The sequence below is a fragment of the Vulpes lagopus genome, chromosome 1, assembly GCF_018345385.1.
Source record: "Vulpes lagopus strain Blue_001 chromosome 1, ASM1834538v1, whole genome shotgun sequence".
Classification (NCBI taxonomy): domain Eukaryota; kingdom Metazoa; phylum Chordata; class Mammalia; order Carnivora; family Canidae; genus Vulpes; species Vulpes lagopus.
In genome coordinates, this window is record NC_054824.1 from 52,259,728 (window position 1) to 52,403,906 (window position 144,179).

Below are 144,179 nucleotides of genomic sequence, written 5' to 3' on the forward strand. Positions count from 1 at the left end.
TAAGTCGGGGCACCTGGGTGACTAAGTTGCTCCCATCAGGATCCCTGCTCAGTGGAGAGCCCACTTCTCCCTCTCCCTCTACTCCTCTCCCTGCTCATGCTCTCTCTCAAACAGATAAATAAAATCTTTAAAAAATATATTTATAGCCATTAGTCTCAGTAACAGGAAACATAACGGGCTTTCATAACACACAGAAGACCAAAAAAGTCTAAAAAAATACACAGAAGACAGAGATCTAGACAAAATTCCAAGATAGAAAAATTTACCCCAAATGAAAGAAGAGATCAGAGCTGGGATCTAATCAAAACAAATATAAGTAATATACCTGATCCAGAATTTAAAGCAATGATCATAAGGATACTAGATGGGCTTGAGGAAAAGCATAGAATACACTAGAGAGTCCATTATCATGGAGATAAAGACCTAAAATCCCGGTGTGGGAACCAAAAAAAAAAAAAGAAAGAAAGAAAGAAAAAGACCTAAAAACTAGTCAGGCAGAAATACAAAAATGCCATAACCAAGATGCAACACCAACTAGATGTAATGACCACAAGGATGGAAGAAGCAGAGGAACAAATAATTGACATAGAAGATGAAAGGATGGAAAATAATGGAGCCAAAAAAAGAGAAAGAAATTGATCGCAAATGTAGACTTAGGGAACTCAGTCTTCAAAAAGAATAATAAACTATAAAATATAATAACATTTGTATCATAGGAGTTCCAGAAGAAGAGAGAAAAAAGAGGCCAGAAGGTTTCTTTGAGCAAATTAGAGCTGAAAATTTCCCTAATCTGGGGAAGGACACAGACATCCAAATTTAGTAGGCACAGAGAACTCCCACCAAAATCAACAAAAGCACACCAACACCAAGACATATCATAGCAAAATTTGCAGAATACAGAAATAAGGAAAGAATCTTTAAAGCAGCAAAAGAAAAAAAAAAAAAACCCTAACCTACAAGGGAAGACCAATCAGATTAGCAGTAGATCTCTCCACAGAAATTTGGCAGGTGAGAAGACAGCACACTTTCCCACTCAACATGCTGAATGGGAAAAATATGCAGCCAAGAATACTTTATCTAGCAAGGCTGTCATTCAAATACAAGGAGAGATAGAGTTTCCCAGGCAAACAAAAACTAAAGTAGTTCATGACCACTAAACCAGCCTTGCAAGAAATATGAAAGAGAACTCTCCAAATGGTTAAAACCAAAAGCAACAAAGACTGGAAAGAAACAGAGAATACCTCCAGAAACATCAACTTTACAAGTAATAAAATGGCACTAAATTTATATCAATAATCACTCTAAGTATAAATAGATTAAATGCTCCAATCAAAAGACATAGGGTATCAGAATAGATTTTTTTTTTAATTTTTATTTATTTATGATAGTCACACAGAGAGCGAGAGAGAGGCAGAGACACAGGCAGAGGGAGAAGCAGGCTCCATGCACCGGGAGCCTGATGTGGGATTCGATCCTGGGTCTCCAGGATCGCGCCCTGGGCCAAAGGCAGGCGCCAAACCGCTGCGCCACCCAGGGATCCCTCAGAATAGATTTTTAAAAAAATCTATATGCTACCTACAAGAGACTCACTTTAAACCTAAAGACACCACAGATTGAAAGTGAGGGAATGAAGAATGATTTATCATACTAATGGACATCAAAAGAAAGCCAGAGTAGCCATCCTTATATCAGAAAACTAGATTTTAAAACAAAGAGTATAATAAGAGATGAAGAAGGGCACTATATCATAATAAGGGGTATATCCAACAAGAAGATCTAACAATTTTAAATATCTATGCCCTCAACTTTGGAGGAACCAAATATATAAATCAATAGCAAACATAAAGAAACCCTTTGATAACAATACAATAATAGCAGGGGACTTTAATGCTCCACATACAGCAATGGACTGATCACTGGAAGCAGAAAACAACAAGGTCCAGTGAATGACACACTGGACTAGATGGACTTAACATATATTCAGAACATTTCATCCTAAACTTCGGAAAATACATTCTTTTAGAATGCTCTTGAGACATTCAGCTGTCTCACCATATTCGCTTTTTTCTTCTTTTCTTGATTCTTATTTTGTCTTTTTCTGTTTTGTTAAAGTCTTTTTTAATTTTCATCTTTCATCACAACATTCTATCCCTTCAATGTATTCAAATTTTTTTATATATTTGTTTTTTTGTATTTACAATTTTGAGATGTAGTTTCTTCTAACAAAATGACCAAAATACACTCAGGATATAGTGTATTGCTCTATTCTGTTCACCTATCTGATTATATTCTTTTAAAAAAATTTTTTTTTCTTTTTGGTTTTGGGTCTCTTCTGATTTGTTTAGTGTATATTTCTCTGGGGTTGTTGTTGCCATTTTAGTGTTTTATTCTCTACATCTATTCTTCTCTGGACAGAATGATAAGATGGAAAAACCCACCTCAAAAAAGAGAACAAGAGGTAGTACTGACAGCCAGGTACCTAATCAGGATGCATATAAGTAAGATGTCAGAACTAGAGTTCAAAATAATGGTTATAAAGATACAAGCTGAGCTTGAAAAAAAGCACAGAAGACACCAGAGAATCCTTTCTGGAGGAATAAAAGAACTAAAATCTACTCAAAATCCAAAAGACTATTTATGAGATGTAAAAAAAAATGGAGGCTCTATCTGCTGGGATAAATGAGTCAGAAGAGAGAATTAGTGATATAGAAGACAAAATGATGGAGAATAAAGGAGATGAGAAAGAGAGAGATAGACAACTACTGGATCATGAGGGGAGAATTTGAGAGATGTGCCATACTACAAAGTGAAAAAATATTAGAATAATTGGAAGAGAAGAAGAAGAAAGGGGAGGCAGAAGTTATAGTGAAGCAACTTATAGTGGAGAACTTCCCTAATCTGGGGAAGGAAACAGGCATCCAAATCCATGAAGCACAGAGAACCCCCATCAAAAATCAATAAAAATAGGTCAAAACCCAAACATATAATAGTGAAATTTGCAAATCTCAGAGACAAAGAGAAAATCCTGAAAGCAGCTCAGGACAAGAGGTTCATAATCCACAATAGTAAAAATATTAGCCTGGCAGCAGACCTATCCACAGAGACTCCACAGGCATGAAAGGGCTGGCATGATATATTCAGGGTGGTAAATGAGAAAAATATGCAGCCAAGAAAACTATATCCAATTAGGATGTCATTCAAAACAGGGAGATAAAAAGCTTCCAGGACAAACAAGAAGCTAAAAGAATTTATGTTCACCAAACCAGCCCTACAAGAAATATTTAAAAGGATCCCTTAAGTGAAGAGAGGGCCCAAAAGTAACATAGACCAGAAAGGAACAGAGAAAAAAATATACAGAAGCAATACTTTACAGGTAATACAATGGTACTAAATTCATATATTTCAATAGTTGCTCTGAATGTGAATGGGCTAAATGCCCCAATTAAAAGACACAGAGTATCAGATTGGATTAAAAAAAAAAAGCAAGACTTATCAAGATACTACCTGCAAGAGACTCATCTGAGACCCCCAAACACAACCATATTTAAAGTGAGCGGTGGAAAACCATTTATCATGCCAATGGACACCAAAAGAAAGCTGGGGTGGCAATCCTTATATCAGACAAATTAGATTTTAAACCCCAATCTCCTCTTCCAACCAGAGGGAAAATTATCTTCATTTTGGGTCCACTCCATTTATCCTCCACACAGTCTAGATAAATTATAATAGACAAAAAAAATTATAATAGACAAGTCTGCCAGGGACAAAAAAAATTAGAAACAGGTTTGTTATGTGAAAAGTTTTTAAAATTATTAACCCACACTCCTTCTAGGATCAAAGGTACCAAGGTCATCAATAAAAATTCACTTTTTTATATAAATTATATTTATTTATTTGAGAGAGAGAGAGTGAGTGGGAGGAAGAGGGAGAATCTAAGGCAGACTCCCCACTGGGCACAGAGCCCAACACTGGGCTCAATCCCATGACTGCAAGATCATGACCTGAGTTGAAACCAAGAGTCAGACACTTAACTGACTGAGCCACCCAGGCACCCTGAAAATTTACTCTTAACTAGCCAACAGATCTGCCATTTCTGTAGGATTCAGCTGGAGAGCAAGGATCATGCTGCCAGGTTTAAATATCATAGAAGTGCTTAGAGTTTCATTAACTCATCAGTATCTCCTTCACTTTGTGAAGAGATCCACTGAGGGCTGTACCTGCCTGCCACTATGCACCAGAGGAGGACAGCTGGATACAGGCAACTGATGATCTCTCACCAGGACATCTGGAGCTGGTCCCTTCCTTTTCAGATATTTATTTATATCTAGTTGCTTTCTGAACATCCCATAAACACCTCAGACTCACCCAAAAGTGATTTCATCATTTTTTCTACCAGACCTTCTCTTCCTCTCATATGCTTTAGTGCTAATGATGGTACCACCATACACTTAATCTAGAAACCCATGTTAACTTTACTATCCCTCTTCCTCAAACTGGATGTTTTGGGAAATGTTGGGTCCTGCCAGTGACATGGCATATATATTTCCCAGCTCCACACCTATCTTCATGTCATAGTTTAGGTTTTTTACTACAGCAAATGTCTTCAAATCCACCTGCCCACTTTAGCAGAACAATCTACCTAAAATGATATGTCCATGTTATTCCCAGGTGTGGAATTATCAAAAGATCTCCTACATTTTCTAGATTAACTCTAAACTCCTTAACTGGGTATACAAGGCCCTCTATGACCTGGCCTTCGCATACTTATAGTCTCATCTCTCACCACCCGCATTGGACAGTTTATTTACTAGCAATATAAAAATATTTGTAGGTCCATACCTCCTGTTTCTTGCTCCTGTGCTTTTGCTAGGATTATTCCTCAGCATGGAATATCCCTACTCTCTAACCTCATATCTTCTCATAATTCTTCACAACCTTACCCATACCTTTCTCCTCTAAGTCACAACCAAGTCTTCACTAATCTGAACACACACATATATGCATACACACACACCACCCAAGCTAGGTCTGTGCCCTTCTCAATGCTGCCACAATACCCTGGGTATTTTTCTATCACTACAACTATAAAATGATTCTCTACTCATTTGCTCATATATCTACTTTGTGTGAATAATTGTGGCCCTTTGAGACCCACAGAATTGTGTTAGTGCTCTTTTTTTTTTTTTTTTTGAGAATCTGTATTTATTTGTTTGTTTGTTTGTTTGTTTTTAATATTTTTTTTATTGGAGTTCAACCTCCCTGGCCTACTTCTTAGCACACAATAAGAACCAAATATCTTTGTTTTGAGCAAATGAGCAAAGGTGGAGTGAACTAGGTCAAATCAGGCATGCCAACAAGAAAAGTATTGCAACTAGATTAATGAAATCTTGAATCAAGGCAAAATAAACAAGAAAGGGGACAAGGGGAAAAGACTGAGGGGTTTTAGAGATCATCTCATTGGCATTTTAGCAGCAGAGCAGAGGAAGAGATCATGGATGACTTGGTAACATCTTCCTTTGGTGATGGAAAGGAGATGAAAATGCAGGGAGAGCTATACTTTTGTGAGGGGAGAAGTAAAAAAAAATGAGTTCTGTAAAATAGTGAGTTCTGGTAAAATGTTGAGTCTGAGGTATTAGAGACAATAAAGTGTTGGAGAGATGGGCGTTACTGACACCGAGTGGTGTTGAAACCATGGCATGACTTAGTTCAGCCAGAAAAAGTGTAAAGACTGAGCATAAAAGACTCTTGTCTCTAATCTTCATTTTAAAGCTTCTCTTCTCCCCCTAATGTTCTCCTTGACACTTGGTTTAACCTGATTTCTTCGTACCGAAATTGATGTGTCCTGGAGGAAAGAAGAATCCACAGTATGATCTACCATCTACATTCCCCAAGAATAGTTTGACAAAAGGATGCCTGCTGAGGCCAAATGTATCACGGACAAGATCAGATGCCAGAAATCTGTGTTCACAGAGGAAGTCAGTTCTTTAAAGATGTTATCTTGGAAGGCTACCATTAAAGAATTAAGTATTACAAGATTTAAAAAATAGATGTAGTCACTTTCACATAGGTTGTGCTAGAAACTACAGTATGTTTAAGTTCAAACAAAATAGTTTCTGGCCCCAACCTAATGGAGATAAAATAACAATTTAAGAGACAGGTTTTAAACTTTAAAGAAATAAAGCAGGGAGGGAATTGCATTTATTAGATCTTGTTTTACCTTTTATTTCTTCACTTGGCAAGATTTACTGAGAATCAGTCGTTTGTCAGGCACTTACTAGAGCCCAGAAACATGATCATAAATAAAATACACATGGTTATTTCCCTTACAAAGCTTGCAGTCTAGTGTGGGGGAAAGCAAAATGGTTTGGGGAATGAAAATGGTGTAATATGAATGACAATAGAAGTCAGAGAGAAGAATGAAGAGTGGGTTAGTGAGTGAATTATTTAAAATATAAACAGAAATAGGAAAGGCACAGCCATATTGAACATAGATGTAAAAAATCCTCATAAAATATTGGCAAACCACATTCAATACATTAAAAGGATCATTCACCAGGATCAAGTGAGATTTATTCCAGGGATACAAGATTGGTTCAATATTCACAAAATCAATGTGATACACCACATTAACAAAACAAATGATATAAATCATATATTTTATTAGCTGTAGAAAAAGCATTTGACAATATTCAACATCGATTTATGGTAAAAACTCTCAACTCTCAAAGTGGGTTTAGAGGGAATCTACAATAATATAATAAAGGCCATATATGAAAACTACACAGCTAACATCATACTCAATAGAGAAAAACTAAGAGCTCTTCCTCTAGGAAAAACAATGTCCACTCCCATCATTTTTATTCAACATAGTAGTGGAAATTCTGCTGCAGCAATAAGAGAAGAAAAATAAATAGAAGGAATCCAAATTGCTAAGAAAAGAGTTAAACTTCACTATATGCAGATGACATGATACTATACATAGAAACCCTGACACCAAAAAACCATTAAAAGTAAAGTTGTAGGATATGTAACCAATATACAGAAATCTATTGTGTTTTATACACTAATAACAAAGTAGCAGAAAGAAAAGTTAAGAAAACAATTTCATTTACAATTGCCTCAAAAACAATAAAATACTTAGTAATAAACTTTACCATGCAAGTGAAAGACCTATACTCTGAAAACTATAAGATGTTGATGAAAGAAATCAAAGGCAAAACAAATAAATGGCAAAACATACTATGGCTTATAGGTTTGAAGAATTAATATTGATAGTTAAAATGTTCATACCACTCAAAGCAATCTACAGATTCAATGCAATCTCTATCAAAATACCAACAGCATTTTTCACAGAATTAGAACAAATAATACTAAAATTTGTATGGAACCACAAAAGCCCCAAATAGTTAAAACAATCTTGAGAAAGAACAAAGCTGGAAGTATCACAATCCCAGACTTCAAGATACATTACAAAGCTATAGTAATCAAAACAATATGGTAAAAGTACAAAAGTAGACATGCAGATCAATAGGACAGAATAGAGAGCTCAGAAATAAGCCCATACTTAATATGGTCAATTAATCTACAACAAAGGAGGCAAGAATATACAATAGGTAAAAGACAATCTGCAATAAATGGTGCTGGGAAAACTGGACAGCTACATGCAAAAAAATGAAACTGGACCATTTTCTTACACCATCCACAAAAATAAACTCCAACTGGATTAAAGACCTAAATGTGAGACCTGAAACTATAAAAGTCCTAGAATAAAACATAGGCAGTAATCTCTTTAACATCAGCCTTATTGTCTGCTGAGACAAAGGAAACAAAATTAGAATAAACTGTTGGATAACATCAAAATGAAAAGCTTTTGAACAGTGAAGGAAACCATCAACAAAACAAAAACGCAGACTACTGAATGGGAGAAGATATTTGCAAATAGTATGTCCAATAAGGGGTTAATATCCAAGATATATAAAGAGTTTATACAATCCAACACCAAAAAAAAAAAAAAAAGAAGAAGAAGAATCTGATTAAATAATAGGCAGAGGACTTAAAAAGACATTTTTCCAAAGAGGACACGTAGATGGCCAACAGACACATGAAAAGAGGTGCAACATCACTTAGCATCAGGGAAATGTGAATTATAACCATAATGAGACATCACCTCACACCTGTCAGAATGACTAAAATCAAAAAGACAAATAATAAGTGATGGTGAGGTTGTGGAGAATAAGGAACCCTTGTGCACTGTTGATGGGAATGCAAACTGGTGCAGCCACTGTGGAAAATAGTATGAAGTTTCCTCAAAATTTAAAAATAAAAATACAATATGATCCAGCAATGCCACTACTGGATATTACACCCCCTCCAAAAAAATCCCACTTACTCAAAAAAACATATGCACTCCTTTGTTTATTGTAGCATTATTTACAATAACTAAGACATAGAAGCAACCCCAGTATCAATCAATAGATGGATGCTTAAAAAGAAGTAATGTACACACCTACACACACATATATATATATGTCATAAAAAAGAATGAGATATTGCCATGTGCAACAAAATGGATGGATGTCAAGAGTATTATTCTAAGTGAAATATGTCAGAGAAAGACAAAAACCATATGTTTTTATTTGTATGTAGAATCTAAAAACCAAAAAAATAAAAAATAAAAAATAAAAAAATAAAAAGAATCTAAAAACCAAAACTAATGAACAAAAAACAGAAACGGATCCATAGATAAAGAGAAAAAACTGATTGCTCCTGGGGAGGGGGGGGGGATGGTAGTGGGGGGGATAGGCAAAATGGGTGAAAGGGCATGGCTAGTACAGGCTTCCAGTTATCTAATGAATAATTCACAGGATGAAAGTATAGGGAATGTCACCAATGGTATTATAATAGCATTATTTGGTGACAGATAGTAGCTACACTTGTGGTGAGCAGAGCATAATAGAGTTATCGAATATTATATTGTATACCTGAAACTAATATAACATTGTATGTCAACTATACTTCCACTAAAAATTTTCCTTAAAGCATAAAAAAATTATAAGCTGCTGCTCATTAAAAGATGCCATTAAGGGGCACCTCGGTGACATAGAGAAGAAACCAACTGTTGTTTTCAGCTCAGGTTGTGATCTCAAGGTCATGAGATCAAGCCCTGCATTGGGCTCTGTGCTCAGCGCAGAGTCTGCTTAAGACTCTCTCTTCCTCTCCCTCTGCCCCACTGACTTCTCTCTCTTTCTCAAATAAATAAATCTTAAAAACAATTTTAAAAAGTGCCATTAAGAAAATTAATAGACAAGTCAAAAACTAGGAGAAAATATTCACAATAAATAAAACTGACAGAGGACTTTTAACTAGAATATATAAAGCACCCCATAATGCATTAATAAGAAGATAAAAAACCCTTTTAAAAAAAAATATTTTATTTATTTATTTGAGAGACAGAGATAGCATGAGCAAGGGGGAAGGGCAGGGAGAGAGAGAGGGAGCCAAATGATGCCTGGGCTAAATCCCAGGACCCTGAGATCATGACCTGAGCTGAAGACAGATGCTTAACCAACTAGGCCACTCAAGCACACCAATAACCCAATTTTTTAAATGGGTACAAGATTTGAACAGACACTTCACAAAAGAAGGTATAAAACACATAGAGGTACTCAAGAAGAGTAGTTGTCAAAGAAGTGCAAATTAACTTTAATAAGATATCATTGCAAATTCACTAAATGATTAAAATTTTGAAGAACAGAAACATGAATATTGGCAAGGATATGGAGCAAACAGAATTTTTTTTCTCAAATAGAATTTTTTATCATTGCTTATGGGAATGTAAAATGGTACAACCACTTTGGAAAACTGGAAGTTTCTTAAATAGTTAAACATACATCTAATCCTATGACCCAGCAATGCTAATGCTTGTGTTTATCCAAAGTAAATAAGATATATGTCCACAAATAGCCTTATATGAGAATGTTCCTAGCAGCTTTATTCATAATAGCCAAAAACTGGAAACAGCCCAGATATCCATCAAAAGAATAAGCAAACTGTGGTATATTCATACAATGGAATACTATTCAATAATCAAAGTCAACAGACTACTAACTACATGAATGAATCTCAAAAATATTATACCAAGTTTAAGAAGTCAGACATAAAAGAATACAAAATGTATAATTCCAGGTACATGAAATTTTATAGCTGAAAAAAATCAATTTACATGTCAGAATAGTGGTTACCTCTTTAAGTGGTGGGTGTTGACTGGGAAAGGGTAAAGTGACCTTTCTGGTTATGAAAATATATTTATACTTTGGTTATCTTGATAGAGGTGTGACTTCTATGGGTGTAAGCATTTGTTAAAACTGGTTTAACTGTATGCTTAAGATTGTGCATTTTGCTGTCTCTAAATTCTATCTCAATCAAAAAATAACTCATTTCCTGCAAACAACTGTATTGTGCATTCTCTAGTGCTTTAACACTTTCCCTTTCAATAAAGAGTGCGTAAAGATTTGAAGTTTGTTCCCATAAGTGCCCACCTTTATCTTTTCTGCCTCTTGGACCACGGTAAAAGGAGTTATCAGGAACATCATGTAGGAAAATAAGGGTCACTATGTCACTAGCTATCAACCAGAGCAGGCTATATCAAGTAACATAAATTGAATTACCAATTTCAAATAGAAAGAGGCATAAAATAAAAGGGAACATAGTACATTTACAAAATATACATAATAAAAGCTAATGAACTAATATTTACTTTTTTCTAAGATTTTATTTATTTGAGAGAGAGATAGAATAGATGTGGGGTGAAGGGCAGAGGGAGAAGCAGACTCCCCAGAGTGGGGAGCCTGATGTAGGACTCTATCCCAAGACCCTGAGATCATGACCTGAGCCAAAGGCAGATGCTTAACCCAACTGAGCCACCCAGCAGCCCCTTAACTACTTCCTATTGATCAAGCTAGATATTTGAAAGTAAAGGTCACTTTCCTTTAGTCTTAAGGAAGCAATGTCTTAAATAACAAGTCCATCTGCACCACAATTTCTGTGTTTCATCAGGAACTAGTTATTATGCTCAAGATATTTAAACTAAAATACAGATCACAATATTAATTATTATTTATTTTAGGTGACCAGAGATAAAGTAAACAGTTTCTTTGGATTCTAGCAGGACACAGTATGGACAGTAAACCTAGTTTTTGTTGATTTGAGTTTAGCAGTGTTTTTGTGGGCAGTGTAATTGAAGTTGTCCCATGTTTCCTGATGATGTTCCTCTCCTGGTCTCAGAACTTTCTATCGTGATGAGAGTGGATATTTTTCCACATGTTCTTTCTTTTCTTGACCTTTTGACAAAGATTCTCTCCTTGACCCACACTCAAGCCAGCTCTCTCTGAGCTGTCTTCCTTACTAGGCCCCAACATGGCCTAATAAAGACTTGAACAGGGACGCCTGGTGGCTCAGTGGTTGAGCATCTGCCTTTGGCTCAGGTAGTGATCCCGGGGTCCTGGGATTGAGTCCCCCATTGGGCTACCTGCAGGGAGTCTGCTTCTCCCTCTGCTTATGTCTCTGCCTCTCACAGTGTCTCTCATGAATAAATAAATAAAATATTTTTTTAAAAAAATACTTGAACAAACATTAACAGTTTCTAATGGCTCAAAGCCAAATCCCTAGAATGACCCTAGACCTTCTTAAAGTGTCCACCTGTGAAAACTCAAGGCTGCCAAAAGAATGTATTGTTTGTTCCAGCCAACACCTGAAGATAGAACAGGCTCCTGTCCCCCAATGTCTATGGGAGGCTAGGAGCTTGGCTTCAGAAAGTGCCAGTTAGCAAACCCAGATGGCTCTCTCACTGGACACTCACCACACCCCCTCTGGCTTTTTCTAAGTTTTCACTTCTCTAACTCTACAGAGCCCTCACTCATCCTCCTCCCTATTCCTCCATTCTTTTTTTAAAATGCCCAACCAGGGGGCAGCCCCAGTGGCCCAGCGGTTTAGTGCCACCTTCGGCCGGGGCATGATCCTGGAGACCCGGGATCAAGTCCTACATCGGGCTCCCTGCATGGAGCCTGCTTCTCCCTCTCCCTGCCTGTGTCTCTGCCTCTCTCTCTCTTTGTGTGTCTGTCATGAATAAATAAATTAAAAATCTTAAAAAAAAAAAGCCCAACCAGCTCCGGACAAATCAGAGTTGAGTTCAGTTTTCACTGGACTCTTACCCCTGTTGCAGTAGTCTATTACTATTTAAAATCGCCCCTATCACTTTAACTGATGTCTGTCTTTGATATCACTCAGCTGTCACCAAAAAGAGGTTGAAAAGAGACTACAGGGAGCTCTTGGTCACAGTCAAATAACAGGGACAGGGCACACATACAATAAATATAAACACAGCTTCTGTAGTATACTGACAAAAAAAAAAAAAAAAGAGGTGGGCCAGAGATCTTGTAGTAGAATGAAAGAATTGGGGACACCTGGATGGCTCAGTAGTTGAGCTTTTGCCTTTGGCTCAGGGCATAATCCCGGGGTCCTGGGACTGAATCCCGCATCAGGCTCCCCACAGGGAACCTCCTTCTCCCTCTGCCTATGTCTCTGCCTCTTTCTCTGTGTCTCTCATGAATAAATAAATAAAATCTAAAAAAAAAAAAAAAAGAATGGTAGAATTGGATCAAGAAAGCTCTTTGGAAAGGATGAATTTTGAGTAAGCAATGAGAGGATAGGCATAGTTGACACAGTTTAAAAAAAAAAGCAGGGACACCTGAGTGGCACAGTCAGTTAAACCACCAACTTTTGGTTTTGGCTCAGGCCCTGATCTCAGTGCAGATTCTTCTTAAGACTCTGTCTCCCTCTGCACCTTCCCCCACCTCAAATAAATAAATAAATATTTTAGAAAGAAATAAAATGTAAAAGGAGCAAAAGGGTACATCTAGCCCAATGCAGTCCTGCAGAGATGGAAACCAGTGGTGTACAGATATTGTTTGAGCAACAGACAAGTTTAGCAAAGGTGGAGGGATGACTGTCATAAAGGAACTAAGGATTATTGTGAGTTAATCCTGGCTGTTAGAAAGTCTGTAACCCAGGGTAACATCTGCTTCTGGTTTAGTCACAGAGCATCCCACAAAAGCCACCATCCTGAGCTGCAAAGGGCTCTTTCCCAACATGGCCAAGAACAGGATTTACCCAATGCAAAGGACAGTGTGCACACCAGGAAAGGCTTTCTGGCCTCAGGCAGACAGTCTTGGGAGCATATTCTGAGAAGAAACCAGGGATGCAGGGAAGAGGAAAGAAAATCTGAATCCAAAAATCCCTGGGCATTTCAACCTGCAGCTTTTGTGCTTCTTCTCAGATCACAGAGAAGTTGAAAATTTCACTTTGTTTCCTTTTACTTTTCAGGGTTTCTTGTTATGGTTTTGTTGTGTTGTTTTGTTTTGCTCCTCCCCTAGTTTCAGGCCACAATCTGAAAACCTAGAGACTCTCCTGACCTCATAGCACGCCCATGTTTATGTCACCTATAAATAAGCTCTCCAGAGGCGCCTGGTGGCTCAGCTGGTTAAGCCGCTGTCTTCAGCTCAGGTCATGATCTCAGGGTCGGGGGATGGAGCTGGGGAGCCGGGGAATCTGCTTCTCCTTCTTCCTCTGCCTGCTGCTCCCCCTGCTTGTGCTCTCTCTGTCCAATAAATCTTTAAAACAACAACAACAAAAAACACTCCAAGGGCTTTCAGAAGTCCCCAAGCAGTTCCGATCAATTTATTTCTGAAGTATCTCTAAAACCATCTCTGCTCCCTTTCCAGCTATTCCCTTACTCAGATCCCCATTACACTGTAACCATCAACTACAAGCTTCTTCACTGTCACACAGTTTCTAGCTCTCCTCTCCACCTCAATCCCAGTGTGTCGTCGATCCTATTAATCATTGAAGACAGATCCCATTTTGTCACATCTCTGAGAAACCCTCAGTGTCTCCCCCCACCCCTTATGTAACTGATAACCAAACCCACAACACAGAGGCATCTGGCCCAAGAGTATTTCCTGTCTCACAGCCCATCACTCCCTCCCTCTCAGGCCAGCCCTCATCACCTATATCCCTCTTCTCCTGTCTTCTAAGTGTTAGAGAGTTGCCGTCTTTCAGTTATGCCAAGCATTTTCACTTCAATGTGCCTTTGCTCGCATAGTGCACTCTGCCTCTAATGCCTTCCTCCCCACCTCTGGGCACTGTACACAGCCTCCAACGCCAGCTCAAGTTCTCCCTCCACGAAACTGTCTCAGCTTTTCCAGGCAAAAGGAATTCTTCAGTGGGCTCCCAAAATGTATCTCTCTATGCAATTCTTTTTTTTTTTTCTTTTTTATTTTTTATTCATGAGAGACACAGAAAGAGAGAGAGAAAGGCAGGCAGAGACACAGGCAGAGGGAGAAGCAGGCTCCATGCAGGGATCCTGACGTGGGACTGGATCCCGGGGGTCTCCAGGATCAGGCCCTGGGCCAAAGGTCGTGCTAAACCGCTGAGCCACCTGGGCTGCCCCTCGCTATTGCAATTCTTAATGCTTCCCCCTTTATTTAGCACTAGAAACATGTCATTTGTTTAAGTAGTCTCTTGCCAGATTATAAAATCCTGGAAGGTTAGAAAGGGAGTTACACATACCATGTGACACATGACGATCCATTGCCACAAAATGTTTACCATTTGCTCATAGGTCTCAATTTTTCCATTCAGATTGTAAATTTCCCAAAGAAATCATTTTGTTCCTTCTCTCTTTCACTTCAACCCTTACTTATGTGATGAACCTAGCTTTTCCTTTTATCTGGGAAAGGTGGATTAGGTCTAACATTTGGTAATTCTAAGAGCAAACAGTGGGAACCCAAGGAATACATCTTACTAACTTCATAAGGGCTGCTTAGGCAATATTTATACTTAGGACCTGAACAGTAATTACTCTTTTTAAGCAGAAAAGAGAAATAAGAGCAATGACGATCCTCCTGCCGTATGCTTGTGTTTATTGACAACCTACCAAGTGCCCAACACTGATCTAGGCGCAGGTAGTTTAGCAGAAAAGAAAACCACACAAAGTCCCTGCCATCTGTGCCATCTCCAGTCCAGGTGGGGAAACAGACAATGAACAAGGACATATATGGCATGGCCAGGTGGCCGCAACGCTAGGAACCAAAAACACCTACCCACTACACATTAACAACAATATAAAGCTGGGTGAGGAGCCAGAGAGTGATTAAGGGCAATGATATTTGCAAATGGCAATCATGTAGGTAGCTCCCTCTAAGGGGATGCTAATCTGTGCGGGGCGGGGGGAATGCTGCCAGGAGGTCCCCAAGCCCATCCTCACCCCAGTCTGAGGAACAAGTCACTGCAGGGTGGTTACAGCCCAGAGCTTTGCCAATAAATGGCACATGTGACTGTTTACATGATAAAGGAAAAGACCTTAAGAGATTACTGAAGAATCAGATGGATGGGTAAACAAATTACAGTATAGCCGTAAAGCAGAATGTTACAGAATGTTTTAGAGATTTCTTTAAATCTGGAAAAACAGACTCAGTAAAATGTGGCAAAAAAAAACTACACAAATGTACGCTCTCCTCCAAAATATAATTTTGTATGTATGTATGTCCACAGAAAGTACACTAGAAGGAACATCACAAAATATTAATAGCGATTGTCTCTAGTTGATAGAATCGCAGGTTCTATTTTTCTCCATTTTTTCATATTTTTAAAATATGTTTAAAAAAAATAAAATAAAAATAAAATATGTTTAGGTTTCTACCTCAAACATGTCTCACTTATATATATTTTATAATATATTCCATTTTTTTCGTAATTTTTTATATTTTAGGTTTCTACCTCAAACATGTCTCACTTATATATTTCTTACCTTATTGTGGTAAGAATACAGGAGATCTACCTTCTTGAATTTTTAATGTATGATATAATATTGTTAACTATAGATACAATGTTTCATTTCCCATTTAATTTTCATTTTAAAAATAGTATGTGTGGGGACGCCTGGGTGGCTCAGTGGTTGAGCATCTGTCTTCAGCTCAGGGTGTGATCCCAGGGTCCTGGATCGAGTCCCGCATCGTGCTCCCCACAGGGAGTCTGCTTCTCCCTGTCCCTCTCTCTCTGTGTCTCTCATAAATAAATTTTAAAAATCTTTTTAAAAAATTGTACATGTGTATTAAAAATAATTCAAGTAGAACAAATATGCATAAGGTAAAAAGTAAAAATCTCTGCTGTCCTAACCCACCCCCTGCAACTTCTCTCCTTAGAGTTTTCACACCCACTATCTGTTTTTCTGTGCTCTTAGGGAACTTTTACATGCAGGCAGAGGTATATATGGTATTATTCTCCAAATCCCTGGAATCATGATGTATATACCATAATGTAATCTATTCTTTTTCATTTATTTAAACACACACACACACACACAAACACTTAAGTACATCCCTGTGTCAAAACATAAAAAGATACCTTGCCTCATTCTTTTTCAGCAACCTGGTATAATTCTCTTGTTTGTTCTCTTGTTCTATCATTTATCTCAGTGGATTGTTTCCAACTTTTTGCCATTGCAAGGAGGGTTGCAAACAGCTGCCTGCAATTAACAGGATTTCCTGGGCCAGTGACTGATTGAAGTTCAAGGCATCTGAAAAGACCAGCTCAGCACCTGCATGCTGCTCTGACTTCACTAAGGCTGAAAACCCTTGTACTGATGATGTCTTCGCACATCTGGCTTTGCCAATGATTTCTAGGGTAACACGATTTCTCCGAGCCCTTCCGCGCTAGAGCCATTTCTTTTTTTTAAAATAATAAATTTATTTTTTATTGATGTTCAATTTGCCAACATACAGAATAACACCCAGTGCTCATCCCGTCAAGTGCCCCCCTCAGTGCCCGTCACCCATTCACCCCCACCCCCCACCCTCCTCCCCTTCCACCACCCCTAGTTCGTTTCCCAGAGTTAGGAGTCTTTATGTTCTGTCTCCCTTTCTGATATTTCCTACCCATTTCTTCTCCCTTCCCTTCTATTCCCTTTCACTATTATTTTTATTCCCCAAATGAATGAGAATATATAATGTTTGTCCTTCTCTGATTGACTTATTTCACTCAGCATAATACCCTCCAGTTCCATCCATGTCGAAGCAAATGGTGGGTATTTGTCATTTCTAATGGCTGAGTAATATTCCATTGTATACACAGACCACATCTTCTTTATCCATTCATCTTTCGATGGACACCGAGGCTCCTTCCACAGTTTGGCTATTGTGGACATTGCTAGAGCCATTTCTGAGATTGGCCAGAGTGTCTGCTGTTGTCATGAGCAACGTGTACACATTTGTGCCATGTCCTCTTCCAGTTTGCACTGGGTACAGTATTAGAGAACATCGATATTTTCTGTGTTATAACATCTTTCTCTGTCAGGATGTGAAGCACTTTTGAGCCAATGTTACTCAGAAAAACAAAATCTATTAAAACGAGACATTTTGAAGACATCAGCTTTTTTGTCTAAATTAACTATGGAGGTACGTAATGCTTACAATTGGAAATTGAATGGACGTGGGGGATGGATTTGGCAATGGCGGTAGCTGACATTCTAGCCAGTTTCAGCTAAGCCAGATGATCCTCAAGGGAGTAACGTAAAAAGGGAGTCTCTTCTGAATTTTCAGATACCTAGCTGTAAAGACCTGCCTTGCTTAGAAAATTCCAGGCATCAATTAAGCTCAGAAATAGTAATTCCCTGTTTCCAGCTGAACCTGATTGAGAACCAATCACAGTAGCCACTTACCTATGGTTTCTAGAAACACACACAACTGACGTTCTAGGTCTGGGCTCAACTGAAGTGGCCATGAGCAAAGTTTCAAAAAAGAAAACATACAGAGGAGGTGATAGGTGATTCCCTTAATTTCATACTCCCTGAATGTGCAAGTCTCCACCCACAGCTATAGCCAATCATCAACCATGAAACTGTTGGGTTTATATAAATAGGACTGCAGAAATGGGATTGTGAGCATCTGACCAGATGATGGTAAATTCTCTGAAACTTGTTTTTAAAGCCTGCATTGTATGGGTATGTTTAATGGGATAGCCTCTGGTCAGGTCAAAGTCTTTTATGAAATTCATAGCTCCTGGCACAACTCATCCTGCAGAAAAATAATCAAATTATACATCAGGCTATTAAAATGAAACCTCATGCACTAGGATACTTTAATCAGAATTGGGAAAGTGGTGTGATTCCCCCTTCTTGGGCATTAGCCTTATTAATGAAATGTGGCCAAAGGTCCCATGCTGACCAGACACAAAGGTCCAGATGTTGAGTAAATGTGTAACAGGAGGGAAACAAAGACAACTCCAAAGGTGACTGGGTGCAAAGGATTGGTGATTTAAACGGAGAACACACAAAATTTGCAAAGCAAAATTAGAACGAAAAATATATATATTTTTCAAGCTAAGGTATATATGTATAAATTCTGTTTTTATAAACAAAAATGACAAGAAGGAAATAAAACATCAATAGTGAGTTGTGATGGGTAGTTTGGGTCATTTCTTCAAACTTTAGCATTCTGTAATTCAAATTTTCTTCAATGAGTCTATGTTACTTTTATATACCAAAACACATACAAAAAATAGAATTTTTTAACTAAACAGATGTTCAACCCAAACAGCTTGAATCAGTGCATGTTTTTTTTTTAATTTTTATTCATTTATGATAGTCACAGAGAGAGAGAGAGAGAGGCAGAGACACAGGCAGAGGGAGAAGCAGGCTCCATGCACCGGGAGCCCGATGTGGGACTCGATCCCGGGTCTCCAGGATCGCGCCCTGGGCCAAAGGCAGGCGCCAAACCGCTGCGCCACCCAGGGATCCTCAGTGCATGTTTAAAAGCAAAAATAAATAAAATTTTTAAAATTAAAAAATAAACAAAAGCAGATTTAAATTCAACACTCCCTGCTGTAGAGACCCTATTATGATTTTTAGCCAAAGCTAATTCCAGCATACTAATTGGGATGGGGCAGAGGCTTTGGCTGAGAGATTGTGGGAAGTCTGGTTTGGCTCAGATTTTCAATAAACCTCTTACTCCTGAGACCAGGACAGGTGCTCCGGCTTGACATGACAGTCCAATGCTGAACAAATTGAAATCAGTGACTCATCAGCTCTATTAAGAGGATACAGAATTACACCTTATGATCTCAGTCTGCAATTAATGAGCAACATGTCATTAGAAGCCAGCCCCATAATTATTAAATGAAGATGCTGAAAATAAAATAATTTATCATCTCCAACAAAGAAAAAGAGCCAATAGAACCATGGACAATACTCTTAATTCTTCTGACCCTAGGGATGTGAAAAAATATTCCCAGGCTGGAAGACAAGAAGCATCCTGTTATTTTGCAAAGAAAACAATGTCAATTGCCAAAAAGAATGATGAAAGAAAGAAAAGGTACATAGATTGAAGCACTCCTGGTCAGACACCTATGTATGTGGAAGGAAATAGACACCAGCCAGTTTGCCACACAACCTGGCTATCGTGGACCACTTACTAAAGAACTTAACCACTGACAGTTTGGAAGAAAATGCATCTTTGTTTTTTATCAAATAGTACTATTTTTTTTTAATCTGAGTTTCAAAAGAGATTTTTACCAGTGCTTACAATGTCCACTGCAGTGTTTTTCTTTTTTTTTAAGATTTTTTATTTATTTGACAGCGTGCGCCTGAGCATGAGGTGAGGAGAGGAACCAGGGAGAGGCAGAGGGAGAAACAGGCTTCCCTGTTTCCCTGTTTCTGGATCAGGGAGCCCTACACAGAGCTAACTCATCCCAGGACCCTGAGATCATGACCTGAGCTAAAGGCAGACACCTAACCGACTGAGCCACCCAGGTGCCCCAATTTCAGTGTTTAAAAAGGCTGCCCTTATCAGCCAAGTTGCCTGGGGACTGACCAGCTCAAAGAAAACCTAAACTGTGGTGTTTCAGTCAAAGTGTTCAAGAGCAGAAACAAGAGACTGCCTAAGTATATACATCATCTCCAGCCTGCAAGTGTAGGCTACAGTAAGTTGAAATCTCCCAAATCATCCTTGCCAGTCTTTTTCTTAGCTGTTTATAGGCATGGATTTTCACTCATGCATCTGTTGGGGAACATCATCAAAAAGACATGATTGCAAAAGTAGTTAGAAAATACAACCTGAATTACATAAGGCCAGAATATTTTGTAGATGATCACAGAAGAGCTCTGGAAAAATCTACTAGTCCCAAATAATATAAAGCATTGAATTCCTCAAGGCTGAGCAGATAATGATTTTATCACAATAAGCATGATTGCTAATTGACCTGTGAGCTAGCCCAGACACTCAGAGGTGTCCCCCACCACCATCTTTGGGATGTGGGTTCTGCTTGCCTTTCTTGCTCCCAGAGGCAACTACAGGGACATAGGCTTGAGATAGTGATGTGGTTATTGAGAACACTGACACTGTATACATTGTACCTGGTTAAACTTTATAAACTTTTAAGATTTGGCTGGTGGGTGGGAGCCACAACTATGAGGTATCATGACTGTTGTATTATTAGACCACTGATTTTTCTTTTCTGAAAATATATTTGAGCATCACAACTGGAAAAACTACAATTCTAAGGGAGTCAATCTCATGTATTCTCCAAAGATGGAAGCAGAAACTGAATTACCCTAATTTTTCCAAGTGGCCATTATTGGGTTTAATATTTAAATTTTGTCAAGAAAATCATCTCATTTCATGCATTGTGACTTTTGTCCTTAGAGAAGCAGGGATGACTCCAAGTTCTCATAACCTCAATGTACCTCTCTAATTTAAAGCCATCTTGAGGGGCTCCAACCCCAATTTCTGGGTCAAGTTGAATTAACCCCAAGTTGGAGCCCTAGAAACTATTATTTGCAAAGATTACTGTTACCATTTAGAAATATGTATACTACCTAAATTTTCTTTAGAGAAAAACTATCCACCGAAAAAAAATTGCCTTGACAGAAACAGTTCTGGTTCGACTAATCATTTTGGCTTTTTAAATGATGAGTGTTATGCAAGGTGGATCCTCGATAAGCCAACATTGCACTGTGGACACATATCTATGTTTACAAGCTTTTAGAACAGAGGGACTGTATAAGAAATGTTGCTTTGAAGGAATATTTGCAAAACATGCAAACTTCTGTATCTGTATTTGGAAAAATAAAACAGGTTTTTGTTGCTAAAAAAATTTTTTTTCCTCATCTTGCTGCAGGCTACGATAAGCCTAGTATACAAGTTCCCTTTGCTTATTAAAATTGCCATCTACCAACCTGGAATGGCCTGCATCTTCCTTCCGTCTCTCCCTGCCCTCTGAGTACAGAGGCTGCTTTCAGATTTCACCAAGGAAACTCCAGGTGGATGGTAAACAGCATCTCATGCCATCCCCCTGGAAGGAATTCACTAAGATTTTCATAGTATAATCACTGCACTTGAGTCCACATTTATTAGATGTTTCTGAACTTAATTATTTCATTGGATATTTTTGGCATTTGCGGGGAAAAAAAATGCCCCCACCCCCAGCAGTTCTAGGAAAGGTGCGTGGCAGCTGCACGTAGGCTTTATGCTGACCTGTGCTGTCAAAGTGTCTTTGGGTTGCTCTCGCATGCAGTTGGAGATCCCATGGCCACAGCCGGCCATGGCCCTTGGAAATATGCTGAAAAATGCTTTTTAATTTAAAAAAATATATATCCTAACCATCACAGCTTGCCCCTAAAGGACCATAAGCTTTTTCTTCTTCAAATCTTGATGGTTCCTATACCTCTCTTATGAAATACTGTATTTTACCTTTTATTGTTGTTTTTATTTCTGTCATCAAGCTGAAAGCTATTTGTGGCTAATGTCACTAACATCTTCCCAGATACCTATCAGCCTCACCAATTCTCTCCATCAGCCATCTAGTTATATTATTTCTACTTGTGCAGCTTCCCTTCCCTCTTCTCATTTCTTCTGTCATGCTATAGGTCTAGTATTTCATAGCAGGCTCTGTGGAAGACCCTCCTAATTTGTCTTGGTACTCTGTGGTGAACCCTCTCACCACTACCAGGGAAACCTTCCTTCTACAGATAACACTTTATTTTTCTTCCTCAAAAATGTCAAAACACTCTCAGTTACCCAAAACCTAAATGGCTTCTCCAAGGCTCTCTACTCTGATCTCAGCCTGGCCTAATTTCAAGCTAATCCATTCCACCAGCCCCACCCTCAAGCAGGCCCTTCACCATTCCAGGTCTTTGCCTAGACAGTTCCCTAAAATTTCAAATGAAGTTTAGGTTTATGTAGAGTCAAGTTTAACAGAAAGAGTAACAGGGAGGTACCTGAAACTTCTTCAGCTATTAGCAGTCATGCATTTCTTTAGCTGTAAGAGTACAGAAGAACTAAAGCTGGAAGCCAAGACTCTCAACACCTCTCCTCTGCTATATACCATGCAAGGATCAAACTCCTGGAGAGCAAAACAATGATTATACATTTTGACTCTGCAAGAGTAGGGATTTTTGTCTGTTCTTTTCCCTGATCTCCCAAGTTCTTAGAATAGTGCCTATCACATAGTAGAAACTAAATAAATACCCATTAAGTGGGGGGAAACATCATGAAACATATTGTATGTGGGAGAAATTGGGGCCAAGATGCATTTGATGTGTGCCAGCTCTGTACCTGGCAGCGCATGAACCTTGGAGACAGCAACAGGCATTGGGAACCCATGTCTCACTCTTGAGGAGCTTAGAGTTCATGAAAGGAGACCAGCAAAGAGGGATTATTTGAAATAACTCAGATGGGGAATGTTAGGCCTCTTATTCCTCAAATGTCAAGGAAGAAATCAGCAAAATCTTCTATGGTCCCTGGCCCCTTCTTGTCTTAAACATGCTATTTATATTTCCCAGATGAAAGCCCCTAGAGGCCTGGGCTGTGCCCTCTCATCTTGGTACTTTCCAATTACTTGTTGCTATTACCTGCTTTTGTCATTAAACTGACTGGGATCGTCCAAAGTTTCAAACAGAAATAAAAGTAGAGGTAAAGAAGAAAACTTCTCTGAACATTCTGTTAAGAAAAGGGTACGCCCAATAAATAAATCCTATGATGTGAAACAGCATAGAACAGAGCTGGCAGGAAAACTCCCACATTCAATCACCCACACCTTGGGCAATTTCTTAGCAACCTTAAGCCTTGGCTTCCTTATCCATACTGTAAGAATAATCATATCTACCTCACAGGGTTAAGAGAACCTAATCAGATAATTAATGTGAAATTGTGGGCTACCTGCACAGCACAGGTCATGATCTCAGGATCCTGGGAAGGAGCCACCATCAGGCTCCCTGCTCAGTGGGGAGTCTGCTTCTCCCCCCACCCCCCACCTTGCTCATGCTCTCTCTCTCTCAAATAAATACAATCTTTTAAAAAGTATGCGAAATTTCTCTCTAAGAATGAACAACATTCACTACCACTAGTTACTTCTATTCCCACATGTGTGGGAACAAATCCCCTTTGCATCTCCATTGCCTTCCTTCCTAACCTAGTCAACCAGGTAGAGTGTGGAAAGATTTTGTCTTTTGTCTCCTAATTTCTCTAGATTTAAACTATTGGCTATCTCACATGCAGGATTTAAAATGTAGATAAAAATCAAGTCTATTATTCTTGGAAATATTTGTTAATTAATATGGGAAAAGAATATTAAAAAGGAAAATAGATTAAATGTCATATGTACTTTTGGTTCACCCTATTTAGAAAAAATGACATACTAAAAAAATAAGGAAATTATTCAAAGAAGGAAATCAAAGGTTCACAAAGGCATTTATTGCAAATTTATTTATAACAATGGAAAATTACAGCTTTTTGTTTTGTTTTGTTTTGTTTTGAAAATTACAACTTTTAAGCCAGCTCTAGTAAAGTAGAATTTGTGTCATAGGGATTCTTGAGCTCACCCCCAGTTATTTGGATTCAGTAGATTTGGTCCAAAACGTAGAAATTTGCATTAAGCACAAATGGCTTAAGCAATGACTATGGTACAATTATTAAACGGACATTTTTTGAAAGATAATATAGGGGCAGCTGGGTGGCTCAGTCAGTTAAGTGTCTGACCCTTGAGTTTGGCTCAGGTCATGATCTCCGTCCTGAGACGGAGCCTTGTGTTTGTTCTGCACTCAGTGGGGAGTTTGCTTGAATCCCTCTGCCTCTCCCTCCACTTGCCCCCACTTGCAAGTTCTCTCTTTCAAATAAATAAAATCTTTAAAAACTAAAAAGATAATGTAGCAACATGGAAAAACAAAATTGGTTATAGGATCTAAAAATCTGTGTTCGTTCAGGACCAAGCAATATGTGGATTTGAGATTTTTTATGAATCCTTCAGAAAAACAAACAGTTGATAGCAGTGGTTTCTACCCTTCCCATAAGGGCTTCTCATTAGTGTAGTAAGTAAACAGTTACTGGACTTTACCAAAACAGCTTAGATTTGTTAGGCAACAAGAGGACAAGACACAATAGAGAACCATGCCATTAACCTTTCATAAAAAACAAAGCAACAACTACAGCAACTACTACCAGAAATTGAGAATGCAGAAATGTTGACATCATGACAATTTAGTGTACAAATATTATAGTCATTGAAATATAAAACCACCATATCTCTCCCAGAGCCATCCAAAAGATTAAAGAATTTACCATTTATTGGTGTTGCTAGATTAAAAGGTGTAGGTATCCTTTTTAATCTCTTAGCACCTTTAGTTGAGCTGCATTCTCTGGCATTACCGCATAAGAGGAATCAAGAAGCTTGCTAATTTATTTTTTTTAAGGTTTCTTCGGTGGTGGAGGGGCAGAAGGAGAAAGAGAATCTTAAGCAAGCTCCACAAGCCCCAACATGGGGCTCAATCTCACTACCCTGAGATCACGACCTGAGCGGAAACCAGAAGATGAATGCTTAACTGACTGAGCCACCCAGTAGCCCCAAGAAGTTTGCTAATTTATAAAACAGTGATTTTTTTTCTAGTAGTTTGCTGTTTGGAGCCCAATCTTAATAATTAATCTCAGACAATTTAAGCATTTAACAGATGAGCACCTTTTCTCCATGCCTCTGTTTCCCTGGGAATCTGTGTAATTCTCCCATGTCTCCTTGAAGTGGAAAATGGTGGATGCTAGAATCATTACCAGGTTCAGTTAAACCAGCTGTTACTTAAAACATTCAAGCCAAAGATCTTCTCTGTTTTCAGATAAGTATCCTAATTTCTACTCCATGGGCAAACCCCATGGGGTCTCTTCTATCCAGGCAAACCCCATGGGGTCTCTTCTATCCAGAGAGCAAACCTAGCCATGAAATGGGGAGCACAGAAATAGCATTCTGTGCTAAGATGACAAAAGAAACTATGTTAGTAACTCAATTACTTGTGATATCTAGAAACATAATGTAAGCTCTTAGTCATGATCAGGCCAACACAGTCGGGCCTAAGGGTAAACTCTCTCCAAAGGCACTATTTATGCCAGAGGTAGGCTGTAGGAATTTGGATTGTATTTAAAACCTACTCCTTCATCCCATACCAGCACCAATGCTATACAGACTTGCTCTAGGAACTTATTTTTGGTAACTTATTGGAATGGTCAGACAAGTACATAATCTTAGGCCTTACAGGGATCTTTTAAAAAAACTAAGCCATGCTAAACCTAAAAACAGCAATAAATACAAATATGCAGATAGATACAAAGTTTACTCGGTACAAACTTTTTCGCAGTTCCACCAAGCTTCTGATTTCATCTGGGCAGAGAATGCCCCTGCATTGTTTTGTAGAGTATTAAACTCATATTCTGACTATATGGATTTTTCTCCAGGGAACTTGGCCTCACTCCCTATAGTCCCAGTCTCAGAGCCATTTTCAGCCCCATGCAGGTGAAATTTTAATTCTGGAGAGGCAAATGTACTTCTGACCAGGGTGGATCTGGTGTTGGGTGCCCCAGCGACAGCCATTCTTAATCTGGGGCCCAAAGAACCGGACCGTTTCCTAAACTGTCAGAGGGCTGTAAGGATGTGCTGGAGTCAGGTCCAGGTGACCCATGTAGCTCTTGAGAACTACTCTCAAGAACCCACAAGATCAGCTCTCAAGCAGTTCTGGATGACATATCTCACACTGGCTTCCAGGAGCTACAGACCAAGTTGAACAAATTGTCTTTGATTGTTGTCCTGACACCTTCTCCTATAGCTCTTGTCCTTGGGCCCAGTACACATTCTTGAGTTGGGGTCAGCACTTACCTGGCTTCTGGGTGGTTGAAAACTTCACAAGTAACAGAGCAACGCTGAACGCGTGAAGATAATTGTTCTCCAAGAACAATATTCTGAAGACAGTGATGGTACAATTATGGAGGTGTGGGTTTCTCTCACTAAAGGAATCAAGATGGATGATCCTTCTCACAGTTTTATACAAATGATCCTGTGGCACTAGTAGAAAACCTTCCAAGCCAGCGCTTCTTTATAGAAGCAGGAGCGGACAGATGGAAAGCATCACCATGAACACCCTGAAGAAATCCCATTCTTGTGATTTACTTTATCTGTGTCTCACCCTTGTCTCTCACCTCACTGATACCTCTCTCAGATTAAAAAGCTTTCTCACACACGATATTCATTTGATCCCGCAACAATTAAGAAACATCACGCTGGGATAACTGCCAAGTTATCCTGTTACTGCAAAGAAAACACTATCTCTAGAAGGTTCCCACTTTAGGCACAAAGAAAGCCCTTCCTTGTTCAAATCCTATTGTGCATTCCCTCCCCTGTCCATCCAGGCTTTTCCATATGTATCTTTTTATATATAACCTATTCTGCCAAATTTTTAAATTCTTGGATTCATCACAATGTGATACCCTCTTGCCCTCCTTGCAAGCAGCCTTCCTGATGCCACAGACATCAGTGAACCCTTCACCACAGAAATTTACTCATCTTCTCCATTGTCTAACCCAGTGCTGCCTGATAGAACATAATGAGGAAGCCATGTTTGATATTTAAATGTTTCTAGTAAGCCACATTTTTCAAAAGTAAAAAGGAATTACTGAAATTAATTTTTAATGCAGTAAAACATACATAAAATTCACAGTTTAACTATTTTTAAGGGCACAATTCAGGAGCTTTTAGTGTATTCACCTGGCTATGCAAACATCACCACTATTCATTTCCAGAACATTTTCATTATTCCAAACAGAAATTCTATCCCCATTAAATAGTAACTCCCCAATTCCTCTGGCCCCAGGTAACCTCTATTCTTTTTTCTCTCTATGAATTTGCCTGTTCTAGGTTATCTCATATAAGTGGAATCAAACCATGTTTGTTCTTTTGCCACTGGCTTATTTCATTTATTTCACTTTTGAGGTTCATCTATGTTGTAGCATGTATCAAAATTTCATTCCTTTTTCAGGCTGAATTATATTCACATATATATCCCACTATGCTTATGAATTCATCTGTTGGTGGACATTTGGGAATGACCATCTTTTGGCTATTTGCTGCTATGAACATTGATGTACTGGTATGTGTTTGAGTCACTGCTTTCAATTCTTTGGGTATACCCCCTAGAATTAGTGAAACTAAGTCTAAAACTATATTTTTCTTAACCCGATATTTGAATTTCATAAAACTTATTTAAAAAGTAGCTTCATTTACACTGGTGAGAATGGCTAAAATTAACAAGACAGGAAACAACAAATGTTGGTGAGGATGTAGAGAAAAGATAATCTTCTTGCACTGTTGGTGGGAATGCAAGCTGGTACAGCCACTCTGGAAAACAGTGTGGAGGTTCCTCAAGAAGTTAAAAACAGAGCTACCCCATGGCCCAGCAATTGCACTACTGGGTATTTGCCCCAAAGATGCTGATGTAGTGAAACGCTGGGACACCTGCACCCCAAAGTTCATAGCAGCAATGTCCACAATAGCCAAACTGTGGAAGGAGCTACGATGTCCTTCAACGGATGAATTGATAAAGAAGATGTGGTATATACACAATGGAATATTACTCAGCCATCAGAAAGGATGGATACCCACCATTTGCTTCAACATGGATGGAACTGGAGGGTATTATGCTGAGTGAAATAAGTCAACTGGAGAAGGACATTCATCATATAGTTTCACTCACACGTGGAATATAAGAAATAGTGAAAGGGATTATGAGGGAAAGGAGGGGAACTGAGTGGAAAAAATTAGAGAGGGAGACAAACCATGAGAGACTCCAAACTGGGAAACAAAAAAAGGATTGCAGAAGGGGAGGTGAGTGGGGGGATAAGATAACTGGGTCATGGGCACTGAGGAGGGCACTTGATGGGAGGAGCACTGCGTATTATACTATATGTTGGCAAATTGAATTTAAATTTTGAAAATAAAAAAATTTTTTTGAAAATAAATTAATTTTTTAAAAGATGTTTTAAAAGTAGCTTCACATAGCCACATTGTCCCAGGTATACTTTAAGACAAGTAAGTTAATTAAAAGTAAACAATTTAAAGTCAGTTCTTTAGTCACATTGCAAGTGCTAAATACTCACATATGGCCAGTGGCTTCCGTATCAACCAGTGCAGATCTACCACAGGGTAGAAATGCTTCTCTCTACCCCCTGCATCTGCTCCATCCTATCTTCTCAGCCCACCTCCCACTATTCCCCAACATGTATTCTAGATGGACAGATTCTGAGAATTAATTCAAGAAATATTTATTGAGCACTGACAAAATGCCAACCATTGTGCTAACTGCTGGATATGATAGGAAACAAAAACACGTCTGCATGGAGCCCACAGGAGGCTGGGCCAACAGACATAAAAACAAGTAATTTCAGAAATAAATATATCTTATAAGTTGTTATAAGCCCTATTAGAAAAAATGGTGCATTGCTGGGACAGGCAGATGTCAAAGAGATAATCACATAAATAACACTATCTTAGAAAATTTTGCTAAGCACAAGGGGAATCAAAAGGATCTGATGAGAGTTATAATAGTGGGTCTTATTTAGAAGGGGAGATTCTCAGAGGAAGCAACTTGAAGCTGAGATAGAACAGATGACCTAGGAAAAAGGGTACAGAAAGGGGACAAGGTAGTGGAGTGACCAGGCAGGGGGGATGCTGTGTAAAAGGCCTGGGTTGAGAAAAAGTTTCATTTCTGAGAAACAAAGAGATGAAGGGCATGGTGCAAGTATAGACAGTGGTGCCCTGGGAGGATGGGCAGGTAGGCAGGGCCTGCATCATGCAGGGCTCCACATCATAGTAAGGATTTGGGATTTACTACCAAGTGCAATGGGAAAGCTGTTAAAGGATGTTGAAGGATATTGGGTTGGCTTTAAAAAAAAAAAAAAAAGGCCATTCTGGCTGCTTGGTGAAGAAAAGTCCTGACTCTTCATCTTGGAGCCTAAAGGAGCCTCCTTTCCTTCTGCATTTTGACCTGCACTGCTTGGTGAAAGTTCATCCATAATTCCTGCCTGGTATCCACCTATTGTCACTTTCTGTACTGCCTTCCTTTACTATTATTCATACTCTGAACTCACTAATGTGCCTTAACCCAACTGTGATCTTTTCTAGCAGGCAGGAAAAGCTTCTCACTCATCTTTGTGGACCCACAGCATGGAGCATGGAGCAGATATACTCAGCCAATCTGTTAAATCGGATTGAGTTAAAAGTCCGATCATAGCTTGCTACTTTCTACCCACAGAAAGCATTCTGTGACCTAATTAACTCTGTCTTTAATCCAACTTTTCTGTACTCTGTTTGCCACAAAGACTAAAGTCCCTGAACAAGACCTGGGCAGCCTTCCAGCATCCCCACTGGCAACACTTAATTATGAACAGGGGTTTTGTTTCAGGTCAGGTTGCAAAGGTTGCAAAAGGCATCAGCCCACATGTGACCACGCATTTCAGAACTTCAAGGAACTCTACTTCCAGAACTCTTCAAAGTTCTGGCATGAAAACTATGCACTTAACAGAGTTCTCAAGAAACACAAATCCATCTCCAAGAAGTGCTTGCACTTGGCTAAATGCACCATCCTGAGCTAAGGACTCCCAAAGCCTTAGATTTCTTCCCACCTTTCACTTACTGAGGATTGAAATTACATGATCTCAGGGAAAGAATTGTGGAAAGGGCCCAAACTTTGTAACTAACAAACTTGTGACCTTGGCCAGGTTCATCTGGATCTGGTTCTGACATCTGAAAAGAGTGATAATACCTATTGCTACTGATTGGTTAGGAGAATTAAACGAGGGATGAGGGACGCCTGGGTGGCTCAGCGGTTGGGCGTCTGCCTTTGGCCCAGGGCCCGATCCCAGGATCTGGAGTCGAGTCCCACATCCGACTCCTTGCAGGGAGCCCGCTTCTCCCTCTGCCTGGATCTTCTGCTTCTCTGACTCTGTGTGTCTCGTGAATAAATAAATAAAACCTTTGAGAGAGAGAATTAAACGAGAAGTGAAAACATCTAGCAGCAGTTTGTGATCAAAGTGCTTTCTGTGCCTTTAAGTGTTTGGGGGATGGGGTGGAGAGTGGGGAGTGAAAGAGTGACTTTTCCCACCAACAGAAAAGCCAACTAGGTTTCCTCTTATCCTTCCTGGGGAAATAAGACACTACGGAAGATAAATGAGACAGCGGCGGGGAGGAGGGGGGAGCCCATTTACGAAATATTCCCAAAGAAGTATTTTCAACATCACAGTTCATGAGGCTGCCGCAAGCAAATATAATTTAAAGCTCAAATTTAAAAATGGTAATGCAACCTCACATTTAAATTTTAAACCTCAGCCTTTTGCAATACCTCCCTCTCGGCAGTGGACACACGTTAGCAAAGTCCAGAGCAGAGGGCTAATTCACGGGGGGGGGTAAAAAAAGACTAAAATAATTGAAAGCGTCTCTCGAGGCTTTTCCCCGCCCCGGCGTTGGGCTGGGCCGTCCTCGCCGTTTTCTCCCACCCCCGGCAGCTGCACCGAGACGCGCGCCTCGGAGACCCGGGACGCCGCGTCGCCGGGCGGGATGCTCGGGCGGGATGCTCCGGGCGGGATGCTCCGGGCGGGATGCGCGCAGCGCGCGGACCCCGGAGGCAGCACCGCTCCGCAGCCTCCCCCCGGGCCGCCGGCCTTCCTCCGCGGTCCGGGCCGCCCAGCGCCCGCCCCCAGGCTCAGCGCCACCCCCCCGGGTCCCCCGCCGGGTCAGCGCCGGGCCGAGGCCGGTCAATGCCCGGGAATGACCCGGCCGGCGCGCGAGCCTGGGGCGGGGAAGGAGCGCGCGCCCGCCGCGCGAGGCCCCGCCCCATCGCCAGATGCGGCGCCGGCGGTGCGCGGTGATTGGCGGGTGCGGCCGCGGGATGAATGGGGTGACCGCGACGGGGGAGCGGGGCGGGGACGCGGAGGGCGGAGGGCGGAGGGCGCCGGGCGGGGGGAGCCGCAGAGGGGCGCAGGGGCGGCGGCGGCACCGCCCTGTGCGGCGGGCGCCCAACGGTCCCCGCGCCGGGCGAGAGGAGGAGGAGGAGGAGGAGGAGGAGGAGGAGGGGAGCCCGGTGGGCGGGCTCTGGTCCCCGGGCTGGGCGCGCCTGTGGGGGCCCGGAAGTGTTAGGGGCCCCAGAGGGGCCGCGATGCAGACCGGGGGTGGGGGCGGGGGTGCAGGTGCGGGGGGGGGCGGGGGGGGGCGGGGGGAGGGAGAAGCCGCGCCTGCTCTCAGGCCCCGGGCGAGGGGCGTCCCCGCGCCCCGAGAATCCCTCCTGGCTTCCCTGAGCGCGCTGTGCAAACAGGGCCTTGCTCGTCGGAGTAAGAGCTGTGATTGGATTCCGTGTCTGGACATCCCTGTCTGGAAAGGCAGCTTTTTTTTTTTTTTTTCCTGTTCCTATACCAGTCCCTTATTTGACTTCATAGTTCACATTGGGTCCTTCAGCAGGTATCTATTGTGTGCCCACTTTACGCCCGGCACACCTCAGGGGGCAAGATAGACTTGTTTCTAACATCCTGAAGGGTAAAAGCTTCATTAGGGCAGGTGGGGATAAAAATAAGCAACCAAAACAATTACAGATTATGCAATGTGCTGTGAATTGAGGATTAGCGTGTGGTTGAAGAAGGAGAAATGCAAAGACGAAAGACTGATTTTTTTACCCAAGATAATAGGAAAGGCGCATCTGAAAAGGTGACTTGTAAGTTGAGACCTGGAAAAGGGGGAGGTGAGCAGTTTTAAGGAGAGAGTATAGCCTTTGCAAGGGGTTCGATTCCCTTTTCTCATCCTCTGCAACATTTGAATTTTCATAGCACTTTTTTTGCACTTCTTAAGGTATGTGACTTTTTACCAAGTGTTATAGTTTTATTCTCTCATACCAGGTCCCCCCAAAATACTCAGTAAATATATACCCCTGTATCCACTTATTTCCAGATATGCTGCTAGGTGCCCAGGAAAATTTAAAAAGTGAAATGAGCATTTGTGTTTCCTGAAATATTAATTTTGTATTTTTATGCTTGTCCTGTACATCCACTATGGCACCCTTTATCCCTGGTGTTTGGGAATTTCTCTTCACCACAACGAAACTTTCCAGGCTTTCATGCTTTCTGAACTTAATTGATCCAATAAACTAATTCGGCCTACCTATTAGTAAATGAAAGTACAGTGTATTCTTCTTCTTACATAGTGTTTGTGTCTATTTTCCTGTTTGTGTTTTATTAGTAACCAACTGGCAATGCCTTGATTCAAAGCAAAAATGAAATGAAAATTTGAAGCACTTGACTAACCCTCTGAGTTGAAAAACGTTTATTGATGTTGGGCTGAGAATGTAGGTCCTTTTCTCAGCCCTCATTCCATGGAGCAGTATGCCTTGCTTTGTTTACAGAGTAGGCCTGCCTTGATCTCTACCTCCTCCTTTTGAAATTTGGCAACCCACTCCCATATGTGTAAATGTTTTCTTGTGATATGAGAAAACCATACTGGGAAAGGCAAATTCTTAGAACTAAAATATTGACATAGTTATCAAAATATTAGGCATATCTTGATTGTTCCAACAAGTAAATAAACTCCATTTCAATTATTCTGTCTCTGATTCTGTTTTTAAAAGTAGAATTATTTATTTTATCTGTATTAGTTATCTATTGCTTTATAACAAATGACCCCCAAACAGTGGCTTAAAATGACAGTTTTTCTCTCAAAGTTTCTTCAGGTGAAGAATTGGGGAATTGCTCATTTAGCTGGGTTTTATGTTTTGGGGTTTCTCACAGTCTACAATTAAAATTAACTGGGCCTGGGGTCATCTTAAGGCTTTGCTAAGGAAGAAGGCACTTGCTAGTTCACTGATGTGGTCATTGGCAAGATTCAGTTCCTTGTGGGCTATCACACTGAGGACCTCAGTTCCTAGTTATCTGTTAGCCAGAGGCCATACTTAGTTTCTTGTTTTGTGAGCATCTCCAACATGGCACCTTCAACAAGTTTGCAATGGAGAGTGCTAGTAAGATAGTAGTCAATTCTTTCTCAACCTTATCCTGGAAAATCATTCCATTATTGTTGCCTTTTTCTTTCTGTTAGGAGCAGAAGGAGTCCAACTCATGGGCATAAAGATCAGGTGCCAGGGATCACTGGGAGCAGTTTCAGAAGCTGCTAATCATACTATCAGAGCACATTAAGCTGATGAAATGAATTTGGGGCCTCAAAAATCTTTCTTGCGTATCATGAAACAGTTTACTGTCTTATTGCTGTATTTATCATGAAGAAAGTAAATGGTCTTTTGAGAGTCTAGTTCAGTGAACATTTATTGAATGCCTGCTAAATATCTGGCATAGCATAAAGCTAGAGGAAAAAGATGACACATGACACATTTTCCAGCCTTGAGTTGGGGAAAAGAGGTATAAGCAAATAATTATAATATTAATATTATAAGTGATTTTTTAAAGGCCTGCATGGAGTGCTCCAATTATGGGGAGAATAGGAAAGAAACATTCTGTTCTAGGTCACATTCAAGGAAGTAAAAAGGGTGTAGAGACAAAAGAAAAGATTACATAAAGTTTAAGACTATGTAGAAGTTAATCTTATTGATGAGCAAAATGCAAAAGTAATGATATACTATGGTACTTTTTATTTCTAGACCTGAAAGAGCCTAAAATTGCCCCACTTTTATGCATATAGGGTATCTAATAGCTTTTTAAGCTTTATACCTGAGTTCATTCTATTGAAATACATCTGAGAGTGTAGCCCCACATCTGATAGAGTGCATCATTTAATCATTCAGATTAGAACGCAATACTGTAATGCTATTTAGCTAAAAGAGAATTGACTTAGTGGACCTAACCCTAGGGAATACACTTAAATTTGAAAAAAAAAAATGTGCTTCATGTTCAGATACCAAACAATAGTTTGCAATTGAACTGCAACACACTCGTAGAATTTCAGGTGGGTCTCAGGATGCTACCACGTTCACTTCTGCCAAACAATGAACTTGAGATTGTGGAAAGAAATTATACTACCAGTTTTTGCAATGTAACAGCATGTCTAACATTGTAGGTGCACAAAAGCAAGGCCTTTTATAATGCATATAAACTAAAATATCACATGACCTAGCATGACTAAATCATTTATGAGTAATTATTAGAGGACTTGTTTTATAAATGATGGAATAAAGGCAAAGCATATTCTGTGCTACCTCAGCATTGCCAAAAATCATAAAGAGCACTTGAAGAACACAACAGCTCAACCAGAATATACTCCTCAACAATAGACCACCACATGGCTACTCTTTGCCAGTTGCACATAATTTTTAGCCAGAAATTTGGTCATTGTCTGCTTTTGTCTGCTCCCTAGAAATCTTCAGCTCTTTAATATATTACATAATATTACATAATTTTTAAAATCAATTATGAAAGTTATCTGTTGATAACCAGCAAAGTAAAAGACACATTGAGAATCTGTCCTGTTTTAAAATCTTATTTTTAACAGAGCTAAGCATTTGAAGAAGTTGAGAACCGAGAATTGAATTCGACCTTAATATTAAAAGTAAATCTTTAGTATGTCAGATAGTGGTAAGTGCTAAGGAGAAAATGTAAGCAGGGTAAAAAAGGTTCCAGAATGTGAGAGGCAGGGAGAGAGATGTTGCAAACTTAGAGTTTAAGATCTAAGACGATGACATTTATAGAGAATGCAGTAAAAGTGTAAGTCTTGTAGATTTCTAAGTGAGATTATACTAGGCCTGATGGAAGAGTAAGTATAAAGGCCCTGAGGCAAGTCCAGTGCTAAAGAGGTGATTGTGGGTAGAAGACAAAATAGCTGTAGAAGACACTGATGCTGAGTCACGAAGGACCTCATAAGCGACTGTAAGGGTTTTTTTACTCTTAACTGAGAGGATAGGTTGATTGATGGTTTAAGTACACAAGTGACATCATCTGGCTTTGGTTTTAAGAGTATCAATCGGGCTGCTCCATTGAGAAGACTGTGGGTGACAAAAGCACTAGAGGTCCGGGCTGTTGGAAAATTCTGAGCAACAGCTATGTTAACCAGTAGTTGTGGCGAAAATAAGAATCGGGGTATATTTCAAAGATTGAGGAGACAGAATTTAGCTAGTGCAAGGATGTAGGATGTGTAAGAGGATGAGAGGAGCTAAACATAACTCTAAGATGTTTGGCTTGAGAAACTGAATGAGTAGAACTGTCATTTACAAAGCTGGGGAAGACCCTGGATATGAGGGAAAATCAAGAATTCACTTTTTATTATTTTCAGTTTGAGTTGCCTTTTAGACATCTAAGAGGAGAAGTTCTTAATAGGCAGTTATAGGGATGCCTGGGTGGTTCAGTGGTTGAGTATCTGCCTTCAGCTCAAGGTGTGATCCCGGGAGTACTGAGTCCCACCTCAGGCTCCCTGGGAAGGAGCCTGCCTCTCTCTCATGAATAAATAAATACATCTTTTAAAAAATAGGCAGTTATATACATAATTCTAGACTTCAGGGGAAAATACATTTGGGAGAAATACATTTGGGGGTAAATAGAGTATATATAGAATCCAAAGCTATGAAAGAGAGTGATAATAGCACCTAGGAAGTAGATGTATATAGAGAGGACTGAGGACACAGACCCCTTTCATTGTCCAGTCACTCCTGGATGGGGTACTAAAGGGTATATAAAAGGAAGTGGAGAAGAAAAGCCAGAGTATCCAGAAATATTTCAAGCTGTTCATTCATTTAACAGATATTTATGAGCATCAGCTATTTGCCAGAAGTTCTACTAGCCGTTGGGAAAACAACATGGTAGACCAGGCAAGGGCAATGCCCTCAAGTAGTTCACATCCATCAGGATAAACACTCAAGGACAGGAATAGAGATAAACCCCAGTACAATGAAGAGGAGTAGCAGCTGAGTAACAATGGAAGTGTAGAAATGACTCCTTGTTCTGGGGAGGAAAGGAAACTGCCTCTAATCTATCTGCCTCTAACAAAGACAAGCCAGACCAATGGGAACCCCTGGCAGCAAGATAATAGAAAACACAAATTAGAAGAAAAAAATAAGATCATGGAGGGGGGGGGGGGGGGAGGTAGGAGCCAACAGAGACTTTGTAGTGACATGCTTAGCATAAACTAGCTTATGCTTGTCCTGTATTTTAGCCAACTTTCAAAGGTCCAGAGGCAAACACAGACTTATTCCTTACCTCAAAAAACAGGTTTCATTATATTGTGCAAATATCTCCTAAGCACATATAGTGTTTCATCCTGAAATGAAGCAAGTCTCATTTTTTTAAAAAGATTTTATTTATTCATGAAATACACAGAGAAAGAGAGAGAGAGAGAGGCAGAGGGAGAAGCAGGCTCCTCACAGGGAGCCTGATGCGGAACTTGATCCCAGACCCCAGGATCACACCTGGAGCCAAAGGCAGACGCTCAATTGCTGAGCCACCCAGGAGTCCCAAAGCAAATCTCATTAACCAGAATTACATTCTATTGAAACTTTCTATTGTATTTTTTTAAAGATTTTATTTTTAATTAATCTCTATACCCAACGTGGGGCTCAAACTCACAATCCTGAGATCAAGAGTTGCCTGTTCCACTGACTGAGCCAGCCAGGCACCCCTTAATTTTATTTCTTAATTTAACTACAGATGCTATAACAATGGAACATATTTTCCAAGATGTCAAATTCTTTCTTTCTCGAGAGCAATATTGAAGTAACTTTCTAATATGCTTGGAAATGTGTGGTTGGAGGAGATTTCAGGCCATTGATGAAAACTAAGAGCAGAAGGAAAGAATGCTACCAGAATTTAAAAATAAAGAAAAGCAAAAGGAGAAAGATAAAAAGGAATACTTAAGTACTAAGTAATGAAAATAACTCAACAATCACTTCTTAGGGACTATTGTATGGATGTTGTAAAGAAAAAGGAAGAGTTACAGGTTTTGGTTTGTTTTGTTTTGTTTTTACTGCACCTTACCTGGGGTTACTCTTGATAGGTTGGTTATAAGCACTGGGATGGCTCTAGCACAGTGTCAAGAACCTGGTTGGCCAAGAGTCTGATTCTGACACTAAGTAAAACACTTTTCTTTTTTTTTTTTTTTTAGATTTTATTTATTCATGAGAGAGAGAGAGAGAGAGAAAGAGAGAGAGAGAGAGAAGCAGGCACCATGTAGGGAACCCGATGTGTGACTCTATCCCAGGACCCCGGGATCACGCCCTGGGCCAAAGGCACTCAACTGCTGAGCCACCCAGGCATCCCTAAAACACTTTTCTTGAACCCTGGCAATGAATCCTAGGCATTCTTTTGGTTTATTTGGAAAAAAAAAAAGAGCAACCCATATTTAAGTTGGGAAGTCATTTCAGTTTTACTGCTTGCTTTCCTTAAAGCTTTATCCATGATTGTGATAGTGGTGCAATCTACAATAATTGGTACTGTGGTCATGATAGTTTACACTGTAGGGTGTAAGATGAGCTGTGGGGTGAGGGTAGGGGGAATTCTCCCTAAATCATATATGTATTCGGAACCCTAAGTCTCTGGAGAGGAAGAAAGAGAACATGCCTTTACACCTTAGGATTAAGAGGAATCAATAGTCCTGGGACACTATATGACAGAGGGTTAGAATTCTAGAACAGAAAATGGAAGCACCTGGGGATGATGGGCAGGAGGAACAAGAATTCATTCATTCAAAACATATTTACCAAGCTCTTATTATATACCAAGCACTGTACTAAGATCTGTGGATAAACAGCAAAATTCAACATGTTTCCCCTCCAATGGAGTTTACAACCTAGAGCAGTGGTCTTTAAAGTGGGGGTACAAGCGTCTATCTCATGGATTGAGAAAGATGGTACAATCAGGAAACAACATGCATAAAATACTACAACTTTATATTTACTTTTACCTTGAGAAAAAATAATTACTATATGACTTGACAGTTACTTAAGTCCGTAATTAAAAATAAACACAAATATTTTGCTAGTACAGGCTTAAAACATTTTACTGATAAGTGAGCACAACAAAATTGAGTGTATTGTAAAACTTGAGATTTTTGGAATACTAAGTTAAAGTTGAAACTTTTAAAACTGGGAAAGACAGAACTTGGCTAGACTAACAGAGAGCTGAACCAACTCTGGCCTTGGCCTGCTAACAGAAGAATGAAAAATAAAGGAAATACCTTCACCAAACTCTTCTATGCTTCTAGCACATGCTTTTCACATGCCCCTTATCAGAAATCTTTTAATCAGTGTTATCTCGGTTTCCATTATAGCATTGACTGCCGCACGGTAATTGTTTCCCGACTTTATTACTTTATTATTACTTTATTATAGGCAGAGGGGTTCCTTGAGGTTCTTTTTCTAACATCTAGTACAGCATTTGACACACTGAAGCCATTCAGTGTTTGTGGAGTTGAATGACAATGGACTATTTTGTGTATGTTTAAGTCACCTCAATTTGTGTATGTTTAAATTATCTAATTTGTATACAGTTTGTACATCCTTATTCTTACTGCAGTGGCCAAGTGCCTGGAACACAGCTGGTACATGATAAACATTACATTGAGAATACACTTACCTACATTAAATGGTTGCCTATGTTGGCTCAACCTACTTGGAGTAGTAAGAGGACACAAGGAGAAAGGCTTAATTTCTGGGGCTTGATATGGGGCAAGTGTGGGATACTAGGATGATCAAGGCCCGGAGTTTTACATACCAATGAAAAACAGCAAGGGTCTATTCGTGCCTTGAGCACAAAGCACTGTCCTGAGTGCTTACATTTGTCTAGCTGAAGAGGCGTCACTTACTTCACCACCTTTCCTCCTTTTAAAAGCCTGTGGAGGGGATCCCGGGGTGGCTCAGCAGTTTGGCGCCTGCCTTTGGCCCAGGGCACGATCCTGGGGTCTCGGGATCGAGTCCCACGTCGGGCTCCCGGTGCATGGAGCCTGCTTCTCCCTCTGCCTGTGTCTCTGCCTCTCTCTGTGTCTATCACAAATAATAATAATAATAATAAAAAGCCTGTTGAATAATTTCTAGAGTAGAAATGAAGTTGGTAGTGACCTCTAAGGATCCCTAGGAGGAAAAAAAAAAATCACAGTAAATCTATCCAAATGGAGTTAAGTTCTAACAACGATTTTGAGTGCTTTTCGCCGTTGCCTTATCCTGTCCAACTGCAGACCTCCGCTCCGGTGGTCTCTGCAGGTATTTAACCCTTTAAGCTAAAAAAAAAAAAAAAAAATCAAGGAGAAGTGGACCCGCTTCAGAATCCTAAGGGCGAGGCCTCCGGAGCGCGCCGCCGAGCCGCCGAGCTGCCGTCGTCCCAGCGCCCTGCCGGCCCGGCTGTCAGGGATGCCGAGCGCGGGGTGTCCGGGACTCCACCGCGGCGAATGCGCAGGCTCTGCGTTCCACGCAGGCTTGCTAGGAAGAAAGGGGGGAAAAGGCCGCCCGGAGACACGTGAAGCCGAGGGCACCAACCCGGGCCTCGGCTCCCCGCGGCACGGGCTCTGGAATTTACAATCACGAAAGTTCTATTGTCTCGCTATTGGCTCCGGGGCCGCATGACATCATAGCGCTTGATTCGCCCCTCGCGCCCCGATTGGCTGGCCGCGCCATTGTGACGTCACGGTCAGCCCACGTTCTGCTTGTAGATACCCGGCGCCTTCCTCTTCCCGGCGCGGCGCTCCGTGGCTCCCGGAGCCTCGCTCTCGCATCCCCCTCGGCTCCGCCGGCCGCGGTCGCCCGTGCAGCCGTCGCGCCGCTCCCCCAGGGCCGCCGCCGCCCCTCGGACGACGAGGTAAGCCGTCGGCTCCGGAAAACTTCGCCCGGGGCCGCCGCTCGGCCATGACACCCGCGCAGCGAGGGCTGCGAGCCGCGCTGAGGACCTGGGGCTGCCGGCCCGCGCCGCGCCCGCGTGGCGGAGCAGCTCGGCGGCTGCGGCGGGGCCCCGCCTGGCTCCCCGGGCGCGGACGGCGGGCGCGGACGGCGGGCGCGGACGGCGGGCGCCTCGGGACCTGGCGCCGAGCCGCAGGCTCACCTGCTGGGCGCGGGGAAGCGGCAGGCGGGCAGGTGTGCGCCGTGACAGGCGCGGCGGGGGCACAGGCGTGCCCGGACCGCGGGCGGCGGGGGTGGGCTCGGGCTCGGGTGAGCCCGCCCTGTCGCGAGGACCTGGCGGGCGAGGTGCGCGGTGCCGGGAAGCGCCCCCGGAGGGCCCGGGGCTGGCTCGCGGAGTTCCGAGAGCCTCAGCCGGGGCGCGCCCGCCCGTGCGCCCGCCCGCCCGCGCCCCCGCCCGGCGGCGCGGGGACCCTCCGGCCTCTCCTTTCCCCGCCCCTGCCTCCGGGAGGGAAGCCCGCTAGCCCAGGGCCACTCGGGTTTTATTAAAACCAGAGGACTGCAGCTCGGCGGTGCTCGGGGAGGGACGAGGCCGGCGGGGAAGCGGGGGGCGGGCGGCGGGGGGGGCGGGGGGGTGGGCGGGGACTCGAGGGCGACCTGGGCGGCCCTTTGGGGAGTCCCGGCGCGGGAGGGAGGAGGCGCGCGGCGCGGGAGCGGCTGTGAGCCGGCGGAGCCCTGGGGTCGTGGCGGCGGCCACTTGTAAGGAAAAGTGCCCTTCTGCAGTGTCCACGCCTGCAGGACTGGCCCCCTCTGTGCCACCTCTGTCCGCCCGCGTCCGAGAGGGGGGAGGCGGGGGGTGCCCGGAGCAAGAGTTGTTCTTTTAAAACTGTCTCTTGCAACCCGTTCCTTGCTCTTGCACTTCTGGGGTTGGTTGGTGGTTTCCCGTTCCGACGCCTCCAGTTCAGCTCATCTCCCCGCTCGCGATTGCAAATTTGGAGAATGCATCGGGCCAACTTTGTGGCTCCAGACACAGGACGCTTCCACACTCCACTCCTCCCCGGTGGGGGTCCCCTACGGAGGAATCCGGTGCCTTGACTTACTGGCTGGGCTGGGGGACCCAGAGGGGCCCGCGGGGGTGGAGTGGGGGTGCGGGATTGCGGCAAGCGTGACATCTTAATTCTTTAATAACGGACCCGTTGCAAGGAAGTGCTTTTTTAGGGTTGTACGGAAGAGCTAATTGTTGCTTGCCGGATTTTGTAACTTGTTCCCCTATTTGGTAGATAACCTGTTGGTTTGCACTTGTTTTACTTGCACATCTCGGCCCACAGCATTTGGTGCAGAATCTGCAGATGCCGACGTCGCCGGTTTTGTGTTCCATGGCTGTGGACGAACACTTTTAACTTTCCATCTTCGGTTAGGAGTGAATCACTTTTTTTATTTAGTCAGCTCAGATGCTGCCTGGGATTCTCCCGGAAAGCTCCGCACTTGAAAGAGAAAGGTCATTCGTGTCCCTTCTAGGTTATTAGCCCAGATGATAACTTTTCTTCACCAAGGGTTTTCTTGTTCTCTTTTGCATTTTCTTTTCTCTTCCATTTCTAACTGAAGACTGAAAGGAAGATGTTATTGATGGCTACAAGATGGCTAATTTTACAGAATGTGGAACTTTGCTGAAAAGTGAAAGTAGAAAGCATACTAAAATTTGCCAGATTTTTCAAGAAAAGTGTCTTGTAACTTCAAACGCTGTCCTCGTTCACCTGACTCAATTTCCTTACATATAAATGGGTGTTTCCTGTTGCAGAATTTTTAGGATTTCAGGAGAGGATACAAATCAAAGCCCAGCTTGGAGTCCTCCAAATACTGGTTTAGTAAATGCTTCCTTATTTTTTCTTCCTGGGGAAGGGGAAGTGAGATATAGAGGATGTGGCCAAGAATAAAGTGCAAGAATCTCAAACGACTGGGAAAATATTCAAAACTTTAGGTTTTCACAGACAAGAATTCCAGTATCCCTATGAAGGCACTTTTGAAAATGAGGTAAGTTATCTCATTCGCTGGGACTAGCAGAGCCTCGTTTTTTTTCCTGCCCGCCCTGGTTAGAGACCTTAATCTTTGAGTGTGAGCAAGGATCTTTCTTTCCTTACCTTTTCTCTTACTCTTTAGCATAGTTATTGATTGTCCACCTGCTTCTAGAGGTGAGTGTCTTATTTCCAACATGAATTATACAAATCAAGGCAAAACTGTTTTCCTTCCTTTTGGGTAACTTTGATGCCCAAGTAGATGATAGAGAGTGTGACAGCTTTACTTTTTTATCTGGCCATATTATCCTTCCTTTCCCCTAAGAAATTTTTATTTCAGACAGATATGTGCCATTTATGTAACTCTATTAAAAATCTAACCTAGTTGGGATGCCAGGGTGGCTCAGCGGTTGAGCCTTTGGCTCAGGGCGTGATCCTGGAGTCCCAGGATCCCAGGATCAAGTCCCACATTGGGCTCCCTGCAGGGAATCTGCTTCTCCCTCTGCCTTTGCCTCTGCCTCTCTCTGTGCCTCTCTCATGAATAAATAAAATCTTAAAAAAAAAAAAAATGACCTAGTTAACTTGTCTAAGATTAACAATATGTCATCTTTCAGATCTACCTTAAATCTATTCCCTTATTTTTTCTAGGTGCCTTTTTAATTCATTGATGTGCCAGTTATGTGTAGTTTGTATGTGTGTTGAGAGAGGTTATGTAAAAGTTGAATGACACAGTTCTGACTCCAAAAGTCTTCTTGAGTTCGTTTACATTTTAATCCTCTCATACCTATGCTAAATCTATACCGGGGACTAAAAAGGGGGTCAGAAGTAGATTTCTCCAGGACTTGTGTAACTCTAGGAAAGCTTTGTATGGCAGAACTATCTATGTTAGACATATCAGCGCTTACCACTATAAGATTGGTTAGGATGTTTTCAGTACAGGAAACAGAACACCTGACTCAAATGGGCTTAAAATGACCACCTGAGGGGATCCCTGGGTGGCTCAGCGGTTTGGCGCCTGCCTTTGGCCCAGGGCGCGATCCTGGAGTCCCGGGATCGAGTCCCACATCAGGCTCCCGGCATGGAGCCTGCTTCTCCCTCTGCCTGTGTCTCTGCCTCTCTCTCTCTCTCTCTCTGTCTATGATAAATAAATAAATAAATCTTTAAAAAAAAAAAAATGACCACCTGAGGGGATCCCTGGGTGGCTCAGCGGTTTGGCGCCTGCCTTTGGCCCAGGGCGCGATCCTGGAGTCCCGGGATCGAGTCCCACATCAGGCTCCCGGCATGGAGCCTGCTTCTCCTCTGCCTGTGTCTCTGCCTCTCTCTCTCTCTCTGTCTATGATAAATAAATAAATAAATAAATAAATAAATCTTTAAAAAAAAAAAAAAATGACCACCTGAGGGATCCCTGGGTGGCTCAGCGGTTTGGCGCCTGCCTTTGGCCCAGGGCGCGATCCTGGAGTCCCGGGATCGAGTCCCACATCAGGCTCCCGGCATGGAGCCTGCTTCTCCTCTGCCTGTGTCTCTGCCTCTCTCTCTCTCTCTCTCTCTCTCTCTCTCTGTCTATGATAAATAAATAGGCAAGGCATTCCAGGAGAGAGGGAATTTGCAGAGCAAACATCTCTGGAGTCCTTGGGCAAAAAAGCAAGGAGGCCCAGTTGACTGAAGCTGATAGTGCAGAAGTGGAAGAAAAGGTTAGAAAGGCAAATCATTGATGATGATAATAGCTGTCTGTTACAAAGCTCTAATGTGTCAAACCCTGCAGTGAACACTTTATATGGATTTATCCCAATTGCTATTAATTAGTACTGTGAGAATTCTCACTTTACAGATGAAGAAATGGAGGCTTAGAGAAGTTTAGACACTTGGCCATGGGCACAAAACATTCCAGCCCAGATCATCTTGAGCCCCTAGCCTGCCTTCTCTCCTGAGGTTACAGGGTAGCACTGAAGCTTTTGAACTAGGAGTACATTATGAACATGGTGCCCTAGGAATATGACTCTTGGCAGAATGTGTAAGATGAATTGGCTCGGACTGTGGAGATGGGTTGGGAGGCTATTGGATGTGGCCAGAGCGGTGAGAAAACCCCATGTGGAACTACAGTTGTGAGCACAGACACATTCTACAAGATTATCTCTAGGATAAGATCTGAGACCTGGAGACCAGTGAATATGAGGGCCAACAAGACGAAGAACACTCAAGACCAAGTGGTAGGTGATCCCTGGGTGGCTCAGCGGTTTGGCGCCTGCCTTTGGCCCAGGGCGCGATCCTGGAGTCCCAGGATCAAGTCCCACGTCAGGCTCCCGGCATGGAGCCTGCTTCTCCCTCCTCCTGTGTCTCTGCCCCCCCGCCTTTCTCTCTCTCTGTCTATCATAAATAAATAATAAATAAATAAGTAAATCTTTATAAAAAAGAAAAAAGACCAAGTGGTAGAAGAAACTTAGTGTTACAGAGAAAGAAGAAGGAAGCTTTGCAATTAGGTGAAATATCCAAACGGCCCAGATATGTATCTGGACAAACTGCTATTCACCACCCCCTTACACCCCTCCCCCCCATGGGCTGTTGCCTTTCTACAACTACACGTTTCCTCTATTTTCCAACAGTTTTTAATATTTTAACATACCTTGGTAGAGATGTAGTTTATAATCCGTGGCATTTTAAAATCACTGCAGGCACTTTTCCACATTTTAATAATACTGTAATTGGGATGCCTCCTAACTTTTAATGAAGTATCATTGGTGAGAGATGAAAAATACATTATTGGTAAAGCTCATGCAGCTGGTTGCTCGCAGAACCAGAAGTAAGAAGCAAGGCTTTTGGGGCTCCATCCATCAGCTAACTTATCTCAGCTTATGTAATAGATAAGAAAGTCAGTGATGCCTCATGATACAGGATTATAGTGAAGCATATGCATAGTAGTTCTTTATTGCAACTGAAGTAATCTGAGAAGATGGGAAGGCATAGCTGTTTAAGTCTGGGGCATCATTCTTGTATAGAACCTGGCTGCCATGGCTTTCTATTCTGACTTGCCACCAACCATGAGAACATCAACTCTGGGTATTGGTCACTTTTTCTTTAAAAGATGAAGGTGATTCCCAAGTCCCTTTCAGAACTAAAGTTTTTTATTTTCACTTTGGCCAAGAGCAAATCCCTTGTTTCTGTTTGATTAGGGATAGAGAGTGAAAGTTGAAATCATTTAGGTCTTAGGCGATGTCAAAATTAATGGTGGAAGTTACAGTTTTGTCTTTAAGAGGTTAAGCTTAATGGCTAGAAATATTCTGGCCTACAAAGTGAATTGTTTAGGAAGATACCTGACCTAATTTTGAGTATTTGTAGTCAAACCCCCCATTCACCCACACAAATCCCCAACCCTCATTTGAACCCATAAATGTTATCCTTAGCAAACGGTTTGGTTCCCACTGGGCTTCTGCTGGCATATTTCCTGAGTGGGAACAGTTTTTTTTGACTTCCATAATTCCTGGAATATCCAGGGATTATGTGGTTCCTGGATATAAAATATTGGTACTTGGTGGGTGTTCTGAAAGACTAAATTCGGACCCTGTCTCCTCCCTAGCCCCTGTCATTTGTTTGAAGTACAGTGGTGTGTAACCTTCTTTATTAAATTAGACTTTTGTACTTTTGTTTGATGTCTTTGCTGACAGGGATTTAGGAAATCATTTCTTTAAAATTTTATTTTATTTATTTATTTATTTTTTTTAGTGCTGGTATTGTCATGCTTTCTTTAGTTAGGAGAATAACCATTTTCTCGAAACACCTGTGATTTCTAACTATAATCCTTCTACTAGGTTGACACTCTCCACTAGCACATGCTGGTTACAGTTTCCATCTCTATGAAGTTCTACCTTTGCCCTTTCTTGTCCCCATTGTCAACAGTTTCACCCTGTCAGAACAAATCTTTATAAGCCCATACTAAAAAGATCTCATTAAAGCCATGTTGGTCTTTATTGGCCATTCAGGTCTTTATTGTATCTGTTATGCTGAACGCCAGATTACCTGTTCTCCTCTTGTCTTGGCATAGCAAATGCTACCACAGAGTAATTGTTAAGAATTTCTCTTTCCCCAAAGAATAGTTCTCATGATGCCAAATTTGATAATTATTCATTTACTCTGGGAGTTTGGCAGTGTGGTGTATGTCCCTAGGGGGTAGTGTTCAGGGTACCTCTGCTTCAGTCTTTGGCAGAAGTAGTAAATTACTTTAATATTTACAGAAGTTGTTGATCCCTCCATCTGCCATGTTAACTGATATATACCTCTGTGAAAATTTGAGTTTTACTTCTTTTGGAACTTTTAAGTATTTGCTGTGGATCTGAGGTACGTTTATAAGAGCATCTACTATGCTTTTTAAAAGTTAGCAATGCTGTGGGAAGTGGATTAAAGAGGCTGCCTTCGAGGTTAGCAGCCACCCATCTGGATGGGGTTCCAACTCTTCCACTTACGGGTGGATAGAACTTTTAGATGCTAATACCTGTGCCTACTTTGGAAAGGTATTCAAACCATCAGTATTAAATGCAAAAGTTAAGTAGGGAACTGATTTTGATGATCGGGTAAAAAGATCTCTCTATTGTATAGGATGTCCATTGAAACATTGTTTATAATAACAAAAGATTGTAAGATACAATAGAGTAAGTGTCCTTCAGAATAAATTACAGCTGGGCAATAGAAAACTTTGCAGCTTATAAAAAGAATGAGCCTATTCCGTGGTACCATTTGTAACTATTCAGTAGCCATACTAGGTACTTTTCTAAAATGCTCTACGTATATTAATTAATTTTGGCTTCACAAAACTCCACAAGGTAGGTACCCTGATTTTACAGATGTGAAAACTAAGGCACAGAAAGGTGAAGTGACTTGTTCAAGGCTCCACAGCCACTGGGTGGCAGAGCCAGGATTCAAACCCAGGCAGTCTGGCTATTGTCAGCCCTTAGCCACCTTGCTACACTGTAAGCTTGTGAGATCTAGGTAGTCATCTTTGCATTTGCAGCTCTAGAGATAGAACTAGAGGAAACAGTTGAGTTTCTTACTCATCATTACATTCTGAGAGATTGACGGCATAACCACAATAGGACTTTTGACAATAACTAAACGAAGAAAGCTAATAGAAAAACATTTATGATTGGCCCTTAAAAGAGTAACCTTTTGTTTCTTCTCCAAGTCCTTTTTTTTCAGAATTCTGCACTTAAGCGTTCTCTTTTTGGTGTAATCAGAAGCACGGAAACAGAAGAGCTCTATGATCATTGGTGTAAAAAAAAAAAAAAAAACCTGTAAGCAAAAGCTCAGTTGCTAGTAGGCTGGATGACTGTGACTGGCCACGGGCATCCAGCATCAGTTTCCTCACCTGGCCTTAGCTCCAGCTGGGTTTGATTTACAAGCTGTATAAGACCTGAGAGGTGTGGGCTGGGAGGGAAGGGCACGCAAATCCTCTAGGGAGCCTCTGTCTCCAGCTTGTCTGATTTCCCTTGGACGGAGGTGTAAGTCATGTGCATTTTGAAAACATCTACTAGGTCATTCTGACACAGGCCTCCTTGAGGGCCACCTGTTCAGGTTCAAGATAGACACATTTATCGCCACCCTTAGTTCTCTTGGGGTTATTAGGCTCTTGAACCTTTTCATTTTCTTTCTGGGTTTGGATCAGATCTGACAACATTATGATGTGTATGGGTTCCACAATTTCTAAAATAAGAGAATCATAAAATTCAGAGTGGCCTACCTGTTAACATGGTCTGTGACCAGGTGGTAACTGTTGGCTTTGGACACACACTCTGTAGGAGAGAGGAATAAATGATTTGTAATCTCTTAAAAATGGCCCATCACATCAAACTTTTTTTTTTTGTTTTTTTTTTTTTGGTTTTTTTTTTTTTTGTTTTGAGAGAGAGAGAGAGAGAGAGAGAATGAACACGAGCAGGGGGAAGGGCAGAGAGAGAGAGAGGGAGAAGCAGGTTCTCTGCTAAGCAGGGAGCCTAATGCAGGGCACATCCCGGGATCCTGGGATTATGACCTGAGCCAAAGTCAGAAGCTTAGCCAACTGAGCCACCCAAGTGCACCCTGCAAACTTTTTTTTTTTTTTAATTTTTAAAAAAACATTTTAACTCTGCCTTTCCTTCTCATTCACCTCCATACTCAAATAACATTTGTAAAATGTGAGGGTTTGGATTCAGTTTAAACAAAGAAATGTGTTCTCGTGTCACATGCCTTATTTATGTTACACAGGCTTGAGTTTAAAATCTTCCAAGACTTCTCCTGGGGATTGCATAACCTATCTTTGTTAATTATGTTTTTCCATCCTCTTTTAATTTCAATTGAGGCTATGATGTTGCCTTTGTGTATTTGTATGAATTAGCTTGAAGAACATGATAATTTGAATATTCAAGTAATCACATCAGTTAAGAGACTGCAATCAGATAAGAATTACAAGTAGCTGCCCATAGCAGAAAAGCTTAAAAGCCCCTTAAATGTTTGTCTTCCAGCTATTTGCAATTGGCAGTCTGACTTAGATGTTTAGGAATATGAAGCATTTCTCAGTGTCTTTAAGCTTAGTCTTTAAGGCAACCGTTAGAGGCATGCAAAAGATCTTGATGTTCATGATGGGCTTTGGCCATTGGTTTTTTTTGAAGCATGCTTGTAAAGGAGACAGTGGTTGCCCTGTGAAAACAGGGGTCAGAGTTTCTCCGAAGTGCCCCTTAAACACAGTATCTCAGGACTTCTATGTCCCCAGGAGAATGCTATAAACACTATACTTGCTTCCTCTTCAGAGCAGCTCCTTTTTGTTTACTTGGCAAGGAGTGGTAGGTTTGGAATGGGCTCAGTGACCCCAAAGGAAGATGCCTTTGAATGCGGTGCATAGTGAGAGAGTTGCTTTTCACTGAACCTTGGTACAGACCTTCATGCTTGAGTTTATCATTTTTTTTTTTTTTGAGAAATGGGATTGGCATATTTTTAAAGGGCTTCCCAAAATTCAAGATTTAGATGAATAATTGCAAAGTGTTGTGGGAAGACCTGTCTCAGTGGGTGATGTACTTGACCATAGGTTTGACTATCTACCCAGTTTCCATCTCATTTATTTCTAATCCACTTCTGAGCTCCAGACTCAACTTCTTATCAACTAGGTTCACTTGAATGCCCCACAAACCTCTCTGTCCTGTTGGCCAGCATGGTCAGGAGCCCCACCATCCACCAGTTTGCCCATGCCTGCAAGCGTGGTATTCGGATCCTTCTTCCCATCAGCCATATCCTTCTGTCCCCTGTTCCAGCTGTTAGTCAGCAAGTCTTGTCCTTTCATGTTCCTGTCTGTCCCTCTCCATGGCCCCTTCTCCTCCCATCATCCTAACTGGACAACTACGGTTTCTCCCTGGCTCCTTCCTGGCTCTCCTGTGGTCTGGTCCCTACTCTCTTGTCACCATGGCATCCTGACATGTTATAGGATCATTTCACTCCATCCTAAAAGCTTCATTTTCTCTTCAGGGCCATTCTTGAACCAGCTTCACTTCCTGCTTTTTTCCTGCCTGCACTTCTCGCTGAAAACACCACAGACTTCATTTCTTCAAATGTTCCTTGTCTGTTCCCATCTCTACTCTGTCCAGGCTGTATTTGGATGCCTCCTCACCAGTTGCTTCCCAGCAAAAAAACCCAAAAAAACAAAAAAACAAAAAAAACCCCACAAAAGCAAAACAAATTTAGTAGCAGAAAAAGCTCTGTTCTTCATTAGTCAAGTCTCACACCCTAGAATCGTTGATCCTTTTGATTGAATCAGATGTTCTCACCTCTTCCTGCTTATATAACCTTGGTTCTAATACCTAACCTTTGTGTGCCTCAGCTTCCCCATTCTTAAAGTGAGAATGACTAGCACTTTCCTTTTCTCTCTGCTCAGAGTTTGGCATGTTTATCTTTGTGTCCTCGGTACCTATATACCATCAATCGTGTGGTAGCTATTTAGCAATTATTTACATGAACGTGTCTCTAAAGATGTAGGTTTCAAGTATCAGTTCAGTAATCTGTGCTAATGGCTATGTGAAGATGAGTATACCTCAGTAGCCTGAGAATACATAATACTTCACAAATGAGTACTCTAGCAGGGGACTCTGGGAAACTTGGCCTCCCTGCCTGTAATGTTAACCATTTCCTACTCCAAGCTGAGGGAGAAGAGCAACAGTACAGACCATACAAATTGTTGGACATCCCACTTACCCGGGAGCGAAGGTGACACATGTAATTATTTTAAAGAGCCTTGCTTTTTTGCATATTACCTTGTAGCACATTCAAGGAGAATGTACTATTGATAGACCACACTTGTGGCACTGTGCCCAAGGAAGGAGTAAGCGCCAGTGTTTTGGCATCCAGCTATTCCATGTAAAATAATGATGGAAGCTGGAATGCCTAGGTGGCTCAGCGGTCGAATGTCTGCCTTCAGCTAAGGGGATGATCCCAGGTCCAGGGATCAAGTCCCACATTGGGCTCCCTGCGAAGAGCCTGCTTCTCCCTCTAAGTCTCTCCCTTTCTCTCTGTCTCTCATGAATAAATAAATACAATCTTAAAAAAAAAGTGATGGAAACTGACAACACTTTTTTAACCTTATTTTGGTTGGCCACAGCATTGATTCCAGGTTGAGATAGACTGTGTAGGTTGGACAGAGCCTATCTGCGTCACACAGATAGGTATTAATTCATTTATCATTCACACTCACCATTGGAGATTCTTGTGTGCTGCCCTCAGCTGTCCTCGGCTAAGGAGCATAAATCCTGCTGTGACACATGACCGTACATCCACTAGCAAAGAGATTACAATCCAGTGGAAGAGGTGAGATATGTACTTGAGTCAACATAATTATTGGCACTACAGAAATGGCCATGTCTTTTTCAGTAAGGCTTGGCTGTAAGTGATGGAGATTTCAAAATAATAGTGGCTCCAGATTGGGATCTCAAAATAAGGGAGAAGTTTGTCTCCCATAAAAGATTACAGAGATGGTCCAGGGCTGGTTTAATCCTCCATAGGTTCACTTTTGGCTCACTGTGCATCAGGCTTGGAGTATGATATCACTGTCTTCCAGCCAGCAGGCTGAAGAGACAAAGATGGGGCAGAGGGATCATCCATACCTTGTCTTAGGGGAGGTCCCCAGAAACCGCCCCTAGATACTTTGCTTGTCTCCTTGGCCAGAACTAGACATGTAGCTACATTAAGCTGCAAGAGAAGCTGGAAATGTCTCAGTTGATTCTGGCCATCGGCAGCCAAAAGTCCTGCTACTCTACGGAAATTAGGCAGTAGCTCTCAGTCTGTGCCACAGACTACCCACGTGGAATTTAGACTCAGGGAGGATACTGATAAGTGAACAGATATCAGTACTACAGTGATGGGGATTATGTGAGTTCAGTACAGGGTGCCATGAGAACAAACAGGAAAGACACCTGATTCATAGGGGGAGGATCAGGAAAGGTTTGCCTGGAGAATAAGCAGGAATCTCATGGAAAGAAGAAATAGGCAGAGTATTCTAGCAGAGGCTCTGAGGAGAGGAGCAAGGGGCTGGGGACTGGAGAAGCATGAGATGAACTGAAAAAGTGAGGAAAACCAAAGGAGGAAGCAGAGGCCTGATCATGTGGGCCCTGGGGGGCCACACAGAGGAGTTTGGACATTTTCCTGCGGTCTTTTAACTGGTTGTGAGGAGGTGGGTAACCTATGAAGGATGCTTTTGGGTAGGGAGCAGTCCAAGACTGGAGGCAGAGATGATCCTTTGGGAGGGAGTGCATTAATCCAGTTGAGATGACCAGAAAAGTGGCTTTGGGGAGGGAGAGAAGTGGATACAAGTCCTATAAGTTTCATAGAGTTTAAGAACTGGGAAAGAAAAAATAATAAAATAAATTAAAGAACTGGGAAAGAGGGGCACCAGGGTGGCTTAGTCAGCTGAGCCTCCAGCTCTCAGTTTCTGCTCAGGTCATGATCTCATGAGCCCTGGGGGTGGGCTGTGTGCTCAGCAGGGAGTCTGCCCAAAAGATTGTCCCCCTCTCGACATGTTCTCTCTGTAAAATAGGTAAATCTTCAAAAAAAAAAAAAAGTGGGAAAGAATTGAGATAACTTGGTCTGCATTTTCACTTGACAAATGATGAAAGCAAGGTTTATTTTTATTTTTTTTAAGATTTTATTTATTCATAGAGACACAGAGAGAGGGAAGAGGCAGAGACACAGGCAGAGGGAGAAGCAGGCTTTATGCAGGGAGCCTGATGTGGGACTCGATCCCAGGTCTCCAGGATCGCCACCGGGGCTGCCTGAAAGCAAGGTTTAAAACTTAAATAGCTTGTCCAAGGTCACCCAACTAGCTGTATGTAGCACCCAGAACTTTCTCTGCCTAAACTTGTTCCCTTCTATCCCCTCTGTATATGCCAACTTGGCAGAAGGGGCATTGTGGGTTTCTGAGAAAGCAGAGATAAAGAGAAGCTAAGTGGCTTTGGGTCTGGGTCTTACGAGACGACAGTAATTTGCACAGGAGAATGGAAAGGGCCTCTGGATAGAGCAAATTACATAAGACTAGGTGTGTTTGGTGCTCCTGAGTTCTGCGGTTTGAGTACAGTCTTAGGGTGCTACAAGGAAGGTAGTATAAGACCATGTTGCAGAAGTTATTTTGAAATCATGGAAGCCTTTAATTTAATATAAGACTAAGTGGATTAGACTTAGCAACAGGGAGCCAATTAACACTTGGCATCAAAGGACTTAACATGACCTTGTTGAAAGCGAAGTCTGCATTTTTTTCTAACTTTCGCCTGCCTCGGTGCGTTGTATTAGGTGGTTGTGGTCAGCAGAATAGGAGCATCTCAACGATGGCTGTGTTCTAATTCCCAGCACCTGTGAAGATGTTAGGTTACAGGCAAAAGGGAATTATTGTTGTAAATAGAATTAAACTTGTTGACTAAAATAGGGAAATTATCCCAGATTATCCAGGTGAGCTCAGTGTAATCACAGGTGTCCCACAATCTGGAAGAGGAAGGCAGAAGAGAACTAGAACAGTGGTGGCACAAGGAGACTTGGCCCAGTGTTGCTTGCTTTGAAGATGGGTGAAAGGACCATGAATCAAGAAATGCAAGCAGGAAGAAGATTCTTCTGTAGAGCCTCCAGAAAGGAATGCAGCCCTGCTACCAGGGCTTTGATTTTAGTCCGATGAGACTCATTTGAGACTCTTGATCTCAAATGTAGGAGAAATATGTGTTTTAAGCTCCTTAGTTTGTGGCAGTTTGTTACAGTAGCCATAGAAAACTAAAATAATGGTCAGTATTTGTTTGCCTAGTGAAGGAGAGCTGTGCTCTAAGAAGGATTAGTGTGACAGCTTCATTTGTTACAGGGATTGGTGAGGAGGAAGTTCTGGAGTTCTTAGAAGACTCTTCAGGTAGAGAAGTGAGGGGGTGAGCCTGGAGGGGGAAAGGGTGAAGGTAGTGGGGTAGAGGTGGCTGAAATTGCCGAGGCTCTACATAGGCCCCAAAGCCTGGGTGGCCAGGTATCCAGGGTAGGTGAGAGATGGAGGGTACTTTTGGAACCAGACTGCAGGGAAGGTTATAGAGTCAGTAACAAATATGAGAATCAGAAGAGAAGATTATAAGAGAAGTATAATAAATTTAGTTTCTGGCTCACTGAGTTTGAGATTCAGGAACATCACATGTGTGTAGGTGGAGAAAGATCAGATGCAAACTGGCACTTAATGTCTGAGATGGGATGCAGGATTGGGTGTCATTGGTCATGGTTTTTATCTATCTGTTTCTTTAAATTTCTCTAGGGTAGAGACTCAGCAACTCTTTTAAAATCCAGTTATGTTATATTCCTTAAAATTAAGTGTTTCCTAGTGTTTTACTAAATTATTTTTGTGGCCATTTGAATCTGTATGACCTTAAATTTTTTAATAAACACAATTAATACTAAATAACCAGTACACTTAAGTAAAATAAAAATAACATAATTCTATGACTCTCTTTTCCATATTTTGTTCTGTGATGTAGGTTACCTTCCCAGAAGCCTCTGTGGTTCAAGTTGGTCTTTTGTCGCCTTGCCAGTCATTTGGGCCCTGTTTCCAGGTCCTGAAATGGTCAGATCTCCCTTACTGAGTAGGTAGAATGGAGCTCAAAACAAAACTTGACTTGTGCTGAAAAAGGTGTCATGGATGCTTCTTGCTATATCATTTCCACAGCTGTTTTAGAAGTATCAATTTGCTGTTGAACTATGTATGCATCTATTTTAGAGGTGGTTATATCCTGAAAGGTTCTTGGTTTCCAAATTCCTTTGTTGTTCATAATGAGCTTGGTTGTAATGATTGAAATTACAGCCTATTTCCTGAGAAATGAAAGAGAAACCATTTCAGGGCAACTGTGTAGAACATATTGAGATTACAGGGGGTTTTTTTTTGTTTTTTGTTTTTCCCATTTACCACATTGCCTTCCCACCTGTCTATTGATGGTGTTTTATCTGTTTGATCACTGTCCTTTACTTGATGGGTTTACACCATATAATTAGAGCTTAAAAGAAAAAAAGGAAGATGTTTCAGCAAAGACTGTACTGAATATAATTTAAATTTTTATAAAGCCTGTAAAGATATGAGGTATGAGTAATAAATGACTTCCATAAACCACACATGAAATCACTTTGATTTCAATGAGTTACTTTTATTTTATTCTCCAAAAAGGAAATAAGAGGTACCTGGGTGGCTCAGGTGGTTAAGCTGCTGTGTTTGGCTCAGGTCATGATCCTGGGGTCGAGCCCCCACATCTGACTCCCTGCTCAGCAAGGAGTCTTGGTTCTGCCTCTCCCTCTGCCTGCAGCTTCCCCTGCTTGAGCTCTCTATGTCAGATAAATAAATAAACTTAAAAAAAAATTCAAAAATGGAAATAAGATTGTGCCACCTGGGTGGCTCAGTGGTTGAGTGTCTCCCTTTGGCTCAGGTTGTGATCCTGGAATCGAGTCCCACATCAGGCTTCCCTGCAGGGGAGCTCCCTGTGCTTCTTCTTCTGCCTATGTCTCTGCTTCTCTCTGTCTCTCATGAATAAATAAGTAAAATCTTTTTTAAAAAAAAAAGAAATAAAATTGAAACAAGAGATCTTATTCTGATTTGAGCAGTTAAATTTTGTTCTCCCTTCCCTCTGCCCTTTGATTGATGAATGCTAGATTATAGGTTGTCATTTACATTAATCAGTATCCCTGTAAGACAGAGCCCCCCAAACATCTAGAAAGCAGAAACTGAATGTGAGATAGTTTGAAGCTCTGTTGAAAAGGAGAGAAAAAAGAAAGTGTTGGTCCTGTTAACTTTTTCCTTGAATTCTTGTTTCCTTGGTGAAACAAACTACTTGGCTTGTAGGCATTTCTCTGTAATGTTTTCCAAACTAAGAAAGCAAATAGAGAAAATGTTTTGCAGAGAGAAACCTACAAAAATACCTGCTCTGTGGCTGTGACCTACGGGTGAATGCACTGAGCTCTGGGTGAAAAGTATGGTGATTCTTCAGAACAAATGGGAGTATGTAATGTACCTTTATAGCAAGTAAGTGTTAAGCTTCACACAAGATTTGTTCTCTCATTGACACTGCTCTGTTCCAAACAAATACACTTCAAACAATCCTCCAAGTGGAAGGAGTCATGCTTGGAGAGGTGAAATGTCACTCTCAGATACTTATTTTGGAGAAGAAGGGAGTGTCATGCAATTTTCTCCCTCTTTCTTCATACTCCTTGTGTGTCTCTCTCTCTGCTGATCTGCTTTTTCTTCCTTCAGCTGAGACTCTGCTTTCCTTCTGGTAATTATATTTCTATACAATGTCAGGGTCGTACCTGCACCTACCTGACATGCCATTTAGAGGAAGAAAGGAGGTGAGCCCACAGGCTAGCCGATGATGCTGGGATTATTAGATCATGGCCATGCTGCAGCCTGTCAGGGGAAGCTTTCTGTCTGAGGAGACTGCATTTTGAAGTTTTGAACAACTACCTACATAATGCTAGTTTGAACTGAATTGCAAAATGAGTCAAAGAAATGAGCATCTGGTGAATATTGGACAACTGAGGTGACAGTGGAAAGTGTGGCTTTTTAAAAGGTGCTTTTTTGTGGCAAATTGAAGTCTGGAAAATGAATTTTTGACTTTGGTTGCAAGCTAGCATTTTCTCCTTCTATAAAAATATATAAGTACTTCAGTTTTTGTATTGTGGTTGATGAATAGAGTCTACTTGCAGAACTACCTAATGTGATTGAACCACAGGAAACTTGCAGCTCTCATTTTTTTATGACTTAAAATTTTAGTTTTTGGTAAGTTTCCATGAGGTGTATCCTCATTTGGAAGGGGAGTTAGTATCATGCTTTGAATAGAGAAAGTCTCAGAGTTTTTATGCCCACATAGTAATGTGAAAATCACCTCAGCCTGTCTGATCAGTGTTGTTTCTTTTCTTTTTTTTTTTTTTTAAGATTGTATTTATTTATTTGACAGAGCAAGAGAGCAGAATCAAGGGGCAGGGGGAAGGAGAAGGTAAAGCAGACTCCCCACTGAGCAGGGAGCCCAGTGTGGGGCTTGATTAGAGGACCCTGGGATCATGACCTAAGCCGAAGGCAGATGCTTAACTGACTGAGCACCTAGGTGGCCCTGGTGTTGTTTCTCATCAAACCATAGTATATATAACTTGATGAGCTGGTAAGGAGTGAGTAAGAACTTAATTATCTCATGGGGTACTTTAAAATATATTAAGTTTAATTTGTTACTATTAGCTTGCTTTCGAATTGACTATATTTAAACAAGCTTCACGTATTTGAAGGTGTAGTTTTTAAACTCTATACTCTAAGTTAAATTTAACTCCCACTAAAATATAAAGACACACACTTTTTGAAGTTTATTTGGGATATTTGCTGTTAAATTGGGAAGCTACATTTATAATCTTTTTAGAAACAAAACCTTGTAAAGGGGGAAAGATTCTATACACAATTCTTAGTATATCAGCTCTCAAACTTTTGGTCTTAGGACCTTCACTTAAAAATTATTGAGAACTTCAGAGAGCTTTAGTTTATGTGGGTTATATCTTGATTTACTTTATTAGAAGTTATTTTTATAAAACAGTTTAAACAGTAATACATCTAAAAATATGAATGAACCCATTACATGATAACATAAATAACCTATATTTTCAAAAAAAAAAGTGTAAACAGGCATTGTTTTGACACTTTTGCCAACATACTATGCATCTGGCTTAATGAAAGACAGCTGGGTTCTTTAACCTGCTGCATTCCAGGAAGTATTGCACATCACACAGTCTCTGAGACATTTTATAATGAGAGAGATGAGATTAAGCAAGTAATCTCTTGGTAATAATATACAAATAGTTTGGGTTCTGTAGAACCGCTGAAAAGAGCCCAAAGACTCTCACAGATATCTGGGCTATACTTTGAGAAACCCTGTTCTAATCAGATCCTATTATTTAATTTTTAAATAAGTTCTGCTTAGCTATGAAAACACTTTTTTTTTTTCCTTATTTCAGCAGCTATTACCTTCTGAATGTTACCTTCATATTTGAACATCATTAGGTAGGCTGGTTTGGGTCATTTTATCAAATAACTATGTGAGGTACCCTACTTAGAATAATATTTCAAAGTAAATCCATGTCCTCTAACAATCCTGGTTGCTTGTGTGGATGCTCATGGAAAATTGTAGTGGTCAGTTTTTTTAAATACAAAGCAGAAAGGAGGGATCCCTGGGTGGCGCAGCGGTTTGGCGCTTGCCTTTGGCCCAGGGCGCGATCCTGGAGACCCGGGATCGAATCCCACGTCGGGCTCCCGGTGCATGGAGCCTGCTTCTCCCTCTGCCTGTGTCTCTGCCTCTCTCTCTCTCTCTCTCTGTGACTATCATAAATTAAAAAAAAAATTAAAAAAAAAAAAAAACAAAGCAGAAAGGAGTAAGTTAAGACATTAAGGTCTCAGTAGCATAAATAGCTTTTTAGATGTTCATTTTATTTTTTAATTTATCCCATTTTGTTTGCTATGTATGTATTAACATTTAGGCCTTTAGATTGGCTTTTGGGGAGATATTTTTGAAAATAGCTAATTTATATTTTTGTTCCTGCATATTTGATACTATTTTTTTTAACTGATTTTGGACAGTGCTTTTGCTTTAATAAAAATTTGCTGCATCATGCCCCACTTCTCCATCTTGTTCATTTTCCTCCATTTAATCTTTATAATTTCATGTGTTAAAAAAAGGTTCTTCTAACCTTTTTTGTGTAGTCTGATCATGTAGAGCTCTAATTTGGAGGTAAGCACTGCATGTGCTTCTCTTTTATCTTACTCTAGAGGATTCTTTCAAAATGTTCCTAACCTCTGGTTCTATGATGTCTACATCAGGTACATTTTGAGCTGCACTATTTCTACATACCAAGATTTTTCCAGGAGATGTATTTTGCTCTGTTCAATATAGTAGCCACAGGTAGTTATTGAGTACCTGAGATATCACTAGTAGCGCAACTGAGGAACTAATTTTAATTAATTTACATTTAAATAGCTACTTGGGGCTCATGTCCCTCTTATTGGGCAGTGTGGCTCCAAGAGTGTCTGGCAGCCTCTTTTTAATGACTCATGCCTGGCTCATTCTTGACCTCAGTTTCTTGTGGGCTCATCTATTCATTTTTAGAAGAGGTTTTTTGTGTATATTTTGTCAGTTTTAGAAGTGTTACAGCAAATAGGCTTCACTGTAGGCTGCCTTATCACTGGAGAGAGAACTAGAGGAAATATTGGAGCTGAAGAAATGAAGGCTGTTGATGTTGGCTGCTTTTTATGAGGTTTTGAGATGCTTCTAGATGAGATTTGAGGGGAAAACAAGGTTCAGGGAAGGATTTTTAGGTTGGGAAGGCTTGAACAGATCTGTCAGCAGAAAAAAAGGATCCTATAGACAGGAAATTGAAGGTAAAAGGAAATGGGAGTTAAATTCTTGAACGAAGCAGAAAAGGATCCAGAGTACAGGCAGGAGGATGGAAAGCCACTCTTTATGAATTCGAAGGGGGAAAGAATGACTTTTTTTTTAAGTATTTGATTTTTTTTAAGTGAAAGTCACATAATATTACTCATTTTAAAGTAGACAGTTCAGTGGCATTTCAACCACAGTGCTGTGCTCCCATCACTTCTAATTCCAGAACATCTTTATTAACCCCTAAGGGGACCTTGGGCCCATTAGTGGTCACTTTGTTCTCCCTGCCCCCACATCCTTTAGGCAACCACTAATCTTTCTATTTTTATGCATTTGCCTGTTCTGCCTATTTCTTATAAGTAGAATTAGGCAACATGTGTAACCTTTTGTATCTGGCCTCTTTCATTTAGTAGCATAATGTTTTTGAGTTTCATACAGGTAGCCTCTGGTAAAAAGTGACATAACTTAAGGAGAGGAAGTTTTTAGAATTCATCTTGACATTCTGAGCCTCAGCAAAATCAACAGTTCATCCAATTGGAGTTCCCTCAGCTTAAGGCTCCACAGAGGTGGATGCAGCATCAAGGATTTTTGTGGAGGGGCAGCCAGGGTGGCTCAGCAGTTTAGTGCCACCTTCAGCCCAGGGCATGATCCTGGAGACCCAGGATCGAGTCCCATATCGGGCTCCCTGCATGGGGCCTGCCTGTGTCTCTGCCTGCGTATTCTCCCTCTCTCTCTCTCTGTCTCTCATGAATAAATAAATAAATAAAAAAAATTTTTTTTTTTTTTAAAAGGATTTTTGTGGAATGGCTGACTGTGAGGTCCATTCTGAGCCGGGAAACGTACTCCCAAGGGGCCCGAGCTGGGACGGTGAGATGGGAGGTCTGAATGGTAATGGTAATCACCAGGAGCAAAAATGACTGTGTCCCATCGGGGGATTGGGGAAGAGGAGTGAATACAAAGGAACTTCTTCTTGTTTTTCTTTTTTTAATAATAAATTAATTTTTTATTGGTGTTCAGTTTGCCAACATACAGAATAACACCCAGTGCTCATCCCGTCAAGTGCCCCCCTCAGTGCCCGTCACCCATTCACCCCCACCCCCCGCCCTCTTCCCCTTCCACCACCCCTAGTTCGTTTCCCAGAGTTAGGAGTCTTCATGTTCTGTCTCCCTTTCTGATTTCCTACCCATTTCTTCTCCCTTCCCTTCTATTCCCTTTCACTATTATTCTTTTAAAAGTGGGAGGAATGTCCTCTTTCAGAGTGAGGTAAATTTAGGGTCCCAAGTTAGAGAATAGATGTCAAAACAGGAGCCCATCCAAAGTGGGGGTAATCCCTTGTTTGTAAGTCAGGGCCACCCAGAACTGCTCGCTGCAGTGAGCGGGTGGTCAAATCCCAAGTTTCTAAGGAGGCAAGTGAGGTGGAAGGCTCTATAATTGTGGCCTGCTGGGTAATGATGCAGCCCTGCTGCTCTGAGGGCTGCTCACTCAGTTGGAAGCAGGGTGGTGGGAAGCAGACCTGGAGTTCTTTCTGCTTCTCTGAAGTTGAGTCAGCCATTTTGGTTGTCACTGAGATTAGTGATGGTGTCCAACATGTTGGCCGCAGGGCCACCGCAGAGCCCAGCTGTCTTCTGTTTCCAGAATAAAGTTTTAAGGACTTACTGGCTTTCATAGTCTTGCCCATTTGATCTCTCCAGCCTCACAACCCAGCATACCACCTGTTGCACAGGTAGATCATGGATATCCCCCTGTGTGCCAAGCACTGAGCTGATGGTACCTGGTGTACCAGACCAGGCACAGATCTCAAGGACTTATATACTAGGTGTTAATTTGTATTTGGGATGTGATTGGATAGTAAACTGAAAGCCCTAACCTGGTCTTGGACTTGGGGAGAGGAGTCAGGGAAGATTTCTCTGGAGTAACCAAACTGTTATAGGAGGGTTGCAGCATATATAAAGGGAAGCAGGAGGGAGGGCAGGTGGATAAGGGCGGCTTCCATGCATAGGATCTGCCAGAGTAAAGGTTGCAGTGGAGAAGGGGGAGGGAAGTGGGTGTGGTTGGGGGGCAGAGCATTGGAGGGGAAGGCAGAAACTGAGCTAGAAGCTGATGTGAGCCAGCACATGAAGAGGGCATTAAGCAAAGTGAGGAATTGTAGATTGTATCCAAGATCAAGGGGCACGGTTGAGATGCTTCAGGCAGGAGCAGCCTGATCAAGTTTGGTGGCTTAAAAATACTCTGGTGCAGTGTGAGGATGGATGGGAGGGGACAGGAGTAGATGTTTGGAAGCCTACTGAGGGGGCAGGGGGTGTCCATATGAAAGAAAATGGTGCCCTGGTCTGGAATTGTGGCACAGATGGGAAGAGGATATTGATAAGGAATGTGGGGAGATGGCATCAACAGGTGAGGAGGTGACGAGTGCTTTGGTACCCTGAGCCTTCTTCCTACTGTCTCCTTTCATGCCTCCATGTCTCTTTCTGTGCTGTGTCTTCAGCTTGAAATACCCATTGACACTCCACCTCCTTGGCCTTCTGGCTTGTAAAATCCTTAATAACCTGGTCATATGTCACTTTTGTGAAGGCTTCCCAGTGTCCTGTTCAGAAGCAATTCATTTAACAAATACTTGTGGGGCTCTCATATGTTTTAAAGTGCTATAACTCATTGCTGACTTGATTTTCTAGTGAAGGTATAGAGTGTTATCACCTGCAGGTCAGCTATGGGGCTACTTGAAAGTTGAGGTAAAATTGGAGACATTCCTCAGGCCCACCCAGTATTGTAGTTCTTCCCAGAGTATGGCATCCCACTCCCCTTTCCATGCCTCGGTATTTGGAATACCCTTCCCTCAATCCTTGGCCTACCCGTACGCTACTAATCTTGTGTCAGGTCAAGCCACTGCTTTGTGGAAGCCTCTCAATGTCCCAGCCCCTGATCTCTTCTTCCTCACCATAGCCCTCACCCCTTTGGCTCTCCTCTTACCTGGTGCTTTTGTGTTAACTTTACATGTATATGTGATTCTTGTTATATTGGACAGTTACAGACTCTTAACAAGTCCACTCCATCTAAGAGTGCCTGTAAATAGTTCACATGTATAATTATCTACACATGGTTTATAATCTTCATTAAATTCCCATGAGTAAGATATGGGCACTTTAAAAAGAAAAAAAACAGCATTTGGTTATACATTTGACTTATGACATGGTATGGAGTAGCAGCCTAGAATTTGTTTCAGATTTAAGAATAATGCCCAAGTGATTCTACTTTGCTGTATCTTTCCATAAATTGTTTTGTGCTTGGAAAGGACATCTAAACACCTGAGAAGTTGGTCAATAGTAAATTGAGTGGGAAACAAATGGCATTTTGGAAGAGGAGTTGTAAATTGACCTTCCTGAAAGAATTTAACCGTGGGATAGGATTTTCACCATGGGATAGGATAGAAAGTAGGCCTGGAGGGTGGGGCAAAGTCGGGAGACTTAGGTAGCCTTTAATACAGTGGTTCCCTGCCTTTTCTCACCCTAAGTGGAGTAGGATTAACTGTGTCTAAAGAATGTCCTTGGCTTTAGGGTAATCTGTACTCTCAGCCATTGAAGAGAGATGGGGGTTATTTATGCAGGCCTTTTCTTGTGGTTGCACATCTCTGGAAGGTCTTCCATATGTCCTACCTCAAGCTAATACTCTTTTATCTTCATTAGAGATAAATTTTGATTTTTTTTTTTATGATAACTCATCCCTCAACTTTTTTGTATTGCCAAAGCTTAGTTATTCCAAACTCATTGCCATAGGCCTGGTTTTGTTTTTTTTTTAATCTTTTAACTGAACATATCCATGTTTTAAAAGTATTTTAATGACATAAACTTATGTAATTAGTGTCTAGATGTCAGATATATCTGTAATCTTTTTACATGCCTGCACATCCATATTTTAAAGGGTTATGGGAAAAACTCACTATTCATCTTGGCTCTAGAAACTGACAGGTACTGAACACGATGGACACATTTCTCATTCCCTGTCATGTTATCCTCCTGAACACCCTTACCAGAAGTTTCCACTTAGTTTTTTTTAGTTCTAGCCTGGCTGAAATCACATTATCATTATTATTTACTTTTATGTCATTTCTAAGGAGGCCTGCTACCTGAGAATTAATATGACCTCATTTATGCTGTCTATAGAACACCAAACTCTTCATGATGAATCACTTAAATGGAGAAGAAAACCTAAATCAAATGTGTGTCACAGAAGCATTGCCATCAGTTGTAACCCTCTGCTGACACTGATGTACACCATTTTCTTGGTGTTAGGTTGCCTTGGGCATACATGCTCCTCACAAAGGCTTACATTATTATGTAGGACCCAGCAGTGGGTTACAGTTATTTGTGGATTGCTATTTTGATGCACTTGCTCAATTTCCTAGCAAAGTTCAATTCAGTGTAATGTCACTACAGGAGGCAGTTAAGAGCTCAAGTTGTGGGAACAGATGGCCCAGGGTTTGACACCCCTGAAGCAGGCACAGGCTCAGTGATAGTGTGCAGTAATGTCTAGTATGTGAGCCTTTATTTCATTTTCTGTAAAGTAAGAAAAATAACCCTTTACAAGGTTAATGAGAAGATTAAATGGTGCCTGTGAATGCATGCATGATACCACGCTTAGCAGTACTAAGTGTCCAGGGTTAGTTACCATTATGATTATCATTGTTGTGTTTTCTATTTTTAATGATGTTGCCATCCTGAAGCCGGGGACTCTCTAAAGGAAGAATATTATGGTTTCATAATGAAATCCTCTTAACTCATTAGTGAGGCGTTACAATCTATAATGATGGGAGATTTGTTTGATGCCGGCACAAATTAGGCCAGAGTTAATGCCCTTTCATCCCATTAGACCTTGGATAGCTTATCCCAGTGTCTGCCCGACATTTTGCTGATCAAGTTTTCCTTTCATTGTGACTTAACTCTTGGATAGTATGCCACTTGTCGTCATGAGAATTTTTGTGACCCAAGTAGGAGTTGGTTCATTCTAAATGGAAGCTGTTGGGCCCTATGCCACTTATTTATTCTGGATGTGGTGACTGAGCTGAAAGGAGGCAGGAAGACTCTTTGGGGTTTTTTATTTGTGTCCTCTGAAATTCATATGAAATTTCTCTGTGAGCAAGTCAAAATATTTTTCTAACTGTTTGCTCAGTTCTTCCACATGGGATTAGAAAAATCAGGCTGTTTTATACTTTATTGACAGTACTAGTAATGACATAAACTGAATTTGGCTGACTCTGGTACTGATTAGCAAAAATGGCCTATGTTTTGCAAAATGTTGTGTTCACAGTTAAAAAACCCAACTGAGAATCTTTGTATTTCAAGTTGTTAAATACATAAAACATTTGGGTTTTGGGGGGGTTTTTTTGGTTTTTGGTTTTTGGTTTTTTAAGCATTTAGTTAAAGCTAGTTTCACGAGCCTATCTCACTCTAACCAAATTTACTGTTCTTTATAGGGCTCCTTTGTGGTTTGTAGATTCCATTTCTTTTTTTAAAGTCCATGTCCCTAGACAAAATAGATACTTAGCAAATGATTTCACTATGCTTTTTAAAATCCACGCTTGTTCTCATGGATCACTGTTGTTTATGTAAAATGTAATGCTTCTCTTAAAGGTTTTACAAATTGGTAACTAGACTTACTAGTTCCTTGGTTTGAACGGGAATTTTTGTGGAATGCAGACAATTCCACTTAATAACCTGAGAGAAAGATTCCTAACATAAGTGACCAATTAACAAATACCAGCTTCTTATATTCACAAATTAATCCTTTAGAAAGTGGAGGATACACAGTATTTATTTATTACTCTTTTATTTTTTGAGCATTATCTAGAAATGACTCTTTATTAATCCAGATTTTCAGTGTGTAATTCATTCAATGTGTTTATTTAGCCATTGGGATTTCTGTAGGATTTATAGTTGATATATACAAAGAGCATTGTATATTAGACTAAATTGGTGAAAAAAATCTTTTTTCCTTGAGGTTGATTATCTAGTCCTGGCCAAGATACAATTATATAGCTACTCATGTAGATCCTGCTCGTGGGAATGTTATAAGTAAAAATGTTTTGGAGAGAAATTTTGCAATATATGTTGACCCTTCAACCAATTTAATTGGCAATTTCTGAGACTCTCACTCAAGGAAAATAACATATAGCCAAAGTTTTATGTGCAAAGATGTTCATTGCAATATTATTTAAGAATAGTTAAAATTGGAAACAGATTAAATGATAATAGGGCAGTAATTAAAGCATTTATATTAATACTGTTCTAGAACTCAGATTCCTGAAGGAAATGATTGCTACGGCGCCAAAATCCAGGATCGCAAGTATGTGTTATTTTAAAGCATAAAAAAGAAGAAATAGATTCATATTTTAAATATTTGTATGTTTATTATAGAATATTAGCATAGCTCCATGCTAAATGCTCTACATGAACCATCTCACTTGAAGGTATTATTTTTAGTCTCATTGGAAGGGAATATTCCAGGTGAGGAGGCTGAGGCTGTCAGAGGTCAAGTTGTTCACCATCACTCTGTTAATAAGTGGTGGGAGGGGAATGTGAATTCTGCAACATTCCAACATTCTTGGTTGCTTTTTGTCTTTACTTTAAAATGATACAAAAAAACTTTACAGATTTTCTGCAGCAAACATCCCTTTTTAATTTTTACTGTAACATTGGGGAGGGAATAGATGTGGTTAAAAGAGCAGGTCTGCTGTTGGTGTGGCTTTGGAGAAGTGACTCCATGGTCTTTGCCTCAGCGTACTCTATCTGTGCAGAGGGATGTGTGGAAGAGTGATAGGAGAATTTAAGTGAGATCATCCCTGTAAATTTGTAGCAGAAAAACTGCTGGCACATAGTAGGGACTGAGCGTTAGTTTGTTATTGTTATAATCATTATAGTCTTCAAGGAGATGGACGTGAAAATAAGAAAAACAATCATTTGAAATGGTGAGCTATTTAGGTTCTCAGTGATTATTAGCTTGTCTTGGAGACATGTTAATGTGATAGGAGAGTGACTTGAGGAACTCTCTTGGAGCAGTCATTAGCAGCAGACCATTTAGTAAAAGGAAAGAGCAATTTGCTAAATAATTCAGCCTCAACAAGTGTATTTTAATTCACGTTAAAGCATAGCTGGCCTAATTTTTTTTTTTTTAGGACACAAGTATGTAAATCTCTAAACAAATATGTAGCATAGGTCCCAGCATAAGCTTGAACTTCTTACACTTAATATCATGAACTCGGCTACAGCTCACCTTCAAAATGGTTCCCTATAAGAGAACATATTAGTACAGTGAATTTTCACAAATTTGCACTCCAGTAATTCAGATTGTATGGTGAGCCTCCTAACTCAGCAGGCACATATGAAACTGTATAATTGATCTGTAATTAGTAAGATTAGTGGTGGACCAATACATTTCTAGATGGTCAGAACTTTCTCGAGTCCTGCTTGCCTCTGTGCTGAGTAGCTGACTCTGAGTAGCAGTCCATCCACAGTGCAGAGTGGGAGGTCAGAAGCTTAGACTCTTACCTCTCCCTTACCTGGCCCACCTCTGGACATCTCTTCTCTCCAGCCCCAGCACTTTCTCCCCGACATGGCCTGCCGGTGTCCCCCACCCCTCATGTGGGCTACAGCAGTAGCCTCCTACATGACATGACCTTCACCTCACCTTTTTAGCCTCCTGCGCACCCCCACTCTCACTCTACCTCCCCAGTTTAAAATAAACACTAGAGCCCTTACCTGCTTCTCCAGCAGCATCATTCACTTTTCTCTCCCCTCCATGCCATCCTTAATTGGCAAGCCTTAACCCAAACATGCCTCCATGAAGCCTCACCTGACCAACTTGTCCTTATGTAAAATTGACCATTCTTTTTTTTATCCTCCCATTTCCCCTGTACATCCTTCGTCAAGGCACCTATATCACTTTATTGCAGTTATTTATCACTTCTCTCTCCCTTAGCTAGACTCTGACCTCTCTGGAGGCAGGTTTATTGTCTTGTGGGTTTTTCTGTCACAATACATTAAATATATGTTTGATGGATGTTTGCTGCTGATAGTAAAAATAGCTGCCAGGAATGAAGGTGTTGATGCACTGTACCAGGTATTTTAGATAATCTCATTTAATCCTCCCAACAACCCCATAATATATAGGTATTACTTTGCACATGTTTATAGATCAGGAAACTGGGGTCTGTACAGGTGAGCAGCTTTCCAAGCATTGTATGTTACAGTATTGTGTCAGAGCACAGGATTGTAACTCAAATTTTACCTATTACAGATTATATTTTCTCCTAGAAATAATGAGCATCTATAGTCCTATAGGGGCCACTTCGTTATGAGTTAATTGGCATAGGGCCCATCTGGATGTCTATCTACCACTTACAGGTTGGGTTCCTCATTTGGGGACTGGGATCCCTAGGATTTGGAAGACTCTAAATGTCAGTTTTATCATTTGTGGATAGAGGAAAGGTTTCTTTTTCTTTAATCAGATTTTTACAATTGGTGTGGGATCCACAAAAGGTTAATAACTACGAATATAACATTATTTCTATAGAATAATGTAATATTATTAGAAAATAGAATTATAATAGAAATATTATAATAGAATATTATAGAAAATAGAATTTTCCAAAGACCGGAAGTTAGTTTATAAGTTAACATCTGGAACACAGCCCTTCTTGTCAAGTAGAGATTATGTGTTTTGATAACTTGAATGAATGAAAATGACTCACCTTAGAGACCAGGTTTTTCTAAAAGTGGCAATTTTCTTTAGACACTGTAATATAATCATTCCTGTTAGGTCTCAAATGGAAAATTGCCTGTTACAGACTGAATGTTTGTATATACCTCCCCCCGCACCACCAGCCCCCTGTGCCAAATTCATATGCTGAAGTTCTAACACACACACACCACGCCCAGTATATTGGTATTTGGAGGGGAAGCCTTTGGGAGGTAATTAGGTTAAGATGGGGTCATGAGGATGCCCATGATGGGATTAGTACCTTTCTAAGAAGAGATGAGACCCAGGAGCATTCTGTCCTTATCTTGTGAGGGTACAGCTAGAAGGTGGCTGTCTCCAAGACAGGATGAATGAATCTGCTGGCATCTTATTTTGGATGTCTCATCCTCCAGAATTGTAAGAAATAAATGTCTGTTATTTAAGCCACCTGTCTGTGGTATTTTATTATAGCAGCCTGGGCTAGGACCCTCTCCCTTTCTATCTCTTGCTTGGTGAAATATATTAAATTGTTCATGTCCGTGAAAAAAAAATCTGTGGAAAAAACCATATACATTTTAAACATGTCACTGCTTCTGTAGTCACAATTTTTTTCAAGTAGTGTTTTCATTTGATTCCTCGTAGGAAAATGTGATAGTTTTTCCAGATCAGAGTGGGATGTTGGGGGCACTTGGGTGGCTCAGTCGGCTGGGCTTCTGCCTTTGGCTCATGATCTCAGGGTCCTGGGATCGATTCTCACATCTATGCAGAGCAGAGAGCTTTCTCCCCTGCCACTCACCCTGCTTATGCTCTCTCTGTCAAATAAATAAATAAAATATTTTTAAAAACATATATTTCTTTGAAATTGGGATATTATATATCATGTTATATGTGTTTCCACCACCACCAATTAAATATTCTTGCCATAAATAAATAATCTTGCCTTTCAGAGGTGGGGGCGGGATGTTGAACTGTTGTTGATTTGTGCTAAATTTATGTTTTGAAATGAATTAAAAGATGTGGATTCCAACTGAATAACAGCTAGATCTCTTGAGTTCCAGGGAAAGGACCATGTTCTCTTATCTCTACCAGAGCTTCCCCAAGGCCATAAACACATTTGGTGCTCAGTAACCATGTTGTTAAACAATGATACAAGCCATTTTGCAACCTAAATTCTTTTCCTAAAGTTTTTACCTGATGGACTTATCCAGGAAAGAATTTTTACAAGTTTTATACACAAGTAGGTTAGGTGTTTGTTTTTTCCTCCTTAACTGTGTTCTTAATTTTCATTGTGGGACTTGTTAGTGTTTATCCCTTGGTGTTCTGGCTGTAGGTGGGCACCTGATGGACTTCATGTTAATTTGATTGCTGGGTTCCCTTTTTTCATTTTGTTACAGCAAAATGGCTTTTATGACAGCTTGGAGTTGAATATTGGTACTTGGGGAGAGTTGAAATGAAGGGAAAATCTTATTATTAGGCAGTCAGAATATTCAGTTACATTAATATGACTTGCTAAAATACTTGCAGTTCCACTAAAATGTAATCACCGTAGGGCCTGATTCTCAGCATTTCACCTTTAATGGTTGTCAAGGGGGCTTTAAACACAGTGGCACATTTGTTACAAGTAGCACTTGGTGAATAGAAGAAAAGTATTGCTAGGAAGAGATCTAATCTTACCGGAGAATTTCCAGTGAGGGTTACAAGAGAAGCCATCTCACCCTTTTCTGGAGTGCCCCTGTCCTCTGGAGAGCTCCAGGAGTTGAACACCTTCTCCTGTTAACAGCAAGGAGAGCCACAGCCGATCACATGTGTGACAGGGCTGCAAGGCCCTCATCCTGGTGAACCGCAAAAGCACAATGTAGGACTCTTTCATGTTACAAAAGTGCGTCTGAGCCACCTTGTTTCTCAGTGGATTGACAAGAAAATGATCCAAAAAGAAGAAAGCAGTTTCTATTTTTCGTAGTATGACAAGCTTTTCCTAATATCTTTCACTTTGAAAAAACATGTAGAACCTGACAGCTCTCAGTGTTTGCTATCTAAAGTTTTCTACATTCCAGTTATGAGAATGCAAAGTGGCAAGGAAATGACTGATTGCAAGAACTTATTTGAGCCATAGAGGCATGGTGTTATTTACAGATTTATCCAAATTATCTATGCCTGCTTGTCTATAGTCCTATAAAATGGGAGTTGGCATTCGTACTTCTGGCTCTGAAGTACTCAAACATCACAAATGCCTCTGAATCATCATAAATATTATTAAATAAAATCATAAATTTTATTTAGGAAGATTTTTATTAGTGGGATTTTTTTGTTTGTTTGTTTTTAAGTAAGCTGTATATCCAGCGTGAGGGTTAAACTCACAACCCTGAGATCAAGAGTCTTATGCTGTGCCAACTGAGCCAGCCAGGCATCCCAAGGAAGGTTTTATTTGATATAGTTAGAGATTTTCTTGTTCTTTGAAAACTGGCCCATGTGAGCTGTATGAGCTCTTTAAGTGAATCAGAACATGAGACTGATCAAAACAGTATTCCCCAAAGCCTGAGTAGTCTGGATATAAATAAGCATTTACTGGGAACCTGCATTAGACTGTGAAAACTAAACTTAGTTAAAATACCAGCACTTAGGTCAAGGGTTAAGCTTTCACGAATGGAGTCATAGTTCAGACAGTTCCTTTCCAGCACAACCCTCCTTTTAAGGTTACATATCAGAATATCACAGCCATGTGTCATTGGATTGGGGTGGGGGTATAGGATATGGTATTTGAATTTTTAAAAAAATCAAGTGTTTAGTCTTATTTATTGGTTTGTTTTCCTCACTTTTGTGGATTTTTTAAAAAGATATTTGAGAGGGATCCCTGGGTGGCGCAGCGGTTTGGCGCCTGCCTTTGGCCCAGGGCGCGATCCTGGAGACCTGGGATCGAATCCCACATCGGGTTCCCAGTGCATGGAGCCTGCTTCTCCCTCTGCCTATGTCTCTGCCTCTCTCTCTTTCTCTCTCTGTGACTATCATAAATAAATAAAAATTAAAAAAAAAAGATATTTGAGAGAGAACAAGCACAAGTAGTGGGTACAAGGGGATGGGGAGCAGAGGGAGAGGGAGAAGCAGGCTCTGATGACAAGACCCTGAGATCATGACCTGAGCCAGAGGCAAATACTTTACTGAGCCACCCAGGTGCCCCAATGTGGATCTTTTTTTTTTTTAATTAAACTTTTTTTTGAGATTATTCTGAATTCCTAAGCAGTTATAATAATAGAGATCCCAGTTCCTTTTTTCCAGTTTCCCCTGCAGAACCGTAGTTCTATGTCACAGGCAGGATACGTAAATCATTGCAGTCAAGCTAGAGACATTTCTAGCCACATAAGCTTCCCTCCTGCTTTTTCACCATCTCTAACCCAGGCAGCGACTCTTCTCTTCTTCACCTCTGTAAATTTGTCATTTCAAAATTGCTATAAAAGTGGATTGGCTTTTTTCACTCAGCGTAATTCTCTGAAACTTCATCCAGGTTGTTAAAGTGTATCAATAGAGTGCTCCCTTTTTTTGCTGAGTAATGTTTCATGATATTTGTTTCCAGTTTTTGGCTATTACGAATAAAGCTACGTTGACCAGGTACAGGTTTTTGTGTGAACATAGGTTTTCATTTTTCTAAATGCCCAATAATTTTAATGGTCACTTAATATTTAATTCTGTACCTGTACCATAGTTTATTTAGCCTGTACTTCTACATGGATATTTAAACCACCTGCACCCCTCATTTTTCTGCTATTATATCACTGATGACAGTCCTATAGGTAAATTGTAATGCACATCCGCTTTTATTTCCTTAGCATAAGAATTTCTAGAAGTGAGCTTGACCATGCAAAATTTTAAGTTTTTTTTTAAGTACTTCTCCTTTTTTAAAGTTTTTATTTTTAAGTGCATCTAATTCCAAAGCCTTTTTATTATCTCAAAAACGCCATACAGGTCAACACTTTACACTCTTCCCTCACCCCCAGACAATCACTAGCATTTTTTGTCTGTATGGATTGGCCTATTCTGGACATTTCTTGTAAGTGAAGTCATACAGTATGTGCTTTGCATCTGGAATCTTTTACTTAGCATAATGTTTTCAAGTTCATTCATGTTGTAGCATGTGCATAGCAATACTTATTTGCTTTAATAGCTGAATAACAGTCTCTTGTGTGGATGTGTACACATTTTGTTCATTAATCAGTCAGTGGACATTTGAGTTGTTTCCATATTTTGGCTATTGAAAATGATGCCACTGTGAATATTTGTGTGCAGGTTTTTACTTGGACATATGTTTTCATTTCTCTTGGGTATCTAACTAGAGGTAGAATTGCTGGATGGTAAGGTAGCTCTGTGTTTCACTTTTTGAGGACCTGCCAGACTGTTTTCTACAACAGACGTTACCAGGTGACAGTCCCACCAGCAGTGTGTGAGTGTTCCAATTTCTCCTTATCCTTGCCAAAATCTATAATTGTTGGTCTTTATGTTTATTAGCCATCCTAGTGAGTGTTACTAAGAGACAGGGCTAGAGCAATTTGAGCAACGCTAACTGGCTGAGAGGTGGCCTTCCTGGCATATGAAAACCCTTTGCGTACTACTAATGAAGTTCTCAGTGGTGACTGCCTCTGGACTTCTGTAGAAAAAGAGGAAATTGTGAACCTACCTTCCCCTCCTGCCTGAGCACTTGACCTGGTGTGTGGTTCTGGGAAGAGCCCATCCGGTCTGGCTGGCAGCCCTTTGAGCTGTGCTGGAGGGCTCAAGGGCCTACAGAGGCCTGGGGTGGGAGTAGCTACTCATCATTCCTGGACTCAGTTGCTGTTTTGAAACAAAAGTTTGCAGAAACTCTTAGGTAGAAAAATTTTCATGCTATATTGTATCAAGAACAGCAGTTCTACTTTTTTTTTTTTTTTTTTTTTTTATAGAAAAAACAGTCTTGGGTACTGAGATATATAGAAAAGTTGTGGATTTTTTTCATTTTCATAGGTGGCATTTCAAAATACATTTTGCAGGTCCTAAGCTGACAAAATGATAGCCTTATAATGTACTTTAAAAAACAAAACAAAACTGTGTGGTGAATTACAAAGAGCCCAAGGTGTGGACATAGAGTAACAGCTCTTTTCAGTGTGCCTGGGGCTTTCCTGGATCCCCCCACACACACTTATTTTGTAACCCAGGAGAAACCCTTGAGTTCCAATAAACCAGGATAGTTAGCCACCCTAAGTCTGTATCCTGCAGATAAATAAATATCTGAACTTTCAGAACTTGCATTTTCCTCATCTAAAAATGAGGATAATTCTTTATTGTCTTTGAAAAACTGAATAATAATCAATAAATGTTAGCTTCCTTGTCAGTTAAAGCCTCGGGCTAGTAATAAAAGTGCCATATTGTCTTCATAACCAAATTCTATACTTTAGACAACAGACCTTTTCATTTCCTTCCTCGTTCCAATTTAATCAAGGCAGAGGGAGCATTTATTCCTTAGGGCAGAGCTGCCACTTGGTGCCTTGATCATGTGTCCAAACCAAAATGAAAGCCAGCAAGGAAAAGGAGAGTTAACTTTGAAGAACCTGTCCTCTCTACCCTACTCACCTGTTAATTTCTAAGTCTTGCCTCTGTTGCTGAGTAACAAATTACTGCAAGATTTAACAGCTTCAGACAGCAATCATTTGTCCCTCCAGTCTCTGAGGTTCAGGAATCCCAGTCCCTCAGAGGCTTAGCCCAGTGGTTCTCCCTCTGGGTCTTTCATGCAGCTGCAGACATGCTGCAGCTGACGGGCCACAGGTCTGTTGCCAGGCTCACTCAGGTGGTTGTTGGCAGAAGGCCTCAGTTTCTTGCCAGGCTGGCCTTCCCTGTAGGACTGCTCATGACATGGCAGCTGGCTTTCTCCAGGGCTAATAAGCTGAAAAACAGAAACATAGGCACTGACCAAAATGGAAGTCACAGTGTTTTTAAAGACCTGGTCCAAGAAGTGACATGCCATCCCTTTTGCTATTTTGGTCATATGCACAACCCTGGTTCAGTGTGGGAGTGGATTGTTTGGGGGCAGGCATCTTAGAGGCTTTTTTCACAGAATTACCAGAGTCACTGAAAGGAACCATGACCATCTAATCCAGGTAATGGAGCCAATAAGAAATGGCTCAGTTTAGGACTGATGATAACAGGGCCCAAGCCAGCACCCACATCTCAGCCAGTGTCCACATTCTTCCCATTGCCCACTTGTTCTTCCAAGGAGTGTACATAGTTGGCTGTGGCCAAGTCTATGCCATGATTTCTGGTGGTGGTAGCCAGTCAGTGGCATCCCATACCGCCCATTCAGTATGATTAAACAAGTAGTTACTAAATTCCTTCTGTTTGCCCAGAACAGCTGCTGGGGATTATAGGGAGCAAAAGAGAAGTTCCCTATCCTCACTGAGTTTTACAGACATGGCCACCACTGCTGCCTGGCTCAGGAGGTTGTGCTAGGGACTAGGGTTCTCTCTCTTTACTGACAGACATTCCAGAATGGGGATGGGATTTAGGCTACTTTAATGCATGCTGTTAATATGTGATATGTACTCTGTAACACAGTGTTTGAAAGATCAGAGAACTGATCTCTAACCTAATCTTCAGCTTGAGAGATGGGTTGAAAGGAAATGATTTTTTTGTATTTTCTTTTCTGGCTGGTGGGAGTTTGAGCAAATCGAATTGTAACAAAATTTGTTAGAATGAAAAATAGTTTGTCCCTGAGACCACAGTCCTTGTCTAGACTCTGTCAGTGTAGTGCAATATATGTATACTGTTTCAGTGATAGAACTTCAAGAACTTTAGGGGATTTATTAGCATCAAAAAACCAATTTATAAAATGGTTCCCAAAGAAGGCTTTTTATCTAAATTACCCAAGTGACTTTTCAAAAAAATTAATTTCTCAGCTTCTAGGCTACTGAATTAGAATTTCTTGGAGTAGTGGGTCCCAGAAATTTCTAGGGATGGGATCACAGTGTCTGTGTTTTTTAAACCTCCTTGGTAATTCTCAATGCAGACAAATTTGAGAACTCTTTGATATGAAACTCTAAAAGACATGGAGGTATTCATTCACTCATTCATTCATAGTTTCAACCAGTAATCAGCCACCTGTCAGGCATCGATCCAGGCTCTCTGGAGATACAAATAAGAATATCAGAGGTTTGCCCTTGAAGAGCTTAGAGCTTAATTGCGATTGTGACAAATGAACAGATAATTACAGTATAACTGATAATCACATCATTTAAAAAAATAAGCCTATAATTTTATCACTGATTGAGATACAGTGGAAGTGGTGATGGGCATATGAAGAGGAGGTCAGGAGGATTTTGCTATCCCTTTTTCTATCATCTTCCCACGCATAGAAGATTTCTGAGGCCTCTCTTCTCTTACTAAGCATCATAGGTGAATACAACTGATTTCTGGTTTTTTAACTTGATAATATTATTTATTTTTGATGTTCTTGAAAATAAAATGCTCTCATTCTCACGGATATGAACTCAAACAATATTGATACATATTGTCACCATCCTTTTATGGTGATGAAGATGCTTCTGTGAAAGTTTGTATGGGCTAGTTTTTTTTTTTTTTTTAAGATTTATTTAGAGCTCAAGAAAGAAAACACTCATGCAAGTAGGCAGAAGGACAGAGGGAGAGACTCTTCAAGCAGACTCCCTGCTGAGTGTGGATCCTGACATGGGGCTTGATCTCAAAACCCATGGCATCTCAGGTACAAACCTCTTTCCACTCTGCTAAAGAGTGGATCTTCTCTTCCACCCACAGAGGAGTCAGTGACATCCCCTTAACATTCTAGAGGAATTTATCTAGAGACCCTTAAAAATCTCCTGGCAGCCCTGGGGCTCAGCGGTTTGGCGCCACCTTCAGCCCAGGGCCTGATCCTGGAGACCTGGGATCGAGTCCCATGTTGGGCTCCCTGCATGGAGCCTGCTTCTCCCTCTGCCTGTGTCTCTGCCTCTCTCTCTGTGTATCTCATGAATAAATAAATAAAATCTTTAAAAAAAAACTCCATGTTCACAAATATTATTATGGCATGTGATCCACCCAAAATAGAGAATATCAGACCCGTGAATGGTGGATATGGGCACATTTCATTGCCCATGGCCTTTGCAGGGAACTCTTGATTCAAGGCTTGGCAAAACTCATTTTCATAAGTATTGAATGTAAAATTGATCAATGGCAAAGGTCTTTGTAAGATGATACTAATATGTTTGCAACATACATTGTGTGCCATGTACTCGCTATTCTAAAGATTTGACATATATTCAATTAATCACATGAGGAAGGTACTGTAATTACATTTATTATTTTTTATTATTAATTTTTTTTAAGATTTATTTATTTATTTATTTATTTATCCATTCATCCATTCATGATAGAGAGAGAGAGAGAGGCAGAGACAGGCAGAGGGAGAAGCAGGCTCCATGCCAGGAGCCTGACGCGGGACTCGATCCCAGGACTCCAGGCCCGTGCCCTGGGTCAAAGGCAGGCGCTAAACTGCTGAGCCACCCAGGGATCCCCAATTATTAATTTTTTTATTGGGAGTTCAGTTTGCCAACATTTAGCATAACACCCAGTGCTCATACCAAGTGCCCCCCTCAGTGCCCATCACCCAGTCACCTCAACCCCCCTGCCCACCTCCCCTTCCACTACCCCTTGTTCATTTCCCAGAGTTAGGTGTGTCTCATGTATTGTCACCCTCACTGTAATTTCCCACTCATTTTCTCTCCTTTCCCTTTATTCCCTTTCACTAATTTTTATATTCCCCAAATGAATGAGACCATATAATGTTTGTCCTTTTCCGATTGACTTATTTCACTCAGCATAATACCCTCCAGTTGATCCACATCGAAGCAAATGGTGGGTATTTGTTGTTTCTAATGGCTGAGTAATAGCCCATTGTATACATAAACCACATCTTCTTTATCCATTCATCTTTCGATGGACACCGAGGCTCCTTCCACAGTTTGGCTATTGTGGACATTGCTGCTATAAACATCGGGGTGCAGGTGTCCTGGCGTTTCACTGCATCTGTATCTTTGGGGTAAATCCCCAGCAGTGCAATTGCTGGTTCGTAGGGCAGGTCTATTTTTAACTCTGAGGAACCTCCACAGTTTTCCAGAGTGGCTGCACCAGTTCACATTCCCACCAATGGTGCAAGAGGGTTCCCCTTTCTCCACATCCTCTCCAACATTTGTTGTTTCCTGTCTTGTTAATGTTCACCATTCTCACTGGTGTGAGGTGGTATCTCATTGTGGTTTTGATTTGTATTTCCCTGATGGCCAGTGATGCGGAGCATTTTCTCATGTGCTTGTTAGCCATGTCTGTGTCTTCCTCTGTGAAATTTCTGTTCATGTCTTTTGCCCATTTCATGTTTAGATTGTTTGTTTCTTTGCTGTTGAGTTTAATAAGTTCTTTATAGAACATTTATTATTTTTTAAAAAATAACCTCTACCCCCATCATGGGGCTTGAACTCACAACTCCAAGATCAAGAGTCATATGCTCTACCGAATGAGCCAGCCAGGTGCCACTGTAATTCATTTGTTTTATAAATAATAAAACCAGGGCATGAAAGAGTGAGTCACTTGCCCAGGGTCACAAGGCCAGTTAAGTGGTGGGGCAGAGATTTGAACCCAAGCTGTATAGCTCCAGGGTATAGGCTCCTAATCACTGTTCTCCAGAAGTGATTGACTCACAGTTATCTTTGCACACTGTATATTGCTATACCTTTCAAGAAGATGGGGTCACATCCATATCACATCCGTATCCGCTGTCATTTCCTGATCAAGCAGTATGCTGTTTTTTTTTTTTAATTTTTATTTATTTATGATAGTCACACAGAGAGAGAGAGGCAGAGACACAGGCAGAGGGAGAAGCAGGCTCCATGCACCGGGAGCCTGATGTGGGATTCGATCCCGGGTCTCCAGGATCGTGCCCTGGGCCAAAGGCAGGCGCCAAACCGCTGCGCCACCCAGGGATCCCGCAGTATGCTGTTTGACACATGGTAGGCACTTGTTAAATATTTGTTAATTCAGTGAGTCAGGCGCCTTTCCGTTGACTAGTAGAGAGAAGGACAGTTCTTCTGTGAGAACTACTGGGAGCACAGAAATAAAACTAGTCACGGGGATGACTGAATCCCGGCACTTGATCTTTTGCCTTCTCACTGTAGCCTTCTGGGGATTAACTAGTCAGCAAAACTCTGGAGAGCAGAGTTCTAAGTCCATCTGCAGCAATCTGGCCTTCATCCATCAGCAAGGAATGTTCTCTATGTAGATTAGCGTGGTCTTTTTCAGATGACAGGGTGCTTTACCTAAGCAGAAGTCATCATCACGACCGTTCTTGTTCTTCTGTGAACAAGTGAGAATAAAGTTGTTATCTTTAAGGTAATAAAACTCTATAAGAGTAATTTTTTCGGCCAATCCTCTCCAAATGTTGGGTAAGTGGGGTAGTGTATGGGGTCCTTTAATCCTCCTTCTGAGAACTTGGGAAAGGACTTTGAATTTGTTGGCACGTTCTTTTCTTTAACTGTGAATAAGAATTCCCCTAGAAAAAAAGTTTGAAGGTTATGTTACTCTCCTTCTTCCTACTGCTGAAAAAATTATCTACATCTACTGAGTGGGGAAGAAATTCCTTCTACTCTTTAAGGAGGGTGTGTGTGTGTGTTAAGCATTTTGGTATTTTGTTATTGTATCTTTAACATCTTATGAGGAGAACAACTCCGTTAGAGTTCCAAATCCCTAGCACTGCAGAGCTCTTCTCTGGGGAATGCCTTCTGTAAGTAGGACTTAGTCCATGTTTTAGGAAGCTGCCATTGTGGGCTCATGTGTATCACTCTCTGACACCCTCTTCCGTTTTATAATAGCAGGTATATCTCCTCAGTGATGGTATCACCAATAAATAATTTTTGTATGCATAGAACAAGTTGGAATACTTGCCCTTTGAGGGACTTGGGCTTTACCTAGAGGTGCAAAGTGTGTTCCCATAATACCTGAAAACCTAAGTATGCAAGTCCTGTCAGAGTTGAAGTTGATATGTGCTTAAACGACTTGTCAAGACCGCAAAGTTGCAAGAGGCCAATGGGGAGTCTTTGCAACATCTAATCTGGGCCTTGGAGATGGAGCTGGAAATGAAGACCTTAAGGGAGAGCAGGGAGAAAAGATCCACAGATGATTCACTTAAAAACAAAGCCACAGGGATCCCTGGGTGGCGCAGCGGTTCGGCGCCTGCCTCTGGCCCAGGGCGCGATCCTGGAGACCCGGGATCGAATCCCACGTCGGGCTCCCGGTGCATGGAGCCTGCTTCTTCCTCTGCCTGTGTCTCTGCCTCTCTCTCTCTCTCTTTGACTATCACAAAAAAAATAAAAAATAAAAATAAAAATAAAAAACAAAGCCACAGAGGTGACTCCACTGGAGTCCTTTTTTAACCAGCAGTGGTTAAATAGTACTTCTTTTTTTTTTTTTAATTTTTTTTAAGATTTTATTTATTTATTCTTGAGAGATAGAAGGAGAGACAGAGCCAGAGACACAGGCAGAGACAGAGCCAGAGACACAGGCAGAGGGAGAAGCAGGCTCCATGCACCGGGAGCCCGACGTGGGACTCGATCCCGGGTCTCCAGGATCGTGCCCTGGGCCAAAGGCAGGCGCCAAACCGCTGCGCCACCCAGGGATCCCCTAAATAGTACTTCTTTAAAAAAAAATAGTACTTCCTTAAATAACTGATGGGCAGCTAAGGAGTGGGAGATGGGCACTTCTCTTTTGACCTGTCTAATCTTACCTTTTTTTTTAATTTTTATTTATTTATGATAGTCACACACAGAGAGAGAGAGAGGCAGAGACATAGAGGGAGAAGCAGGCTCCATGCACCGGGAGCCCGACGTGGGATTCGATCCCGGGTTTCCAGGATCGCGCCCTGGGCCAAAGGCAGGCACTAAACCACTGCGCCACCCAGGGATCCCTAATCTTACCTTTGTAATAAGGAAAATTGATTATTGCAACATTTAAAATCCACCCCCTCTCCCCGAACACTTTTCCAGAGTGAGGCTGTTCACCTGTCTCTAACCATGGAGCCAACCTGAAACAGTCCTTTGTCATGCCCTCCTTTTGCAATTATTTATCCAAAGCCCTGAGTAAGACTGTGTTCTCTCTCTACTTGGGTGAAGTGTGGTAAGCAACATGATTGTGTCAGATTGTTATGCACGTAGAATGGAGGTTAGAAAGTATGGGAATCCTGCAGGGAAAAAAGAAGCAGCATAGATTCCTGGGTTGGCAGAGTGAACAGTGCTGATGTGGCAGATAGTGTCTCTCGAGCCAAGATTTATTTAATCCGGAGTTATCACTTTTTTAAATGCCAGCATTCTAAAGGAATTCTGTTGTCAGTTTACTTTCGTATCTGAAAGCTTGCTAGCATTTAGATATCATTCCCCTCACGGTCTTTATGATAGTGTTTTTTATATTTTGTATTTTGACATTTCTGAGCAAGGTATGGTTTACGTTCCTCCTCTCATTCTGGAGCTGATTTTCTCCAACCTAGAAAAACCTTTTTAAATTCAGGAAAGAGTGTTGTGACTCCCAAATTAAAGCACTATTTAATGTTTTGTGTTATTGGCAGCCAACTTGAAGAATGTTCCCATGCCTGCCTAACACAAGTTGACTGTTAAAGAGATGAATGGGTAGGAGAAGAGAAAGTGGAGGCAGATTTCATCCTGACCCCTCGTAGCTCGTCAGCTCAGTTGACTCATTTTTAGATGAATTGTGACCATTCAAAGCATAAAACAGCATATGATGAGGAAGTTCTACTAAACAGTAGTTAAATATCTGCAGTAAACACATCTGTAAGCCAAAGGCCATGTGACTTAACTGATTTTCACAGCAAACTGCCCGCTGCCTCCTACCATGGCCGTAGCAGCAAGCAAAGCCAAGACTTGACCCTAGAGATCGTTACTGCTTGTGAGTTTAGAGTTTAGGAAATTAACTTTCTTCACTATAGCAAAAAATTTTTTAAAAATCTTGATGTCTTTTAAAACAGATTTGCCCTAAGATCTTCATACTTTTCAGCCTCTGAGCAGCCTTCCCCCTTGTCCTGCTGCAGATACAAACAGCCAAGATGATAGCGTTTGCATTCTCAGCGAGACCAAAAACTCATCTTGAGAGCTGTGAAGGAAGCAACTTTCTACGCCATCTCTCGTTAACCCCAGCACCCTTCTATTGTCACCCCCTCCCATTCTCTCACATTTTGTGGTCCCTCTTGGGTGCCAGATGGAAAGCTGGGGGGGTGCAACTGATTTGCTTAAAGCTTAGTGTGGTGTCTTTTTATTTATCTCTTTTGAACAAGCCTCCAGCAAACTCTTTTTGATAATAGATCAAAGAGAACACTAATGGTTATTTAACCTCACACAGATGATTCACCTGGACATACTCTTCCTGGAGGGAGCTGACAGATTTTCCACATGAGCAGGGCTCTCTCTGAAGGATGAGGTTTCCCCTTCTGTGTTCTGCTTGCATCAATATGGTCAGGTTTCTGCATTTCAGGCCGTGGTAGTTCTGATGTTTCTCTTGCATTCAGGCTTCAGGTGTACCTCAGTCCTACCACTCTTAGTATGTGTGGCGGCAGGAACTTGCTGCAGGACATGGAATTAACTTGTGATTCGCAGCACCTGGGTGGCTCAGTGGGTTAAGTAACTGACCTCGGCTCAGGTCATGGTCTCGGAGTTCTGGGATCCACCCCCACGTTGTCAGGCTCCCAGCTCATTAATTGATTTTCTTAGATACTTGCGGTGAGGCACAATTATAATAGTTACATGGTTACCGCAAACACTCTAGAATTTGATAGCAAGAGGCAGCTTGCAACTGTCTTTTGGAAAATGTGCATAAAAGAGGAATTCCTTAAAATCAATTCTTTCCGGGGACACCTGTCAGTGGCTGAGCATCTGTCTGCCTTCGGCTCAGGGCATGATCCCAGATCCCAGGTCCAGGGATCAAGCCCCCCAACATAGGGCTCCCTGCAGGGAGTCTGCTTCTCCCTCTGCCTGTGTCTCTGCCTCTCTCTCACCGTGTCTCTTATGAATAAATATAAATAAAATCCTTTTTAAAAATAAAATAAATAAAATAAAATATGTTCTTTTTTTAGAGGGGGTGGGGAGGGGGGAGAGAAAATTTTAAGCAGGCTCCACACCAGGACGGAGCTTGACACAGGGCTAAGTCTCACGGGTCAAGAATGAGCTGAAATCAAGAATGGGATACTTAACCAACTGAGCCTCCCAGGTGCCCCTAAATTCTATTCTAAGTTACCTGTCTCTGATCTCTATCCTTTTCCCATTTTTAATGTCATCATCTTTTCTTTGTGGCCTGTGAACTAGTGAATACTTTGAATACTGTTATGCTTGGATTTTTTTTTTTTTTTTGACAGATCCTATTCCCATCGTGGCATGTAATTCTGGGAAGCCCTGTAAGGTTGAGACGGCATCAGAGACTTGGCATTATGGAAGATACAGAAGCGATGCTTGGCCTGGTGTCAGTGTGATCTGGTTCCTGGGAGGTCCTGACCACCCCCTTTCCTGGCCAGATCAAAGAATGGCTTGTTCTTTTCTTCATTTAAGACCAAAGCTCTTCTACCATGGGCCCAGTGCCTGGGCTTGGTCCCTGCTAGTACAATTGTACGGAGCAGCTGTGTTCCCACTTGGCCCGGCTTGCCTGAGCTGCCGGTACGGTGACTCAGGTTGTTGAGAAGTAATATCTCTGGCCCACGGGCAGCCTAGAAGAGGGAGGCACTGCAGCAATCAGGCAGGCCACAGACCTGGCAATATGGTTGAATGTCTTGTGCAAAGTGGGTCATACTGTTCCCATGATTGCAGGTCACTAGGCAAAGTGTCAAGGGTTTTTGCAGGGCCCTTTGCTTCTCCTGTTCCTTTAGAAAAGTACAAAAGAGTAGAGCCGGGCCCACAGGCCACTCAGCATGTGTCTGATTCACCCAGCAGGGTGGGCCAGCCCCGCCTGGCAGTGAAGAATTAATTTGCTGAAACCTTTTGTCATATGCCTACGGCTCAGCAAGGGAGATGAGGAGAAAAAGGGCATGGTGCTGGCAAGCAGGCTGCAGTCAGGAGGATGAGGGGACAGTGGCAGTGAGAGCAATTAAGACTTGGCATCTTCTCTTCCCCGCCTTTTGGCCACATGCTGTCTGCAAGTTGTGCCATGTGGTTGCTTTCTGTGGACCACTACCGAGTGAGCTCTGGGTGCTAGGCAGGGAGTGGAGGACAGGAGGACTCCCATACTTGCCATCCACTACCACCTCCTCCCCCTACCCCGTGGCCTTGGAGCATGCCAAGCACCCACTGGCCTTGGGGCCCTTGTATTCACCTGTTCTGCTAACTGGGATATCCTTTGCCTTGATGCTCTGCCCCCCTCAGGTATCTGTTCTCTTGTCACCTTCTTGGGGCTGCATTCTTTAACTATATTTTCCAGAGTACATCATGCTTCATGATCCCACCCCACCCCCTGCTGTATTACTTTCTTACTGACAGTCAGTTTACATAACAGATACTATAGGTGCATGTCTCTCCGCCAGCCTGGAATTTCGTCTCATTCCCTGCTGCATCCCTCAGCGCCTACGTGCCTGGCATATAGTAGGCACTTGGGAAGTGCACGACATGTGTGAGAAAATGAATACATGGTACAGAGGGGTGTTGGATACACGGCTGGCTAGACAGAAACGTGAGCTTATGCTGAGTAAACGATGAAAGTAAACCTTTGGCGACTGTCTCTTGGTAACCTGTGTGAAAACAAACACCTATGTCTGACAGGGTTACAGTACACATCCAGCTGTGAGTGTGGTAGAGGGGGAGTATGGGGGAGGTATTTAACGTGTCAGAGTGCAGCCCAGAATCAGACCTGTGGTTCACAGATCTGGACTCCACTGACTGAGGACCTGTGTGTCATCTTTTCTCCCCTTTCACTATAGACATTTCTAGAGTAACACGCCACTCTCTTGTTATTCTCCGTATATGTTCTTTCAGGGAATGTTTTGCTAGCTGTTTCATATGTTCCTAAAGTGTTTTTTTTTAAGACTGTATTTATTTATTCATGAAAGACACAGAGAAAGAGGCATAGGCAGAGGGAGAAGCCCAGGTTCATGCCCTGAGCCAAAGGCAGATGCTCAACCACCAAGCCACCCTTGTGTTCCTAAGTTTGCTTGTGAAAAGTTCTGCCAAACTAAGACAAGAATTCTCAAGTGAAGGAGAAATGCAGTCTAAGAACAGATGTGCTCTTACCGAGAAAAATCACGTCTTGTGTGTATGCTTTTGTAGAGATGTTCCATCTTAGTCACAAGAGTGTTCCTGTGCCTGCCAGCTTCCAAGGGCCTCTGCTCAGGATGGGTTTAGACTGGGAATACTCAGGACAGATGGCTTGTAACAGAATTCTTTAATATCTCCAAATACTAAATTTCACAGTTTCTTTTGGTAACCTGCTGCTGGCTTCAGGATTCTTGGCCTGAAATTTTACCTTATGTTTAATCAAGCTGCTTTTCTGTTACTGTGATGTTAGCCTAGATTCTCAAATTGAATGATGTCCTAGACATTATTCCTAGGTCGCTATACCGGTTCCTGGGGCTAATTTTTTCTAAGACCACTCACATTCTGCCCACCTCCCAACTCCATCCCACAGATCAGTTCCTTTTCATTTTCTACTTTTTCTTTTTTAACTTGTTGCCACCTTTTTTGTATCCTCCTTACATTTAAAAAACAAAACAAAACTGGTTATAGCTCCTCTGGAAGGCCTCTTGGTTAAAACTTAGAATGATTCCCTTATTGCTTTGTCAGGTGTTTTCTTAATGATTTGAATATTAACTTTACAGCTTAGTATTAATTATACAGTTTGTTGTATGTATCATTCTAATGTCTACTCATTTGCTGGGTGACTTTGGTTTTGTTTTTGCGTTATAGCATCTGGTTTCTTGTATTTTTAAAAAAATTTTTTAAGATTTTATTTATTCATGAGAGACGAGAGAGAGAGAAAGAGAGAGAGAGAGGGAGGCAGAGACACAGAGAGAGAAGCAGGCTCCATGCAGGGAGCCCGACGTGGGACTCGATCCCGGGTCTCCAGGATCACGCCCTGGGCCGAAGGCGGCACTAAACCACTGAGCCACCCAGGCTGCCCAGCATCTGGTTTCTTTCCGCACTGTAAATGTCTAGTTTGTTCTAGGTGTCTAGGCATGCTCCTTTTGTGTTTATCCCTGCTCAGCAATCCTTTGTACACAGTAGGTGCTTGATGTTTATGTAGCTCATTACTACATTCGTTTTAGCCTTGTCTTCCATCTTTAGATAATGCCTCATATTGATCAGCCCCTCTGTCATGTGATGTTATCAGTTCACCCATCCTCCATTGCTGTTTCGTGGGGGACATTGAAGAAAACATTGTGGGTGGGTTATCTTCTTTTTTTTTTTTTTTTATCCAAAATCTGTTTATTGGGATAGTGTCCCACTCATCTTGATTCAGGGAGCTTTTAGTGCTGCTTCCGCCTGAAGGAGCATCCTTCTGTAAGCCTTGCTTTTCCTCCCGTGGGCTGGCAGAGGACAGTAGAACAGCCGACACACAGAACTACCGTCTGTGCGTGGCTGAAGACGGTGGTGATTTTGTAGCATCCTGGGCACTTCACGTCCATGAAGTAGGAGTTGGGGCTCTGCACCAGGCGCTTCTTCTTGTGCTTCCTCTTCTCCTCTTCCGGGGATGGGTGCAGGAGATCTTTCGCAAGAGGCATGTTCTCGTGGGGAGGTCGTCACTGCCGGAAAGGCGTGGGTGGGTTATCTTGATGACTGGGGGCTCATTGATGGCATTGAGTAAGTACATGGGCCAGGGATAGAACTCTGCAATGTCCCTGCTAAGAAGCACGAGGGGCCACAGATGGCAGTCTTTCTCAACTTCATAGTTGAACTCATTGCATACATACAGTAGGAAACTGTTATTGAGGGCTTATTGCATGCCTGGCACAGCTCTGAGGATTGTATGTGTATTAAATCATTTGATCTTCTTAACCTTTGAAGTAATTCCTCTACATTTGCCACCATTTTACAGATATGAGGTTAAATAACTTGTCCAGAGTCACACTGCTAGTAAGTGGACAAAATGGGTTTCAAACCCAAGTGGTCTGATAAAGAGCCCAGCACTTAGCCACCTAATCCCCTGCTGGCCTGTTATGCCTGTATACCTGCTCTCAGCTCCTTTGTACTTAATACCTGATTTTTATATGTGTAATATGATCCATTAGTAAGCTGTATACCCATTAAGTAAAAGCAGAATCTAGATTTAAAATGTTTTGGAAGAAAGTGGATTTGCCCCCCATGGGCATCTTGTCCATTAGTCATCAGTCCAGTAGTCAAGGTGTTTATAACCTTGCTCCTCCAAAAAGCCTGTTTGCTTTTTGTTGACGGTGAAGGGGAATCCCTGACCTCCATATACGTGGATAAAGTTAAATTGTATCAGTGATTTCAATTTCACAGAAACATGATGTTTGTCTTCTAAAAACTTACGTGTTCTAGATGATCTTCAGTAGATGATGAAAAAAATAATTAGGTATGGTTGAATTGTTTTTTAACTGTAGGACTTTTATTTATTTTTATTTTTTTTAAGGATTTTATTTTATTTTATTTATTCATGAGAGACACAGAGGGAGAGAGAGGCAGAGACATAGGCAGAGGGAGAAGCAGGCTCCATGCAAGGAGCCTGATGTGGGACTCGATCCTGGGACTCCAGGATCAGACCCTGGGCTGAAGGCAGGCACTAAACCGCTGAGCCACCCAGGGGTCCCTAACTGTAGGACTTTTAATAGGTAAAGCATTTCTTATTTAAAGATGGTACCCATTTTAAGAGGAATTCTGCTTAGGGAGTGTAAAGCTTAACCAATTCTTGAGATTTTCTAGAATTTCTGTCCCCTGAAGAGGTTTAGTCTGGTGCAGGAAAATGGATCAGGACCAGAATGGTCTTAGGAGTGCAGTATGTTAAAAAGCTGTTTAATTTTGGAATTTCAGAAGTGATATAGCACTGTGATTGTGTATAATTGTTGGCACTTGGATGTGTGGAAGTTGGTGGGTTTCTGGTTTCCAGCCATGGGTTGAAGGAGTCATCACACTCCCACCCCTGGGGGGAAGGATAGATGTCAGAACAGAAGATTGGTAACTACTTCTTTCAAAGTGTTCTTGATGGCTCCACCTGTCTCTGTCTCACTGTAGGCTGGATCGACATCATTGTAACTACTAGATTCCATGGATAAAGTTTATCCATGAAATTAGCCAAACAATACATATACTTCAGTGTGGTAAGCCAAGGAAGGGAAGTGTCATTAAATGATTAACAGCTTACTTAGTTAATAAAACCAATTTTGCCTTTGCCGAGGGAAAGAAAAATATTTGTGGTTATTTCTGTTAAGAGTAATGACAATGGGATCCCTGGGTGGCGCAGCGGTTTGGCGCCTGCCTTTGGCCCAGGGTGCGATCCTGGAGACCCGGGATCGAATCCCACATCAGGCTCCCGGTGCATGGAGCCTGCTTCTCCCTCTGCCTGTGTCTCTGCCTGTTTCTCTCTCTCTGTATGACTATCATAAATAAATAAAAATTTAAAAAAAAAGAGTAATGACGAGGAAAATTGAAAATATATACTTTCTAACTTTAATATAGAAAATATAGTCAATATGCATATGAAAAGATGCTTAGCTGTACTGTAAATGTAAATCTTAAATGGGGGCAAATGTGAGGAGCTATAAAATCTTAGAAGATGAAGGTAAATCTCTAACTACTGATAGGAGACTATATCTCCAAGATGTTTTAAGTGAAAGCAAGTAAGTAATATGTACTCTTCTTGATATAACATTGTTTTCTGTTTGTTATCTTCCTGCAACCTCCATAGTAAGAATATATTTTATATCACAACAGAGTACATTGTACTTACATATATCATACTTATATGATACAGTAACATATTATGAAAGATTTATGAAAATATTCATTCTCATTAGGGTAAAGCACTGATTATTATTATTGTAATTATTTTTTTAATGCTAAGTTGACCTAATCATCTAGTAGTGGGGTTGAAATCCACAATTTTAACACCCGTTGGCATGATGCCATTTGTGCTCAGAAGAGAAAAATCTCGTGGTATGTCCAAGAAATGTTACCATCAGGTTCCTTCTGACAATGGGGCTTTGGAATTGTGGTTGGGGTGAAGCAATGAGATTTTTGGTTTTAGCGCCTCTTTTCGTTTTTAATATTTTTTTTTTACCATGGACATGAAATATTTTTAAATAATAATTAATGAAATAGCAAGCAGAGGAAACCATCTCCTCACTGTGGACTTCCTTTCTCCAACATGGCTCATCCTATCTTGGCTACAGACAAGCTTACCTCAAGCTTTGGTTCTTGCCCAGATGGGATCTTCTCCCGTCTGCCACCTTTCTCAGTCCAGTTCCACTCTTTTCTCCACTGAGATTCCAGCTTCGCAGAAGGCATTTTTATGGAACTGTGAAAAGAAGTTCAGAAAACTAGCACTTCATTTATAAAGTGAATTCACGGGATTCTGTATTCCCTGTGATTTTCAAATTAGACCTAGCACACAAGTTACTTGGGGAGTTTAAAAAAAAAAAGTTTCCACATAACCTTGTCTGTAGTATATCCTTTGAAAAGGTTTGTTCTTGTTCTTTTATGATAAAACTGTATAAAAAGCATTTTTTTTTATAAAAAGCATTTTGAGTAGAGATTAATCAATGTCTATTTTTCTTAATAGGTTTTAAAATGGAAAATTTTGATGCATCACTTAGTACCTATTTCAAGGCATTACTAGGCCCCAGAGGTAAGGTGGTTTTGTTTTTTTTTTTTGCTCTCCTCCCCTTATAGACACTTATAAATATTGCATGAAGAGATTCTAGAAAACATTAGTGTCTTCTATGATAAGACTAATGCTTTGTCCTGGATAACAAGGGGCTGGAGAAGTCCTGTGACAACGGTCTTGAAGTACTACAGTGTTCCTGGCTATCAGAGCAGAGACACAGCTGCTGTGACCCTCTGCTGACTGTAGCTGGGGATCAGATCATGCTGGGAAAGCTTGCAGCCTGAAAATGCTGCAGATTTCACCATCATTGGTGGTGTGTTTTCCTCAGTTCTTGTGAGTCTCCAGATGAGATTAGTTTCCAAGATGTACTGCTGGAGTAATTTAAAACTTTTCCCCTTTTACAATTTTAAGGGCATGTTAATGTCCTTTCATGTTGTGTCACTTCGATGGGTAAATATATGCACCTGACCTCACTTTTTATACTTCATCGTTTGTTTCCTTTTAGGAAGTAAATCCACTCCATATTGCTTTCTTTGAGCGTCATCTGTAATGTCTCCTGATGTATCTATAAAGAAGGAATTCATTAGGTTCATAGGAAGGGTCATTTAAAAATTGCAAGAAGCTTTTAAACAGATGAAAATATTTTGAGTTTCACTGATGATTTTTCAAATACAAAAGAAAACAGGAAAGGGAATTCATCACTTAGTGTTGTAGAAATGAAATGTATTTGGTAATAGTAATGATGTGGAGAAAGAGTCTAATTGGTATGACCTCTTTGGAGGGTAATTGTGTCTTCCTTTGAAATCAAGAAGCACATGCCCTTTGACTCAGCTGTTTGACTCCCGAGACTTTATCCTATGGCTTATCTTGATCATTTATGCAAAGATAGGAATAAGTATGTTCCCTCCAGCATTGCTTGACAAGACTGGAAATAATCTAGGTGCCCATCAAGAGGGAAACAGGTTGAGTAAATTAGTGTTCAGCCAAGTGAAAAAAAAACAAATTAGATCATCTTGTGTTTATTTGTGTTACAGTGATGCCTTATTCCAACTTTATGGGAGAAAAGAATCCAATATTAAATGGATGAAACAATAATAAAAATGATCTGTTTACATTATCAAGATTGACTAACTCCTGAGACCAGAACACTTGTTCTTGTCATGTTCTACTTTGCATTCTCAGTACATCAGCACTTCTGTCCTCAGAAAAGTCCCTCTGCCTTTCATGGTTGTAGGATGGTGCAGAAGCTCCAGACAGCACCTGCAGAGGAGGAGGAAAAAAATCTGTTCATTTGCATGGTTTTAAGAACAAGGAAACTCTTCCACAGGGCCTTTGGCCCAACTGTCATTTCCTTGGGAGCTCAGAGGCCACAGTTGCTTCACATGCCCATGTCTGAACAAGTCAGCAGAGAGTGGGCAAGGACTACCAGGGTTGGCTAGATCCCTAAGAATTTACTGCTGGAGCCACAGTTGGGCTGGAAGTACTTGGCATTATGAAGGAGGTTGGATACTTGCACATAGGGCCTTATAAAACTTAAAAAGCAAGGTATAAAATAGAACATTAAGTAAAAGGAAATGGGAGGTTTTTGTGTGTGTATTTATTGTGTTTATGATATATATGTACACACAAATATATGTAACAATTTAATGTTAGTTGCTAAGTGGGAACTTGCTTTCTTACAGTTGATAACCGGGGCCCAGAGTTGAGAACACAAGGCATTAAGAAACCTTTTCCTTAAGTTCCCTGGGGCCAACCACCTCCCTGAAGAATTTCTGAGAACCGTCAGTTCTGCAGAACTGTCCTAACACACACCACCACCTTAACATAAGTAGTGGTGAGAAGGTGGAGGGCATCTCCCTTTGAAGCCAGGGGAGGAGCACTGCAGAGAAACACTAGGAGAATGTAGAATGACTGCAGGAAAGGAGAGTGACAATCCATTCCCCAAGTGGATGGGTGCTTTCCTACAAGGTCAGAAGAAAAAGCATGGGAGAAAGTAGCAGGATGGCCCTTTCAGGAGGTCGAAGAAAGGACAGAGACTGTCCCCACTAGCTGCTGCTTCTCTGAAGATGGAAGAGGCAAAACCTGCATGTGCCTCTGAGCTCCAGAGTAGGTGACCTTGGAGGGCAGATAAGATTTGAGAGTTCATAAAAGCAGCATGCCAAGGGAAACGTGCTGAAGAGGTGGCTTCCTGGGAGTCAGCTGCAGGATGAAGTTGATTTGCAAGGGATAGGTTAACACCTAGGGAGTCTGGCTGCCAAGGAGGTTACCCCCATCCGAGGAGAGGGCTGTCAGATTGCTGCTGGCAGCTACTTGGAACTAATTTTCCTCATCTCCACTGGGGAAAGAAGATGTGAGTAAGGGAGATCTCTCTTACACTGTAGCTCCCTTGAATCATTGTAGGTCTTTGCTCTCAATCTTCTGCTGCTCAGGAGGTTCCTTAGTAGTCACTTCACTGCTCGTTGCTATTTCATCCTTTTTCCCCCCCTAAAAATTGTCTCCTCTGCTGTTGACCATTGCACTTAGAGCAGATGCTGCCTTTCTAATCACTGATTGTCGTTGAGCTGGATAAATAGCCCATTTTCTCTGAGTTTGCACATGCTGGCTGGGTAGGCTAGCAGATACTTTATTTCAGGTGAGGACTTTGGAGTTCAAAGACTATCATTTCTGGAGTTTCATTGTCCTGTGCATCATTCATTCAGCAGATCTGGCCAATATAGCTAGTGGAAAATTTAGCTTTCTCCTTGCTTTCTTTATGATTCTTAGAAAGGTTTTTTTTTTTTTTTTACTTTAGCAAAAACCATGCATGATCTACACGTTATTCAGAACATGTAACGAGGAACCTCACCTTTTATGACAGATATTGAAAACTCTTGCTTCCTTTCCAGTTGCTTTGTTGGCATTTAGGAACTTGAGTATTAGATGACTATTATAAAATTATGGGGAGAGAAGATTTTTAATATTTGAAAAAAAATTATGGTCGTTTTTTATATCTGCCTTATGAATCACTAAATATTTTCCTTTTCTTATTTTCCAGATACCAGAGTAAAAGGATGGTTTCTTCTGGACAATTACATACCTACTTTTATCTGCTCTGTCATATATTTACTAATTGTATGGCTGGGACCAAAATACATGAAGAATAGGCAGCCATTCTCTTGCCGGGGAATTTTAGTGGTATATAACCTTGGCCTCACATTGCTGTCTCTCTATATGTTCTGTGAGGTAAGTGTCTGCCTTAAATGTGCTCTGATCACTGTCCTGAATTGTTGTGTTCCTAAATGAAGAAGGGCAGCTGCATTGGAGGGGTGGTGGGATGGGTAGACTGGGAGAGCAAATACATTAATCCACTTTTAGTATATTTTAAAATTGATTTTTCAAAATGTCAGAGTTGTTTATATAAATATGCCCTCTAGAATATCTAAAATAGAAGCTTTTGCTATTGATTCTTTTTTGATGTTTCATGTTATATTCATAATTAAATATTTCCAGAAATACTTTAATGCAAACAGAATACAGAGTGGAAAATGAACAAAATGTGAAAAACAGATCTGTGAACATTTTATTATTAAGCATTTAATAAATGTAGGATTCTTGTTTGGAGGTGGGGGAGGAAGGAAGTGGGTAGCAGTTGTGCTTGGTGTGTTTTTTGGTAAGTCAGCCTCTCACCTAATCTGATAACTGTAAATAGCTTTGAGATTTGACAAGTTCGTTTTTTAAAGCTGAAGAAAAGTGGATGGTAAGATCTGCACTTAGGATTTGAATGGTCTGTAAGTTTGAGCCAAATTATTTTTTCTGTGTAACTGGGATGTTGAAAACCAAGTTTGATGATCTCAAACCGTAACATTGTAACTGAAATAAAAATGAAAGAAATTGGAATCAAAATTTAGGTCCTCCCTATTTTCCACTGTTATGTAATACAGGTTTTAAAGCTAAACAGGGGAGGAAAGCTGCCCTCCAAGGGTAAACACAGTTGGTATATATTTTTAGGGAAGGGGACTCCACCTTTCAGGCTTACGATACAAATGTCTCACAACAAAACTATTGTTAAATCTCTGGGTGGAGAATTAAGCCATATGTAAACATTTGCAAGCATTCCCGTTTAGATTTTTATTTTTTTATTGTGGCTTTAATTCTCTAAGGAGCAGTAAAGAAGAAGATAAGGGGAGAAGGGGAGAAATTAAAATGATCTTAAAAGGGGTGTTTAGAGGAAAGAATGAATTCTCCCATTAGCCTCAGGCCTCTCCATCCTGCCCCCCTGTCTGCATGTGGTTGTGTGCAAGAAAGTGTCTCGGTGGATACACCACTGTAGAATGCTCTGTTTGATCATGAGAGATACTGATTGCACCTCTGGGAAGTCTACCTTGTTCTCCATGGATGTTTTGTAAGCCAGGCAGAGAGTTTATCGTTAGAATGATAGATGCTACTATCATTACTTTTATGCCTCATACTCTGTGAAATGCTTACAACCCGTTTTTCCACTTTTTTCTATCCTATTCTAGAATGAAGTCAGTTTAATTAGCCTCCAGGATGGATATTGCAGGATTGGAGGCAGGGGCAGTGCACAGGAGTGACTCCTGGGCCCAGCAATATGCACATCTGTGTTCGAGGGACAGAACTACAAGCTGTCAGGTTTTTCATAGTGAACTGTTTATTTTCCCATAATTGGTAGATGATACAGCCATGTCCTTAAGAAAGCCTTTATAGAGTTTATTGTTCTGTATAGCAATATTCTAGAGACAAAATATTTAAGATTATTAAATCTTGTAGAACTTAAGGATCTGCCATTTCTCAAGCCCTAGAGGTACAGCTATAACTTCATAATTTAACCTCTCTTTAATGGATAATTCTTGGGTAAAGAGGGGAAGAAAAGTACTGTATATGAATTGCTGCTGTGTGCATAGGACTGAATTTGGAGGGTTCCAGAAGCACCATAATAGGAAATACAAATTTTCCTCTGACAGCTTGGTGAGAACTAGATATGATGTTGAATGGTCTGAGCACTGGATAAAGAGACTTAAGAAATAAACATTGGAGGAAAACATTTTTAACTCACAATTTAGTATACATAAAGAGTAATCATAAGGAGGCAGTCATTCCTTAAATTAAATCCAATTTCTAAAAATATACCCAGATCAAGTATTTCGTAGTTGAAAATAAGCCCTAAATTTTACTACTTGTTACATTCCATTTTTGTCTTTTTTCTGTACTTACATAAGCCCATCAGTAATGCCATTGTAACATATCCTTTGTCAAATTTTTTATTTCATCTTAGCTACTGTTTTTTTTTTCTTTAAATTGGCATTTATATTCCATTGAATGTTAAAACCTAGGAGGGCAGTTATAGAGTTTTATGACAACAAACTGAGAAGGTCATGGACCCCACCTGGGCCCCTTGTTTCAGAGAAATGTCCTGAGAGCTGGAACCATTTTCCTGTGGTCATACAGTTGGCCTGGTCTGGATTATTAATCTTTATTTACCTTTCTGCTTATCTACATATTTGGGTTTGTAAGGAATTTAAAAAATAAATACGTAGTCGTTGATAGCTGTGTTTATTTAATCCTGTGGCATGAATTCACAGCTGCCTTGGCAAGTTCTAGGCTAATTCAAATAAAATTAACTGTCACTTAAAGGAGACTAATCTTGAAAGAAGGGAAGTAACAAAGAAATGAAAGCAGGGAGTCACTTTAAAATTACAAGAAGGAAAATAACTAAATGATAGTTTGAAAACTGTGAAACAGTTTAAAATATAGAAAAAATTTAGACTTGGGCACCTGGGTGGCTTAGTCAGTCGGGAGCGTCCCTGTTGATTGGCATGGGTCTCATGCACTGATTGTGGATGGGACTCCGCAGTAGTTGCGGGGGAAGCATAGTCAGTATTGTACAGGACGCTGGACTTTGAGCCTTAAGAACTGCTAGTCCCGGGACACCTGGGTGGCTCAGCGGTTGAGCATCTGCCTTTAGCTCAGGGAGTGATCCTGAAGTTCCAGGATCGAGTCCCACATCGGGCTCCCTGCATGGAGCCTGCTTCTCCCTCTGCCTGTGTCTCTGCCTCTCTCTCTGCATTTCTCATGAATCAATAAACAAAATCTTAAAAAAACAAACTGCTAACCCCTTTACTGAGTAGGAGACACTTTGAGCTCTCAGCCTGCATGTTATGCCCTGCTCAACCCCCCAACACCAGTTTCTTTCATTCTTCTGGTCTCTACCCCCCAAGAAACTCCCTCTTCCTTTCAGACCTAAGGCCACCTCTGTTTGACAGTCTCTATCTCATAAGGACTCTATGCAAGGATCAGTTCCCCCCTGTGAAGCCAGGAGCACACACAGTCAGAGGACTACTCTACTAAGCAATGATTCTTAAACCTCTCTCACCTTCCCACTATTCCCAAGGAACATGACACATGGCTTTCTACTCAAGTGCTGTGGTGGGTGAGGCCTCAGCATCCTGGCCCTCACACGAAGATCTCTGGCTTAGAAAATGGCTGTGATCTCAGTGTTTCCTCTTTGTTAATATAGCTCCACCAAATGTATCATGAGCACTAGGATAGAAAAAAGCACATGCCGAGAGAAAAAAAGCAAGTGGCTAAACCATGGTTTTACTTTATTTAACAAAGAAAATCATAGATTACAAGTAAGATTGTTTTTTGAGTACTTGTTTATGTTTATTCCCTTGCCGTTAGAACTGTGTGTTATGAATAGGTGAGAGAACAGCTTCAAACATTCAGAACATTTAAAATGCAATTTTAAAACAGTGATTGATGGGATCCCTGGGTGGCTCAGCAGTTAAGTGCCAGCCTTCGGCCCAGGGTGTGATCCTGGAATCCCGGGATCGAGTCCCGCGTCGGGCTCCCTGCATGGAGCCTGCTTCTCCCTCTGCCTGTGTCTCTGCCCACTCTCTCTCTGTGTCTCTCATGAATAAATAAATAAAATCTTAAAAATAAAAAAATAAATAAATCAGTGATTGATAACTGACTGGATAGATGGATCTGGATTGGCATAAATCCAAATCTTACTTTCTTCCCCTTTGCATTTTCTATTTTAAATTGTCGTTTTAGAACTACTTCAAAATATGGAAAGTAAAATCACATAAATGATATCTGTGTACCTCACAAATACTGACTTTTATTACTGATTTGGATTATTTGTTTAAAAAAAGAAAATACTAGGGACACCTGAGTGGCTCAGCCAGTTAAACATCTGACTTCGGCTCAGATCATGATCTCAGCCTAGGATCAAGCCGGGTATCCAGCTCCCTGCTCAGTGAGGAGTCTGCGTCTCCCTCTCCCTCTGCCCTTCCCCTGCTTGCTCTTTTTCATAAATCTTTTAAAAAATTATAAAAATGCAAAAAAGTCCCAAATACAACTTTCTTTTAAAGTCCATGTTTCTTTGAATATGTTTTTATACTTTCAACACATGTGTATGTATACATGACAATATATAGTGTTTTCTGAGAAATTTTTATGAATTTATGCTAATGGTTACTTTTAATACTCTTTTAGATAGCTTTCTTTTAGTCAGTATTATATTTTGAAATGCATCCATGTTGAATCATGGAGATTTAATTAATTTAGTTAACTTCTGTGTTATTTCAGTATTAGAATTTATTATACCATTTTATGCAGCTTTCTTTGCATGGACATACAGGTTTCTGGTTGATAGTGTTGTACTGAGTACTCTTGGTCTCCTTGTGCAAATGTGAATTATTATTATTTTTTACTAAACATACACCTAGAACTTTAATGGCTGAGTCTTGGTAGTCTCTTGTCTTTTAGTGGGGAAATGTAACCCATTTTCATTTAGCGTAGTGATTATTTTGGATAATTTCTTTCACCTTTTTTTGCGTGTATATGTGTTTTTGTCTTTTTCCTCTCCTTTAATGCTTTCTATTGAATTTTTATATTTCTTTTCTCATTGTACTGATTGAATGACTATTCAATTATTTTTTTTAATGTTCCCATAAGTTTTCAACATGACTCCTCAACTTCATAAAGCCTACAGTGAATTCTTATTTCTATCTTCCTGAGTCACACAGGTCCTTGGAAGTTTGCTCACTGATCCTCCTCTTCCATGTCTTTCATGTTGTGTTTTGTCCCACGTTTGCTAATGTCCCACACTGCCATTGTCTTACAGTCAGGCCTTGCTCTTTTCTGTGCTCACTTTTCTTCTGTGAAATCCCTTCTTCTCTTTGAGGCTCCATTTCCTTCTTCTGGAGTCATTCTTTCCTGTGAAGGCTCAACTCTTGGTCTCTGGTTGAGCATCATTTTATTGGTCTTTAAGCTTGCATAGTTTGTAATTGGGGCATAGAACTCTAAGTTATTTTTTTTCAGCACTTTGCAGATTTATTCTGGAGAAGCAGCTGCAGTCCTATTTTTGCTCATTTGTAGGTAATCTTTTTGTTCTGGGTACTTGTTGAGTTTAAAAATAAAAATTATGTGCCTGGGAAGTCTTCTATTTGTATTGATGTCATTCAGGACATACAAGCCTTTGGTCTGAGAGTTTACATATTTCATTAGTTCAGGAAAGTACTCAGGCATCATCTGCTTGACTCTGGCCTACTCTGCCTTCCACTGTTAGACATGTGTCAGACTGCCCCTGTTCCACATAGCCTCTCTTGCATATTTGTGCCTCTTTATCTCTTTCCTGCATTCTTCTGATTCACTCACACTATGTGTATACTCTGCTGTTCTGTCCATCTATTGAGTTTTTAGTGTAAATGACTATATATCGTTTATTACTTCAGGTTTACTGCTTGACTTTTTCTTTTTTTCCCATTACATACCATAGGAACACTGTAGGGTTTTTTTCTCTCCATGATCTAGATATGACATTGATCTTCAAACTTAACCATTTGCTTTCAGCAACATCTGTGAGGTCATACCTCTACATTAAGTCTCTTCTTTAAAAACAAAATGGTTTGTCTGGTGTCCTGGGTAAGCATCTCAAACTAGTATTGCTGGGTGAGGTCATCTCAGGTAACGTATCTTCCCCAAATAAAAGAAAGATTTTAAAAGGACTTAAATGTAAGCTAACTTGCTCTTTTCTGAAGAATGTTTTAGGGAGGGGGGCCTTACCTTATAATTAGGCATCAGTGATGATGGACTTGTTTTGGTGTGTTTCATGTAGCATTTCTATGTGTGTTTATAGTGGAGTAGTTGGTTCTGCTTTTGTTCAGTTTGCATTGCCAGAACCAGATGTCAGTACTTTTTTTCTTTTAATCTTCTTTTGAAGATATCTGATGCTTCTCTATTAAAAGGATGAAAGAAATTTGCTGGGATGGGTGTTTTGCTTGTGCCTTCTAACCTCTCTGTAATTGTGGGGTTGATATAGTTGAAGCATTTCCCCAGACACCTGACAACCTCTTCCTCCCTGAGCTCGGCTTTGAACGGCCTGATAGAACCACAGAGCAGTTGCTTTGGAAACATTGTATTCTAAACTGTCTTCTTGTTTTTCTTTACCTTCAGGCTCTCCTAAAATAGAAATCTTATTGTGGGGGAATTGGATTTGGAATAACACTTAAAAGACCTGGTAGTTGATTATTGAATTTAATTTTTTTTATTTTTAAATATTTTATTATTTATTTATTCATGAGACATACACACACACACACACACACACACACACAGACTGGCAGAGACACAAGCAGGCTCCATTCAGGGAGCCCTACGCGGGACCTGATTCTGGGTCTCCAGGATCACATCCTGGGCCGAAGGCAGCACCAAACCACTGAGCCACCCGGGCTGCCCTTGAATTTTATTTAAAAAAAAAAAAAAAAAAAAAGATTGTTTACCAAAGTACTTCAAGAAAGATATTTACTATTCTGCTTTTTCTTATTTAACTGAAGTACAGAGTAGTTGAAACATCTGATGCGATTAATACTTCTCAGAAAGGCTGATGATTCCCTTAAAATATTTCTCACTCTTTGTTCCCTTGCAACTGAAATTCCATGCTCAGAAGGAAACTTTTCTCAGGGAGTGGAAGCATCCCACTCAGTCATGTTCCCCTCAGTTTGGCATTGCCCTGAGAGAATGCCTTCTATTTGGCAAATGGAGAAAGGTTACAACCCAGACAGCCTTCCCCTCACTCCTCACATCCAGCAGAAGGGAGAGGATTCCCTTCCAGTAGAGTGCAAGCTTTGAAGTTGGTCCAAAGCTAGGCCTGACTTTTTAAATTGACCCTGCATGCCTTTGGTAACTTGGCCCTGCAACTGGTGTAACAAAGAACACGTCACCAGAGCAGACTTAGTCTGCAAAACAAGAGTTAGTAGGTAGGCTGGAGAAGTCTCTTTAAATTATGCAAAGGATGCCCTGCCCAGAGCATCGGTGCACAGTAGGAGCAACACCACTTCAGACCTAGTCAAGGGCTTTGGTGCTTGGGAAGCAGAAATTGCAAACATCTGGCTACAATTATAGCAAAGACGTATATAGTGCCTCCTTATGCCAGGTACTGAACTAATTCCTTTACTATTCCTTGTACTGTTAGCACACTTTCTGCAGAGGGAGAATTCCTGGGATTTGAGTCTGTGCCTCAAACCATTGTGCAGTACTGTCTGAAGATGCTGAGTCTTAGCTGAAGGTTTTCCTCTCCCTAACCACTGACACCCATGAACTATCAAATGCACATTTTTTGTTCGATTGTGGCAGCTACTTAGCAGAAGCCACTCCTCAGGAGGCCTGAGCATTGAGAGAACAGGACTGCCGGCATAAAAGGACACAGTCTAGGGTTCAGAGGAAAATGCCTGTTTCAAGTTGGGTTGAGGACAGGCTATTTCTCTGTACTTTGTTATGAAGACTTCTCTAGTGTACAGAACTTGTCCTTATGACTTAACCATAAGTATTCCATTCATCAAGAATCCCAAGGGTGTTCCTGGTCATAAAGAAAACAAAACACTTTTGGAGGTTATGAGTGTGAAATTATTTTAATAGGCATCCTTATGGTCTGGGCATGAAAGATTTGAAATTCAAAGCCACATGCTTTGACCTGACCCTTTTCCATAATAGCACAGCCGAGAGCAGCCAGCTAAACCCTGGAAGAACTAGATACCTTCAGTTTTGGAGCAGCTGATGGTTAATTTTAAACCAAACATCTGCTGAAGTAAAGATTCAGGTAAAAGTCTACTCTCCCATGATTTCTTCATGGATAGAGTAGTACCCCATTTGAATTATTAAGGATTCAAAAACAAGAAAGGGGGTAGCCCCGGTGGCACAGCGGTTTAGTGCTGCCTGCAGCCCAGGGCGTGATCCTGGAGACCCAGGATCGAGTCCCACGTCAGGCTCTCTGCATGGCACCTGCTTCTCCCTCTGCCTGTGTCTCTGCCTCTCTCTCTCTCTCTCTCTCTCTCTCTCCCTGTGTGTGTGTGTGTGTGTGTCTCTATGAATAAATATATTTTTTTTAATCTTAAAAAAAAAAAAAGGGAGGTCAGAGGGGCATGGAACTCCTGTTTGAGATTGCAGTTGAACTGAAAGCTAGAATTCCTGGGTGCTAGTCCCATTGGTGCCACCAAAAAGCTATGTGACTTTGGGGCACCCATATCACTTTTCATCTCTGTTTCCTTATTAAAAACATGGGCTTGTACCAAGTCTAAAAAATACACACTTGGGCATTCACAAAGAAACAATAAAAGCTATGAAAATGCCAGCCCCCACACAACACTGGTTCTGAGAATGCAACAAATTTAAAAAAGCAGAACCAACTCCCCTACTGTAAACACACACAGAAATACTATGCGAAACACACCAAAACAAATCCATCATCACTGATGCCTAACTTATAAGGTGAGGCACACTTGGTGTTACTTGGAAATGTCCCTGAGGTCCTCTTACAGATGCAGTTTGAGTTTCAGTATAGACAGTCTGTATTCTCATTACCTTTTATTGGATGGATATATCTGATTGGGGGTAATAACCACACAGCTCACCAAGCCCTTAACACTAAAAGCAGCCAGCCCTTTGGAAAATGCTTATCTTGTGGCTCTGACATTTTGAGATATTGAGATGAAGGGCTGTATGTCCCCCCAAGATGACATTCTTCTGCTTATTCTTTAAATGTTAAATGACCTTGTTTCTTGAGATGCTTTGGTAGAATTCCAGAGAGTGCCCTGGAAATGGTTATCATACTAAAGATTATACCTTATTTGTGGCTAAATGTGGTGTTAGATGAGAAGTCACCTCTCACCATTAGAAGTGATTCACTCCATGAACTGCATCATCCAGACCTAGCTGTGATATTCACCTAACTTCCCTACTTTAAATGAACAGATCCATGAAAATTCCTTTGGTGATTCAAATTATTGAATTTGTCCCATAAGAAGAGACAGTTTCTAGTTCGGCTTTAATGACAGCTCTTTTCATGCTCTTGATCTAATTAAAGTTTGCTTCACTTCAGAAAGGAGAAAGTACATATGGTTTGCAGTGGTGCTGTTTGTATTTTGATTACTTGGGAAAAGCCAGGTAGAGTAAATAATGCATGCTCAGTTGCTCTTAGAGTAGTTGGTGGTGTAGGGAACTGTGCAGGTGGTAGCAAGCTGTTTGTTGTTGGCCTCCGTTTTTATTGAGGTACAGTCCTGCGTGCTCTTGAGCTGATTCCCAGAAGCCCAAGGTAGAGAGACCTATATTCCTACTTTTGGTGCCTCACTGTGGTCCAGCCTCCTGGGCCTTCTCACTTTGCAGTGTCTGCAGCAATGTGTTGAATTTCTGGGGAACTGACTAAAGCAGCTCTCTGGAAGGAAGCCAGGCCTGAGCCCTGAAGGGAAAGCTCTAAGGGTAGCTAAGGTAACTTTGACTAGAGCATTGTCTCCACTGATGTGTTGCGGGGGGGGGGGGGGGGCGCTAGAAGGAAGAGCCTTGCAGAGCCCATGCTGTTTCCCTCTCATGGGAGATGGGGGGAACAGAACCTTCTAATACTGGCCCATTTTATGGAGAATTGGTAAGAGTCTTAGATGAATAAACATAACTCAGGGGCTTGGTCCTCATGTTTAAAATTATTCTATCTCTTCTGAAGCCAAGGATATTTGAGAATTCAACTTTCCATGTCCCCCCACTATGACATTTGATGAGGACTGGTTTTTCCATCTTGTGAACAGAATTCAGATGAATAGTGTCATTCAAGTTTCACTAAAATACTTTCACATGTTTTATTTTCTCCATTTGCAAAGCAGAAATGACATCTTTTTGGTTTTGGGTTTTTTATCTTTTTGAAGGTATTTTTTGGCTATGAATAATACATTAGGCCTTAATTTCAGTGGGGGGGGGGGAGGGGTGTAAGAAGCAGGACCTTGAACTCTTTGTCATTAGTTTAGCCAATATTCAGCACCTCTCGTGTACAGGTCAGCGTGCTGGGTTCTGTGGGTGCAGGAGTCACAGTCCCCCCTTCTGTGAGCTTACCAAAGAGCTTAAAACAGACCCTTTAACAATAAAGGCTGAAAGGGAGCATATGAGCAAATATCAACGAGCCATGGCAGGATGAGGTTAGAGGAAGGAGGACAGACTTCAGGCTGGAGTTCCCAAGCAAACAGTCATGAAGAAAAGAGAATTTTAGGGGTGCCTGGGTGGCACAGTCAGTTAAGCATATGACTCTTGGGTCCTGTAATGATCTCAGGGTTGTGGGTTTGAGCCCCATGTCAGGCTCTATGCTCAGTGGGGAGTCTAGTCTGCTTGAGTCTCTTTCTCCTTCTCCCTCTAATCACTCTCTCTCTCAAATAACGTTCTTGTTTGTTTGTTTTGGTTTTTTTTTTAAGAAAAGAGAATTTTAGCCAAACTTTGAAGAATAGATAGGATTTTAAGAGCTAGAGTTGGGGATACCTGGATGCAGACAGCATTCCAGTTGAATAAGTTAATGGTCACTGCTAACATTTGTTGTGTTTATCCTATGTACCAGATTGGGTAGGATAAGCATTTGTACACTCCATCCATCTCATTTACTTCTCATGGCAACTTTAAGAGGCGGGACAGCTATTTTTATCCTATTTGGGGAGTGAAGAAACTGAGGTGTGTGTAGAGAGGTATACTGACCTTTGTCTAAGGTCACCTAGCTGAACGTGGGATTAAAGCCCTTTAGGTGAGTGCCCAAACCTGTGCTCTTTGCCCTTGGCCACTGTGAGGTGGGTGAGGAATGCAACAGGGCCCGTCTGACTATAGGTCAGGGAGGTGGTGGAAGGTCAGCTTGGGGGGAGCAGGGGTGGGGTGGAAGAATGTGAATTCTGCACCTATGGTTTAGGATTGGGTTTTAAAAGGCACTGAGCAGGGGCAGCCCCCGTGGCTCAGCAGTTTAGCGCCACCTTCAGTCCAGGGCATGATCCTGGAGTCCTGGGATCAAGTCCCACATCAGGCTCCCTGCATGGAGGCTGCTTCTCCCTCTGCCTGTGTCTCTGCCTCTCTCTCTCTCTCTCTCTCTCTCTCTCTCTCTGTCGCTCATGAATGAATAAAATCTTTAAAAAAAATTTTTTTTAAGGCACTAAGGGTCACTGAAGGGTTTTAAACCCAGAACTTAGTGGTTTGGGAGGCCCAGGGGCCCCAGTGGAACAGTGGTGAGTAGCAATAGTGAGGGAGGCAGGGAGGACTACTCCAGGGGCCGCAGGAAGCCCCTCCTGGGACAAGAGGATGGTGGGCTCAGAGCAGTGCAGTGGCACTGGATGAGAGCTTCTAGTTTGTGTACCTGCTTTATGCTTCAGTATTGGGGAAGTTCACCGCCCAAGACCTGGAGTTCTTTCACCTCTTAGAGATGGTGGGTGTTTTTAGATACAGACATTTCTTTCTCATTTATAGGAAGAGGAACAAATGAAATTTTAAGGTAATTAGCTTAAGGAGCAAGGCAGTCCAGCCTGGCTGCCTTCTGAAAGACCTTAGTCCCTTCTGCTGGAATTAACATCCATTCTCAGTCTGTGTCTACCCTGAGGTTGAGGTACCTAGGGGTTACAAGGAAAGATCAGTCCTCCTCTTCCTCAGAGAGCTCCTTTGCCTATCCCCTCTCCTACCTAGGTAGGATTCAAGAATACAGTCATCTGTACCTCTGCGCGCACACACACAACCAGCTATCCTGTTCTGAAATTAGCAAAAGCTTGGGGCACCTGGGTGGCTCAGTGGTTGTCTGTTTTGGCTCAGGTCGTACTCCTGGGATCCTGGGATTGAGTCCCACATCAGGCTCCTTACAGGGAGCTTGCTTCTCCCTCTGCCCATGTCTCTGCCTCTCTGTCTCTCATGAATAAATAAAATATTTTTAAAAATAAATAATAAAATAAAATAAAATTGGCAAAAGCAGACCAACCCACAGTGTCTCAGGATTCAACAAACAAAAACAGTAAATTTTGAATTCATAAGATGCTATAATTTCAAAAAGCATGTCTAATGAGGACAATCCTGGTTAATAAATTTTTAATTTTGCCAAGTAAAGGCTATTGTTTTAAATAAAGGTATCTTTTGAATTGCATACATTTATCTTCATAAGAACTTTGCTGTGTTGCCCTTACTTTTTTATCATTTGCAGTAGTCCTGTGAAAATTTCCTCAAGAACCATTCTTCCCTTTCTGGACCCTCCATCCACAGAGGATAATTCATTGGTTCCCTCATGGGGTAGAAGGAAGGGTGGGGGAGACCATACCCTCTTCTTTCCACCATAGGTCTTCAGAGGTCATACATGCCAGCACCCCCCCCCCCCAACCCCACTTTGGGTTCTAGCTTTTTATCTTGATTCTTGGAACTTGGGATGGCCTGCATGTGGTGTGCTTAACCGGCCATGACTTGAGAGCATAATACTGTCCAAAAGGACAATGTATGTTCTAATAACTTACCTTGTGGATGTTGGTCTTTTAAAGATAGTGAAATATAGCATCATTTGTGTGTGGTCTGTTTTTTAAAAGTCTTAATATAGAAATTGTAGAAGATTAGAACAGAACCTTTAGAGGTAATGTAGACCAACCTCATCCTTTTACATAAAAACACCCAGGCCCTGAGGAAGTTAGCAGGCTCCCTCAGGTCTCGGGCTGCAGTGGATGCCAGCCTAACTGACCCCAGCTCCCAGCCTTCTGCTTCCTAACTCAGACTCTCATCACGATGCCTCCCTCATGTGTACTCCAAACCCCTCTCTCTGCTGGTCTTTGGCCTTGAAAACCATGTTAACACTTAATACTTTTTTTATGTATAGAAGATGACAAAGCCAAAAGGCAGGCAAACCACAGAAAGGAAGTTAATAGAAGAAAAAGCAGTTTCTGAGAAGGGCGTTCAGTGAGAGTACACTGGCCACACCCACTGCTGGCATTTCTGAAGTCAGACCAGCTGGAAGTTTAACCGTTTGTTCGGGCCCTTGTCATTCCTCCCTTGCTTACCCAACATGCAACCTGTGGTTTCCGCTCCTACTTGCAGGTTGGAAGTACTTCAAGAGCTTTGTAAAAGGCCCTTCAAGATTCTGGTTTCATGATGGAGCGAGACCAGGTGTTAGCCGGTTTTAGAAGCTCCCCAGGTGATCCTGTTAGGCAACTAGAGTGGGAACCACAGCTTTCAGCCAGTGGTTTGCAAACTTTGTTATTTTTGTTTTGGCAGGTTTTTTTTTTAATTTATTTTTTTGTATATTTTTGTATTGGAGTTCTATTTGCCAACATACAGCATATCACCCAGTACTTGTCCCATCAAGTGCCCCCCCCTCAGTGCCTATCACCCAGTCACCCCATCCCCCTGCCTACCTCCCCTTGTTTCCCAGAGTTAGGAGTCTCATGCTGTCTCCCTCAGTGATATTTCCCACTCATTTTCTCTCCTTTCTATCTGCAAAATTTAGCTGCAGCAGAGTCACCTGTAAAACAGCCTTTTGCCACACAGCTGGGCTTCCCACCCAGAAATTTTGGATTCAGAAGGTCTAAAGTAGGGCTTGAGATTTTGTTTCTAACAAATTCCTAGGTGATACTGATGCTGCTGGGTTGGGAACCACACTTTAAACTGCCATATTCAGTTCTCAAAGGGTCTGTGATCATGATTCTGAGGCCCTCCCTCGATGGTCTACCCTCAGAGTTTTGATTCTAGGGCAATCTCAAGAATTTCCAGGTCTTAGAAGTTCCCATGTGATGTTGATGCAGCTGGACTGGGGAACACACTTTGAGATCCAGGGCCAGTTTTTTATGTTGGGTGCTAGCTGAGATCAGGCACCTGAGATCAGGCAGACCAGGCTGGCCACCTCAGATTTTTCCCCATCTGTAGAGTCCCAACTGGCCCTCAGAGAGAAAGTCACCAGGAGAATTCAGGATCACTGTAGGCTTTGGGAAGAAGCAGGAAGCTGTGGTTTACATGGACAAGGAATAGCACCTCAGGAATAGCACCTGATTAGGTGTTCAAATTAAACCTTCTCTTTGGACAGTTACAGTGGGTCCTTACATCTCATCTAGGCCAGGCGTCCTCACTGTGTACAAATGAGGAAATTGAGGCCCGCGTAGAGAGCTGATGATACTGTAGTTGTGTAATGTAGAGCTTGCATGTAGCCTGATTCTCAGGTCCTTTCTGTGACGCTACAGAGGGCCGCTTCCTGGACCCAGCCGATGACATGGCAACAGGAGATACTGAAGGCGAGGCTGACTAAATTACCCTAGATTTTACAGTAGTGGTTCTTGGTGGACTCTGGACCAGCAGCATCAGGATCACCTGGAAACTTGTTAGAAATATGAATTCTTGGACCCCACCCCAGGCCTCCTGGATCAGAAACACACACACACACACACACACACACCATCAATCCCAGTTTTACATGCCCTTGAGGGGATTCTGGTGTACCACGCTCAAGTTTGAGAAGGGCTAAAGGTGAAGGTGTGATCTCCCCTGAGGCTGCTCACCAGGACGGGACCCAAAACCTGCCATCAGTTTGGTCAAGGCCTTGAAATAGCCTAGGGAATTGAGAATTCTGGAGAGAGCCACCTTGGTAAGGGAGCACCCTGGAGTGATTCCCGGTCCATCCCCTGTGAAATAGAGGCTTCCCGGTATTCACACTCCCTATCATTGTGATTTTTGCTGAGAGCAAAGACTAAACTTGGCCACAGCCAGCCTGAGGTCAATTGTGATTCTGAAACCAATGAAGTTTAATTGAATAGGTCTTTACCTAGTTCTGGTATATTGGTAATTGGTTTTTTCCTTTATTTTTTTAGTTAGTGACAGGAGTATGGGAAGGCAGGTACAACTTCTTCTGTCAAGGTACACGCAGCGCAGGAGAAGCAGATATGAAGGTACAGTCTCTCTCTTTTTCAAAACGTTTTCTTTTTTTAATTATACAAAACACAAAATGGTTCATGTCCTCACACACAAGGTAATTGTTGTTGAAATTTTTTAAAGAATTTTTTAAAAAACATGCCCACATAGTACGAAAATTTGAACAACATGAGAGGTGTAAGATGAAAACAAAAGTTTCATTTAGTAAAGTAAGTCCTATTAACAGTTTCCAGAAAAAGACACTGGCTGGCTCAGTTGAGGAGCATGCGACTCTTGCCCTTGGGGTTGTGAGTTGAGCCCCACATTGGGTGTAGAGATTACTTAAAAAATAAAATCTTTAAAAAAAATTTTTTTTAATTGCCAGGAAAAAAAATGCATACCTCTGTCAGCATTTATATAAACAGGATCATAAGAATAAACATCTCTGAATGTAATCATTCCTCAAAGTGATCTCTGAGAGTGGTCTTTTAGATTCTGACTTCCACTCTGAGTGTTTTGTTTTAAATAAAAGGCTGCTGCTTTAAGGTCAGATGGGCAGTCATTTCCTTAGAGCTGTTTGACGTATTTAACTGGGCAGGGACTGGACATGGAAAATTCTGATTCCTTTTCTTCTTTGCCTCCTATCCTGTCACCTGCCCCCACACCAGTCACTGAAATCAGAAGTGCCTCTCAGGTTTTTCTGTTCCAATGGCTCTGCAGCTTCTTCCAGAGGGAATAGGCAGGCTTTAGGGTTTTTGGAACTTTGATCCTCCTGTTTTTGTTAGTTTTGAAGGATGTCAGTGCTTCTTTTAAAATTTTCCCTCTTGTCATTCCAAACTGCCCCGACTGTCCCCCCAGTATTCTTTGGTTAGAGACACTCTGAGAATGACCAGAGCTCCCAGCTGCAGAAGGATTTTAGGGGTCAGTGAGGTGAACCTGGGATTCTGAGAGGGCTAGTAAAACATGTCAGGGGTAATATTCCAGAGAAACATTGGTGATCTCTTCCCTTTAGATTATCCGTGTCCTCTGGTGGTACTATTTCTCCAAGCTCATTGAATTCATGGACACCTTCTTCTTCATCTTACGGAAGAACAACCACCAGATCACAGTCCTGCATGTCTACCACCATGCCTCCATGCTGAACATCTGGTGGTTTGTGATGAACTGGGTCCCTTGCGGCCACTGTAAGTCTAACACAGGGCACGAGGGGTGGGCGGTGATGGAAATAGGTGTGTGCAGAAAGGCTAAGTTGAAACCAAGGCTTTTAGAGACTAGGTGCTGTTTCTGTGGATTTCTAGGTCAAACATTTTACCTTTGTGTCCGAGTTGGCTTTAACGATAGTTTGTGTGGCCTCTGCACTCAGTAAGCTGACAAAAACCTTTTTCTAGCTGACTTGGCAAGGTGAGGGAAATACCAAATTCCCAGGCTGGGGCATATTAGGAAATAGGGACAGAAGACACTGTTCCAGTTTATTTCTAGTCCTTGTTTTTCTACAATTTGGAAGATGTTTGACTAGTAGAGGCAGGCCAGAAAGCTGGAACCACACCATTGTGAGGGAGTCCCAGGGCACAAGACTAATGATGAAATACAGCTTTAGTTGAATAGCACGGAAGGAAGTCTGCACCTGTGCTAATATAATGAGCCTCCCATGAAGCACGGTTAGCAGGGCATCTTCAGTGGCAAGCGCTGAAATCTGAAGTAAATTCCCAAAGATGGATGTCTGTTGTTTTTAGAAAGCTTATGGTCTGAAGTCTCTTACAATTTTTGGAGATTAAGTTGTCTCTTTTAGGTTTAGTTTGAGAAGTTATTTTTTAAAAAAAAACTTTATTTATTCATGACAGACATAGAGAGAGAAACAGAGAGAGGCAGACACAGGCAGGGGGAGAAGCAGGCTCCATGAAGGGAGTCTGACGTGGGACTCGATCCCGGGTCTCCAAGATCACATCCCAGGCCGAAGGTGGCACTAAACCGCTGGACCACCGGGGCTGCCCTAGTTTGAGAAGTTCTAACAAATATCCTGATCAAAATTTCTGCCATCCAGCACTCTGACAAATTTGAGGACCTTTGGGTCTATTCACATGTTTTTTTCCTAAAATGGCACTACCCTGGATTAACCTGGCCCACCAAGATTCACATAGTCATGGGATTTTAGAACTAGGAAGGTAACTTGCCAAACCCAGCTCCCTTAGGTTTGGGAGGAAAATGAGATAGTAGAAGGTTTGGTAGAGCTCAGGTTCCAGGCCCTCCTCTTGTGGGTTTTTTTCCCCCCACCATCTCAGCTCAGGCTTCTCATTATCTGACTTAACTTTCTAATAGAAACAGTGTTTCATTACATTTGAAAAGTACATTTTCAAAGAACTCACAGGGTGGCAGATTTTAACTAGCCCCAATGCCCAAAAAAAAACAACCAGAAACTAGATGTGACTTGTCCAAGGTCACACAGTCACTGTCCTAGTCAGGAGTAAACACTCCCCTGACCCCAGTCTTGTGTACCTCTGACTGCATGTGGGAAAGTTGGAGAGCCCTACTGGATTGCCCGCTGTGGGGGAGGAGGACGGACAGTCTAAAAAAAGAACTGGTGGTTCTACTGGAAATGAAAAGCATGTGATAAAAGAGGAATCTTTTTATCTCTAAGGAACTGGACTCTGGATTGTATTGTTGAAAAAAAAATAATATGGCCTCAGTACTGCAGTCCTAGGAAGTAACAAGGAGGCAACTTCCAAGGCCTCTTCAAACTTCAGCAGATGTGTTAGCCAGCCAACTTTGAACGTACTGCCCATTAGCTGTCTCCCCCAGGCCTTCAGCACAGCAGCCTGAAGCACTTGGCCATGTAAAGAAAAACAGCTAGTGGGGCACCTGGGTGGTTTAGTGGTTGAGCTCTGCCTTTGGCTCAGGTCATGATCCTGGGGTCCTGGGATCGAGTCCCACATCAGGCTCCCTGCGTGGAGCCTGCTTCTCCCTCTGCCTGTGTCTCTACCTCTATCTCTGTGTCTCTCATGAATAAATAAATAAGATCTTAAAATTAAAAAAAAGGAAAGAAAAAGAAAAAAAGAAAAGCAGCTAGCACTGGGAGTTGATGGGGTCTGGTGACAAAGCCATTAGGTTCCAGAGCCCAGGCAAGAGGGGGTGGCCTTCTGTCTCTTGCGCTAGATGTCTGCCTGGCAGCTCCAGCTGACCCTGGCTGTAAAGCATCCCAGCAGCTGCCTGCCCACTGGAAACGGAATTCTGAGTATAGATCCGTGTGGTGCTTGCTGCTACCATGTTTGCCAGCCCCTTTTTAAATGCATCTTTTTTTCAGATCTGAAAGGAATCTTTTTTTTTTCTTTAACTTGCTATGTATAAAACACTGATCCATTTCCTTTCCCATATCCCCTCTGTTTTGCAGCTTATTTTGGTGCCACACTTAATAGCTTCATCCATGTCCTGATGTACTCGTACTATGGCCTGTCATCTGTCCCTTCCATGCGTCCATACCTCTGGTGGAAGAAGTATATCACTCAGGGGCAACTGGTAAGTACCTCGGCCTCTTTCCCCAGGACTTGCTGCCTAGTGGACGGCTCTTCCTGGCTTTATTACTATTTAATAGGATCTGCTATGTGCCTTTCCCACCCTCTCTTTTTTTGATCCAGTTAAACTCCTTGAAGTGGACAGAGCAGAGCATTTTAATTTTACTTGAGGAAACCATGCCTGTGGGCACACAGCTAGTTAGGTTGTAGAATGTAAGGACTAGAATCTAATTTCTTGACTTCAGGTTCAGTCCTTTGTCCTTAGGTTTTGCACAAAGCATTGTGTACATATGTGTGTTTCCAAATTATCCAGAATACGAAGTGACCACTGCCTCCTGTGTTCCCAAGAATTCTAGAAGGACTTGTGGGATAGCAGGAGTCCTGCGTGCTTATAGCTGTTGGGCAGTGAGAACCATCTAGCAGGATAGGTGCGGGTGACCTCTTGGCACCCATGTAGTAAAGCATCTGTTGGCGAGAATGGCACCCACTGTGCTTTAGATGACCACCTCCTTCCTGAGGTTTACCATGCCAGGGCCACCTAGCAGCTGTTGGCATTTGGTGATTATGTCCTACCATCCTTTCTGAAGCTTCCCAGAGTTGTCAGTATATGATAGAGGCCTGTTTCTCTCCCCTTGTGATTTTTTTTCATGAACTGAATATTAACATTAGTACTACTAATGTTAAACACTCACATTTGTTGAGTGTATAATGTGTCAGCACTCATGCTAAGTAAGCAGTTTTATGTGGACCATTCCAGTAGCCTGAAGTGATCCCCACTTCATGGATGAGGACACTGAGGCAGTCACCAAAGCTTAGCTGACTGAGGGGTTTAAACACTAAAGCCTTAGCCCACCCTAGCCTTGCCTTATCACACATTTTTCTAAAGAAACCAAGCTGATGCCAATCTTTCCAAGTCAGTTGTGGTTTTTCAGTATTTAAAAATAACAATCTGGAAAAAAAACATCTGAGAAGATTGTCTGAGCTACTTATGTGTTTGACATTTCATTATCACCTCTTTGCCAGCTGCTCCCTAGTCCTTGTTAATTTTTTCACCCACCTGTGAGGAAGGATAATTGTTCTTAACCTTCTTGTTACACTTGAGAAGTGATGCAGAGATCAATTTATACCACACAGCCACAGCCCTGTAAAAGCAGAATTTAAAAGAATAGACTGGGAAAGTTGGTTCCCTATTAAGCTCTGCCCTTTGAGGTAGAAGATTGCACCTAGTTTGCCTAGATTCATTTTAAGCATCACTCCTAGTTATTTCTTAGCCTGAATATGTACCTTAAAAAAGAGAAGGAAAAAAAGCCAAACAGGCCTGCATGGAAACCCTGGGAGCTGGGCCAGAAATTCTGTGGGCAGAACCCTGCCCCCTACTGTTGTTATTCCTCTTGAAGACTCGCCTCTCAGTAGCCACACCTCATTTTAACACTTTTCCCCTATTTCTCCAAGTGTTTCCACCTGCTTTTCAAGACTTATTCATTAAAAAAAAACAAAAAACAAAATTATTCATCAGAAATCACCTGGACTTAAGCATTATATCTTGATAGAAGTTTAAATATATTGACCAGCCTTCTTCAAACCGAGAGTACATGAATGAGAAATAGGAAAAGTTGGGGCACCTGAGTGGTTTAGTCCACTGAGCATCTGGCTCTTAGTTGCAGCTCAGGTCATGATCTCAAGGTCATGTGATCAAGCCCTGGGTTGGGCTCCATGCTCAGTGGGGAGTCTGCTTAAAGACTCTGTCCCTCTCCTTCTGCCCCTCGTCCTGTTTTCTCTCTCTCTCTCTCTCTCTCAAATAAATAAATCTTCATAAAAAAGAGGACTAGGAAAAGTGGCCAATGGAATTGCACATCCCATAGCAGCATCACTGGTTTTCTTTAAACATACACCCCACACCCTTCCTTTCTCTTTTAAAGATGTAAAGCAAACAAAAAAATGCCTTGCATCTCTATATGGACTCCCTAAAGCTTGTGTGTTGGGGAGATTCGTTTTCCTCTGTTCCCCAATTTCACTGAGCTGTACTAGACGTGTAACATTGTATGAAGTATCCGGTGTAATGATCTGTAATGATCGGGTATATGTATGTATTGTGACATGACTTGGTAAGTTCAGTTAACATCCGAAGTCATTCTATATAGCTACAGTTGTTTTTCTTGTGACAAAAACTTCTAAGATCTGCTTTTAGCAATTTTCATGTATACAGTATATGGTACTGTTAGTGTCTGAATTTTAAAGGTAATTTAAGTAGTAAGAAGGGGATAAGAAACATTTGACCATGACACATAAATAGCAATTCAGGAGCAATTTATGCATAAAATGTATGCTTGGTGTTTATGGAGTGGCTTCACCTACAGAAAGGCCTGTAAGTGTCTGACCACACACTCAGCATGCTGGCTGGAGAGCCCATCTGGTGTGGCACCTTGTCCTTGGGCGGTGGCTGCGCTGCTCAGCTGTGTCCCTTCTCTCCCACCAGCTTCAGTTTGTGCTGACAATCATCCAGACCAGCTGTGGGGTCATCTGGCCGTGTTCATTCCCCCTTGGGTGGCTGTACTTCCAGATTGGATACATGATCTCTCTGATTGCTCTCTTCACAAACTTCTATATTCAGGTGAGTCTTACCTATCTGTGGCAGTTGGGTGGGACTTGAGATCATTCCAGCAGAAGCCCTCATCTATTCATTTAAGGAGGACGATGTGTAGAACCTCTGTGCTGTGTGCCAGGCAGTGGGCTCTAATTTAGTCCCAGTGACAAGGCAGTCCCTATCTTTGGGAGGGGGACCACTGCCAACAGAGAAGGTACTGAAATCTGTCCCAGACCCCAGAGCTCTAGATCTATGGCAAGGAAGCTGAGGATTCCTGTGGGAACGCAGAGCTTTCAGCAGGCTCTCTACTGCCGAACTTTTTAACAGATCTGCTATTAACATCTTATTTTTTTTATTTTGAGTGCCACTATTGATAATGTAAAAAGGGGGGGTGCGCTCTAAAGCAGTCTTGATGAAACCTTAAATATATATTGTCTTCAAGATTTTAGGAAAGTGTATAGACTTCTGCAGACACGTGACAGGTGATTTCATTTAGCAGTCTCATAGCCCTCAGCTGTAGATAGAAATCTGCCCTTTTGTCCCAGTTTCCTCACACATCCACTGCTCAGATGTGGGGGCTCATTCATTCCCCAGTGCATGATGTAAGGTAAATTTTACTCACTGAAGGGCCCAATTAGGGCAGATCATCTCCAGTTGGTCACTCTGCAACTCCCAGTTTCCCCTGGATGAGGTGTGCTCCTACTCCTGTGGGCAGTGCCTGGTTCTGGGCAGGCACCAGAGGTCAGGAGCAAGGGCAGAAGCCAGGGATGTGGAGGCAGTAAAGTCCAGTTGGCTGCGCAGCCACGCGGGGGCCTTGCCACATTCCCCTTTCTTATGCCCACCGGCACCTTTCATCCCACACCCTTGGGGTGGTGGTGTGTTCGAGTGAGCCCATGGTCCAGCCGCACTGGTGATCTATGCCACACTTTGGGACATTGTTCAGGCATGAGGGAGGTTGAAGGATAGGACCTGACAAAACCAAAATCACACTGTTTTAACTGCTTATAGCAACATTGCACTTTGTACATACAGGCCAAAGCAGTTGCTGAAGTTACCAGCAAATTTTGAAGATGAGAGAAAGGAGTGATGGGAGAGGTACTAGAGTGGGAGAAACTGATATGGCCATGGAATCCCCCTTCCCCTGCCCTCCAGATGCAAGAGGGTAAAGCCAACTGAAGTATAATTTGCATTTCCTACTTCATCTGTAGAATAGCACTTATATCACAGCCCTTGCCCCTGTGAACTTACCTCGGGCTATACCTCAGAAAAGGAAGAGTGATGGCGAATGGCAAAAAAATGTTCCCAGAGTTGCTGGACTGCAGACCTTCCATCCCAGTGGCATTGGGTCCTAACGGGAATCAAGGCTAGGCTTAGGGAAGTGGGCACTCCCCAACCTTACCCCACAGCAGAACAGCCGGTCACGTGACCCATCTGCCCTGATGCGTTTCAGACTTACAACAAGAAGGGGGCCTCGCGGAGGAAAGAGCATCTGAAGGACCACCAGAATGGGTCTGTGGCTGCGGTGAACGGACACACCAACAGCTTTTCTTCCCTGGAAAACAATGTGAAGCCGAGGAAGCAACGGAAGGATTGAAGCCGAGGAGTTGATAAACCTCCAAAACCCATCGTCTGATTGTAAGCACAGTATGAGTTGTGCCCGATGCTCGTTAACAGCTGCTGTAACTAGTCCGGCCTACAATAGTGTGATTCATGTAGGACCTCTCTCATCAGTTCCAAACCCCTAGAAAATGTATACAGATTATACACGTAGGCATAAGATTTTTAACATTTCTGGGCTCTCACCGACCCCTGCGCTAGACTGTGGAGGGCGTATTATTGTAGTATACAACACTGCTGTTGCCTTATTAGTTATAACATGATAGGTGCTGAATTGTGATTCACAATTTAAAAACACTGTAATTCAAACTTTTTTTTTTTACTGTAGATCATGCATGTGATTGTAAATTTGTACAATGTTGTTACAGTAGAGAAACACACATGCCTTAAAATTTAAAAAGCAGGGCCCCAAAGCTTATTAATTTAAATTAGGATATGTTTCAAGTTTTTATTCGTTTTTAATAGCTCTGTTTAGAAAAATCAAAGACCATGATTTATGAAACTAGTGTGTGACACATAATTTCAAGTGACTTGTACATGTGAAATCAGAAAAGGCACCTTCGGTTTTATAATATTGGCTTTAAATCAGGCAGGCTCAAATCTAGTGGAAGGTCAGTTTAACTTTTTAACAGATCTTATTTTTTTATTTTGAGTGCCACTATTGATAATGTAAAAAGGGGGGGGAGCTCTAAAGCAGTCTTGATGAAACCTTAAATATATATTCTTTGTCTTCAAGATTTTAGAAAGTATGTAGAATGAGTAGGACATTTAAAATTTCTGAAGTGCTAAGTGTTTTTATACAGGAGATAATGCCCACTTTTGCTTTTCCACTCGTGAGAGAGAAGATGTATACTTTTCAAAAGAGATAATTGAATATTTACGTTCAACAGCCTCCCATAGATGAGCAATGGGGAACTGGTTGCCAGGGTCCAAATTTAGATTGATTTCTGTACTGCTGTCTGTTTTGACACAAACTTCTTGTAAAATGTGCCTAGCTTATTAAAATGAATAAAGGGGGAAAAAGGGACTTTAAAAAATTTAAGGTAAAATTAAACAGATAGCTACAGCTTAAGAGAACTGGGAAATTGGATAGAGATAATTTGCTTGGTGAAATCTAATAGGACCTATAATTTTCTTTTTCTGCCTAGAATCTAAAGATGTGTGTAGAACTGCTTATTTAAAAGTGAGACTGCTTATCATAAAATCATGTCTGTCACCCTTGAGGCAGTGGTCAAACAGATAAGGACTGTTGTGTGTGTCATTTTAAAGTGTTGAAATTTACTCTGAATACCTTCTCCCTTGGGAGAAAAACCAGTCATTGAACCACTCATGACACATCTTAGAAGGTCATCGACAATGTATAAACTAATTGTTGGTTTGATATTTATGTAAATATCAGTTTATCATGCTTTAATTTTGCACATTCATATTAGGGGAGCCAGTTGGTTCTCTTATTAGTCTTGTGGGTTTTCTGTTTGGAGGGAGTCACGGCATCTGTTTACATTTACCTTATCAAATCTAGAATGTGTATATTTGTAAATGTATGTCTTCCTAGGTACTAGTTTGCAAATGTCTTTACATATTTCAATACAGAAACTATAACATTCAATAGTGTGCTGTCAAAGTGTGCTTTAGCTCATCTGGATATATCCACACTGTTAAATAATGTCTAAACATTAATCATTAAAACGTTTTTGATTACCTGTGCTCACGTTTTACATTGTTTATATGCTGCCTGTTTGGACAGACTGAAGAAAAATCCATTTTCTTCATCTAGGAACTCACCCAAATAAATGTAGATAATTCAGTCAAGATTACTCTGTAGCTCAACTCACGTGAGGAGGGATCCCCACAGAGTAAGGCATGGTGGTGGTTCCACCCTAATGGTTTTCTCTCCGCCTTTTTTTGGTGTCCCAGCTCTCTAAACCTACCCCTTCTTCCTTTCACCCTTCCGGCCTCCCTCCCCATATCTTCAAGCTGTTAGTTCCTTTCCTTTCCTAGGTCTAGACCAGAGGTTGGCAAATTTTTCCTGTAAAGAGCCAGATAGGGGCAGCCCAGGTGGCTCAGTGGTTTGGAGCTGCCTTCAGCCCAGGGCATGATGCTGGGGTCCCGGGATCAAGTCCCATGTCGGGCTCCCTGCATGGAGCCTGTTTCTCCCTCTGCCTCTCTCTCTCTCTCTCTCTCTCTCTCTCTCTCTCTCTGTCATGCATAAATAAATAAAATCTTAAAAAAAAAAAAAAAAGCTAGATAGTACATAGGCTTTGCAGTCCATACAGTCTATGCCCCAACTTTGGACTACACCATTGTACAGTGCAATAGCAGCCATATGTGTATGGATGGGCATGGCTGTGTTCCAAAAAAAGCTTTACTCACAAAACAGAAGGCTTGTAGCCATAATTTGCTGACCCCTTCTCTAGAGTAATGAGAGCCCACCTTAATCCAAAAGCTCTACCACTTTCTTTGCCATTTCATACCCCTCTGCCTGCCAGTCTGACTTACAGGTCCAACCATATACACATGGAGCCATGATGTGAATGGCCACTGTTCCTTCCATCTCCTTTATACTACACGGTCTCCAGTGTAGACTGGATCTTAACTTTTGAGTGCCTTCTAGCTTATCAGTATCACCTTGAAAATGTGAAACTGCATTTAGTATTGGGGATGCTGGCTGAAAAGTACAGAGGACTCCTGGGGTTTGGTGGTGATAGTCATATCCTTGCCCATCCCAAGTGCAGAACATGTTGAAAAAACAGAACCTAAAAAAAGAAGAAAGAAAAAAAGAAGGACCTAGAAATCAGATAAATGAAAATCAAAATAGTTCATCTCTTACTGGAAAGACTGGATTGGTGAAGCTGAAACCACAACAGGGCTTATTACCCCAGCTGATAACCCTATTGACGCAAACTTACTAGGGCTGGCCCTAGCACACCAATGGTTTTTGTGGTGTTTGTTGGTCTGGTGGTGAACTGGTTATTAAAATATTTTGAATATGAGCCCAGTAACTGACCCAGTGTAAACTATAAGCTCCCCTTGGTGTCAGATTCTGTCCTAACAACTTGCTGTGCCAAGAAAATATACTCATTGTATCTCCCAATCTTGGCAACCAGAAAGTCGCCCTCCTCCCCTCAGAGAAGTAAGTGGGTAAGAGGACAAAGCAAGGCAAGATGTGTTCCCATCCTTTTTTCTCTCTTCCAGGGAAGCTGAAGGGCAAGTTGGCCCACCTGTATGGAAAGGGGAGGATTCACATTTTCTCCTCTTTAGCAGCCTTGCAGTGCATATGGGTAGGCCGTATTGTAGTCTAATGTAAGCAGCACAACTTGGGGACCTGTTTGCCTGGTTAGGATTATACCTGTGTGACTTTTAGGCAAATACAATACAGAAGCCCTTGGATCCACATGAAGCACAGAGTAAACTCTTGTTAGCTGTTACCTTCAAATTGTGTTCTGTTCCATCCACCCCACTATTCTCTTAAAATTCTCAACTATTGCTTTATTACTTCCTCGTTTGGCTGCTGTAGTAATCCTCTATCAAGAAAAACAAGAAAGGAAGTTAGTTTGGTGTGGCACTCTGTTGAATCAAGAGCTGGAAAGAAACCAGCAATTGGGGCAGCCCCGGTGCCACAGCGGTTTGGCACTGCCTGCGGCCTGGGGTGTGATCCTGGAGACCCAGGATTGAGTCCCGCATCGGGCTCCCTGCATGGAGCATGCTTCTCCCTCTGCCTCTCTCTTTCTCTGTCTCTATGAATAAATAAATAAAATCTTAAAAAAAAAAAAAAAAAGAAAAGAAACCAGCAATTGTTAGGATCCTGTCAGAATGCTTATCATCTATAACATTTCCAGATGCTGCCAGCATTTTACATGAAGTTCACCATTCAGGAGTTTCCAAAATCTACTTGATTTCCCCTTAGGAAGATAGGGCAGTGCTTCTCAGTATCTAGTCCTCTGTTGCTCATGATTTCTCTAGAGTTTTGACAGCGCGGTGTGAGCTTCTTTTAAACAGGTGTCTCCCACTGTCTCCACATCACTCTTAGACTTCAGGTACTGAGCAGATGTTTCTCTGTTCTCATTAGAGAAAATAAGAGCAAGATGATGATTGCCTTAGTTTGCTCTCTGCTTTCATAGCACTGCATCGTTGGCCACTAGTTCTCATTCTAGACACCAATTTAAAGCTCATTTTGGGGAGGCCTGGGTGGCTCAGCGGTTGAACGGCTGCCTTTGTGATACTAGGGTCCTGGGATCGAGTCCCACATTGGGCTCCCTGTGAGGAGCTTGCTTCTCCCTCTGTTTATGTCTCTGCTCTCTCTGCATCTTTAATGAATAAATAAAATATTTTTTTATAAAAAGATTCTCCCTCTGCCCCTCCCCCAAATCTCTAAAATAAATAAATGTTTTTTAAAAATAATAAAGCTCATTTTGGGGGGCTCCTGGAAGCACCTGCCTTTGGTTCAGGTCGTGATCCCGGGGTCCTGGGATTGAGTCCTGGCATCAGGCTCCCACGGGGAGCCTCCTTCTCCCTCTGCCTATGTCTCTGCCTTTCTGTGTTTCTCATGAATAAATAAAATCTTTAAAGTTCATTTTTGTCATCTTTGACATTTTTATGAGCTTCATTTTCTCTTCTCTAGCATAAGGATGGCACTCACCCAAAAGGAGAAAGTTCCCTGGGACCGATTTTTGCTGTAGCTTTCGTAGGATGTCTGGCCCCAGCTTGTGACCTAAGGTTGTGGAAGATGGCTCAGACTTTGCGGTGGGAGTTGTAGGAACAAGCGGGTGGAACCCAGTACCTGACGATGTAGCGGTAGCAGAGAACCAATTATCAGGAGTTGTTCCCTTTCTCAGATCATCTGGACTCTGGTGAATAAACGGTGCTTACTGCCACCTCTGCTGCCCATTGGGGTTCTTGCGTTGACCAGACCTTTGACGGATGTTAACCTGGCTCACTGGGAGAGCGTTGGTGCACAGGACTGAGCTCAGTGTACTGAGGAAGCCGAGCTCTGCGAGATAAGGCTTCAGTTCCTAAAGGAGCCTTCGTTAGATTGGTATCGAACACACGCGCAGATGCCCTCACAGGGTGCTTTGTGGTGAGTTCCATGAGGTGGGCGTAAGAGACAACTCTTCTAGCAAGGTGGCCGAGGAAAGCTCTGTGAGGGTGGGGGCTTCCTCCGAGCCTTCACAGGCCGTGGAGATTTCAGGAGGTGGTGGCTGAGGGGGGTCTAGGAGACAGCGTTGCAGCTCTGGACACCTGCAGGAGCCTGTGGCTGACAAGGGTGAGATGACAATCTCCCCAAGCTGTTGGGTGAGAGACACGGCTTGCTTTTTTAAATAAGGTGAAATGGGAAGAGGGTGGAATTTGGGTGTTCCCAGTGATGAAATGTGTAGAATGTGGCTCCGAGAACGCAGGGGGAGGTAGTAATTAGACCTCATCAGGGTTAGCCCCAGCCCTGCCTCCTACCCACATGCCTTCCTCCTGCTTTCCCCGGCCAGCAGCGCAATGGGACTTGGGACTCACCTGGTAGCTATGAAGCGATGGGAGTCTGTCAGGTGGATTCAAAGGGGGCCTCCGCCCCTGTGAAAATTACTTTTCACCAAAGACCTAGCATTTGAAGTCTGAAAACTTGGGACATCGGAAGGAACGGATTCCACGTGGGATTCCACGTTGCCTCGTGAACAGATTCTTAAGTGATCATGTCAACTTACCACTAACATTCTATGTTCCAATAATAAGCCTAGGTATGGGCTTCCCTCAACTGATGAATGTGACAACGTTTTAGCCAAGCTAGTGCCTTTCAGCAATTCGTATGCCTCACCCCTCGACAATGTTCCCAGTGACACGGGTACCTATTTGTAGCAAATCATCAAAACCGGGTTCCAGCAACCTCATGCCCACCTCAAGTACGACAGAGGTGGTCAGTCCTTTGTGAGGCTGTGTGATCCAGAGTTGTCAGAGCCCCTCCTGCCTGCTCCTGGGTTCATTCAGAGCTCCGGCCCTCTGCTCTAAGGCACTGGGCTAAATGTGTAAGGAGACCAAGGCCAGGAGTCATGCGATGCCCTTGCAAGAGAGCAGTCAGGATCCAAACTTAAACTTCCCTAAGAGGTTCAGAAGAGGGAGCTGTGGTGGCCTCAAACTACAGCCCCACCCTTATTTTAGAACAGAATGCAATAGGACACATGTCTTAGGGCACAGGAGGCACTCCTGCCTGGGCTAGAAGGGGCCCACCTATCTTTGGAAGCGGCACAGTGTACATGTTAGAATAAAGACTTTGCCGTGTAGTGTGGGATTGCAAGCAAGTTACCTCACTTTTTTTTTTTTAAGATTTAATTATTTGAGAGAGAGCATGAGCAGGGGGAGGGGCAGAGGAAGAAGGAGAAGCAGATTCCCTGCTGAACAGAAAGCTGGCTGATGGGTCCAATCCTTGGACCCCAGGATCATGACCTGAGCTAAAGGCAAACACTTAACTGACTGAGCCATCCAGGTGCCCCATCTGACTCTTCTGAACTTCTGTTTCTGATATAGATGCTTAGCACAGATGGCTGAGGTTAAATGCAGAGATGAAATATTAGGTGTTTAGGACAGAGCTTTATAGCAATAGTCACTATCAATAAGCAATAGTCATTATAAGCAATAGTCATTATCAAGGATGGAAGACCACACAGGTAAGTACACAAGGAAGAAGGTGCATGCCGATCAATTTTGTATCAGATTTTAAATCTATTCACTACAAATTATTTGCACTAAGTTATTCTTGGTTGAAGCTCAGTTAATAATAACTTTTGGCAAGGGAACTCAAATTTCTTTAAAAATGGATGAATTGGAGGTGCCTGGGTGGCTCAAATAGCGTCTGCCTTCAGCTCAGGTCATGATCTCTGGGTGTTGGGATCGAGCCCCATATCGGGATTCCTGGTCACTGGGGAGTCTGCTTCTCCGTCTCCCTCTGCCTCTGCCCCTGCTCATGCATACACACACACACACACACACACACACACACACACACACACCCTATCTCTGTCTCAAATGAATAAATAAAATCTTTTTTTTAATGGATGAACTGAACATCTTAAATTTAGTGGTGTCACAAAATGATATTAAATTGGAAAGTAGGGGATCCCTGGGCGGCGCAGCGGTTTAGCGCCTGCCTTGGCCCAGGGCGCAATCCTGGAGACCTGGGATCAAATCCCACATCGGGCTCCCGGTGCATGGAGCCTGCTTCTCCCTCTGCCTGTGTCTCTGCCTCTCTCTCTCTCTCTCTCTCTCTCTCTCTCTGTGACATCATAAATAAAAAAATAAATCAGAAAGTTGTCTGATCCTAAGTAGTCACTCAAAAACGAAAATTATCTATTAGAGGACAAACTGGCATGTAATTCTGGTAGGACACATGATTTGTTGGGTGTCTCATCTAAATGAGGGGGTTGTAGGAATGTTCTCATCACTTCCATCTTTAACATTTTGTGATTCCAAAGTAGGACCCTGACTGTCACATTTGGTTATAACTCCTTGCCTTCCCAGGACATTGATGTAAGGCAGATGTGCTTATTATACACCTTTCATGTGAGACTTTGAACATACAGGTTGTAACACAAAGATCACTATTTGGCTCTGTGGGACCTTAGACTATAAGACCTTCTGTATGTATCTCAACACTTCTTGAGAAAAGCAGCCCTCGGGATCCCTGGGTGGCGCAGCGGTTTGGCGCCTGCCTTTGGCCCAGGGCGCGATCCTGGAGACCTGGGATCGAATCCCACGTCGGGCTTCCGGTGCATGGAGCCTGCTTCTCCCTCTGCCTGTGTCTCTGCCTCTCTCTCTCTCTCTCTCTCTGTGACTATCATAAATAAATTAAAAAAAAATTTAAAAAAAAAAAAAAAAAAAAGAAAAGCAGCCCTGAAGATGAGTACTAAAAAATATGAAATAAGGCAGCCCGGGTGGCTCAGCGGTTTAGCACTGCCTTAGGCCCAGGATGTGATCCTGGAGACCCGGGATCGAGTCCCATGTCAGGCTCCCTGCATGGAGCCTGCTTCTCCCTCTGCCTGTGTCTCTGCCTCTCTCTCTCTCTCTCTCTCTCTGGGTCTCTCATAAATAAATAAAATCCTTTTTAAAAAAAAAAGTATGAAATCGAGACCCTCCTTATCTGGATCTAATATAGCAAAATATTTTGGCTCTTGTCCAGAGTTCCCAGTGCTTGGAGATTTATTTGAGAAAGAACATCATATTTTTTACAGTGTCCTTTTTTTATTTATTTTTTTTAAGATTTTCTTTATCCATGAGAGACAGAGAGAGAGAGGCAGGCTCCCTGCAGGGAGCCCAATGTGGGACTCGACCCTGGGTCTCCAGGATCACTTCCTGAGCTGAAGGCGGCGCTTAACCGCTGAGCCACCGGGGCTCCCCAAGTGTCCCTTTTTTAAAAAAAAGATTATTTATTTGACAGAGAGAGTGTGCGTGCACACAAGGGGGAGGGAGGGAGAGGGAGCATCTCAAGCAGACTCCCCGATGAATGGAAGCTGCGATGCGCGGCTCCAGGTCACAACCCTGAGGTCATGACCTGAGTCAGATAGGTGACCAACTGTGCCACCCAGGCACCCCTTTATGCTGTGTTTTAAATTTACCACAATACTCGAAATAATTTGTGATTTAAATATGGCTTTTTATGAAATGACGTCAAGAAATTCAGCAACCTCTCTGGTCCAAAATCCAAGTGAGCATGGACTGTGTCCCTGGACCTGTGCTGGAATTGAGGTTTCTGAAGAAGCAGAGGCAGGGAAAGATTAGGAGAAAGCACGAAGTTTGGATAAAAGGATTAAAAGGGAACCCGTTGGTGCAAGAAAAGCACCAGAGAAGGAGCACTCTTCTGGAGATTGAGTTTTTCTTATGATCTGAGTTTATTTTTTTTTAAAGATTTTATTTATTTATTCATTCATTCATTCATGAGAAAGAGAGAGAGAGATTCATTCATTCATTCAGAAACACAGGCAGAGGGGAAGCAGGCTCCACGCAGGGAGCCCAACGTGGGACTTGATCCAGGATCAGGCCCTGGGCTGAAGGCGGCGCTAAACCGCTGAGCCACCAGGCTGCCCTTGATCTGAGTTTAGAAGCGGTGCTCTCACCAGCCTTCCAAATCCCAGAAGGCATTCCCTGTTGGTTCAGGTGTTCTAGAAAGGAGTCAGGCAGGGCCAGGGCCATGGTGTGTGCCCCCTCTGCACACCCCACCCCTGCCAAACTCCTGTGTGCAAGCCTCATGTCCAATGTGATAGTACGTGGAGGTAGGGCCTGTGGGAGGTGATACCATCACAAGGGGCAGCCCCTGTGATCGGGATCACTGCCCTGTACAAGAGACCCCAGAGAGCTCGCTCGTGTCCTGTAGGCTGCGAGAAGGTGACCATCTACGACCCTCATCAGACACCGCACCCGCTGGTGCCTGGATCTTGGACCCCCCCCCCCAGCCTCCAGAACTGTGAGCAATAAACGTTTTTTGTCTGTTGTGTTCTGTTAACAGCAGCCTGAAGGAGCTGGGGTATGTGCCTAGCACCAAGCACCAACTGAGGCGAGGCCACGGCGCTTTCTTCCCTCCATCTGGGTATTGGCAGCCGTCTTCTCCGATCTACAGGGCAAGCAGAGAGGAGACACAACCTGTGACCTGCCCGGGGGAAGCGGGACCTCTGTTCTCAGGGGCTCTCCTGTTCCCATGCTGCGGGCTGGCCCTTAGAGCTCACTATGGGGGGAGACACCCCACCCCGACAGCAGCCCCTCAGGCCAGCTCTTCTCAGCGCAATTAACAGCGGCATGTATTCAAATCATGCTGGCTATTCCTTCCCAGCTGTGGGGAGAATTTGCCCACAAGTTATACTTTGCAGCTTACATTTAGAAAATACCCATTATCTAGTGAGAATTGTCAGTTAATGGAATAAAACACTGAAAGAGTCACTCAAAGAGATCCCCAAATATTAAAATGTCTGATTTAAAGCTTTGAAATCTTTAAAGGGCTTTTACTTATTACACCATTTCCTTCGTTGAGTAAAAGAAACCACCAAGTCATAAAAGTTAACACTGAATAGTACCTGTAAATTTAATGAAATTTTTTTCAGGAGAAAAAAAGTTCATAAAACTTTTTTGTTAAGATTTTATTTTAGAAAGAGAGAAAATGGGGAGGGACAGAAGGAGATGGGGGAGAAGGACAAGCAGACTCCTCGCTGAGCCTGGAGACCGATGTGGGGCTCATTCTCACAACCCTGAGATCGTGATCGGAACCTAAATCAAGAGTCGGACATTGAACCCATTGAACCACCCAGGAGACCCACTCTCTGAAGATCTTTTATTTTTTTTTTTCTGAAGATCTTTTAAAGTGACAATTTAGGATCCAAATTAAAGTGAAATCCAAGTGTGAGCAGGTGGCACCAATGTCAACCAATGACAAATGGGTCAACAGATGCTATTCATGCATGGCACAACCTGCTTGGCAGCCGGCAAATTTCTTTAATGAGAAGAATAAGACAAATTTCCATTTCAGAAAGTCCAAAATGGTGTGTGGCGGAGGGGAGCGGGGGCATCTGTGTGATCTCACTCCATTCTGGGAGATGAAGTATAGGTTCCGGAGAGCCCACTCAATTCTAGGAAGCCTGAGGGCAGGGATTCTCATCTGTGTCTACATCCCTAGTGTGTGCCCAGTACAGCTCCAAACACAGCAGGTGTTTAATAAATGTTGTGATGAATGAAAGTACTCAGGAAGAATTAGCCAGTGTGATAGTAAGAAAAACAGGTTTTCCAACCAATTGGATCTGAATTTAAATCCCCCTACCACTCAATAATCGTGTGTCATGGATTGAATGTGCGTCCCTTCCAAGTCCATGTTGAAACCCTGTGCCCCAATATGATGGTATTAGGAGATGGACTTTGGGAAGTACTTAGAAGTAGAGGAGGTAATGGGTGGAGCCCTTGTGAATGGGATTAGTGTCCTTATAAGCGTCATTAGAGAGCTTGCTGCTCTCTGCCACATGAGGCTATGAGGAGAAATTGGCCATCTGCAACCCAGAAGAGGGTCTCACCAGAACCTGACCATGCTGCCACTCTGATCCCAGACTTCCAGCTTCTAGAACTATAATAAAGAAATGCCTGGTTGAAAGCCACCCAGTGTACGGTACGTTGGTATAGCAGCATGAACTAAGATGCAATGTGGCCTGGTCAGGTTATCTAACCTCCTCTAAAACTCACCATGGTTCTCCAGGGCTGGAGAAAGTTGAACATGTTGTTCACACAGTCGGCAGAGGAGATTCAGAAGCAATTACCCCCCATAATAGTTGATGGCTATGTGAGGTGGTGGTGTAGCAGAAATAAAGTTGGCTTTCCTTAAAAATCTCATGTGTCCAATAGACCTAAGATACCAGGGCAGCTCATCTGCCTTGTAAAACCAGCAAGACGTGTGTGAGCCATAGACACCAGGACCCGGAGACTCTCCCTAGAATCCCTAGATGCTTCCAGCCTGCTGGGACCTGAAGTAGTCACTGCTGGGCTCAGGGACTGGAAGAGTCTGTAGTGAATCTGCATATGGGAAAGAGCATGGTAGAGCCGACTAGCTTTAGGGGTCATCTTCCCCCGGCCTCAGGGCCACTTCTGGACAATTGCTTCACAGTGAATAAAATGCTAAATCTTCCCAATGATCCATAGGCCCTCCCCAGATTCCTAGGATCTACTCCCACCCCCAACAATGCATTCAGTCACCCTAAAGTCTTGGGTGGCTCTCCAATGGACCCTCTCCCATCTTAAGAGGACTTTGTCCTTAAACCTCATCCTCAGATAGTTATTTCCATGACTGGTTCCCACGCTTAAATGCTACCTCCCCAAAGGCGCCTTCTCTAACTACCAGATCTAAGATACCACCCCCTGGGGTGCTTGGATGACTCAGTGGTTGAACATCTGCCTTTGGCTCAGGTCGTGATCCCAGGGGCCTGGGATTGAGTCCCACATCAAGCTCCCCAACAGGGAGCCTGCTTCCCCCTCTGCCTATGTCTCTGCCCCTCTCTCTCTCTGTGTCTCTCATGAATACATAAATAAAATTGTTAAAATAAGATAAAATATCACCCCCACACACACACTCTACCCACCCCCCAAAACACACACTCCATTCTCTTACTTGGCTTTACTTTTCTTTGTAATATTTTCATTGTTATTTGTCTTCCTCCTGGAAGGCAAAGACTTTCTCTTGCTAGACACCTAGGGAAGTCTCACATATTTGAATAAATGAACTTGTGAACGAATGAACCTGAGATGATTAGTGTGGGTGTCGCCCACACTCTCCCGTGGGAGGGCTGTGACCTTGTCTCATACAAGAAGGGTACTGGTGTTGTTAATATCCCTCGGGTTATCAATAAGACATCTTAATCATCTCAGGAAAGCAGACCAGATATATTTCAGAAGGGAGCATATGACAGTGAACAGTCAAATCCCACCAATGTCAAGAATTAATGAGCTGTCTGTTCTCTTATGAACATAATGTATAAATTCTGCTGCTCTGTGCCATTCAGATTTAGAAAGGACGACTAAAATAATTGTGAAGGTGAAGGACAGCATTAGGACCTATTTTTAGAATCCTGCAACAAAAGTTTTTTTTTTTTTAAGCACTCAGTTGAGTCTGATTTGATTTTATGACCTTTCTTATCTACTTCTCAAATTATTGCTTGGGAATTATGATCATCTCAATTTTCCTAGTTATTAGAACTCACAAACACTTAGTGCCTGATGAGAAAGGAATAGAGGGATGGTAGCTTCATCCAGCAAAGAAATTAAAGAAATCCAGAAATCACACGATTGTTGATTTTCTTTGAGTTTCTTACCACTTCCTGGGTCAGGCATAGTTGGGCGCTGGGGTGTACCCCCAGGCAAAGCAGCGCAGTGGTCTGCCGAAGAGTTTTGTGGGCACGACTGCAGATATTGTGATGACGATCCTTCATTTACTGCTCCTAGAAACAACTTTTCAGATACTGAGTCAAGACGCAGAAAACACTCCTCAGTAGCCAGCGGAACCAGGGAGTGTCCGATGAGGCGGGTTCTGGGGTGTTGATGAGGGCCAGCAGGGCAGAGAAAAGGCAGAGGAGCTACAGAGAGACAGAGGTGATAAATACCATGAGAGCAGAGATGGAGGAACAGAATGAAGAGCTCAGAGGAGGAAACAGCCTTTACAGGGGGGGACCCTTGCAATCCTGGCCTCGCTTCTCCCCCTTCTCCAGGAGATGAATGGAAATCAAGCAAAAGCCTATCAACTTTCTCTGTTTCTTTCTCTGTTTTCAATCCTTTCTCAAACCAAGGCCCAGACAAACCACTGGGCAGAAAATCACTTTATTTTTACAAGACTAAGCATGCCCATTGCAATGGTGTTTATAATTTTTTTTTAAAGGGTGACAAAAAAATAAAAATAAAAAGGGTGACAATCTAAAAGTCCAACTGAGTATATTGAGGGATCTCATTCATAGGATGAGAACATTTTATGACATGAGCAAATAATCATGGAAATATTATTAAATGAAAAACCAATTTAAAAAACAAGTTATCGATCAGTTTATACCACATTTTCTTCTAATTTGTTAAAATACAGTCATATGTATATGGAAAAAGAAAGGATACATATCAAAATGTCAACGGCAATTATATCTAAGTGGGAGGATTACAGGTGATATTTAGGGTCCCTTTGTGTTTTTCTAACGTTTCCAAAGTTTCTGCAGTAAACATGTATTATTTGTATAATGGGGGAGTCATTATATGACCATCACCAAGTGATTCAAATCTGAGGGGATCCCTAGGTGGCGCAGTGGTTTGGCGCCTGCCTTTCGCCCAGGGCGAGATCCTGGAGACCCGGGATCGAGCCCCACGTCGGGCTCCCGGTGCATGGAGCCTGCTTCTCCCTCTGCCTATATCTCTGCCTCTCTCTCTCACTGTGTGACTATCATAAATAAAGAAAAATTTAAAAAAAAAACAAATCTGAAAGAAATGCCTTTGCAAAAAATGGGAGAAATCTCCTTCCCCCTTTGAAGATACTATACTGTCTTACTTTCTAAACCATGGTTTTCTAGAAAAATAACATGTTTATTTTATTTTTTGTTGTTTTTTAAATTGTTTTTAAGATTTTATTTATTCCTGAGAGACAGAGAGAGGCAGAGACACAGGCAGAGGGAGAAGCAGGCTCCATGCCGGGAGCCTGACTTGGGACTCGATCCTAGGACTCCTGGATCACGCTTTGGGCTGAAGGCAGATGCTCAACCGCTGAGCCACCCAAGTCATCCCTAACATGTTTATTTTAAAGTTTTATTTATTTATGTAATCTCTACACCCAACGTGGGGCTCAAACTCATACCCCTGAGATCAAGAGCCACACACTTTTCCAACTGAGCCAGGCGCCCCTCACGTTTTTATTTGAGAAGGCAACAAGCAGCTATGAGATCTAGAACAAGTCATTACATCATTTTCAAATGAATTGGTGGCCCCTCGTGTGTGAGAAAAGATACAAGTCAGAAGTCCATGCTCCGCCACTGGGACCTGGGCCTGCTTATCTGTTTACCTCACAAGATTATTTTTGGGCCCCCAAACCCCACATTCTGTGGAACGTTAGGTTGGGCTATTTTCACAGAAATAGAGTCAAGACTCCTTTTTCAGCATCGGGCGTCTTTTACTAGAAGGCCAGGGCAGAGGCTGGGGTTGGGAGAGAGAAATCTCCGCGAGGAGCGAGCTGCTGAGATGAGCCGTGGGTCACTCAGTGAGTCACCAAGGAGCATGGCGGAGGCGGCAGGAACCGTTCTGAGACCCGAGCCCACCAAGGTCTAGGGCAGGAAAGCAAGTTCAGCCTGTACCCAAACACAGCGTGGGCTTCCCCGCTCAATATTTTGACTGCTCGGCCATCTGGCAGTATCGCGTTGCCGCCAGCCTGGCTCTGAATATCTCTTCCACCAGGGATCCTTGGCCTTCTAGATGCGGAGAAGGGGGAGAGTTTGCTCCCAGCGCTGCGGGCCGGCGGCCTCAGGGGCACAGCGAGGCCAACTAGTCAGGCTGCCGCGGCTGGCGCGGGCGCCCTCTAATTCCCCCTTTTCATGCTTTTGCCATCCTCGCCTGACTCCTGCTACACGCTCTCCCATTCATCACTTGCAAGACACTTTCTAGTAGTCCCTGGCAGCCTCGTCAGATTTGAGTCCCTGAGTGTCTCGTCCCAGTGGCACGGTTGCGCTCGTTCCTTCTGGTAGCATGAACCACTGCTCACGGAAGGCAGCAGTGAATGAGGAAGAAGGGTGAGGCCAAGCAAATTTAGGGAAGGCAAGGCTCACTTTCCCCCGGGCGGAAGCTCCTACCTACTCTCTCATTTGAAAGTCTGGTCTTTTTTTTTTTTTCTTTTTTAAGATCTTATCTATTTATTCCTGAGAGACCCAGAGACACAGGCAGAGGGAGAAGCAGGTGCCTCGCGGGGAGCCCGGTGTGGGACTCGATCCCAGGGCCCCAGATCACACCCTGAGCCAAAGGCAGGTGCTTTTTTTTTTTTTTAAGATTTTATTTATTTATTCATGAGAAATACAGAGAGAGAGGCAGAGACACAGGCAGAGGGAGAAGCAGGCTCCATGCAGGGAGCCCGACGTGGGACTCGATCCTGGGACTCCAGGATCAGGCCCTGGACTAAAGGCGGTGCCAAACCGCTGAGCCACCAGGGCTGCCCCAAGGCAGGTGCTTAACCACTGAGTCACCCAGGTGTTCCTCCAACGTCTGGTCTTAAAGCAATGTCAGCGGTGCCTGCTTTGGGACACAATACTCAACTGGAATATTCATGGAAATGAGTAATTGTGGTGCTGAGGGCTTTCCTTAAAATTCCACAGATGAGGGGCATCTGGGTGGCTCAGTTGGCTAAGTGTCGGACTCTTGGTTTCGGCTCAGGTCATGATCCCAGTATTCTGGGTGGAGACCCAGGATGGAGCACTCAGTGGGGAGTCTGCTTCCCCTTCTCCCTCCCCTACCCCCCACTCGTGCATGCACCTGTGTGTGTGCGCATGTGCACACACGCATGCTCACACTCTGTCTCTCTAAAATAAATCATTTTTAAAAATCCAACAGATGAGGCCAGCCCAGGTTGCTCAGCGGTTTAGCGCCGCCTTCAGCCCAGGGCGTGATCCTAGACACCCAGGCTCCCTGCATGGAGCCTGCTTCTCCCTCTGCCTGTGTCTCTGCCTCTCTCTCTCTCTCTCTCTCTCTCTGTCTATCATGAATAAATAAATAAAATCTTAAAAAACAATTCAACAGATGAGATTAACATGCAGACTTCTCATGTGCCTGGGGTCCCCCGACTACCCCTATTCCAACAACATAGAGCTTCCTGAACAAACCGAGCTCATTTCTGCCTGGAAATCTTTGCCCTTCCAGTTTTCTCTCTTGGAAATCTCCCTCACCTCATTTGTGGGGGTTTCTTGGGCTAGAGTTAGAAGATAAAATGCAGGACACCCAGTAAAATTTGAATTCTGGATGAGCAATGAATAATTTTTGGGTACTTGTACATCCCAAATATTGCACAGGACACACATACATTGAAAAAGTTGTCATTGTTTCTCTCAAACTTAATTGGGTGTCCTGTGTTTTTATTTGCTACATCTGGAAACCCGACCTAGGTAAACCTAACCGGCCACCTCATCTAAACAGACCTGCCCTGTGCAACTGCCTTGCCACTCTCGCATCTCCTTACCCTGCTTTATCTTGTCAAAGCACTTAGAGCCACGTGAAATTGTATGTTGTTAGCTTCACCCTGCCAGTTGGAGAGAAAGTTCCATTGTTTCAGGTATAGAGAGGCCTTCTCTATCTTGCTCGTGGCTCTCTCTGCTGCCTCTCTGATGGCAAATACCACTTCATTTAAGTGAGTGAATGACAGTGTACACATGAGTGAGTTTTACATATACCTTCTTCCCTTGAATCTCTCACTTGAAGGAAAAAGCTGGTAACTTCCCACACGAGTTTTGAGTTCAAGGTTTCCTGCTCTTTGCCTCCTTAGCTCCCATGGTCACCTCCGTCTGCCCCTGGAGCCCTGGCTGGGAGCTGTCTTCCTCTCGAAAATGCCTGTCCTGCTCTCACCCTAGCCTTCCCGTCCATTGTGCACCATTCCCTGTCCCCTCAGAGCGGGTCGCACCCCTCTTACCTGATTTCCCTGACATCTGAAATTGCACAGAGACCCATTATTCTCACCTTAGGTCTTCAAAATACATATACTCTTGGGAAGAGTTTGTTCACTCTATGATGCAAATGAATTTATCAGATTCTTCCCTGGGAGTAGATTTGAGTTTAGAGAAATGAGAGAGGAGAGAAACTCTGGGGGTGGGGGGAGAGGGGGGAGGATGTGTATGGGACCCTTGGACAGAAAGAAGGGATTCAGGAAAGTGAGATCGAGAGTGACCTTCTGTTGGCTCAGGCCAGCACCTCTGTCGGCACTAACGCTTCCCAGCGCTGCACTGTCAGCTGCCCGGCTCTCCTCTTGCACGGTCAGCCCCCCAAGAGAACAAAGGTTTCAAACCTCTTAGCTATTTTGATGAGCACAGTGCAAAGCCATCTTTGTGAGAGGGATTAGATTAGTATCTCTTGACTGCTCTGGAAATCAGGATTGGGGAGAACAATGACCCAGAGTCATCCCCGGGCCTGGCTCTGGGTTCAGATCCCCCTCTGCAGTCTCGGGGGAGCCATGCCCTAACGGGAACAGCAAGTGAATCCCAAGTGATGAAGCATTGCAGTGGCTGGAAAATGAGGCTTACGTTCCCGTAATCACCCAAAGTGCTCATGTAGGGCCTCCTTATTGATTTTGGTTTTCTTTGTGCATAACTTTGAATCTCTGTCTCATATTTGGGTCAGAGCAATGGGAGGGACACATGACTTGCTTTAAAATTAGCCTCAAAACTCATTGTATAACAGCTCTCGTTTTCACTAGACGGAATGTTTCTTGAGAGAATAAGCATAGCATTTGTAATTAAGTCTGAATTATCTTGGATTATCCCAAGACTCAGTGCTTCCACCTGTACAATGGGGTAGATTTTGTTTCAAAGAAACTAAAGGGTAACAAAATAAAAGTAACCACCTCAACTGGACCTTCTTCCTCCAACCACCCCATCACCAGACACACACACGCATACACACACACACACACACACATACACTGAGTATTTGGGTTTATAAGCAGATGGAGAACAGTCCCTTCTAATCCCCAAAAGACTGGACAAAAGTAGAGAAGGAAAGAAATGTTTGTTTCCTAAACCACACCATCACCAGAGTCCAGTGCTGAAGTTCTGATAGCTTAAGTGAGCTCAGAGAATATATTTTAAGTCTTAAGAACACAAAATTTCTATTTCTCCTGGGACAGTGAGATAGTCTTAGCACAAATTCAAAATCAGCAAAAAGAAAGTAACAAGAATCCATCCTGACCGCTGTCCTTCTCCAAGGACAAATAGTTTCTGCAGATTTCTGCTTCATCTTGGCAACATCTACAAATAAACCCAAATGACCCAGAGGCTAAATAGATGCAAAGAACTATGAGTGATTGTGTATGCCTAAAATGTTTCTTTATGACACAGAAACAGTGTTCCCATGATCCACTGAGTTAGAAGAACGGCCCATTGTAATTTATATCTCACTTCTGAGGCGGTGGTAAAGAGCCCAGGGCTGGTGGAGAGGGTGCTCAAAGAATCAGGCCCCTTTCTAAGTAGAGGGACAAAGACCACTAGCACAGATGAGACCGCTAAGTGTGCGGCGTCTCTCCTTTACAGCCGGGTACATGAGGCGGTGGGGAGGTTTCTGTGTGTGCTTAAAGGAGGTCTTTGGAATCAGAGAGACCTGGGTTCAGGGCACCTGGGTGGTTCAGTGGTTGAGTGCCTGCTTAGGCTCAGGGCACATGATCCCAGAGTCCTGGGATCGAGTCCCACCTCCGGCACCCCTTAGAGAGCCTGCTTCTCCCTCTGCCTATGTCTGACTCTCTCTGTGTGTCTCTCATGAATAAATAAAATCGTGGGATCCCTGGGTGGCGCAGCGGTTTGGCACCTGCCTTTGGCCCAGGGCGCGATCCTGGAGACCCGGGATCGAATCCCACATTGGGCTCCCAGTGCATGGAGCCTGCTTCTCCCTCTGCCTATGTCTCTGCCTCTCTCTCTCTCTCTCTCTCTCTGTGACTATCATAAATAAATAAAAATTTAAAAATAAATAAATAAAATCTTTAAAAAGAGAGAGAGAGAGACCTGGGTTCAAATCCCAGCTCACCAGCCATGTGGCCTTGGGGCAAACTACTTGGCCCCTTTGAACCTCACTGCTTATCTATGGGGATAATAGTGCACCTGTCTCTTGAGACTGTGAGGTTTAAATGAGATAATACTTATAAAAGAGGTTTAGCAAGGGGCCTGGCCTGTAATCAGGCCTAACAAATATTCCATGTTATTAGTAATTGTTGTAATTACCTCTAAATTTCTAGGGCTCCCATAACAAATTACCACAAATTTGGTGGCTTAAAATGACAGAACTTTATCCTCTCAGAGTGGTAGGAGCCAGAAGTCTGAAATCAAGATGTCAGCAGAGCAGTGCTCCCTCTGAAGGCTCTGGGGGAGAACACTTCCCTGCCTCTCCCAGCTTCTGGTGGCTGTCAGCAGGCCTTGGCTTGTGGCCACAGCCCTCCGCTCTGCTCTGTGTTCACGTGGCCTTCTCTTCTCCCTCTGATTCACCTCTGTTTGTCTAAGGACAATTGTCATGGTACTGAGGGCCCACCTGGATAATCCAGAATGATTTATCTTGAGATCCCTAATTTAACACATCTGCTGAGACCCTTTTCCCAAATAAGGTCACATTCACAGATTCTAGGGATTAGGACATGAGCATATCTGTTGGGAGCTGCCATCAATGCACTACAGTGATATTTATATGGTGACCTGGCATGCTGGCCACGGAGCGGGGCTGGGGTTCTAGAGCCCACACTTTAAAAGGTTGGAGTCATGTGGCTCTGAGGGCTGGCTCAGTACAACCTGTGACCCTGATCATCGGCTGGTGGCTAACACCATTCATCTCCCCGGCGTGCCTCTATATTTTGCCCTGTGTTCTCCAAATAAAAGGCAAGCACACTCAAAGCTGCAGACATCTGTAGGATGTGTTACTGCTGACATCAGATGAAGACACTGCCCTGGAGACACAGACACTGCCCTGGAGAGTGAGGAGGATCAAGGAACAGAAGAAGCTCCTGAAGGAGATGAAAGATAACTTAGCTCTCCAGACTTTCATCACCTATGGATTCTTCTTCATGCTCCGGTATGTGGTTCTAGAGTTTCTCATGAATTAGCACACTATTCATAACTAGCTCATGCATGCTACTCTTAAATGTATGTAGGTACACTCATAATATGCATGAAACGTGACATCAACCCTTTATGATATTATATGGATCTAGATTTTTATAAGATATTCTAAAGGATTTTTCCAATCATGACTTTAAATACTCATAATAGTGCCTGTGATAATGGCGATATGCTGTGTGACCCCATTCTAATGCTTGATATTTAAAATTAAGAATTTTATTCTTAAAATTCTGGGTGGCTCCATTGGTTAAGCAACCTACTCTTGATATCGGTTCAGGTGGTGGTGATCTCAGAGTGGTGAGATCGAGCTGGGCATTGGCTATGTGCTCAGTGGGGAACCTGCTTAAAATTCTCTCTCCCTCTCCCTCTGCCCCTCCTCTCTCACTCTCTCAAATAAATCTTTAAAATAAAAAAATAATTTTGACAATTTCAATTGCTGCTGAACAAAACTTATCCAAATTGAAATAAATTTAAAAAAAAACTAAGATTCAATAAAGTTAATCTAGTGTGGTTTTACTGTCACAGAACACAAATTATGTGAAAATATTGATTATAAGCACATAATGATGTTGTGGGGCACCTGGGTGGCTCAGTTAAGTGTCTGCCTTTGGCTCAGATCATGATCCTGGGGTCCTGGGGTCCTGGGATTGGTCTGCATCAGGCTCCCTGCTCAGTAGGAAGTCGGCTTCTCCCTCTGCCGCTCCCTCTGCCTCCCCACCTGCCTTGCACTCTCTCAAATAAACAAAATTATTTTGTTGAAATTAAAGTAAAAACATTAATTTTATGGATAAATATGTAATCATATGAACTGTGTGCATCTTTAATGCTCATTTAAACGTGTCATAACAATGCCACAAGTGAGCACTAATCACAAAATTGTCATTTTAAAAATTTTTTGTGGGCAGCCTGGGTGGCTCAGTGGTTTAGCACCGCCTTTGGCCCAGGGCATGATCTTGGAGACCAGGGATCGAGTTCCACGTCGGGCTCCCTGCAAGGAGCCTGCTTCTCCCTCTGCCTGTGTCTTTGCCTCTCTCTCTCTCTCTCTCTCTCTCTCTCTCTCTCTCTCTGTTTCTCATGAATAAATAAATAAAATCTTTAAAAAATAAAATAAAATTTTTGCAAACTTTCAAAACCCATAGATTTCATTTTCCTCCCCAGTGTTTTTGCTCTGAAGGCATATTTGCCCAGGAACAAGTATGGAGCAAATTTTATTTAAATATCAAACCTAAATATATATATATATCAAACCTAGGCTGTGTAGGCCTCCATGTGTACTCTTGCCACAGGGCCTGCAAATGATAGCAGCTGGTCTGACACTACCTTTCAGGATCTTCAGCTGTAACAGGGGAAACAGCTGCATTTAATGAAGCTTTTCTCGATTTAGAATCTCTCTGGGGCACCTGGGTGGCTCAGTGGTTGAGCGTCTGCCTTTGGCTCTGGTGTGATCCCAGGTCCTGGGATCGAGTCCTAAATCAAGCTCGCCACAGGAAGCCCGCTTCTTCCTCTGCCTCTCACGAACAAATATAATCTTTATAAAAAATCTCTCTCCCCTGTGGCTCCTGGGTGGCACAATTGGTTAAGCATCCGACTCGTGGTTTCAGCTCCAGTCCTGATCTCAGGGTCAGGAGATTGAGCCCTGCCTCCAGCTCAGCGTGGTCAGCTTTAGATGCTGTCTGCCTCTCTCTCTGCCCTGCCTCACTCCCCTCACTCTTTCTCAAATTTTAAAAAAATATCTCCATCCCTTGGTAGGATGACACCTAGCCCATTTAGGAAGAGGGTTAACACTGCTGGTCTTCTGGGGTCCTTGAAGGAAGTTCACAGGAATGCAGACGGTAGATAGATCATGATCCACTTTGCGGAATGGCATCTTCTAAACTAGAGGCCATTAATCAGTTAGAAGTGCTTTCAGAGGTCTGACCTCACTCAAAAAGCCCGGCTCCCTTATTTTTCTCTGCATCCACCTCATCCCTTAAGTCCTAAATTTATAAATGAATAGTTCAGACACAAAAAGACAAATAGGTACAGCTTCTTCTAGCTATCCATTCTGCTTTTTCCTTCCTTAGAACATTCCTAAACCACCTCTTGCTCATTGCTTCATAATCTATTGTCTTTTTTTTCTGACCATGAGTTATTGGAAAATTCTAAATCCAGTAAGAAAGTTTAGGGCCTGTCATAGCGAGGGGGCCCCAATGTCACGTCTGATTCCAAGGTTACCATGTGTCTCCTGTGATATGTGAAATGCAGCACAGGGCACAGAGCTTGACCTTCCAGCCCAGGGGCTCGGCCGTTGCGCTCACTCAGGGTGCCATGTTGAGTGGGGCCAGGGTTGCACACTAGGTGCATCTGCTCTCCTAACCCTGCTCCTAACGTACCCAGAGGGACACGCTCATTGAATTCATCCACCAGGGGTGCACGTTTTCTAAATTACCTAAGATCATTTGTACAGGTTTGAGGTGGCCTAGCCTGCATTGAGAGTCCGCAGTCCGCCTTTTCTCCCTCTTCTACAAATCAGTGGTCCTGAGGACTTGCAATTAACCTAGATGAGGGAAACAAGATAATAGATCCCAAGCTGTTTATATTACAAACAAGGGTATCACCTGCGCAGGTGAATTGCCTTTTAAAGCCTCTGCTTGCATAACAAATAGGCAGAGTGCAACACCTAAGCTTGAGCTCTTCTGACCTGGAGGCTGCCACAGCCAAGTTAGAGACCAATATGCAGACCAACTGGACATTCCCGGTGGCTCCCTGCCAGCCCCCCAGGTCCAGCAAAAGATCCTAGAGAATGTAGCTTTAGTTCACGTCTGGAAAAAATCTCTCCAGGCTCTCAGGTTCAACCTATTGGCTCACTGCTTCCCCTCACCTGTTCTCAGTCTATACCAGTGGTTGTCAGGTGGAGCAATTTTGCTCTCTTAAGGGACATTTGGCAGTACCTGGGAACACTTTTGGCTGTCACAGCCTGGGGAAGGGGCTCTACTGGCATCCGATTGGTAGAATCTGAAAATGCTGCTAACCTTCTTACAATGCACAGGATAGTCTCCTACATCAAAGAATGATCTGGTCCAAAATGCTGATAGTGTCAAGGCTGAGAAAGCTATGGCATACACCCTTCATTTAGATACTTTGACTTGAATTTGGTTTTTACCGTCTTATCTGCCCTTGAATGATGCTTTGGCCTCCCTTGCCCGTAAGCCCACTCTCACCTTGGATGTAAATACCATGTTTCTTTTTGTTCTATGTCCTGCAGCCACTAAACAAAGACAAGACTGTCCTCACCCCACCAGGTTCCTATCAATTCTTTCAAACACTGCCTGGGGGTCTGTGATGACTTCGGACCATTCATGGGGCTCCCTCCACCATTTTCCACCCTTGAAAGTCAAGCAAGGCCATGCAGGACCAACTTCATTAATGCTAAAATAGTCTTACTTTTTAAATGGTATGAGTTTTAGGTTTTTAGTTCTGTTTTGTGAAGGTATGCTATATAATAGAGAAAAATGATCCCCCGCTAAGCCTCCGATCTTTGCTCTGGCTTTTCCACAAAGGATTAATGTGTATCTAACACTGTTAACTATTTTTGTTCATGTTGTAACTTCTCTGCTTTCTTAGATTTTTTTTTATATCAACCCTGTCTATTCCTTTTTACTCCATAATTATGAAGCCTAATTTCATTTTTTCAGAAACATCCTTTAGTTTCTCAACACCTACACTTCTTTATTTTTTAATTTTTTAATTTTTTGGAAATGAGAGCAGTTTATTAAAGCTATGAAGTGTAGATACAGATAGAACTTCAGGGAGACTCAGAAAGGAAGAAGAGTGAGTCTTCTCAACATCTACACTTTAAAAAAAAACAAAACCCTACATTCCTTTAAACAAAACATTTCATCCATGTGGAAGGCGGAATAATATCCTCCCCAGCCCCCCAAAGATGAACACACCCTGATCCCCAAAACTTGCAAATATGTTACCTTACATGGCAAAGGGGATTCTGCTGATGTTAAATTCAGGGGGTGAGGGGTAAGTCCTGAATTATCTGGGTGAGTTCCACCTAATCACAGGGTTCCTTGAAAGAGGAAAACCTCTTGATCAGAGCTATGGTCAGAGAGGCAGATGTAACAAGAGACAATGGTCAGTGCCTGTTGCTGGTTTTCGAGATGGAGGAAGGGAGCCATGAGCCAACGAATGTGGGCAGCCTTCAGAAACCAGAATATGCACGGAGGTGAATTCTCCCCTAGGGCTTCCAGGGAGGGATGCAATCTTGCTGACACCTTGGTTGAGCCCAATGAGACCCATGTCAGACCTCCAGAACTGTTAAAAATTTGTTGTTGTTTTTTTTTTTTTTTTAGCCACCAAGTTTGTGGTAACTTGTTAGGGCAATCATAGGAAATTAATGCAATCCCACATTCTCCACCCCTCATAGTCATTAAGGGGTTTTTCCCCATAAAACTATTCTTGGGCAGCCCCAGTGGCTCAGCCGTTTAGTGCTGCCTTCAGCCCAGGACGTGATCCTGGGGACCCCAGGATTGGGTCCCACGTCGGGCTCCCTGCATGGAGCCTGCTTCTCCCTCTGCCTGTGTCTCTGCCTCTCTCTCTCTCTCTCTCTCTCTCTCTCTGTGTGTGTGTGTGTGTGTGACTCTCATGAATAGATAAATAAAATCTTTAACGAAACAAAACTATTCTTGACTTCTAGAGGCACCTGGCTGACTCCATCAGTAGTAATTCAACTCTTGATGTCAGGCTTTTAAGTTCAAGCCCCATGTTGGGTGTAGAAATTACTCAAAAATAAAATCTTAAAAAACAACCAAACTATTCTTGACCTCTAAAGCCTTTATCTTGGGACACCTGAGTGGCTCAGCAGTTAAGCATCTGCCTTCGGCTCAGGGCGTGATCCTGGAGTCCTGGGATCTTGTCCCACATCGGGATCCTTTCATGGAGCCTGCTTCTCCCTCTGCGTATGTCTCTGCCTCTCTCTCCCACTCTCTCTTGCTCTCTCTCTGTCTCTCATGAATAAATAAATAAGATCTTTAAAAAATAAATAAAAAGATAAAGGCCTTTATCTTATCTTAAACTACTTTCCTTACTTACCATGTCCCCCATTGGCAAAGATTATTCAGACATCCCTTCCTGACTTTTCTAGGAGCTGTGAAGTTGCAAAATTTTAGTTCATTAGGATGCAGCCTGGCCTCCTACAGATCTTATTTTGCAAATAAGAACAGGGCCCCTCTGAAAGGGCAAGGGGCTTGTCAAGTTCACAGTTACCAGACAGCAGACAGGTACCACACCCCATGTCCTGACTCACCAGCTGTTCCTATATTCATTTCCTTCCTCTTAAAAAGGATAGGATTATCCCACTGTTTAAGAAAAAGCATTTTCCATTTTGGGGGAATTTGACAGTTGATGTTGTATAGACCTAAGTTTCCTGGCAAAAGGAGATCAAGGTTCTTCTGGAACTTAGTTCAGGGAGAAACTCCAGGAAAATGTTTTAAAAGCTTCTGTGGTCAAATAAGCTTGGAAATGCATCATGTTTATCCTCATCTTGGAAAGGCATTACATACCTAAGCATAGAAGACTCCTCAAAAGTCCTGTAGGAAGAAGCAAGTTCTAACCCAGAATTTACTCATTTCATATGCATTGGCATGAAACAAGAAATGCCAGTGTAGATGCTCTGTGTCCTTCAGCCCTTCACCTGTTGTGCGTTGCTTTAGCACCATATATAGAGTTGGTCTGAGTACACTGTGTAGAATCCTTTGAGAATCAAGCAAGTGAATGCTGAGACAGAGCCTGCTAGTCCATTCTCCCTTTCCTCTTCATTAACAGAAGCTCATCTTAGTTGGGTAAACAAGTGTTGAACTAAAACTATTTGATTTCTTAGGCTCCTTTGAAGCTGATTGTGCCCATATGACATAGTTCTGGCCAGTGAGGATGGAACAGAAGTCTATAGAGGGAATTTCAGAAAAGCTCCCACATACATTTCCTATTTATTTATCTGAGAAAGAGAGAGGAGCAGAGGGAAAGAGGTAAGCAGACCCCATGCTAAGCACGGAGCCGGATGTGGGGCTTGATCCCATGACCCTGAGATCATGACCTGAGATCATGACCTGAGCCAAAACCAAGAGCTCGTTGCTCAACCAACTGAGCCACCCAGGAGCCCCTGCATTTGCTTTTTATCTTCCTTCTTCTTCCTGCCTACAATGCAGAGGTAATACCTGGAGGTGCAACAGCTACCTTGCGACCATGAGGTCGATAGTCATTTACTAAGAGTAGCAGAGAAGAAAGCAAAAGCCTGAGCCTTTGATCATGTGATGTCATCTTACTAGACCTGGACAGCTTCTGATTTCTTCAGAATGTGAGAGAAATAATAAACTATCTGGTTAAGTGCTAGTAGCCAACACTATTCCATGCATATAAACATCTTTCTAACTGAAATCATGTTTCAGTATTTATTTCTGATTATCCTGGAATTTGCTCTCTGAGTATTGTCTTGGCTTTCTTTATGAAAGGCAATTATTGGGAAGAGTATAAGTTTACAAAGCAGTCCAGCACCAGCACCAAGTCACCCAATTCAGTGGTTTCCAAAGTGTAGTCTCAGACCACCAGTATCAGCACCACCTGGGATCTTACTAGACATTCTCAGGCCCCACCCCAGCCTTACTACAACAGAGGATCTGGTGAGGCCCATCAATGTGTGTTTTAGCAAGCCTTCCTGGCGATCCTCATATACGCTGAAATCTGAGAACCACTGACAAGTTAAACTCATCAACCTTGGTGAATTCAAACCCAAAACAGGTGAAACTTTGAATGAAATAAGTGAGTTTGAGTAGTAAGACCCATGCCAACAGCTAACAAAGCACAGGCTCTCTGGGAACAAGTGTCTTGCCATGCCTTGACAATTCAAACTGAGAGAGAAGATAATAAAGACACTAATAGAAGCCAGCACCAGTTAAACAGTTTGATTAATGGTGGTTCATATCAGAATACCAAGGGCCCAGAGTTGCAATTTTCACAGGAGGCTTTTACTTTTGCTTTTCTACATAGTCACATACTGCTCCTTTGCCTCAAACTCTGCTCACAGGACAACCAAATCAGAGTGGAGATAGAATTTGCATAAAATTCAGCAAATTAAGAATGTGTGCATGTGCTCACTACAAAAAATAATAATAATAATTACCTGAGCTGATGGAGGTATTAACTAACCCTACAACAGCTAATAATTTTGCAATATAGACATATATCATCACCTTGTATACCTTAAACTTACCAATTATATCTCAATAAAGCTGGAAACACACAGAATGTATACATGTATATAAGAGTAGAGGTGGGGTGAGGATGTGACTAGAAGTAATCAATGTGTCTGGACACATGAGGATGCTTCAGAGTCTAACACAAGATCCCTCTCCACCCGAGATCTCTGCATCCACTTGATGCCACCCCAAGGTGACTGAGTTCTTCCTTCTATTAAACAACTAATTACTGATGATTCTCAATTTTCCAAAGACTCATATATTGTTCAATCTTCATGAGGATCCCAAGAGGTGGGGATTTGCAGTGGACATTTGTTGAATTCTTGTAAGCAGAAGAGGCCAAGTCTTCCTGGAAAGAGTGCAGTGGAATCCTCAGGATGCAGAAGCAGTTGAGAACAACCTACAGCAACAGCCATGGTGCTGGGAATTCAGCTCCAGCAGAAATACCCAGTGTCGGGGTCGGGGAGGTTTCCCCACCAAACCACTGACCTTGCACCCCGTTTCCTGCTTCCAAGTTTCCTTCTATTGTGTGAACTGCCCTAATTATATCCAATAAATTCCCTTTTGTCTCAGTAAGCCAGGATCATTTTCTGTTGCTTGCAACCAAGAGGTCTAATTACCATAATATAATTACCATCTTTTTCAGATGAAGAAACTGAGACTTGGAGGTTAAATAATGCCTTAAATGTGTGATAACCAGCTATTAAGATGAACTCCAATGATCTTCACCTCTTAGATGTTTACACGTTGGTGTAGTCTCCTCCAATATTTAATCAGGACTGATCTGTGTAGAGTACGGCAGAGGTAATGGTATGTTGACTTCTGAGTCTAGATCACAAAGAGCATTGTAGCTTCTTCCTTCCTCTCTTGGATGGCTTACTCTGGGCAGAGCCAGCCACCTACACTATGAGGATGTACAAATCATGTCTTTTATTTTTGTATTTTCATGCTTTGACATCTCTGACCTTAATGACCTAAAGGGACTGCCCCTCCAAGGGTAAGCCAATTCCTAGAGATAACAAACACCTTGTCAGTGAGCACACTTTTCAAATGCAAGCCAAATGGTCCAGGGCTCACATCCCCTCCTTTATTGAGCCCCCACACTCTGGGCCATTGTCCACTTGTCCTAATCACCCCATGGCCAGGTACTAGACAACTAGAGAACAGCCATTATGCCCCAGAGCCTGCTGAAATAATTCAAACTAGCCAATCCTAAGCCTGCTTAGCCATTCCTTCCCATGGAAACCTCAATAAAGCCTCTTGCCCACATTTTCTACTGCCTCTGCCTCCAGACCCTTCCCAGTGCTTTCCTATGGAGTAGATGTGCCCTCCTCTTGTGATCTGGGAGTTTACCAAATTATCTTTTTTTTAAGGTATATTTATTTATTCATGAGAGACACAGAGAGAGGCAGCAGAAGGAGAAGCAGGCTTCCTGTGGGGAGCCCGATGCGGGACTCGATCCCAGGACCTCAGGGTCATGACTTGAGCTGAAGGCAAATGCTCAAACACTGAGCCACCCAGGCATCCCCCAAATTTTCTTTTCATTGGCAGTCATTCCCTGATCTGTTGGCCTTGCCACATCAAAATAATAAGATGCTTATTTATTATTTTATTTATTTTGATTATTTTATTTTATTTCATTTTAATTTTGTTTTTAGCAGGTTCCATGCCCAGCATGGAGCCCAACACAAGGTCCAAACTCATGACCCTGAGATCAAGACGTGAGCTGAGATCATGAGTCAGACACTTGACTATACCATCTAGTCCTTTAATAAGGACTATATAGACCTAATAAGAACTTCATTTAAAACAGCCTTGTGGGGAAGCCCAGGTAGGGAGGAGCAGAGGCCTCCCATCAGCCACCTGAGTAAGCTCCCTGAGAAGCAGACCCACCAGCCCCTGTTAAGCCATCATGACTGCAACCCCATCTGTTTACAATCTCATGAGAGAAGAAAAATCTAAGCTATCCTAAGTTTTACAATGCATAGAATCTGAGAGATGCTTAGTGTTTTTTGAAGTCACTAAGTTAATGAATTAATTTGTTTCTCAGCAACAACCTATTAAGTGGAGGAACTGATATTGAAAACTGGGTCCACATA

At 42.2% G+C, this 144,179-nt stretch overlaps 3 protein-coding genes and 1 non-coding gene across 4 annotated transcripts; 2 read left to right on the forward strand and 2 right to left on the reverse strand.

Moving 5' to 3' along the window:
* Positions 1–21,537: 21,537 nt before the first annotated feature.
* On the reverse strand, positions 21,538–21,672 carry LOC121475306. Its single transcript, XR_005983716.1, has one exon. It is a non-coding gene; the product is annotated as a small nucleolar RNA SNORA44 (small nucleolar RNA).
* An 18,369-nt stretch (positions 21,673–40,041) lies between these two features.
* On the forward strand, positions 40,042–116,240 carry ELOVL5 (ELOVL fatty acid elongase 5). Its single transcript, XM_041725599.1, has 8 exons — positions 40,042–40,172; positions 88,632–88,697; positions 91,711–91,898; positions 106,787–106,864; positions 107,839–108,010; positions 110,212–110,336; positions 112,809–112,943; positions 114,367–116,240. The coding sequence occupies exons 2-8, from the start codon at positions 88,640–88,642 to the stop codon at positions 114,508–114,510; spliced, it is 900 nt and encodes a 299-aa protein (XP_041581533.1). The 5' UTR covers positions 40,042–40,172; positions 88,632–88,639; the 3' UTR covers positions 114,511–116,240.
* On the forward strand, positions 40,205–42,240 carry LOC121473383 (translation initiation factor IF-2-like). Its single transcript, XM_041725738.1, has 2 exons — positions 40,205–40,966; positions 42,107–42,240. The coding sequence occupies exon 1, from the start codon at positions 40,220–40,222 to the stop codon at positions 40,754–40,756; it is 537 nt and encodes a 178-aa protein (XP_041581672.1). The 5' UTR covers positions 40,205–40,219; the 3' UTR covers positions 40,757–40,966; positions 42,107–42,240.
* Positions 85,293–86,457, reverse strand: LOC121473439 (40S ribosomal protein S27). The gene has a single exon (XM_041725866.1). The coding sequence runs from the start codon at positions 85,615–85,617 to the stop codon at positions 85,363–85,365; it is 255 nt and encodes an 84-aa protein (XP_041581800.1). The 5' UTR covers positions 85,618–86,457; the 3' UTR covers positions 85,293–85,362.
* Positions 116,241–144,179: the final 27,939 nt, after the last annotated feature.

Coding starts and splice junctions, on each gene's coding strand:
- LOC121473383 (XM_041725738.1), top strand. CDS start 40,220: ATGACACCCGCGCAGCGAGGGCTGCGAGCCGCGCTGAGGACCTGGGGC.
- ELOVL5 (XM_041725599.1), top strand. CDS start 88,640: ATGGAAAATTTTGATGCATCACTTAGTACCTATTTCAAGGCATTACTA. Junction 108,011..110,211: donor CTGGGTCCCTTGCGGCCACT/GTAAGTCTAACA, acceptor TCTGTTTTGCAG/CTTATTTTGGTGCCACACTT. Junction 110,337..112,808: donor ATATCACTCAGGGGCAACTG/GTAAGTACCTCG, acceptor CTCTCCCACCAG/CTTCAGTTTGTGCTGACAAT.
- LOC121473439 (XM_041725866.1), bottom strand. CDS start 85,617: ATGCCTCTTGCGAAAGATCTCCTGCACCCATCCCCGGAAGAGGAGAAG.